General features: G+C 37.8%; 4 protein-coding genes and 2 long non-coding RNA genes across 10 annotated transcripts; 2 read left to right on the forward strand and 4 right to left on the reverse strand.

Annotated features, from left to right (window-relative positions):
* The first annotated feature begins 13,488 nt into the window (after positions 1–13,488).
* On the forward strand, positions 13,489–16,331 carry LOC110949533 (fatty acid-binding protein, intestinal-like). Its single transcript, XM_022191647.2, has 4 exons — positions 13,489–13,835; positions 13,977–14,149; positions 15,275–15,382; positions 15,495–16,331. The coding sequence occupies exons 1-4, from the start codon at positions 13,769–13,771 to the stop codon at positions 15,543–15,545; spliced, it is 399 nt and encodes a 132-aa protein (XP_022047339.1). The 5' UTR covers positions 13,489–13,768; the 3' UTR covers positions 15,546–16,331.
* A 7,970-nt stretch (positions 16,332–24,301) lies between these two features.
* Positions 24,302–71,861, reverse strand: LOC110949532 (RNA-binding protein with multiple splicing-like). Of its 4 annotated transcripts, XR_007939630.1 has the most exons (9): positions 71,380–71,848; positions 51,517–51,594; positions 49,453–49,491; positions 46,476–46,538; positions 41,669–41,819; positions 39,868–39,995; positions 36,788–36,851; positions 28,068–28,187; positions 24,302–26,513 (listed from the first exon to the last, which is right to left on the reverse strand). XR_007939630.1 is itself a non-coding variant. In XM_051943579.1 (8 exons), the coding sequence occupies exons 1-7, from the start codon at positions 71,440–71,442 to the stop codon at positions 36,789–36,791; spliced, it is 585 nt and encodes a 194-aa protein (XP_051799539.1). In that variant the 5' UTR covers positions 71,443–71,849; the 3' UTR covers positions 28,067–28,187; positions 36,782–36,788. The 4 variants fall into 4 exon arrangements, 1 of the variants encoding a protein (XP_051799539.1); XR_007939631.1 differs by lacking the exon at positions 39,868–39,995 and having other exon boundaries at positions 36,782–36,851; positions 71,380–71,861; XR_007939632.1 differs by lacking the exon at positions 39,868–39,995 and having other exon boundaries at positions 71,380–71,860.
* Positions 71,862–88,320: 16,459 nt separating this feature from the next.
* LOC110949530 (dynactin subunit 6-like) lies at positions 88,321–97,537 on the reverse strand. The gene is made up of 6 exons (XM_051943632.1): positions 97,398–97,537; positions 97,203–97,308; positions 97,027–97,115; positions 96,193–96,240; positions 88,746–88,888; positions 88,321–88,661 (listed from the first exon to the last, which is right to left on the reverse strand). Exons 1-6 carry the CDS (start codon positions 97,474–97,476, stop codon positions 88,563–88,565), a joined length of 564 nt encoding a protein of 187 aa, XP_051799592.1. The 5' UTR covers positions 97,477–97,537; the 3' UTR covers positions 88,321–88,562.
* Positions 97,538–99,602: 2,065 nt separating this feature from the next.
* LOC110949529 (zeta-sarcoglycan-like) lies at positions 99,603–143,341 on the forward strand. The gene is made up of 8 exons (XM_022191639.2): positions 99,603–100,206; positions 115,759–115,953; positions 119,017–119,118; positions 127,100–127,187; positions 128,621–128,743; positions 129,383–129,455; positions 141,423–141,546; positions 142,746–143,341. Exons 1-8 carry the CDS (start codon positions 100,168–100,170, stop codon positions 142,935–142,937), a joined length of 936 nt encoding a protein of 311 aa, XP_022047331.1. The 5' UTR covers positions 99,603–100,167; the 3' UTR covers positions 142,938–143,341.
* LOC127532284 (uncharacterized) lies at positions 103,929–120,949 on the reverse strand. 2 transcript variants are annotated; one of them, XR_007939652.1, is made up of 6 exons: positions 119,389–120,949; positions 118,330–118,413; positions 118,141–118,225; positions 117,882–118,034; positions 104,874–104,968; positions 103,929–104,693 (listed from the first exon to the last, which is right to left on the reverse strand). It is a non-coding gene; the product is annotated as an uncharacterized LOC127532284 (long non-coding RNA). The 2 variants fall into 2 exon arrangements; XR_007939651.1 differs by lacking the exon at positions 119,389–120,949 and having other exon boundaries at positions 118,330–119,008.
* On the reverse strand, positions 128,645–141,486 carry LOC110949531 (uncharacterized). Its single transcript, XR_007939653.1, has 3 exons — positions 141,354–141,486; positions 138,258–138,371; positions 128,645–128,781 (listed from the first exon to the last, which is right to left on the reverse strand). It is a non-coding gene; the product is annotated as an uncharacterized LOC110949531 (long non-coding RNA).
* Positions 143,342–144,179: the final 838 nt, after the last annotated feature.

Here is a 144,179-nt window from a genome sequence, read left to right on the forward strand (position 1 = left end):
TCTAGAAGCTGCAGCCACTCTGCTTAGCCTAAAACACTAAGAATAAGTTAATTTGCAAAAGCTTACAGTCAATTCTTCCATCTACGTGCTCAAACATTTTGCTTATCTGTCCCAAAAGCTACAAACAGCAGCCAATTAGCTTAGCATAAAAACTTAAGAATAAGTGAAGGTTGCAGTCAATTATTCCATCTAAAATGCTAAATATTTTGCTTTTAAGAAAGTATTGGCTCCTAGAAGCTACAAACAGGAGTTACTTAGCATAAAAAGCAAAGAATAAGTGAATCTATTCCTGGATACGTTCAATAATTCAGTTTAAATGGTGAAATTATTTGATTTTTGAAAGTTCTCCACCCCAGAGGCTACAAAAAGCCACCACTGAGCTTAGTTTAGCATAAAAAGCTAAAGATAAGGGAATTTACTCTCAGTTACCGTCAATTATTCTGCCTAAATACTGGATTTATTTTTGGATTTTGAAAAAGTATCCATCCTAGTAGCTACAAACAGCAGCTGCTTAGCCTACCTTGGCATACTTAGCTAAAGATAAGTACATTTGCTCAATCATACAGTCAATTATTCCACCTAAATGCTCACACTTATTGCTTTTGAGAAGGTATCTGTCCCAGAAGCAGCAAACAGCAGGCACTTAGCTTAGATAAAAGGTTAAGAACAAGTTTTGCTGAAGATTATCATCCATAACCACCAGCAGGTCTGTGGTCACAGACTAGCACACCTCGGGAAGCCTTCACAGCAGAAAATGTGGAGTGCAACGGACAGTACCACCTTCAGTTATCAAAATATATGACAGCCTGTTTATTCTCTTACTACAGTGATGAAGAATCTATCGATAGTACATACTGATTTCGGTTAATTGCTCAGGCCTTGTTTCAAGCTCCAAGAAATGAATGTAAGCGAATGTAAAGTCTTCTGATATGGTTTTGTGATTCCTCCTGACAATATCATGCAAATATTTAAGATTTTATATACAACGAACTGTACATGTCTTTGCACCAAACTAATAATTATAATGGCTTCCCATCAGTCCAGTCGCTTCCAGAAGTGGAAAAGTGCTGCTGTGGCTTGTTAGGAGATGTTGTTCATACGTCATCTCCACCTTAATCATCTAATCTCTTCCCTCTCTGGCTGTTGCTGCCTTTGTATGGAGGTTTCAAGTAATCACAGATAAGGAACATTTTCACACTAATCAGATGGTGCAGGCGATCTGCTCTGCGCAACATGCATAGCTCTGCATGGTGTTTTCCTATGAGACATCCAGCTCAGATCTAATCCCTGCAGCCTCCAGCTTCACGTTCGTTGGACTAATCGGCGGTGGCGGGCAGCTGTGGATGAGTTACAGCAGAGAGACGATCGTTGTATGATGCAACGCCGGAGAAAAAGCCTGAGGTCTGAGAAAGCTTACTGGTTAAATGTCTACAGAAAGTCCACATCACAACACTAAAACCTCAAAATTTCCATTTTGCATTCCAATTTAAATTCAATTAATCCCGAAGAAGAAGTTTGCTTGTGTTTGCTGTTCCTGTGCGGCCTGCTTCATATTCATGCATTAAAGTGAAGTTCGGGGAATCAGCGTTTTGCTCAAACTTCTGGGATAAAAATCAATAGACCTCTGCTGACATCTTAAAACACTTTAAAAGATGCTATAATGGTGTAATGTATTGATTAAAAGTTTTAAACAACAAGAAGACAAAAATGGAGGAATAATTGTCACTAAAAGAAAAGCTTCAATTAGCCACTGATGTATGAAAATAGCTCCTTCAGGGCTCCGGTCCTCCATCTTGCCTGCAGTCATTAATTAGATCTAATCAACACCGCAGGGAAAAGTTACTGTCAGGGCTAATTAGGGAAAAGTGAGCTTCTGTAATGGGAAACAAATGAACAACAGTTAACTGTAGCAGCTGTATGACTCATTCAGTCTCAGTGGGGGAGATTTTAACAGCAGCTCTGCTCAGAATTATATCAGCATTTGATTACTGCTTTAAAGAAATGGCTGCACATTAAGAGCACTAATAGGTTCTGAAAGATAAAAATGATTCTGAATGGGATTATCAGTGTGAAAAATGCAAGTTTGGACTCAAAGGTATGTATTTAGTTTCATTTCTCAGCCACACTGAGATAAATTACTGTAAAAATATAACAAAATTCTAACAGTAGTCTCTGTTACCCCAATAAAAAGTTTTAAAAAAAGTAAAGTGAGGTGATTTTTTTTTAGTGCCAAAACAAGAATTACAATTAACAGCAGGTGAATTGAACAAAAACTTGTTTAGTGATCACCGCTGAAAGCAGAAATGTGATTCAAGTAGTTACAAATATTACTGATAACTTCACACTAACGCCCTAAGACACTTTTTTTTTTTTTTACACTAAGTTGAATTATTTTCCTTGGTGTCTAATATATCTTTAACAGGCTACACTTTGTATTACATTTCTGCCTTTGAATAAATGTGCCAGATGCAGAAAAATGTAACTTGCTTTATTCTTTGAGTTTTTACTGCTATATGGATTTCTGAATGTTAAAAAAGTCGCTCGATCTGAGTTGCAGACATTTAGTTATTTACAGTATACACTCTGAAAGGGAATCAGCTTAATTAAGTGCAAAGTTTCAAGAAAATAAATCTAATTTACTGAGGTTTTGAACATTGCTTTCATGGCTTTGCTTCATTTATTAATGTTGGTAATTGCATCAACTCAATATTATGTGAAATTTAAACTCAAATTTCTATATTAGTTCATTTAAAGCTGAATTCAAATTGAGATAACTTAACAGAATTGGCTTGATAGCTTCATATATATTAACTTTGAGATCAGGATTTCTCGTCTCCTCTATTACCTTAGCAAACCCGAACAACATCTGAGAATTTAAACAGGTAATTAAAAATATTCCAAACTCGGTGTAGTTTGTTGGTTGAACATAATTTCATTAGAAATTGTCATAACTCAAAAAGATTAACGCAAACTGAGCGAGTGTCTAGAATTCACTGTCATGTTTATTGCAGAGTTTAGTTACAGTATTAAACAATAAATTTTAAATTGTTCTTAACTAAAGATAAATAATATTGGCGGCAAAATAAAAAAAACAGATTATGTCAGTCTTTTTGAGTTGTAAGAATTTCTAACAAAATTATGTTCAACCAACCACCCACACTGAATTGAAGGAATTAGCTTTTCCTCCACAATCCAAGGTGCTTTTAATTGTGACTTGTTTCAGTCGAGGAATCACAAAAATCAGGTGGTTTTTCCATTTTTTCCAAATGGAATTTTAAAGTCTTACCATGATAACGAACACAAGTTTTCAAATTTGCAAATTAAAAAAAAAAATTAAGCTGTTCTAACTAGTATTTCAATGTTATTTAAAAATGAATTGTTCTGTGTTATGTGCTTAATTACCATAATTTATTTAGTATTTGGTATTTAGTAGGTAGTAGATAGGAAGTGGGAGATAAAATCCTGACATCAAGGTGAAGATGCCAATTTAATTAAGTTATCTCAATCTGAGTTTAGTTTCACACTAACAAGTGCAGAAATTTGAGTCTCAGTTACACATAATATTAAGTTGATGCAACAATATTTTGTCGATCCAACCCACTGAATTAATGCTTGCAACTCAAGTTTTCATATAAATCAGTCATGCATATATTTAAGTGGTGGCCTTTTAGATTGTTTAGAGGATTGTAATCAACTACAATGTAACTGACTGCTCAAGTAAACTGCAGTTGTGAATACAGTAAAACACTAACAACTCATTTTACAGGAGAATGTGTTCACATTTAGCAGGCGATGAGCTCACACAAACATGTCAGGTTGCTATTGTGACGCACAAAGCAGCTTCACTTCAACCTCAGGCCTCAGAGGTCATGAGAAATGTTGACTTAATCCTTCCTTCATCCCCACACTACTTCTGAGAGTCAAGGCAGGGAGTTTTTTTTGGAAAAAGAAGGAACCTTTGTTTCTCCCACAGCGCCGCGAACAAAAGAGGGCTGGATTGGCAAAAGCGTACAAACACACCACCTGCAATTAAGAGTTTAGAGTTCGTCCTCTCAGCACAAAAACCCTCCGCGACCGAGGAAGTGTCAAGATTAGGTGGGAAGCAGTACATTATAAAAACTAGTGAGAATGAAGACGTTTGTCACAGAGTATTACTTACATGATGCTGGAGGACAGTCACCTTATACTGCGTGGAAGGAGGATTTGCTAACAAGTGGCTATTGATGAAAATTAAGCACTCAGAGGACGTGGGTTGGAGCTTTGCAGCAGACTCACACATTTTATGAACAGGCCTGTGTTTGTTTGCCCATATGCTGGATGGAGTCATTACACCACGGACATCTGCTGAGGAAGACGAGGTGTTAAGTTGTTATGAGAAGCACAAAAGCAGCCATGACATTTTTAAACGGCGAAGTGACAAGCGATGCAGCGTCGACCCTCCGAGTGCAAACCAGAAAGTTGTCTCTGCCGAAGCATTTCCGGCATCTGAACTTTTGGTGAAAATGCCAACTTCATTAAAGCAAAATTGGGTCAAACACACTGAGTGCAAATTAAAATCAGCCAAAGGAGGTGGGATGATTGTAATTAACATCTCTTCAATCAGGCAGGAGTGTGGGAATTAAAGCGTCACGTTTTACACTTAGTGCTGAACTCTGGGACCTTCTTTGGTGGTACAGTACGACTCCTGGCTTTTAAAGGATCGTTTGCATTTAGAAATACACTCACACTGGTGGACAAGTTTGTGCAAACTTTTTACATCAGGGCACAACAACCAGAGTAAACAGTCGAGCCATGCCAGGCCTGCAGGGCAGGTTAATACTCAAAATAAAAATAAAAGTCTGTCAGTATTATTACAGCCAGTGTTGTCAACCATACCAGATAAAGAAAGCATCAGCTCGTAAAGGGAAACATTTATTGATATATCAAGATATTTTTTAAATGAGATTTTTCACGTTATTAAAGCATGCAAACATCCCATTATACCGAGAAATTATATTTATGATAACATACTGTTTATGTCTAAAACGTGTTGGACTTTATTTAGTGAACATGTAAATCAATGCTTCTTTCTGTGGCTTTAGCAGTATTTAGTAGTTTTTACTATTACAACACACTGTTTATGTGTAAAATATTACATGTTTCACGTTATAACAAGACATTTTACATGTAACAACAATATAATATATTTGGAATTCATATTTTAGATTGACCCCAATTCAGCAACATTTTTTTATTCAGGTCACAATCTTCTTAAACTTAATTATATTTGCTGCAGAATTATTCTCATCTATCTGTCTATCTATCTATAGTTTTCTCCATTTGTATATAATAGCTATCAAACGTTACTTTAGCTAACTAGCTAACGTCGTCTCAACTGTTAATATAAAAAAGTTTAGTGGATAGCTTAAGGAATATGAACAATAATAGAAGAATACTGCATATTAAATTGTAAAATTCAAAATATCTGCAGATACAGGCATTATTAGCTAGCATTATACCAACTGTTAAAGCTAATTGGTGCGCTAGCTAGTTAGACAGCCACAGCACCATCACCAGCATGTGACTAGAATGTGTTTCTGCAGTGAAATGAGGTTAAGATTATGCTATAGAGACACCCTATATTAATCAATATTTATTTGTGAGTTGTGTGAACTAAGAAAGAAGGATCTACAAGACTTTATAACAGATTAGCAAGAAAATGAATGATAGAGTAGCACAGCTAGCTGTTCAACTGAGATTAACCCCTGAAAACCCCACCAGAGTAACCTAACAGTGTGTTTACGTTACTCCAAACAACCCTGAATTTATGACTCGTCATAATCAACCCAACTATGAGCGTGAAGAACCAACCCAGCGCTTTTTACAGTGCACATAAAACACCACATTTATTGGCCTGTGCGGTTCTACTGTCTGTTAATCCGCATCCAGTCAGTAGCAGCTTCCCCTCTCAGTTCTGGGTTGTAAGGAAGTCATTTATAGACACACTGCCTCCATGGATTTTTACAGCTTCATTACTGGAGATAATTACAAAACTCACCACTGCATCTTACACGATAAGGTCAGTTCCCCACCGAGGCAGGCAATAACCACTGGTATTTAATGTATTTATGGATCTGCAAAGCTCACGTTGGAAAATCTTATATCTCATCTGTGCTGCTCTGTAGCTCAGATTGAACTCGCTCTGATAATTAGTTGATGTTTCAGGAATTAATGCAGGGACTCTCAGTAATGGCCACATCCCCCCTACTGAGCTGGATTATTGGGTTTTCTGTCTGTTTCAGGTTACATTATTCGAAACTTTGATGTTGAAATGGAATCCAGCATTTTTCCTCTTTCCTTTAGCACCACCAACAGGCTACAGTTTCCAATTGTATACTGTAGAAAAAAAAAACATTCAAAAGCAAAGGTGTCAGAAAAACGCTGTTAAAAACTCTAATCTGTAATGTCCAGAAACAGTAAGGAAGAAAAAAATTATGAAAATAGCAGCAAAAAACTGGAAGATAATAAGATTTTTTTAGAGCTATAAACAGAGTCAAACAGTAATTTTATTGTCACTGTAAAAGAACAAATGGTGAAAATAATTTTAGTCAATGTGAATTATTACTTCTTTCTGTGATTTTTACTAATATTTAGTAGTTTTTACAATTATTTGTTATTTTTCTGTCCGTAATATATGTATTTTGTCTAACAAATAACAGCAAATATCTGTAAAATAACAAGAAAAAATGCTGATGGGAATAAACAAACAATTAAATGTTGTAAAAGATCAAATTACTATTATGTTATGTTTTTTTTTTTTTTACCATTAACATCTAAATAAATGCTTCTTTCTGTGATTTGACCTTTTGTTATCTGTAATTAAGAAAACAGAAAATGTAAAATGAGAATTCAAAACAGTATTTACTATTTTTAAAATTCTTTATATAAAGTTTTGGCTTTCAAACTGTGGTAAATATCTGTAAAATAACATTTTTGCTCATTTAAATACAGTAAAGACAGTGTAATGTCATGATCAAACATCATGAAAGAACAAATAAAAATGTATACAAGTACACATTTTTACAGGCTTCAAATATCTGTTAACTAATAATATGATAGCTGATTTATATACATAGTAAAAAAAAAATGTAATTTGACAATCAAACACTGTAAAAAAGTATTTGTCAAAATATTGATTATTGATGTGTATTGAATTATTTTTTTCCCTGGAATTTTACAAAACAGGAAAAAAAATTGTACTATAGCAGCAAATCAGCTAAAAATTACAATTAAATGCATTCATTTTTTACAGTGTAGGCCATGAAACATCCAAATGTGACCTAATGAGACTTAATTGAGAGCTGTGGTGTCTGAGTGCTGCATGCTGGGTTTTACCGTCTCTGACTGCAGCTTCAGTGTAACACAGCTCCACATGATCCTGACTGGAGGAATAACGTGTCCTAAAATGTTGCAGTTGGAAGTGTTGTGGTGTAACTGTTGGTACCTGTACCGTGTTCAGGGCCCGCCGGAGGTGTCTGCTCCGGTGCTGCTCTGCTTGGCGCCTGGTCCTGGGTCATTTGTGAGCCCACAGTGGATCCATGCTGGTAGCCGAGGCCTGAGGTGGGTGGCGGCGAGGATGGAGGAGGTGAGGCATGTAATTCTTCACTATGGATGGAAAATAAATATGGAAGGGCGAGTCCCTGGATAGGGGAGATAGGGGAGCACTTATTACCACGAGCAGAGACGACCACTAAGATGCTGTTTCATAATGTTGAGGACTAAAATTTTCCTCTTTGTATCACGAGATGTTTCAAATTTTAGTAAATATTTAAATAAATGACTATTTACTGTTTTTAAAATATAGATTTTTGATGCAGACATTATTGACAGTTTTGGTTTTTTGTTTTTGCATTTTTTTATCATTAACATTTTAACTAATATTTTTTCTGTGATTGTAATAGTTATCTGTAATTTACCAAAACTGAAAAAAAATTATCATTAAACTAAAAATTCTTCTTTCAAAATTTTTCCTTATTTAAATACAGTAAAAAAAAATTCAATTTTACAGTAAAACATTATAAAAGAACAAATTTTCATCTTTATAAAAAAGTTTTGATATGGACTTTATTTACAGTTTTATTATTCTCTGCAGGTCTACATGTAAATTAATTCTGTTTTTTCTGCGGTTTTACAATATTTTATCTGTATATTTTTTTTAAATCTGTAAAGTAGCAGTTCAGAAAATAATCTACCATTTAAAAACAAAAAAGAATATCCTTTTCCATCTTTCCATGTGCAATATATACAATATTTCTTTCAAGTAACAGCAAATGTCTGTAAATAATTACATATTTTGCTGATTTAAATACAGTCAAATAGTATAATTTTACATTCAAACATTGTAAAAGAAGAAAATCATATTAAAAAATACTGATTTTTGATGTGGAAATTATTTGCAGTTTTATTATTTTCTTACGTGTAAATTAATTCCTTTTTCTGTGATTTTACAATTTATTTTCTGCATTTTTTAACCTGTAAAGTAACAGTTTAGAAAATTATTTACCATTTTCAAAAATTTTAAATATTTTTTTCTCCATCTTTCAATGCTTAATATACATAATCTTTCTTTCAAATAACACAAAACATCCATAAAATATTGATATATTTTGCTGATTCCAATACAGTAAAATAGTGTAATTTTATCATAAAAGAAGAAGTTAATGTTTATTGTGGACATTGTTGACAGTTTTGGTCTGTTTTTTTAATAGTTAGCATGTAGATTTTTGGTCTGAATGTAATTTTATTCAATATTATTTGTAATTTAGCAAAACTGACAGCAGAGAGTTGACAGTTAAGATTTATTCATGTGTAATCTTTAATGATTTTGAATGGGGAGACGTTTAAAATGCTACAAAACATTCAGACAGAAATAAATGAATTCAGATGCACAAAAGACACTAAATCACTGCAGGACGGTGCGTTCCTGCTTCATTTGAGAGGACGTGTTAACACTTTGGAGCTGGCAAAGTGCTTTCGGTCACTCTTTCCTAATTTAGATCAATTATCCCATTTCCCCTCCGCACAAACAGAGCTTCTGTTCCAGCATAACGTCCTGCTGTTGGTCATGGGCCTGCTGCTTCATCACTGCCGTAAACTCTGCTCTGTCTCACTCAATGCTTCCTTTCTCTGCTGCCTCAGGCTCATTTGAAATTCAAATATTGCCTCATTGCTGAGCCTCGATAATATTGACTTTCACTTACTCTCCAGAGGCTGTGGTTATATTTAGGCATGGATTGTGTTCTTTTCTTTTCTTACAGTATGTATGTATGCATCAGGGAGTGGTGGGTCTGGTCTGTCTGGAAGGCAGCACGAATCAAACGGAATAAACGCCAACTAAAGTTGACAGAAACTTGCTTAAAAAAAAAGGAGATTTCACACGGAAAATATGCAAACCTGACACCTGGAACTGCATAATGCAAATATTTCACTGCATTTAGTTTTTAATTCAGCCAAAGAGATGAAATCTTATCATCTGTACAGCAGTTTGTGTCTGCAGTGATGCATCAGAAGTCCACTAGATGGAGTCCAACATCAGTGAAGCTTCTGTTCACAGCAGCACGTTGGGACAAAGTTTGGTTCTTAATGGCAGAATAATGTCCTAAATTCAAATGAGGATTACAAATAAACCTCTAGTGATGGGACTCTGTTTACAAAAAATGTTAAGAGTTGAAGAATTGTTCTTTTAAACCATTTTCTTCTTCCTTTTCCTGCATGTGTGTATCAGCCAATTATAGAAATCTACTCAGACATGTCAGTAAATTAATGAAAAAACAAAAGAAAAAAAAAACAGGATTACTTCTTGTGATGAACAGAAGGATACTGTCACATATTCTCACTTTGCAGACAGTTGTCTACCATTATCAAACTGTCACAATCCCAAAAAAGCAGATAAACTCTTAATGAATGACACTTTTAACTCTGCTTGTTGCTTATTTAGTCATGAACATCAAATGTTTTTGACCACTATATAAGATCTGTTCATTTTTTTCCTATCATATTAATTGCTGATTAGTGCTCTTTTTTGTATGTTTTTTAATCCAGCTTATTTTTTTCCATCATTTTCTCCCTCATAAGTTTATTAATACAGGACATAAACATGAAACCTTCAAGGCTGAAAAACACATTCGAGTTCAGTTAAAAACTACAACCAAATCAGATGAAGGTCCACTGCAGGAGGCACAATCTAAAGAACAAATCTGGTTTCTGTTCAGGACGTTTTTTTCCTGTCAATATTATGGGATGTATCATAGTTTGAACGGGAGAACTGCAGCAGTTTAATGCCTATGAATAAAGAGCTCTATCTATCTATCTATCTATGGCAGTCATAAATGTTCCAGGCTCATATCAGCATGTATGATAGGTGGTTGGTCAGAACTAGATCTAGACAATGAAAGGATCATTTTATCTACGTCTGATACCAGGATCATCTTCAAGACAAGATCCACTCATAATCTGATAATACAATCAGATTTTAAATCTAACTGAATTTATCTTCTGGCTGTAAAATGTAGAAACAACTTTGGTGTTCACATGTTTCATCATAATCCTGGTATCAAATTTAATTAAAAGGATTCTTTGATTGTCTGTAATTTACTGACATGAGCCTTGGAAGTTCCCCCAAAAATGCACTTTTTAAAGTTTTCTCCTGTGAATTATCACACATCCAGGGTACCAGTGATTGTTTCTAAACTCTATGTCATAGATATTAAACTGCTGCAGTTTTGCTGTTGAAACTACGATACATCCCATAATATCGATGCTCAAAGATGGTGAGAGAGGAAATTAACAGAAAACAAACTCTGACTTTAGACTGTGACACCTGGAGGACATGTAAAACTGATTTAGTTGCAGTTTCTAACAAAACTTCAACATGTTTTAAAAATTTCATGTTGTGCTGATTATGAGGAAAAAGAAAAAGCATGCATTTCATCCCACCCTTATGTACTTCAAGGGCGTGTAACTCTAAAAATATTCTCAGTATGAAGGTTAAACTTTGAAGGACTTCATAAAATATACTAAAGCATTTTATTCCAAGGGAGTCTGGTGGGATTTTTTCTTATACTTTGTTGATTTTACATAAAATAATCAACTCCAGAGACGCAGAGAGAAATCTCTGCAGGTTACTGATTAATCACATGGTGATAAAGTTTAGATTTTATTTACCAATAAAAGCAAGAAGACATCATTACATCTTTCCCAATGTCGTAATTTTCAACTTTTGCCTAAATTAAATTTAACCTACAGTGAACTCTCCATTGGGTGAGTTCAATAAAAAGCCAAAGTACAGCTTGTTTTTATCGGCAGTAATAAAGAGGATTACAGGAAAGGAGACATGGCTGTAATTAGACAATAACATCAGTATCTTTTAATCACACTTACACAGGAAAATAAATCATTAAACATGATATTTTATCAGGGTCATCGGACATAATCAGAAATAGGTTAGCTTATCTTGGCATAAAGGCTCGAAGTAGGGGAAAGTTGAAAAGTACCTCTTGCTTTTAATACACATTTAATTGTGAAGTCTTTAGTTATAATCCAATATGCTTCTTTGAAATTGAGGACGGTGAAAACTGACATCCATGTTATGTTGTATTCACAGCCCTGCAGACAAATTATTTCAGTGTTTACTCATCTGTACTGCAGCACCACTGAAAAGAAGACAACTTTGCAGAGTTATTAAACACAGAGAGCTCATTAATCAGATAAACTGAACCCAGAAATAACATTTCCCTGCAGATTTATCCTCAGACCATCTTTCATAAGCTACAACATCCTTCATGCTCTCTTAGACTCTGAATCGTGTAGCTTCAATCCCAGCTGGATTACTAACTGGTGAACAGGGATGTAAAATATGATCCATAGGCTGCCGTCATCGCAAGGTGTCTTTGTGTTGCTGCAGCATATTAGATTTACAGATCTTATTGTTAAATGGAACGCCATAGAGACTGAGGGAACTTGTTGTCTTGAGTATTCTCAGCGTGTCCATAATCCAACAGTTGAGCTTTTACTCTCAGGATTGCAGCTACAGTGGTTCATTGTCCGGAGACGCAAGCTGAATGACAACTACTTAAAGGACAAGACACCACAGCTACATTTTGCAAACAGTCCTGCTCGCTTTTTGAAGTTTCAAATCAGAATTTAGAATTTCAAACCATTTCTTTAAACAATAAGTGCTGGAAAGTTCATTCAAAATACTTTTTGCTTAATTCGGTGAATATCTCACACACACAATGCAAAAAAAAGGTAAGTCTGACGGAATTTTTAATTTTTTTAAATACAAAAATGTCACTATAATTACAATAATAGACTATGAAGTCATGTATCTAATGTAAAACTACATTAAAAAGAACACTTCTTTTACCTAAAAGAGCTGTAAACCACATTCATAAATTTATCATAATTTAACAAATATTTCCCTTTTTTTAATATATGAAATTGATAAATTCAAGTTTAATTCTATCAGTTTGCATTTCTTAAATTAATTAGAATAATTAACAGAAAAGCAGGTACTGGTAGCTTTACATTAAATTGTTAAAATGACAGAAGTTGCACAGATGTGTATATTTACATACGTTTCCACAACCATAATATTGAATGCCACACTTTTACACATGCAAATATCCCTCATTAAACACTAAAAAGTCAAAAAATATACATGATCTAATGTAAAATTAAGAATGGAAAATCTAGTAAGTCATCAAAAATGTCTTTGTATTCATAAGACGGTTCTTCTTCACCGTTTTAAAGTTGCTGTTTTTATTGCACAGGTTTTATTTTAACTGTAAATAACATAATATGTAATGAATCCGTACTTTAACAAACGGTAGTCTGACCACAAAATTGATGTTTTACCGTATTTGTAGCACTACTTGCCGTTATCGTCAGGTTTTTACAGATTTATTTATTTATCTTGCTTGGATACCTGCCTACAACTTTAACTAAATGTCATTTATTACAGGATGGATTAAGATGCTAAAACTCTGCATTTGTACTTGTATGGTATGTATACGTGCTTGTGTGTATATAGAAACAAAATGGGTAATTTTCAAAGTTTTACACATGCAGTTACCCTTTACAAACATTGTAAAGTCAAAAACTACACGAATCATTGCAAAATTAAGGTTTGAAAATGTATTGAGATTAAGGTGTGGAAACTGGAATACATATATCGATGCATTAAATAGTCAAAAATACACGTCATCTCATGCAAAAACGGCTTTCACTGGATGCAAATCTTTGCATTTGTTTGCGCCTTGTCCTTGCTGAACAAATGGAAAGCTTCCAGAGTAAAGTTTTTTCTACTACAGTAGGAATGCCAGCTGAAGTTGTCAAACAGAAAGTGATTTTCACGCCAGGCACAAACGGGGCGACAAAGGAAGGACTGAGGCTGAGTGGCTGCCGTTGGCCTCCATTCAAGTCGTTCTCTTTGTGTTCCGCTTCAGAACAGGGCTGCAGTGTTCAGCTGAGGGGAGTTGCCCTGCAGTCATTTATCACCGTGTCCTCGAGGTCGAGCAGCAATCGGCCTCCATTTGACACAGTCTGTAAACGGCCACATCAGCAGACAGATAATCAGCGAGATAAAGAAGAGCATCCTCGGTGCCAGTTCTGGTAGGAGGGGGCAGATAGTGGCAGCGGAGGGTATAAATTGAGTCCAGGGGGGCATTAACAGTCCCACGGTCTGCTAGAGCTTCATCACCAGCTGATTCAACCCAACCAGCCTGCAGAAATGACCTTTAACGGAACCTGGAAGGTTGACCGCAGCGAGAACTATGACAAGTTCATGGAGCAGATGGGTGAGACTATAAACTGGATTTATGATCCACTTTATGAGGCCAGCGAACGTTCTGTCAGCTGTTTCTAAGTGTAGATCTGTCTCTGGACTCAATCTTGATTCCATATTAATCCAGCTACATGTTTCTGCTGTTGTCATGAAGGCGTTAATCTCATGAAACGGAAGCTGGCAGAACACGACAACCTGAAGATCACCATCGAGCAGAACGGAGACAAGTTCCACGTCAAGGAGTCGAGCACCTTCAGAAGCAAAGAGATCGACTTCACGCTGGGCGTCCAGTTCGAATACGATCTGGCCGATGGAACCGAACTCGCAGTGAGTCCTCACGGTCAAACAGTCAGGTTTCTGCATCAGGTTCTGCTCAGCCATCTCGGATTGGCCTGAATCCTTTAGAGCGTAAGATATGGATATTTGTAAAGTTATCTGTGAAATTTTAGCTTCAAATGTCAAATAGTTTCTGAGAAAACAGTCAAAAAGTTGACTGAGTTCAGCAGGGTTTGATTTTTTTTTCAAAATTTGAAGCCGTTTGACATTTTCTCTTTCATTTCTTATCATCTCATTGATTCAGAATCGATAAAATAGACAAGTAGATTAAGTAATCTTTGATTGTGGGGGGAGTTGAAATATGAAAAAATGATTAGTTGTCATGGAAAGTTCCCTCTTTGAGCTCAAATCAACATAATTGATAATGCAGACAAACTAGTTTGATCCAAGCAGAAAAAATAATATATTGATAAATTAATACACTATATTTGGAGAACCATGTTGAAACTGTTCTAATTGAATCAGAATATCCACCAATATTTTTGTGCTACAACTTGTCAATCAACTATGAAAGTTCAACCAAAACACCCAACCCAATAACCAAAAAAATGTTAAAAACTTGTTAATTTGAGCTCAAAGATAGGACTTATGATGACTTTTTTCATCTATGTTAACTCACCCATAACCAACGATTATTTGATCTACTTGTCCAATATTGTCAATTCTGAATCAATGACATGATGAGAAATAACAGTGAAAATTGCAGGTTTTCATCTTTAATAATTCCTGGGATGTTTTTCAAAATAGCCTCAAATTTCAGCGTACGTAAAACCCGCTGAAAGTGTGTCTACAGGCATTTTTTTAAAATTTTGCTAATTTTATTGGCTACCATTTTAAATATCCAAAGTTAATGATTAAAAAAAAAAGTTTCAAAGCAATCCGAGACGGTCGATCAGACGGAACCTGATGCTCTGAGATGGAATAAGAGATTTTCCATCTTTTGCTTCTGGAAAATCTGTCTTATTTTGAACACTGACGGATTCACTGCCGCTTCGGAAAAGCGGAAACCGAGCCAAGCAAAGCTGCAACCAAAAGCAACGGAGAGGCTCCAGTGAATCCGCAGTGAGTTTATACACAACATACCATAAGAACGGCACTGCTGTGTATTTATAACAGGGAGCGTGGGAGATGGAGGGCGACATGCTGAAAGGCAAGTTCACCAGGAAAGACAACGGCAAAGCCCTGACCACCACCAGGACTCTGGTGGGCGGAGAGATGGTGCAGGTCAGTAAGGTCCACATGAGCCTCATCGATCCTGATTTCAACTCAGAGCCGTATGTTAATTACTGCGGTTTGGTTTGCTTAAAGTTGCCACACCTTTGTCTCTCCCCCACAGAGCTACAGCTACGAAGGCGTGGAAGCCAGGAGGATCTTCAAGAAGCAGTAACCTGGATGCTGCACTTCGTACGTTATTGTTTTTATAGACACAGTATGGATTTTTCTAACTACAGGACACAGTTAAGAGAAGATATTCTATTACAATATACCTCAAAATGTTGGCAAAGTTTAGACAGAAGAACCAATGAGGAGAAAAGAAAAGTGTGAAACAGTAAACTGGTCAGCTGAAGAAGTTTCCAGTAGAGATGTGGAGCTGCAAAGAAAACAGTCAAAACAGCAGCTAGAAATGACCCATTTAAACGGTCAGTTCACCCAAATCATGGCGTTTCAGATGCCTCTAGTGTCGCTGAATAAATCTGTTTGATTCTTTTCCACTCCTGTCCAACTATTTTGACGCTTTACTGGTTTTTCTTGAAGAATCCCATTTAAAAAACTCAACGGCATTCTCCAGAAACAAAGCCACAGCAGGTATTGGCAACACTTTCCACTGGTACCATTCATTTCCAAGAGAGCTACTGGGCAATGCATTTGCAACTCAAAACCAATGAAAATCCTTCATGTTTTGGTGGATTTCACAACTAAAGAGATGAAAATGCAGAAAACTGTCCACTTATTTCAAAGCTACTGCATTAAACCCAACTGTTTTGGGTATTTTGGGTGAACTGTCCCTTTTAATGTCTCACTTGTTGAGCTTGATTTGCTGTCATCTGCCTCAAAACGACAGCAGCTCCACCCAGTAATGATTACAGGCATTAGATTTTGGGAAATACTTTAATTTGCACAAATAGAACTGATGGTGTAGAGTGTTTTACAATAAAGCAGCTTTTGTGTGTCACTCAAGTGTCATGTTGGTGTCATTAAATGGATTAAATGTCAATAAAACCTGATAATAGAGTCTCCAAAGTCCAACCCGTGATGCTGATTCAACCCCCGCTGTGTAAACTTCATCTCAAAGGACAAAGATCACGACTCTGATTTTATGAGCCTTATAAGTGAGCATTTCCACGACTGCAGCGTGATCTCATGGTGTCTGGTGATGGAGTTCTATCTTTAGAAGACCCTCGAGGAAACAAGCACATGATGACGTTGTAGCGAGATGGAACAATGGAACTTTTTTCATGAGTGCAATGTGCTCCTATGGACACCAGAGGGCAGCGCAAGTCCATCTTTAGTCCACAAACACTGTTAGACACTGAAAATATCAGGAATGGATCAGTATCAGTTCACTTTAGGGCCAAAATATAGTAACTTCTGTCTGCTGTGATTGTGATTGTTCCTGGTTTACTTTTCAAAGCATTTCTGCTCAGTCATGTCAGATTGGCATGAAATTTTTAAAGCATAAAATATGAATATTTATACATATGTGTGGGTACTTTTGGTATCTCATATCAAATATATGCCAATTATTATATATATGTTTTGAAAAATTTGTACTTTAAAACACTTCTAGCAGGCTTTTTCTCACATTAAAGATCGAGGCTGTTTAACCGACAATATCTCAGAAACTATTCAACAGAAAAAGCTGAAATTTTCCCACGTACTTCTCACAATGTCATCAATTCAGAATCTGCAACAGTAGACAAGTAGCTCAAATAATCTGAGTACAGAAAGTTGAAATATGAAAATAAAAAGTACCATCTTTGAGCACAAATTAATGTAACAAACCAACAAATAAAAAAAGTACTTTTATATCAAATACTTGATCCTAAAAATAAGAAAAAAGGTATTTTTGTTAAATTTTCATAACTGATAGAGCAGGTTTGACAACTAAAAGATCCATAGATATTCTGATATTTGCAGTATATTAAACTATTCTTAGATCAGATTATCTATCAATAGTTTTACTCCGCCAAGGAAAGCAGCAGAGTTATGTGCCGATTGGCGTACGTTTGTCTGTCTGTTAGTTTGTCTGTGCACAACATTACCCAAAAACAGAATAATGGATTTGGATGAAATTTTCAGGGATGGTCAGAAATGACACAAGGACCACCTGATTAGATTTTGACAGTGGTGCGACTTATAATCTGGATCCATGGATTCGTTAAAAGATTTCTGTATCATTGCAAGATAGCGTCACTGTATTACAACAAGTGAACACTACGTCAGCTGGTTTCTGATGATCACGTGATTGCGATCCTACGACAAATCCACCACTGCAGATCTTATTTGTGGTACTACTTGTCAAACCTGCTCTATCAGTTATGAAAATTCAACAAAAATAACTGTTTTTCTTGTTTTGCGACCAAAGTATTCGATATTAAAAGTATGCTATACGTTTAGTTTTGTATTATGGCGACATGCAGCTACATGTGGTTCAGAAGATATTACTAGCTGACTTCTAAATAATCAAGTATTTTGTTAATAGGAGCTCAAAGATGAACTTTTCATGACGACTTCAGTTGTTTTTCATATTTCAGCTCCTTCTTTATTTGATCTACTCGTCCAATATTGCAGATTCTGAATCAATGACACGGACTCTCTGAGCTGATGTCTGATCGATCGCTGCAGCTTCCCACTGAGTCCTGACTGGCAGCAGCTTTCATGGAGGTAAAAGCAGCGATAATCTGGCTGCTTTGAACAGCAGCTTCCCCCTGAAACCCACCGAGGGGATGAAAACCCCTGAGACCCTCCGACGCTGCAGGGCCGAGCTGGTTTCACTGCTGCTGCTTTCTTTGTGTTTTCAAATCAGCAGCATCATAGTACAGGTAGATGCAAATGAAAACATGATGGATTAAACTGATTTAAGAGCCTGACTCTTTCTAAAGTGGGTCAAATTTAGACCGTATGCCAGATAATATGTAATGAAGGCAATAATACTTGGCCAAAAACAACTGAACAAAAATAGAGGATTCTCAAGAAGGTGAACAGTAAGAGAAAAGAATACAGAAGCCAAATGTGGTAAATTAGAGTTAAATATGGTAAAAGATACTAAATTAAAAATCTAGAATATAGAAAAACTAAACAGAACAAACTAAAAATTCTATAAATTGTTCTTTTGTTACAAAATAAAAGAAAATAGGGTAAATAATGTTTTTTAAAAATCTAATAAATTATTCAAAAATTAGCTTAAAAATTATTGTATTTAAAAAAATAGATAAATAAGGTAAGAACAAAAGAAAAATAATTCTTTGAATAAAAAAATAGGGGTTAAAACCTTAAAAAGGGCTACAATCATACAAGTTAATTATTAGTAAATTTTTGTGACAGAACATATATAAAAATATTTAGTTAAGTGATTTGAAAGAAGACAAAGCAGCACTATATGCAGTTGAACACAGTGAAAATGTGATGAAAACTGCTGGTAAAGGAGTATTTTTACACTTCACCCATTATGAGAACAGCAGGTGGATGCTGTAGTGTCTTCATTTGCCCACTAGGTGACGCTGTGGAGCTCTAAGGAAATAAAAGACCTGCTCGTTCAATGATGTCATCCTCTGTGAACTTATCATATGACACACACCCTGTTTGCACAGACTAAATGACTGGATCAGGAGGTATTAAAATAAAATCTGGAATCTGGTAGAGAAGTCGGAGCTCGGGGTCCAACCAGGGGGGCGGACAAAGAAAAAGCCGACAGAACACACCAGTTCTAACCCACTGACTCACTCTGACAGCTTATCTGATCTCAAAGACTCTGGCGGAGCAGTGGGGAGCGTCAGGAGTTTGGTTGGGAAATGTTTCCAAGAAGAATCAACCCCGCTCGGACCAATCAGTGCTTAGACAGTGACTGTGCAGGCCTTTGTGCACTGTGATGACTCAGGAATTAGTCAGTGCCCAATCCAGTAGCTAAACCTCCTCACATATTTAGGCTTTGCTTAAAATTCGAGAGACAGCAGGTCTGATTTGTGGCACTGGCAGCGAGCAGTGACACTTTTTGTGGCACCGCTGCGGTGCCACGGTTAATGCCACTGTGCAGTGACACTTTTTGTGGCACTGAGCCGGATGCCACGGTTAATGCCACTGTTTGGGCGAGATGCCATGGTTTATTCCGCTGTCTGAGGGAGATGCCACCAGGGGTGAAAGTTAGCCGGAAAGTCCGGAACTGCGTACCGGCAAAAGATCTGCTGGCGGTACGCCGCTCTTCCACCGGTATCTATGGGTACGCCGGTACGCCGCCCGGCCTGCCTGCTATCCATAGATATCGACCGGAGTTCACTCAGCAGTACGTGAGTGCGCATGCGTGTCTACTTCCGTAACACAGCGATTGTTATGGCCAGTAGCAGCCAATAGCAAATAGGTGCGCTTGATTTATTGCACTGGGACGAGCAATAAATTACACGTGAAATTCCACACATTCTTGTGATTGGCTGAAAAACTTTCAACAGGATTTACAATGGCTAGCATCGAAGGAATGGGGTGAAAGTAAGCCGGAACGGTCCGGAACTATTACTAATAGTTCCGGCAAGAATTTAAAACTACTTTCACCCCTGGTTTGAACGTGTGGACCTGGTATTATTGTTAAGATGCAACAGTTTTATTAGTCTGGATTTTATAATCCTTTTGCCTGGTTTGAAAAATCAAGCATGTTGTGATCTCTATCACCTGTTAAGACTAGGCTAATTAACACCTGAAATACCTTCTTCTTTGTGCAATATACCAGAAGAACCAGAAGGCTGGTTTCAAGGCTGATTGGTTTAATGTACTGACACTGTGAGCATGACATGTCTGGATCTGTGGTCTCTACAAGAAACATATTTTGGCAACATATTACTTTCAAAACCTGAGGCAAAATGCATGATTGAAAGATGTAACTGAAAGATAAACAGCATAAGACATGACAGTCCAGTAACGGCACAGTCAGACCAAGTCAAAGTCTACAGAAGTAGACTTAGATATGTAGAACATATAAACTGTAAAATTGTTCCTCAAAATTGTAGCACAATTGTTTATATGCTTTTATTCATGTATCATGTTTACATCCCTGGCATCTTTCCCAAAAAGCAACATCAGCTGTGGCATCTTTGTGGCAGTTGTAACCCACGCCTGGTAAAGGCTGTAATAATCAAGAAAGCACGCAGACAAGTTATTTCAAACAGTTTTAGTAAACATATTTTCTGGTGACAATCCACACAACATGTGTAACAACTGAAAGAAAATGGAAATAAAATAGCCTATTTCAAGAGAACTGAAGATGAATTTGTTTCACATTACTCCAGTCTGCCAGCATTTGGCAGCAGTTTCTTCCCTCAAATAACTAGTGTCTTTAGCGCCCCTAGGGGCAACGACCACTAGTTCGGTCACCGGACAAACCACAGAATCGGATAACCCCATCCAGATAGTAGTAGTAGTGGCATCTCCCCAAAAGAGTGACATTAAGCACAGCATCTTGTCCAAACAGCGGTAAAAGTAGCCTACTGGCTTAAAATGTGGCATCTCTACCAGCCCGTGGCATTAACTGTGGCACCTCACAGTGGCATTAACCGTGGCACCTCTGCTGGCATCTCCAGAGGCCACTGGAAATGCCGCTGAGGCAGTGGCATCTCGCCCAAACAGTGGCATTAACCGTGGCACCACGGCGGTGCCACAAAAAGTGTCACTGCTAGCTGCCAGTGCCACAAATCGGTCTTGCCCCTACTGGAAAATTCAAGTCAGAGTGCAGCTCAGACGTGCCAAACATTTGGAGAAGATATTAGATTAAAGGTATGGTAATGATAAGCTACAGACAGATCTGGGGAGGTGTAGGCTACTTTTTGACTTTTAGATTCCAACCTTCATTAGCATGACAAAATGGAGATGGACTTCTGTTTTTTTTCAAATGGAAGCAGCAACTTTCAACAAATCTTGCCCAAAAATGTTTTTATCCCTGCTTGCAAAAGTGTTAAAACACCTCATGTAGGTTCTGATGTCGGAAACATTTAACTCACATGACTGATCAGCTGTTTGTGGAGACTCCAGACAGCATGAGATGTGGCCACCGTCAGCTGACTTGAAAAGAATGATCACAAATTGCATAACTGAACACAATCCTTGAGACAAAGACTTGTCTCCATTTTGTGGTCTTACATTGGCCTAGGTTTTGTTGGCGTTTTTTTCTTCATCTTTGGGGCTTTTGTAGCAGCTGACTTCTTCTACTTTGTGTCATATCGCCTCTACTGCCACCTTCTGACAACACAGAGCAGACTAATTTATTCACCCCAAAACTAGTCTGAGTCACCAGATATTGACTTTGGGTGTCAGTCTGCCTTTGGATGTGCATTTGCAGATTTGAATCCTGCAGTAAGGCAGCCCTGCTAGCATTTTCTAGTGAATTTGCCATTTAATTCAAGGTACTTGCCTCCTTGTGTCTGCCAAAACAATTCCACCGTCTTTATTTGGCAGGAAAAACGTTGCTGCATCCTTCACTTAGCTCCATCCAATGTGATTAAGATGAGTATAAAGCGACACAAGCAAGCCAAAGTGATAATGAGGTGCAGTCAGACCATTCTACACAGTACAGACATAGATCTGGAGAATGGCACATTGTTTTGTGTCTTATTGTTGTCGTTTGTGTATCATTTGTGTCATTTTCTGTGTGTTTTTTTGCCTCACTTGTGTTGTTTGCTTACTTTTTTGTTGTTTTGATTGTTGTTCACGTTTGTCGCTTTGTAACTTGTCCAATTTTTTGTCTCTTTCATGTCCTTTGTCTCATTTTTTGTCATTTTGTGTTTTGTTTTTATCACATTTTGTCTTGTTTTTCATGTTTTTGTCTGTTTTGTCTGGCTTTTGCCGTTTTGTTCATAAAGCAAAATATCATATTGTTCGGCTCCAGGTAAGTCTTGTTCTGGCAGATGCTTTGATCAGGACCTGGAGAGTCAACACCTTGAGCTCTTGGTCTTGTTCTTTGAGTTATTTCTGAGCAGATTTTGAGATACAGCATATGTGTGCTTGGTCTGCAACAATATTTAAGTGGATGGTATATGTCAAAGTAGCATCTACGTGAACACTAGGACTCAAAGTTTCTCTGCAGAACATTGTATTATAACGAGATGATCAATGCTACTGACTCCACCTGCCAGTGGTTTTAGAGTCTTGGCTGATCTGCTTAACATCAGCATGTTAATATGCTGACATTAGCATTCAGCTCATAGCCCGTCTGTAAGCTCAGCCTCACAGCTTTGTGACCATTCTCTAGGTTATTCAGGAGAGTTTCACCCCCTCCAGGCCTCAACAAATGACAATTTAAAGAGGGCACAAGCTAAACCGTTTGGGAACTGATGCGTTAAATGCGCCCCAGACACACTGTGAAACTACCGACTCTTTTTAGCTGCAGTTTGTAATGTTTGGTCAATGTTTCACTGCAGTTGACAGGCAACAGATTAATTCAGGTAGAGGGCTTTTAAAATGTAACTCTGTTCTAGTGCAGAGAAAATAGAGCTGCTTCTCTGCAAGGACATTGATCTGACATTCTGCAGCTGTGAGAGGATGAGTGAAAGGAGACAGCAACACCTCTTTAATGGACTTGTCACGGGAGTAACACCATTACAAAGTGTCGGCTGGCTGGGTGGATGCATGCAGATGAATATGAAAGCTCGCACACACTTTTATCCCCCACTTTTCTGTAGTGCAACACCCCGCGTGAACACCTGAGGGCTCGAACGTGTCATGTGAGAAACCACCTGGTGTGACCGAGCAGACAGCAGCGAGTGTCGACAGCGAAGCGAGAAACTAAATTGGCTGTGGCCTCTGTCTCAGGAGTCGGCAGCCCCTGGGTTCAGCAGGCTATTCTTATAGAGGGCAGGGAGAGGTCTGCTGCTCCCCCGGTACACAAACCACTTTAAAGGATCCCACATCATGTTTTGATGGTCTCACAGGATTGTGGAGGAGGTGTTATCCAGTGACAAGTGTGAGAGATGAGGAAGGAGTGGAGCCGCATGCAAGTGGATTTCTGCTCGTATGTGGGTAAAAGGTGGCATCTGAGTGCAGCCAAAAATGACCAAATCTGGGCTTAAAATACATCACTTTGAATGCTAATAACATCAGTGGAACGGTGTTGGGACTTAAGGTGTTTTGTAGAAGCGTAGCAGCCAAATTTTTCAGCGATCCCAACTGCAGGATGAACTGCAAGAAGAGAAGGGAAGGAGAGACTAGAAACTACTTTAGCAAGCAGCACAGTACTTTACATGAACACCTTGTAAAGTCAGACCTTTCGATGCTCTGAATATGCAAAAAATATACAGGATTGTCTTACTGTATGATTCAAGTCTTTGGAAAACTTTGAAATTTTAAGTGTGGTGGGTTGCGACTAGGAAATTATTGTCGTCATGCCCTGTCACTAAGGGGATTTTAATGGATTTTGGTTTAAAGAAATACAAATAAGTAAGAGTATTCCCTCCTATAGCAGATATGATGATATTGAGGTGCAGTCAGATCAGTCTCTGTAGTGCTAACACACAGCTAAAGAATGGTCTGACACACTTGGGACCAGATGTTCACATGTTGCTGTAGCATCACTGGAAGAATCCCTGTAAGAGAAGCTAAAGTGACTTAGCAAGCAAGCTAATGCTAACAAAGTGAGCTAGGTAATGCTATTTAGAAGTTCACTCCATTCTCATAACATTACGTGTACTTTCTCTCAAGGAAAGATCTTAATGGAAATGTAATGAATCTTATATTGTGTATAAGTGTTTCGTTTTGTTAGCTTGCTAGCTAAAATGCTTTAGCCACCTGTCCCACTCACAATAATCGCAAAATGTTTTCAGGTTAAATTTGAAGTCAGCACATATTCTTTTACTGCCTTTTATCAAAACTGGGATGACATTTCAAATATTCTTCATCACCAACGGTAAGATCCATAAAGGAGATAAATAATGTAACCATGACAGCGGCGATAATGGCAATCTTTAATGGCAGATGGCCTGAAATGTCTTCATTTAACATTTTCTTAAAAACTTCTCATTTTGATCAACTTTTCTTCTTTTTTTTTTTTCAGTTTCAAACGAACCTCTGCAATTCACCGAAATACAGTTTCTCCTTACAGCGGCTAAAAGTACATAAATATCAACAGTACTGTATGCATTAAGAAAAAAAAAGGAAAATTAGGATCACACACATGCCGTGAACATGCACAGAACACACAGCTACGCACACGTTATACTGAAAAGGAATATTTCTCATCGACAAAAACAGGGAGGGATCGTCGTATTAATCTCCAGGAGCTTCTGTACCATCCTGCTGGCAAAAACACAACAACACCCATTCGTTCAAAGAGCAGTTTTTCCTCCGGATTTCACAGTGAATTATGTAGATAAAACAGTATTCACACATCACATACAGTATGCTCTAATTGGACAAAAAAAGAAAAAAAAAAAGAAGCTCTAGAAAAATTACCAAATGAATATACAATTTGAACTTACAATAATACTTACAATGAATTATAGGATGGGCTTTAAAAAGACCATTAAAAAACACACTCTCACACACACACGCACACACATTTTTATAAATACTTGTTCTAATAAATTTTGGTGCCACACTCGGCTTTAAAAAAATGTAAAAGCAAAAACCGCTTCAGAAAATCAGTCGATATGATATACAGTATATGATGCATATTATCATTATTCATTACAAACACTGACTACTGTATATGACTCAACCGGTCCAATATGATTGTACACAACCTGGGCAGGAAAAACGGGAACATTTTACAGTATTTCAGGTTTTTGATTGTCACACCACGGTGAAATGTGACTTCATCAGAAAAGTACAAGAATCACGGTTTGTTTTTGCACAAATGCGACACGAGTCCTGGCGTCAAAATGTCACAGAAATACGATCAAGTGGATGATATGTCGTACAGCGAAGACGTTATTGCAGGCCCAGGGAGATTACAAAAGATTATTTTGTTTTTCTTTTTTAACACTCCAATCATCACTATGTAAATTCAAACTTTACAAAAAACACATTGGCTCTCCCTAAAAATAGACAAAAGAGACAAATTGCTTAAAGTGGACGTCCTTTCAGATGCAGAGCGGCTCTTTGGAGTGACACCAAAAGGGACATGCAGCGAAAAATAATGTCATACTTCATAAGAAATCAGACTACAAAGCAGTCAAAAAATGAAAAAGCTCTCCAGTGTAAAAGAAAAAAAAAGAAAAAAGAAAAATGCCTTTGGTCTTTTGTTTCTCTATACTGTGTTGCCGTCCTCCTGCTACACATCGAAGGAGCAGATTTCCTAATTATAGCAGAGCTCAGTTTGGGTCAGTCTACCTTCACCGGCGATGGCTTATTCCTGTCAATGCCTCTTTTTAACACGTCTGATTACCTTCAAACTGCAGATTTACGAGCTGGATCAGGTGCGTTGACCACACAAAGGGCTTCTGTTGTCGGCTTTCATCAGGTAAAGACAAAAAAAAAAAAAAAAATCCACACAGCATGTAGAAACTGACAGGACTGCTTTGGTATAGCAGGGGCTGACGTATTATTTCTAATGGCACGAAAACACGAAAGGGCGAAATAAAATAAAATGTATGAAAGTTCCTCACACACTTTAACATCGTCTTGATTACAAAAATACTTTTTTGTATTTCTTTAAAATATCTAAAAATGTACAGCATTGTTTTTTCTTTCTTTTTTGCAAAGTCATGCTTCAACATGTATTTAATAATCATAATAACATTAATATGAATGATATACAGAATAGTAATAATTATAGTCATATAATAACGTTACCCAGTAGCACTTTAGCCACACTTCCGTTCGTCTGGCCTTGCAAAGTGGCTGCATAAAAACGCGTCTTTGCACTCCTTCCCGGTGGTCCGTCTTTACACTTGCATATACAAGAATGCAAAGCGAGACACCCGCTGACGTTAAACAGGCGATGCAGTCAGTCGGTGGACAAAGGACGCACCTTCGTCGGTACCTTTCGCGCAGGCGTCGGAGGAGGTGTAGCCAAAGCGCCGCAGTAAAATCTCGAGTATGTAACAGTATAAAAAAAAAAGAAAAAAAGGAAAAAGAACAAGTTGGAGGGACTTTGGAGGGGCTCGATGTGTGATGGAGGCTGAGGTCTGGTTTGTCCTGAGGCCCGCGAGGCTGCCGCTGCCTGGAAGACAAAGACAAGATGGCCGCCTCAATTCACCAGATAAATAAATAAAATCCACACTTGACTGTCTTTTATTTGTCTTTTTTTTTCTTCTGTGCCTGTTGTTTAGTAAAATGTGTAAAATCTGGGATCATGGGTAGTTTTTGAGTTGAATATTCTTAAACAGGGTTCGGTTGTGTCAATTTTTGCGTTGCTTTCCTCGCACCAATCTGTGGATAAATGTTTGAAGTGCCATAACTTGAGAAATGTTGCAACTACAGTCCTGAAATTCGGCAGGCCCATTGATGTGTACATCTGATCTTCAATGGTGCAACAAGATACATATGAATCCTATTGGGGAGGGTCTACTTTACAGTATCTGGGATCTTCTGATTGGAGGGATCGTATGCCAAGAGGCTAAGGACATGCCTGTACACCAACAATAGGGCTGAGCTAAACGTGGTTCCTCTCCATCAGTTTTTGACCAGTGAGATTGTTGCACATTCCACAAAAGACTCTGTATACTGTGAACTTCATTCATGTCTGGGAAGACGGCTACAGATAAACATTTTGTAAACAATAGTCCTCTGAACAGTAACGGTCCTTGATATCAAGCTACTTAACATTGCAGAATAAACATAGACTGAGAAAAGTTGTTTGTCTTCTGTCTCAATAAACAAATATGCTCAACAACTGCTTTGACAGAGCAAAACAAATGATACCACTTTTCATAAACCTATATGGACAACCATGATTTATCTTTTAGCTCTGTAACAATATTACAGAACTCTTCCAGTTGGGACACTATTGGAGTGGTTTCACCATCATACCTGCTCAATGACTGCCCCAATATTGGCCAAAAATGAAAAAAACTTAAATGTTTTTCTCCAAAAGTATGTCTCTAACTGGCAGTAGGAAAAGGTTTTATAATCAGTAGAATATCAGAGTGGACAGAAATTTTATTTTGCTTAGAGGTCACCTTGAAGATCAAATCTGATTTCCAAGCTCTAGAATTTTTTTGACCAAATTTCCTCCATCATAAGACTGATTTGTACTATTCTATCAATGCATGGTTGTACCATCAAAGGCCACACGTACAGATCAATGAGCCTGCTCAACTCCAGCTACATTATTTTTCAAGTTATGACACTTTAAACAATGCTCCAGCAAAGGAGACAAAAATTGGCACGACCGCACTTTCTTTAAGAATATTTAACTCATAACTATTACTATCTTTGACCCCAGATTTTACACACGCTCCACTCAATCAGTATTCACCACACAAAAAACAATAATCAGACAAATTCAAGATGGTCAAATACAGGGGAACACGTGGAACTGGTGCACACCCATAACATAAAATCACAGCACTAAAGGCAGTAATGTAGACATGCTTATGTTAAGACCAGACACACTTTTCATCCCACAGATCTGCGTTCTGTCGAGCAAAATACACACAGGGATGAATGTTGACATTGTGTCAATCTGGCATATACCGCCTCTCGCACCTTTTTTTTTTGACACCTTTTCATCCTCGCCTGTTGGGATCATTGGTTGTGAAGCTCGTAAACTCACCGACGGTTCGCTGCTCCGAGAGCCGGGTCGGGTCGGTTCGGTCCTCCTGGTTTCTAATAGGACACGAGAGGCAGTCGGCAACGTCACAGCCGGCCACGGCCACCATCACACATCAGGAACCTGAGGAGGCAATGTAACTGGTTACAACTAATCCCGAGGTGTTAATTTCTACTTCACGGTCACATAATCTGTGGTTCTGTTGCACTGATCACTATATGGCCCAGATTTTGAAGGTTGAGTGCTTTAATTTAAGGGGTCTGTCACATTGGTCGAGCTCAAAAAACTGCACTCAAACCAGAATTTTAAAGCTCTTTCATTAACGTTATGACCTCAGAATGAGTATAAAGGTGGACATATTAAGAAATAACTGGCTTCAGCTGGAAGAAGAATGGTTTTATAGCCGACATCAGCTGCTCTGGTTGGAGCAAAGACCTTAGAAGTATGATCAGAGCTCATATGTATGGCATGTAATAAACTTTTTGTTACTGACTGATTAAAACAAGCTAATGGAAGCTTTGGATGGATTAGTAATTAAAAATAATAATTCAAAAAATGGAAAAGTAGTTCAAATCCTATATCTGTAAAATAACAATATTCAAAACCAGTTAAAAATAGTGTAATTTTTCAATCAAACATGATAACATTATTTTTTAAATACACATTTTTTAAATATATGTATTTTTACATATAAACATACATTTGTTTGTGTTTATTTCTGCTGTAAAGTTTGACATTTGAACATTGAGGACGACAGGACCGAGTCTGTTCCTGGGCCTGCCTCTAGTGGCCGTTTGGGGAACTGCAGTTTTAGGAACTTTGGTGTTTGCTGCCACTGGAAGTTGTGAGACTCAAAAGGGACAAACATTTAGACTTTAGTCCCCTACTTTAGGTCACATTTAAAAAACAACAGACTACCTGCAGCATGCCTTTTGTTAGATGCTCTTTGTCATTTGTCAAACAGAACACCACCAGTGCAAAAAGCAGATTTTCTGTTCAAATGTTTAATTTTTACATCACTGAAGCATTCCCTTAATAGTAATTTTAACCATAATGTTCCTACAGAAGCACACAAGAAATTATTAAACTGTTTTCTCAGGAGCTTTCAAGTGTAGCTATAACACAGGATGTCTTAATGTGAAGCTTCTTCCCAACAACCACATCTCCCATGACCAGCCCACCACCACCACCACCACCACCACCAGCAGCAGACCCAGGAGAAAGGTCGGCCCTCCTCCAGATGTATCCTCAAAAATAGAAACCTCTTGGAGGCCGTGGTAACTCGAGTTCGGGGCTCTTTGGAACAATAAACAATTAGCAAACCAAACATGACCTTCAGAAGGAGCTGGACTGTTGCAGAAGAAGAAGAGAGTCATGTTGGGAACTGTTTCCTGTTTTTCTGAAGGGGCTCGGCTGGTTCGGCCGATGCCCCATTGCGCGTTCAATCAGGGATGAAGGAATCGATGCGTTCTGCAGCCGCTCGGCTAAACTGATGCGACGCATACTTCCAGATCAGCCTATTTGTTCTGGCTGAGACGCCGAGGTTAAAGATTGAGTTGATCATTGAACATGTCTGTGCGGATTAGGAGGAGGTTTAGTGATTCGCCGGTTTAATGTGTTACATCCAATAACTCGGCCCGGGCGCATAATGTGAGAAAGGTAAACAAGCAGAGTTGGAGAATGTAGGTGGTGACTCAGCTTCTCATGGATGTTTTTCTTTTTTTCCTTTCAACCAGGTTTCATGCAGAGAATGTTCCTGTCTGGGTTATCTCTGGTCATTGATCTTGTGCTGCACGTGGAGAACAACCAAAAAAATAAATAAATAAATAAATAAATAAATAAAACAAATGAAAAAAATGGTTCCAGGCTCCAAAATTAAATTACTTTCTGGTTTACTAAGTAAACTAAAGTAAATAAATGATGGTTTGTACTGAACACGCAATAAAAATATCCTGACTTGAAAATGTTTGCAAGTAAAAGTGATCTACTGTGACCTGGTCAAAATCAGGTGAAGTTGACATAAATAAATACAGATTTTATTCAAGGAAATGGATTATTTAGCACAGTGTGTTTTCAAGACTGTTTGTTGTCATTTGTGAAGCAAAGTTTCCATTTTTCAGGTTTACTAAGTTTTCTCTGATATTAAACGTCCAAATTTTGGGGTTTGGACTGAAAATGCCATGAATATATAGTTGTTGTCTGGTGGATGCTGCAGGATTGAGCAACATTCAGTTGTGATATATAACTCCCTCAACATCTTCCCTCAAACTTGACTTTTACCAGCAGTTGGCTTACAAAGGACTTAAAACTGTGGTTATAAGGTCAAAACCGACAGAAGTATGGCTATTTGTTGTCATTACTAAGATTTCTCTGATAGTAAACGTCAAAATTTAGGGGTTTGGACTCAATACACAATTAAAATATGGGTTAAAGGTTTCTCTGACATTAAACAAAGTAGCTTTGGGGTTTGGGCTGAACACTCAAGTAAAATATGTTGACTTGGACATGTTATAGGCGAAAAAACAGCTTTTGCCAGTGGATGGCTTTAAAGGCCTTGTATCTACTGTAGAAATCTGCTGGGAAAAGTTGACAAATTATTACAAACTTGATATTCATGAAAATGGCTTATATAGTACAGCGTGTTTCAAGACTGTTTGTTGTCATTTGTAAAGGAAAAATCTAAAGTTTTCTATGCTGCTGCGTTTTCTCTGATAGTAAACATACTTTTGGGTTTTGGAATGAACATACAATTAAAGTATGTTAACTTTGACCTGTTAAGAAGGTACCTTTTTTTTTTTTTTTTTTTTTTTTACCAGCAGCTAGCTTTAAAGGACTTGAATATACTTTAAAAACTTGTTGGGTCTTGATCAAAATCAAGAAAAGTTGACATGTAGTAATAGCTTGTACCAGTGGATGGCTTTAAAGGGCTTGTATCTATCGATTGTGACCCGGTCAATATCAAGAAAAGTTGACATAAATTATTACAGACTTGACATTCATTGAAATGGATTATGTAGTACAGTGTGATTCAAGACTGTTTGTTGTGATTTTTCATTGATAGTAGAGTTCATACTTATGGTTTTTGAACAGAAGACAATTAAAATATGTTAACTTTGACATGTTAAAGGGCCCGAATATACCTTAAAAGCCTGTTGGGACTTGATCAAAATCAAGAAAAGTTGACATGTATGAATGCAGGGTTACATAACATAAAAGTGAGGGAAAGAATGTAAACCAATGAGAGCCTCACAGTGCAGAACTTAGAAAACCACTGGTGTACATTCAAAGACAGCTTGTGAAAATGGAAAGGTTTGTACGATTTGTAATAAAGAAGCTAAACCGCAGCCGATGTGGTCCTTTAAGTAATCTACCTGAGCAGTACAGCCATGAAAAAGACCCCCGTCTGAAGCCTCTTTAATCCGGGGAAAAGCCTTTAGGCCCTGGCTCTGTTTCTCACATACCAGCAATAGCTGCTGGAGCTGATGGAGGCAGCTGCTGACATGAATCCAGTGACACAGCGCTGCTTTACTGTACAGAGTGTCGGCGGGGGGCACCAATGAAGTTCCTTATTAGAAAGGGCCCCAGCTGGCCCTCGGCTCCCCTCGGCTGGGAGTCGGTCCATCGGTTTCATCAGGCGATCGGCCAAAAAGCTCCTCGGGGCAGCAGCATGATGGAGGTTCACACCCACCACACCCCCCACCATGTCCTGTCACATGGAAAATCCGGATTACCTTTCCCTCCACTTCACCGGGCTTTAATGTCCACTGTTAGGTTGGATGTAGCTCAGTGCCGGAGCATGAATGTCAAATATAATTCACAAACATTCGGCTGAAGGACCGGGCCACGAAAACCTGCAGTATAATAGAACAAAGGTTGCATCAGGTGGCTCAGCTGGGATAAATGCTGTAAAATGAGAGCTGCTGTTAACGCATTCAGGTCTCCGTCGGTTACACCTCCTCGGATGCCAAGACAACCGCTGACCGACCACGAGCCTCTCCAGAGCTTCTTTGAATTCCCGTCGTGAAGGTTTACTCAGCACTAACTCACCAGCATCGTGATCAGACAGATTGTACAACAGTGGTGCAACATCTTCCCTCTGTAACCTCAGCTCAAGTTTATTCTTGTCGTCTTGCAGCTACAAATGTTTCACAAGCAGCCGATTGCACAAAGCAGTGATGCAGCGGTCACAGCCCACTTCAAGACTTCAACTGACTGTGGCTTGTTGACTTGAACTGACTGTGTCCATTTAACAGAAGACAGAAGTCTGAAGTAGAAGGTCTGGTTCAGAGGAAATGTTTGTTTGTGAGCTGTAAAATGTCAGAGACAAACTGAGCAGTGAGGTGAACTGAGCTGACTTTACTGGTGATGTTCCAGCAAAGACACAGTTCAGTTTGACTGTCAGAACTTTACTGAGGAGTCTTTTTAAATAGTGGCTAGTCTCATTAAATCACCGGACTCAATCAATCAATGGATAAAAATGTACACACATATACATATTTTTTATTTTAATATTTATTTTATTTAATTGTATTGTTTTTTTATATTTTACTATTATCATTTAGTAAATATAATATACTAACTTATTTTTGTTTTTGTACATAATAAGCATAAACTTTATTTGAGATATTACAAAAATATTTCCAAGAAGAAAAATATATATATATAAAATTAATTTGGTCTAAAAGGTGAGGTGCAACCTTTCATTTTTATAAATTATTATAAATGTATTTATTTATTTTAATTAATAAGTTAAAAAAAGGAAAACTTTTCATTTTTATACATTATTTTATTTATATATATATACATGTATATATTAAAAATGAATATATGTAGTCATTTATTTAATTAATAAGTTTAAACTTTATTTGAAAAACGTTCATTTTTACAATTTTTCAAAAAACAAGTCATTAATTTATTTAAATTAATAAAATCTAAACTTTATTTGAGTTATTTGAGATGTGAAAAAATGATAAATATATATAAAAAATATATATTCAAAAGTAGAGGTGAAATAACTAAAAAAAATACTTATCATATACTAGACAGACAGACAGACAGATCTGCTCTAATGGTTTTGCTGACCTGTATTATCACACGGTAAAGGAATGTATTTTGGAAAGCTTTTCACCTGTAAATATCCGTCAGATAATCCACTAATTCAAAACTAACTGTGATAAAGACACAGATAGATGTGGATGAATTTGCACAGACATCTGGGTTGGTGAATGACATTCTGTTTGAAGCATTTTGTCTCTCCAGAAACAGTCCCTGTTGCTGTGGATCATCCAGAGACCTCACAGTTTCTATGAGGAATTGATTGTTGGAAAGTAGCGCCAAAGAACGCCGTTGTGAAGCTTCTTATTCACTGTAAACAAATTAGAACAAAACCTCTGCTCCGTGTGGATGAAGTCAATCTTTTGTTTTGTGTATCTGTGCGAGGCCTTGTGTTCGGGCTTGTACTAGCGCTGCACACTGCATAATTTGTGTATTTGAGCTGCGGCAGCCTGTAATTATCACAATATTCTGAGTGGATGTCTTCACTTCGCCCTCCGCTGCGAGCCGGATGTTGTTGTTTCAGCGAGGGGCTAACATCCACTGGGGCAGGCTGACCGGCCAAACGACTTCCTCCTGGTTCGATAGAGGAGTAATTATTTCCTCCAGAGCCCCTCCCTTCCTCCTGGACCCCCCCAATGTAGGCAAAATCCCCCAAAACATCAAATTACAGCTTCTTTCTCATGCAGCACACCGAGTCCTCTGGAAATAGACGAGTGAGCGATGGTTCGGGGTTAGAGGAGGACTAGCAGCAATCAACAGCTTGATGAATGTGAGCCTCCACGCTGCCCACCGACTCCCCCGGGGGCTGCACAACATGTTTCTTCCCGTCCCGAGGCATCGAAAGGGAGGTTTCTGGTGACACTGTGACTGGCGCCGCATGCACACAAAAACCAGATACACAAACTAGCAGGGGATTTGTTGTGCTTTGTGGTTTTGTTTTTTTCACCGTGAACACGACAGTTTGTCTGAACCCGAGACACACATGCAGCTGACTTACCAGAGGCCCCTCTGCTAACATTAATTCATCTGTGATTTACCTAAATAAAGCCCCACGCTAATCAGTTTTTAATAAAGTTTCATAAAAACGGGCCTTCTGGCGGCGGTTCCGCATTTACGACCTTTCCAATCGCATCCTCCACCGCGCGCTTTGTCAGGAAATGCCACAAAAACTGCGTTTAAATTAAAAAATGTATTTCATCCTGCCAGAGTTTGACAAAATGACAAACAGGTCCTGATATGAGCTGAGTGCTACCAACAGTATTATGGTACAATATTCGCTGTTTGTTATGGAAATGCTGCACAATAATAAACTTTCCCGCCCATACAAGTACAATAAATATCAGGCTTCCTTCCACTGGGCAGTTCTGTGCAGCACATAATTTCCTCTGATCCACCATAAAAACACAAAGAAACCTCCACCATTTTAGCGTAGAAATGTCATTTGCTCCAGAATTACAATCAGTTAATCAGGAGTTGTAGCAGAGTGCATCAATATCCTTTACTTAAAGCTGCACTAATCAATGTGTCTATATGAACAGTTGATAAAATTATAGAGAATTAGCCTTTAAATCTGCAGCTCCTCTCAGCTCCACACGGCCTTTTAGCATCTCTTAGTTTGGTCTTTTAGTGGCTGATAGAAAATGTTAGCAACTAGCTAGCTGCCAAACCAAAAAGGCAGCAAGTTTAAGTCAATAGCTGGACTAAAACAGAGCATAACCCTCTTTATGCCAAAATATTTCTAAATATTTTTCTAGTATTCAGTGGTTTAGGGTCACTTAGAATCGTCCTTAGATTTGAAAGAAAAGCATTTTTTTCCCATGAAGACAACATTAAATTAATCAGAAATTCAGTCTAGACATTGTTAATGTGGTAAATGACTATTCTAGTTGGAAACGGCTGATTTTTAATGGAATATCTCCATAGAGGTACAGAGGAACATTTCCAGCAACCATCACTCCTGTGTTCTAATGCGACATTGTATTAGCTAATAGTGCTGAAAGGGTAATTGATGATTAGAAAACCCTTGTGCAGTTATGTTAGCAAATGAATAAAAGTGTGAGTTTTCATAGAAAACATGAAATTGTACAACACGTTTTTTAATTTGCTTCCATGCTTGTTTCCAGTCTGCGTTGGGTAAACACAGCCTGCAGTTCAACCGAGTGTTGGTCACAGATGTGTCACTGATAGCTTTTTCGTTATTAGTGTTTTTTTTTTGGGGGGGGGGTTGTCTGATAAAAGTGAGTGGCTCATTTTCAGCCAGTTTTATCTAAGACTTGTAGAACAAACATATCTGGGTGCTAGTTTTCTGTTTTCCTATCGCAAACCTAAAACAAACAAAAAAAATAACGGCCCGCTTATTTAGTATTTTTCTACACAGCTGAGGAAAACATAGCTCATTTTTTGACTTGACATTCCGTCCATCTCATTTCTGTTTTTTTTCAGTTTTAAACCAAAACAATCAAAAAACAGGCCTACTACTTTGTTTGAAACCAACAAGAACAAATAATTAAAAAAAAAAAAATCAAAACAGTACAAATATTTGTTTCTCCACGTCGAACAAAAAAACAAAAAAAGGGGGGAAAGTAGCTTATTTTTCATTTTAAACCAACAAGAGCAAAAAATTAAAGGGGCTAATTTTCTAATTTTCCAAATATCTAGTAGCATGTAAAGTGAACTGTAACTAAGTGGAAAACTTTTTTTTTTAATTTTTTGGTTTGTTCCATTTTAAACCAAAAATGCAAATTAGGGCTGCTTTTTTATTTAACTTATTTGTTAGTTTTTGTGCGAGAACAGATTACAATTTAGTACGCTGGCTTTTATGGCTCTGACCAAGGGTGAAATTTGGGCAATTTAATTAAAGATAACATTTATTTAGTGGGTTAAAGCAGACTAAAAATAGGATTTATGGGACCAAAACATGACTCCATAACTTTTCTAACATGTGAGTATTGTGTTTATAGTTCCCCCCACAGCTTAAATAGTAATAAATTTAATAAAAAATTCTGTGGAATGTCTACACCTAAAGTTCTAGATATTACACTCAACATTTGCTTCAGAGGTGAAGTTGAAGTAAAAAGCAGCAGAAATACTCGAGTACTTCAGGCTCAGTACTGAGTGAAAGAACTGCGTGACTTTCACCATCGGCTGTATTAATGTTACCTCTCAAAGCAGCTGCTATTAGCATTTTAGTCATATTTGCTGAGTTCTCCTGCAGCGTGCTTTATTAAAACGTCGGCGCTCATCGTATATTCTGTTTGACTCGCTGCTTTTGATGCCCGAGATCAACCATAACATCAATGGGAAGAGTCGGCCCTCAGTGCGCTGTGACCTGAGCAGGGAAGATAATGGAGTTCCCCTTTAGATCCACCTTTCATCTGCTACGACGATGCGTTTCATTGACCCACTGGGCTCCTGCATTTAACTCTGTTCTGTTTATATGTTGAGTTAGTGGCTTACATGTTTGAAAGCAACTAGCAGGAACGGCCCTCATTAGCGGGTCAGCCTCGCCAGATGGACGGAGGTTACAAAGTGGGTGTGAAATTATGATACTGAGGCGATATCCCCGACGTTTGTTTATGAATATCTCCGCTCCAGTTTAAACAGAGTGTCATAACATTTACTGAAGCGGCCACAGCACAATGTTCTTGTGTTCCGTTACTCACACATACTTCAGCAGAACTGCCTGGACTTCCATCCCTGAGGAGTTCCATCTGCAGGTGGGAGCCAACGGATCTAAACACACAAAATTACACGTTAGCACAACCTAAACGTGAAACTCAGCTCATCAGGATGGACTGAATGTGAGGATTTCTCTGCATCATGACAGTTTCAAGAAGAAAGAAACGTCAAACTATGAGAGGATTGATACCGCTTTCATTTTCATCTGTCCAGTAAATATGAAGTTAGCCTCTAGCTTAGCTTAGCTTAGCTTAGCTTACGGACTGGAAACAGTAAGAAACAGCTAAACAAGTCTAAAGCTCTTGATTTATAATATTATTTGTATATTTCCTTCACACAGCTGCAAAGATTTATCTAATCTTACAGTAAAAGTTAACTAAATGTGTAGAAAATGTCCATGTAACTCACACAATTATATTGTATTTAAATGACATTCACCAGCACAAAATCAGACTTTTTCTTTTCCCTTTAGGCACAATAACTTCAGTATATTTAATGAAGCCATCATGCAAAGTTTTTCCTTCACACTATAAATATCTTCAGAGTTACAGGCCCTTTAATACACAGAATACACAGAAGTGAGTGCAATTTTTTTGGCTTTTTTCATTTGCGTTCTCCAAGATTTACACAAGATAAACACATGAAACTTTCAGGGCTGAATAACACATTTGAGTTCTGTTAAAAATTACAACCAAATCAGTTTTACATTCATTCCAGGTGTCACAATCTAAACACTAGATCTGTTTTTTGTGGGATGTATCGTACTTTCAACAGTGAAACTGCAGCAGTTTAATATTTATGACACAGAGTCATAGAAGCAATCACTGGTAACCTGGATGTGTTTCTGTTTTGTGATAATTCAACAGAGAGAACTTTAAAAAGTGCATTTTTGGTAAACTACCAAGGCTCATATCAGCATGTGTGATGGGTGGTCACAACAAGTTATAGATCATTTTACCTACATTTGGTCCCCGGATTATCTGCTTGACACAATTTATTCTGTGTCTAAATAATTTCCTAATTTAGTCAAATTCTGGCACCATATGCAGCCAAAGTTTCATTATAGACAAAACAGTGCTGAACAAAAATGAGATCTAGTGTTTAGATTGTGACACCTGTAGTGGATGTAAAACTGATTTGGTTGCAGTTTTTATCAGAGCTCAAATGTGTTATTCAGCTCTGAAAATTGCATGTGTCCGTCTGCTGAGCTGATGAAGTTATGAGGCTCAGAAATGATGGAAAATATAAATGAACGGCACAAAAGTTGGACCCACCCCAATGTATTCCAAGGGTCTGAAATGCTGAAAACATTCACGGCTTGAAGGTAAAGCTTTGCACGGCTTCATTAAATATACTGAACTTACATAGATAAAAAAAATCAGCTGATCCTGAGGAGGTCATGTGGGACCTTTAATGAGATTGGGTTGATGTTTTCATGTGTATAGTCACTAAAGAAGATAAACCAAGCAGTCGGAAAGGTGAGCTCATCTTAGCATGAACTTGACTTCATTCAGCCTGTTTATACACACACAGCATTTGTATGCGTCACATCTGCCAACATTACCCACAACCCCCAGAGCAGCTTCACTTTGTGTCAGTCTGTGCACATATCTGATGCATACAGAGAAACGCCAGCTCCGCAGATTCAACACTCATTTCATATTCTGACATCATCTGAGCTTCAGCTGGCGTCTTTGTCTGGGATTTTATACTTCAATAACCTGCATATCTGCATTACATGTGGAAATATACTCTTCTAGCAGAGATAAACAGCGATAGACGGCTCAAACTCGAGGACATTTTGTGCTTTACAGGCCAAAAATAAAATAATAAATCAACAAACATTCAGAAACAGCAGGTTTAATGCGGAGATCGTCTGCCTGCACCAAACAGGCTTCATGAGAAGAATTTAAAGAGATCAATAATGAACTCTCATGTGAACTTGCGGATTAGAAGACCTCGAGAAACTGGATCACGGTTGGTTGAAAAGGAGGGATTTAATTAATGAGGCAGACGACGCTAAAATGATGATGCAAACTTTTTTGAAACAGATTAAGTGGTGAGTGGGTTTCTATCGATTCACAGGAACCGGAAACTGCGGTGGGGAGTGACTTTTTCCATTTCTGAACTTTTTCTTAAGCTTTTTAAAAATATCAACGTAACAAGCTGCAATTACTCTATTGATTAATCTGTAATCATATTTTAAAGATTTAACACCCTTCTCCACTTTAAAGGGTATTTTACTTTTCTTTTTTGTTCAAACAATCAGCATCCATTTGCATTTCAGTCCTTAGTGTTACAAAATAACATTTGGAATTTCTAGAAAACTTTTTTTTTTCCAAGAAATATCGCAATTTTTTTCCACTTGCACATGCAAAACTGTTCTTATGTTCTGTCTTAGTTTGATTCCTGGGTTCAGGTAACAGCTCGTCTCAAGGGCAAAAAAGCATTTACACAAAAATGGACGCTAAATTAAATATTTATATACTCGGTAATTTCATTATCAGTGTTAAACTCAATAATATCCGCCTTCATGGTGCTCAGTTTGTAGCAGAGGAACCCGACTGACCAGTATTTTAGAGATGAGAGACACTGATGGTTAATATTTTTGCACATTCGCTGAAGTCAGCTAGAACCATCATTTAACAGAAATGTGTGTAGAGATCTAAAAAAAAAAAGCAATGAAGAAAAGTAAATTTTGCAAGAAAAATAACAAAATTCCTCCAATACAGATTTACCTTCATGACTCCAAAACCATACAAGAAGCTCGGTTTAAAATTTGGTTTGATTAAAAATGTGAATAAATATGGTTTAATTAAACAGAAATAAATTGGTTTAAATTTTCTGTAGGCACAATGACAAAATTCCTCTGAAACAATACAAGATGTTTGGTTGAACCATTAAATTTAAAAAAAAAATCAAGTACATAAAAAGTACATCAGAGTAAAGCAGAGAGTGATTTCAGCAGCTGTTTTGGTGGCGTTCAGGAGTCGGTGAGGAGGCAGGGGGGTTGGTGGCGGCTGGCGGTGGTCGGTGGGGGGACGGGAGGTGGTGGAGGTGTGCAGGTTACCTGAGCGTGGAGCGAGGAGGGGTAGGTGAAAGCGGGTGGGAGGGCCGGCGACAGCTCCGCCGGGTACAGCGGGTATGAAGCCCACACGTCTGGGCTGCTGGGATATAGAGCAGGCACTGTGAGCTCATCTGTGGAAAGAAGAAGAAGAGGACGAGTGGGGTGAGGAGGGTGGAAAGTGGATGGGTGGGCGGCGGCAGAGGAGGTGGAGGAGGAGGTGGTGGAGGTGCACGATGGAGGAGGGAGGATCGTCTGAAGTCGCTTCCTCGAGAACCAAACTATTAATCCAAACTTTAGTGAGTTACATCATCAGAGCCACAACTACGCCTGCAGAGCTTCCAGTTGGTCCACATGGTGACGCGGTTTGCATCAAAAATAAGAAAATAAGGAACAAAAACTGCTCATAGCTACAACAGCTAGCATGTCTCGCTAACAGCCTGTTAGCTGCATTCCTAACCGAGCTTTGCTTCAAACACAAAGCAGCACATTATCAGCTGACAAAACCAGTTTCTAACGCTCCAAGTAACCCTCTAAAACTGCAACATTCAAGACGAACAAACTCATCTGGATCCTCGATGCTATTTGCAAAATTCCAGCAACCAAAAACCACATAATCTATAAGCAAAACCTTGTAACTTTGCTGAAGAAACTTCCGACCTGGCCTCCTCAGATTTAGTTTTTTTTATGTACAATAATATATTCATTGAAGCCATGCAATTTCTGTGGGTCTGTAACTCTAAAAATATTCATAGTTCGAAGGTAAAACTTTACATGACTTCATTAAATATACTTTAAGTTATTGTAGATTTAAAAACTGCTAATTCTGAGTGAGTCAGGAGGGAGGCTCTGACTGATAATTTTCTCAAAATCTGCTCAGAAACAGACCCAAAAGAAGCTCAGCTGCTTTAACTGGAGCTCTTAAAACAAGGAGCTGTTGTCTGACAAATTACTAAGAAATTAGGGGTAATTCTCGCAGCTTTACCGCTGAAAACCGCAGAACAGAAAGCTTTAGTTACACTCTCATGATCGCATCTCGTATTTTGGGGGTAGAATGGGAGGAAAGGAGCTCAGACGTGATGATTTACTCGCTGAATTGGGTGCGAAGTGAAAAAAACAGAGCATTGTGCATGAGTGAAGAGACGGTGCAGAGCAAGTGAGCATTTTTTAAAAAACACAGAATTAGGGGAAAAAAAAGAGCCATCAGATAGAAGCTTTAAGGAGCATTTCCCTCTTCACGTCTCCTGGTGACTGTTTATCAAAGCATGATCTGAAAACTGGCTGATTTAAACATCTCTTATCAGGAAATGACAGCCATTTCTCTCCTGGTGATTACGTCATGGTTTCATTAATCGTTTCCTTCCATTTTCCTCTGAGGCCTCAAACACACACCCTTTCTCTGGCTAAAAAAAAAAAAGATCCAAGATAAGAACAGTTTGGTCATTCAGGAAGAATGTACTACCACAGCTGGCGTATGTTTAACTATCAATCGCTGATTCTTGCAAAATCCTTAACCCCTTTGGAGGAATATATAACCACAGAGCCGCTCTAGCAGATTCCAAACTGATGCCTAAAAGGTTAAACTATTAGGGTAAACAATGAATCATTAATCGAGTTAGTCTGAGACGGCGTCTGATTTCAAACAAGGGGATGTTTGGGCAGGGAAATAGCATTAACATGACCGCATGGTGATAGAAATGCTTCACCGTGGAGCAAAAAACAGGATCTGCTTTCACAACTAAAGCACACAACTGTTTATGATGAGAACATCCTGAAGCAGATGGACAAAGTGAAAGTAAACACTCACATGGGTCTCTGCTGATGAACTGTGGCCCGGGGCTCTGCTGCGACGGAGGGGGGTTGGGAGTGCCGACCAGCTTGTTTTTGGCCATCTTGGTGTTGGCCTTGGCGAACTCCAGCCGCAGAGTCTGAGGGATCTCCGGATCAAAGCGGACCCCCTGACATCAACCAGGAAGAGATTCGTGAGCAAAGTTTCGGTCACAACAGCAGGAGGGATGAATATTTTACACTTAAGGTATGAGATGTGATCAAACAAAGTCGTAATGTTAAAGGCGTAACTCATCGCTCAGGTATTGATATACAGGTTTAAAGTTACAATGAGGATATCTGTTTGGGTCTATTAATGAACAATCAATCTAATCTGACCTCGAAACCAGCTGATTTTTTTTCACTACAGTAACTTCAGTATATTTAATGAAGCCATGCAAAGTTTTACCTTATTGAATATTTTCAAGCTCTAAAACTACACTGGGGTAGGTCGATTTTTTATGCTTTTCTGTTGTATTTTCCATCATTTCTGAGCCTCATAGCTTCATAAGTACAGAAGATAAACGCATGACATTTTCACGGCTGAAAAACACCTGAGCTTTGTTAAAAAGTGCAACCAAATCAGTTTTACATCCACTGCAGGTGTCGCAATCTGAATAAAACGTCACAAGCCTGCGCCATCCATCCAAGAAAAATGCATGGATTTCTGCATTTCGGCTGGTTAGTTAGTTGTCACAGGTCGCAGCAGCAGCCCCACTCAACCCAGCTTGTCTTTGGTCGCAAGACCACAACAAATGTCATGTTTCTATCTGCTACTGATGAAGTTATGAGGCTCAGAAACGAAGGAAAAAATAAAATCTGGACCCACCTTTATGTACTTTAAGAGCTTATAAGTCTAAAAATATTCATAGTATGAAAGTGAAACATTGTATGACTTCATTAAATATACTTAAGTTGTTGTACATAATGAATCAGCTGATTGTGAGCAGGTCAGGTGGGATCTTTTTCAGATTTGGTCGATTTTATATGGAATGGCCTGACTGTGGAAAATTTATAAAGTTTTATGTTACCACCATCAGTTTTAATAACCTAAATAACAGCCTTTTTTTGCAATATGTTGCATAATGTACTGTATAATGTTCCTACCAGTGTAGTTCGGCCAGTTGCTAGGCGAGTTCCAATGGCACAGAAACAAGTTGGAGACATTAAAATCAGGGTTGGAGGGAACACGGTACCCTTCATTTATGCAAACATGAAGGTTTCATGATCTACAGCTTTTAGTAACCATTCGTAGCTCAAGTTAATACGCTTGGTGATACGTTTTTTTACTCAAACTTGTCATTTTTGTTGAGCAACTGCACATTTTCTAATCATTTGTGGTTTGTGATGATTACAGCAGGAGTTTAACGCACACCAAGGACTTTCAAGAGATTGAAATTCTTGTCTGTCTTTGCAAAAAAACATCTACAAAATAGTTTGTAGATGCGGCCAGAAAAAAAAATTCTTCATGCATGCGTAATAATAGCGGAGTGACAAAAGATCCATTTGCTCTGGAAAGAATTTTGCAGATTTTTCTATTACTGACACGTGTTTGACGTCTAAATATTTCAATTTATGTGCTTCAGGCTTATTTTTTCTCCTTTTTTCCAGTGAAAACATGATAAATTCAGCCAAGAAAAGTTTTATAGAGATTTAAATCTCTTATTTCCTTGAAATTGCATTCAGTCTTGCATTCCTTTACTTCATTAAACTCATTCAAATTGCTCAACTCATTTTTTGTAGTTTTGTCGAGTCCAAAAGGCTGCTGTTGTGTTGGGTCTCTGTCGCAAATTTTTTCAGCTTTTGATTGAGTTTGGCTATTCTTTGTGAAGTCGCTTCATGTGTTATTTTGAAAATTCGTGTTCTGATTAGTTAATTAGACCTTTGTGCATATTTAGTTCAGTCTTTTCCTCTTTTAGGTCAAAGTTTGCCTGACTCTTGTGTTGTTTTGTCATCCTTTGCTGCCTTCTTAGTTCGCGTTTTGGCCCATTTTGTGTTTCCGTCACCAGCTTTGTAAGTAAATCTCACCATTTTCCTCCTGTGTCTTCTCTAAGCTGAGGCGAAATTCACCCACATGACGACTCCCAACGACGTGAAGAATTAGACGAGTCACACTTTGCTTTGGCAGCCGAGCCTGAAACGTGCTGACAGAATAAATAACTCCGCTCAGCGCTGAAGCTGGTGAAGTTATAAATAATAGACTGGCTGTCTTGTGCCTTGAAGTAGTGATGAGGCGGACTAATTTAGACCACAGCAGAGTTTGATATCATCCTCCAGAACGCTGAACTGCCGGCCTTATTTTAGGGCGTTCAGACGTCTGATGGGATTCAGCAGATATCTGGAAACGTCACTTTGTTTTCCTCGCATCTTTTTGTTTTATAGAAAATTGCCATTATCGGAAAGAAATCTCTATATTAGGGCTTGAATAATCTAAATACACAATTATATATAAATCATAGAAAAATCGTGACTGTGTGACGTAACTGGACCAGACAAAAGTGATAAAAAAAGTTAAAATACAGTAACATTCAGAAACTGTAAAACAATATGATTATATTTTTGATGATTTTTTACAATAGTAAAAAAAATGTAAAATGAAATATTGTGGTCAATGGGTTTTGACTGTCTTCAGTTTATTTATTTATGTTTTTACAGTTAACAGGTACATTTTTTTCCTTAATTTGTTCTGTTATTTCAAGAGATATTATCTGAATTTAACAAAACAGAAAATCTCTTAAAAAATAAAAAAATTATAAGTTATATTTTTAAAAAAGTTATTATATATTTATACTTAAATATTATATATATTTAAGTTATATTTATAAGTACTTCCACTATTTTATATATATTTGTCATTACTTGAAATAAAAAATCTTTATATTAAGGGTTGAAAATGGTAAAACAATTTTTAAACTGAATTTTTAAAAAAAAAAGCATTTTCCCTGTTTTGTTGAATTAAAAATATAAATCCCTGAAAATGCTTTAATTTACATGTTAACTGTAAAAAAAATTACAGAAACTGCAAATAGTGTCACATCAAAATAAGTATTTTTACGTATTTAAAGGCAAATATTTGTCATATAATGGTATTTTTAGCTAATTTCAATACAGTAAATTTGTGTCATTTATGGTCACATATTATTGATACGGACATTACGTAGAGTTTTGAGATTTTTTTAACAGACAACATGTAATTAATGCCGATTAACTAATATTTGTCTTTGATTTTACAACATATTATGTGTAATTAAACAAAACTGTGCAAATCTGTAAAATAAGTCTAAAAAATTCTTTCAAATAATGGCAAATATCTGTAAAGTACTCCATTTTTCTGTGTTTAATACTGTAGAAATGGTGTAACTGTGGTGTGAACGGTTGTAAAAGAACAAATGACCATTTAGAAACACACAGATTTTCAATGATACGCTCAGTTTTGGCCCGTTTTTTGTCAGTGCAGCGCATTCGCCCCTATTTTACATCTGGAAATGTCACTTTTTATTCATCTCATCTTTTTACAACAGAATTTACGGTTCAAAATCTTAGTGGTGAGACTTGGAAGAGCGCTCGCGGTGGATTTATGGCGTTATGCTGCCGTTTGAACATCAAAAATCCGATGACACAAACCTGGCGTGGTTCACCAAAGACCTCGCGATGCTCCCTGTAACTGTAATTCAATATCGCGACATCAAATCCCCAAGTCTGCGGCGACGACCGAGCCAAATATTCTGCCAAATTCCTGGGCTGCCGCCGCTAAATGCCCTCTGACATGCGCGTCTCTTTTAAATCAAACGTTGCTTTTTGTTTGTGACTATAAACGGCTTCTAATTAAACTCATTTGATTATCTGTAAGAACACAGTGGAAACGTGGAGAGTAAAGTTCTCTGCAGCCGCAAAAAAAAAAAAAAAACCCAAAGATGGGCTTCTGGATTGGTCCCTGCAGGCTAGAACAAGGCTGAGCTGCAACAAGGCGAGGATGACTCTTCTCATGAAGGGGAGGGAATTAACTGGGATTGAAAGGGCTCAGTGCACTCGCTGCTGCTGCCAGTAGAGGCTGCAGCGGTATATAATAAGGTGCATGGATTTAATGAGGCCGGAGCACACCTCTGTTTGAACTGCATCCACCTTGAAATGTGTATCTTAACGGGTGCTGCTGAGAGAAGCCAGAAGTTTTATGGTCGGAAACAAACTCCCTTCTTCTTCCCCATATTTCAATATGCAGATAGATGTTTGCGAAATCTCCATATGACCCTCCGGGACTTGAGCTTTTTCCCCCGAAAAACAAGAGCACTGTTCAATTCTCAGCCTCACTGTTGTCGGCTCATAATAAGATGGTAATTTTTTATTCCCTTCTTCTTCTTCTTCTTCTTCTTCTTCGATGACTTCCTCGCCTTTGATGCATCTCCACGTCTGAAAAGTTGACATCTTTTTCCGCGACGACAACAAGAAAGAAAACTTAAGAAGCAACAATGGGAAAATAAAAAGGTTCGTTACAGTCTATCCATACTTTGCTGCAGGAAAGCTGAATAAAACCCTGCGAGGACGGCTCTCATCAAGGCTTTTCTGCCAGATTAAAATTAAACCCCAGATCAATATCTGCTATTTATAAGTGGAGGAAGAGCTAATTTTCTCCTGGAGCAGAAACTTAAAGGGGGGAGAAGGGCTTTGTTTACTCAGATGTGATGGAAAAATGTAGGATATCCCTGCGTATCTGGTGCATTTGCAGCAAAAGCAGATTCCAAGTCATCACAAGAGATATATTCTGGTGGTTGAGAGGGCATGACACTTACGTTCAAGGCATTCTTAGCAGCCTCGGCCTCTGATCGACTGTCAAAGCTGACAAACCCCACCGGCTGGGGAGACAAGAAGACAGAACAAAAGAAAGAAACATGGTTTAAGGCAGAAAACTGAGTCTGCATTTCTGTCTGACTGACAAAGACATGTTCTCTCTTTTTTTTTGTAAATCTATTTTTTTTTCCCATTTCTTATCAACCCTCCCTCTTCTTTCTCCTCCTCGTCTGTCTCCTTCTCTTTGCCCTGTTTATAAAACCGTGGCGACACAGAAACAGAAAAAAAACCAAAAAAAAACGGAGGCTTACGTTGTACAAAGAGAGTTCATCAATCAGCTTCCACTTTTTTTGCCCAAATACGGGCAATGTAGGAAAGCGAGGAGAGAGGGCTGAGGAGGGAGGAAAGAGCTGGAAAAGGAAGACGAAGGCAAACAAGGAGGGAATTTAGAGGTTAAAGGTGAACGAAAGCAAGAGCTGGAAGTGGGGCCTGTCAGAGCAGCAAATTTGAATCTGTTTCACTTGTTTTATATTCTGGTGAGTGAATAAAAGGAGTGGCTGTTCCCTATTGTTTTTTCATGTCATAACTGTTTGTAATTTTTAAGTCACACATTACAAGACATTGAATTACTTTATTTGCTACTGTTTTGGCCTGCTTTTTTTAAGCACTTTTTGTCCTGTGATTTTACAGGAACAGATGGAAATGTTAACAAAAACACATGAAAATATAGTAACATTCAAAAACTGTTAAAAAAAAACTGAATTATATAGTTTTCGCTGACTGACTTAAATCTTGATTAAATAAATGTTTTGTATTTAATCCTGTAATTTACTTTATCCTGACAGAATCCTACAGTACAATATGAGGCTTACAGTTTAATAATGTGACTAGACTTTATGAAAATAAACTGTATTTATATATTTTGCAAAAAAAACATGTAGGGAAATGTTGGAATACAGTCACAATCAAAAATTTGTATAAAATGGTAAAAGAAAAAGAAAAATACAGATTTTTAAGTGGACGTTATTTACACTTTTTGGCCTTTTTTTTCCACAGTTTACACACACAAAAAAAAGACATTAAACATACTGTAATGTTCAGAAGCTGTAAAAAACTGAGTAATATTTTTTGCCGACTGTAATTGTGACTAATTTTGCGGTCAATGTTTTTTATTGTATTTTTCTTTTTTTTAAATGCTTCTGTTATTTCAATAGATATCATCTGTAATTTAACCAAACAAGGAAAATCTGGAATATAATAACATTATTTTAAGGATTTTTATTGTCATTTGAAAGCAAAATTCTGTTATATGGTTAAAAAAAATACAAAATTATAAAAAAAAAAATTAAACAGATTTTTTACAAAGAGATTTTTTTCTGTTTAGTGAAACTGCAATTTAAAAAAAAATCACAGAAAATGTATTTACATGTTGGCTGTAAACTAAATATTAAAAACTGTGAATACTGTCCACATTAAAAATAAGCATTTTTCCAAATAATTTGTTTCTTTTACAATGTGTGATCATAAATTACACAGTTTTGTTACATTTAAATCTGCAAAACAACTGCAAATATGTAAAATTAAAGTTCAATACTTACAATACATTATTTTGCTTTCAAGTAATTTCAAGTATCTATAAAATAATGACTTTTTTCTGCTTTAAATACAGGAGAAATAGTGTAGTCTTAATGTAAAAGGCTGTAAAAGAACAAATGATCATTTATAAACATACAGATTTTCAATGCTGTGGACAGTTTTGGCTTGTTTTTTGTTGGTGCAGGGTATTCACATCTATTTTACTTGTTTTATATTCTGGTTAGAGCAGAAAAAAACAAGAATGCAGGTGTATCTGAGAGGTTTCTAACTGACGAAAGGACCTTTTTGTGGTGTTTGCATGTGAGGATGCTGTGGAAGAGGTAAAAAAAAAAATCTGTAAGCATGTCGCTCCCGTGGGGTCGCGACGCTGCCTGTGATCTGCAAGCAGCAGTCGAGGGTTGTGGGAATTTTGTAGAGTGAGAAGAAGAAGAAGAAGAAGAAAAAAAGACTAAGTGAAGACGTCAGGAGGAGGAGGCATAGCAGGAATATAAATAGAAAGGGTCTGTTGCTATATATGGAGATGGCTGCGAGTTCTCGGACTGAGAGGGGAGATCGATTGATTTATTGTCATTAGCGAGGAGCAAAACAAAGCTGAGGAGGAGGAGGAGGAGGAAGGCCAGACAGGACTTTAAAATGCTGACAATTAAAGTGACACAATGACAATAAGACAACCTGCACGGACCACATTCTCTACATTACGTTTATAGCTTCAGTGTTAGAGTAAGTAAGAAAATAACTGAACTAAGCGCATTCTGATTTTTAATGATGGCATGCAACCACAATGAAACAAAAACTGGGAAATCCTAAACCAGTGCAACGAGGCTTTACTTGCTCTCACTAAAAGAAAAAAAGATCTTTCCTTTGTTCTCAGTTTTAGAGGAATTATACTCCATCTAAATCGCCCTAAACCCTTCTAATGAGCATGTCATGTCTTTATGGGAAACAGTGTAATGTGGTAATAAGTACACTGACATGAAGCTAAATTGCTTAACTCTGGATGTGGACACCTGCCAGCTGAGCTCATTTTCATTCCCTTGGGGGCGAAACTCAACCATCACTGCTGCTCTTGTCAAAATGCTCGCTTTGACACCTCTGAATTCTTTCCTTTCCATCCCCACGTATCCCACCAGAGTCGACTGTCTGCGGCTACGAGCGCTCCGTCGACTGCCAAAGGCAAGTCGGTGCAACGCTTTTTCCCTCCCCCCCGCCTCTCGACTCGTTTCGCTGTTAAAGATACTTCCTGACAAAAGGCTGCTAATCCTTCAGTGCTGATAACAGCAAGAGGGGGAAAAATAGCACAAAGGAAAGATGTTTCGTGACAGGGAAGTTGTACAACGTGACTGATTTTCATTGTATGTTTCGGTGTCTCGGTGTGTCATTTACCTGTTTCGAAGTGAGTTTTATCAAGGAGCCTTCGTAGCCCTGAAACAAACAGAAAAATGTCACAAGTGTGAAAAAATAAAAGCTTCACTGTATCAACACTGTAAGAAAAGTTTCTGTAAAATTACAGCAAAAAAACTGGCAGCAGGAGTCACCTGTATTTTAGCCATTTTATTTTTCTTGCAGTTTACTTCACAGGATAAATGACTACAGTATTTTACAGTAGAATATGAAGTTTATGATTTAGACTTTGCATTACTAAACGGTATTTATATACACTGTAAAAGCTGTTATTGTCAGGAAGGAAGGGGGTCAGAAAAAATTTTAAAAATTGTGAAATACTGCAATATTTAAAAAATAAGAAAACAATGGCTATTATCTATAAAATAAGTATATTTGTATTACATTTAAATATAGTAAAACTGTGTAATTTTAAAGTCACACATTACAAAACAATGATTTACTGTAAAAATGCTGATTATTGATGTGGACATTATTTACAATTTTGGATTTTTTAAAATAAACTTTCTGTGATTTTACTGGGGCACACAAAAATGGCAAAAACGAAAAAGTATGTTAAAAAAACCTAAAAATACTGTAACGTTCTGAAAACAGAATTACATATTTTGAAAGTACATGTTTTTGATGTGGACATTATTTACAATTATGGCCTGTTTTCTCTGGACTTGTTTTGTTACACTTTACAAAGAAATGTGAAAGAAGTACTTCAAAAATGTAAAAACACCGTAAAAAAAAATATATATTTTTTAAATACTTTCATTGTCATACATGGTAAACTGGAATTTTGTGGTCAATCGGTTTTAGTTTTTTGTTGCATTTCATTTTTTTAGAGGTAACACCTAAATTAATACTTTTTTCTGTAATATCACTTGATATTTCAGAGTTCAGATTAAATATATACACCATTTAACATTAACTGCTATTTCACAGACTTCCTTGCTTTGTTAAATTCCCGATAACATCAAGTAAAATTTGAGGAAAAAAATGCAAATCTACGTGTTGGCTGGTGAAATAAAAAGTCAAAACTGTGAATGATGTTCACATCAAAATTCTTTCTTTTACAATGAGTGACCATGAAATTACACTGTTTGACTGTATTTAAAATCAGCTACAAAATGTAATTATTTTACACACATTTGCCATGATTTTCACAGTTTTGAATGTTAAGGTATTCTCGCGTTTTTAGCATTTTTTCTTGAGCAACCTTCCTGCCAGACTTTCACTTTTTTTAACGGATGTACTTTTTACAGTGTTCTTGCTCAACAAAACACCAGAATCTACAGTTTTTACAGTATTTTGGAGAAACAATATACTGCTGCAAAAAGATGCCTGCCTTTTCACAGCAATTTATTGGAGTGTTTTGTAAAACAACAACAATATATAGATATTTTAGAGATTCTTGCAAAGAAAAATGTCATTTTGTGTCAAGAATCTATGCATTTGGTAATAACTTTTGCATTCCTTTGCATGCCAGGATCACAGCTAACTACGCTCGGTTGTTTCAGGGGTCATGGAGCTCTTATTAGGACCATATGGATTGGATTGTGGGGTCTAACCTGATTAATCAAGATTTACTGCTTTCAACACTCATGATATAAACCATTAACTCGGAGCACATACCATGAGCGTTCTCTAAGTGAGGGATTGGATGCATAGCAATCGTCCCATTATTCACTGAAAGCTTCAAAGCTGCATTTCTCTCGGGCAGCCGTCCAAACACACTTGCGACATCTCCATACATTCACCTGAAGTAAACCTTTCTGGACTCTGTGTGACAAAGTGGTGTTTCTGGGGTAAAGTAAACAGCTTTTTCTTCTTTTTTTTTGTGCGGCAGGCATGGAGCCATGTTTCCATGAGACACACAGTGAAGCATCCCGCGGATCAAGATGTGATTGAACCTCGGCTTTAGGATGACAGACACTTGAACCTTGCGGGAGAGTTTCCATTGCAGTTTATTTCATCACCATTAATGGAGGTCCCATTGACTGCTGGAAAGAAAGCTGCTAAGAATAGCTGCCGCCCTTCCTTTAAAACATACAAACATACCTTAAATGGTCTGAAGAGGAGATACAGCTCCCGAGGTTTTATATCCAGCGGTAGCCCACTGACAAATAGTGTTCGGACCTGAGGAAGACAAAGAAAGAAATCATGTATTTTTCATTAACCTGCAGCGGTTATAAATAGCTGCACTGCCTTTCTGACAGTAACAGATGAGGTTATGAGGAAAAGGATGACGAGTTAAACAGTTACCTGGGTTACATTTACAGACAGACTTTCGAAACCCACATAGAGGTGTCTTACAGTTCAGCAAACACACCCTATCACGCTGCTTTCTACAGTGAGTGTATTGTGTTCTCCTGTGTAATCTACAACCTGCTGTGTTTTATGGCAATCCTCCCTCGCAGCTCTAGCCTCTGTTTTACATTTGAACTTTTCAACTCGGGCTGGCATTGCCGGGGAATTATAATGTATACGTTAGCCGCGACAGGCTAAAGGGAAATGTAATTGTTGTGGTAGCATGAGAATGACTCTAGAAAGTGCTCTCGGGTAAGGAAGTTGCGATTATGCTTTGTTATTATGTCCACTGATCAGGAGGAAATGAATGCAGGTATAACTGGGGTTTATTACAAAAAACCCTCAATATTTCCATGTGCTACTGTGAAATCTCAATTAACTTCTGTTTTGAGGTTACAAAAGCACACAAACTCCCCTAATGTAAAAAAAATAGAGGTAAAAAACAGGCAGATGACATTAGAGTTTGCACTATTTGACTCCCGAAAAGGGGTTTCAGGAACTAATACTGGTCCTTTAGGTGTTGAATTAGAGCTACAGGGTGAACTTTGCATGTCAGTGAACATTTTCCAAGTCCAGAAGAAGGAGAGGGCCCGCAGGTTTACTCTTTAAAGCCAGAACTTGGTGTACAACTCACCTAGTGAACTGCATGTCCTCAGAAAATGGATTAACTTGAACTTTGCTAGTGCTTTGGAAACTATGGGGAGCAACATGCTAATATTTAATGTGCACTACAATGCGAAGAATGCCGTTGAGCTTTTTAATCTTTTATTTACACTTCGGCTTTCTTTGCTTGACAAGAAGATCGATGACACACCTACGTCTCTTAGCTTAGCACGAAGACTGGAAACAGAGGGAAACAGCTAGCATATGCTAACCAGCTGAGGACTTCAATTTGCACACAAATATGAGCCTAATGTCTACAATCAGCAACAAATGAATGGATATTTCCCAACAAAATGACAACAGAAAATAACATTTAACCTGGTTATCATTCCTAGCGTGACTCAGGTTAATAAGAAAGTGACTTTTATGGCACCTAGACACATAAAGTGGTCAATATTAGCTTTTTTTTGAATTGTCAGCATCAGTGCTTAAGTTGAAGCAACTGTAGGAGCTACGCAAAAATCTGGTACAGAGAAAACAGCAAAAACAAACCGTTAAATGGCTACTTTTTTATATTTGAAACTCAACAATGCTGTGTTTTCCTCAAAAGAGTCCATCAATACGACTGCAGTTGTCTGCAAAATGCTGAAATGCCATGAAGAACTGGGTTTAAATTGCACTAGCTTTTCGTCTTGTAACACTGATGTAACGCAATGTTGAATAAAAATCTGACTGCATTTCAACAGTGCCAGTGCACAGCTTTTATCCAATCTATCTGCCTCTGTCATCACTGTAGTTAAAGGGGAACTTCGTTTTTTTTTCAACCTGGGGTCTGTTTTCATATGTCTTTTCATACATGTGAGTGATGGAGAAATAAATTTTCGACATAGCTCCAGTATTGAGCCAGGCAGGCAGCTTCGCAGCTCAGCTAGCAGCTCAGCTCGCGAAAAGTATGGGGCAACTTGTCCCCCCGCGTCAAAGTTCGCCCTAACGTGCTTTTTTTCCCCACACTAACTGCTATTTGTTGTGGTCTGTATCCAAATCTCAGGACGCTAGAAAGCAAATCTCGTTCCGAAATCACGCCATTTCGGAACGAGATTTGCTTTCTAGCGTCCTGAGATTTGCATACAGACCACAAAAAATAGCGATCGCCAAGTAAGGTGGAGGTTTTAGTTCACTTCTCATCTCTAGTATGTTGTGGGACACTCGTTGAGACTATCCGAGCCGGTCAGTGTGGGAAAAAAAGCACGTTAGGGTGGACTTTGACGCGGGGGGGCAAGTTGCCCCATACTTTTCGCTAGCTGAGCTGCTAGCTGGGCTGCTAAGCTGCCTGCCTGGCTCAATACTGGAGCTATGTCGAAAATTCATTTCTCCATCACTCACATGTATGAAAAGACATATGAAAACAGACCCCAGGTTGAAAAAAACCAAAGTTCCCCTTTAACTGAGAAACTGTAGCATTCAAATACAGCAGACTTTAATGAAAGTGGAGGGTTTTGAAGCTCTAGTCGGAAGGTTGTAGTTACAAATTGAGTTCTGCACATGCAAAAAAGTTCCGAACATGCATTGGCAACATTAGTTTGGTCCAAATACATGCACCGTTACACCTCTAAACAATGCTAAACCGGCTGCCAAATCCAGAAATGCAGACAAATTAGCACCAGCGCCAACATTTCAAAAACACAAACACAAGTCGCAGGTGCTGAGACGTCCTGTCACAGCCAATGAATGCAGATCTGGCTGCACTTTGGAGGCCGTGAAACAACAAATTCCCATTGTTGCATGTAATTGTAGATGTCCTCAATGGAGGGTCAGTCCGGGAAAGAGCCGTTAACGCAGGTATTTCAAACAATAAACCACACTGACGGCAACATGTGTCTTCCATTAAGGCATTTAACCTCCTTTTAAGCTTCACAACACAACCACAAAATAAAGTGGTACCAGGATAACTGGGTCAGACATGAAATCATAGATACATTTAGAGAACCGTATTATCTAAAGAGGCACTAATCAGGAGTTCTACCTGGAGTTTAATTAAAGCTGGAAAATAATTGCTTCGGTGCTGAGGAGACGTCAAAAAACCAAACAACACTGTGTGCATCAAAAACTCCACCCAACACAACAGCATTAATACCACAACGGTGAAAATTAATGTTTTATTCAGCGATCCGATTCTATTTAAGGCCGATTTTCGAGTAAGAAAAACGAAGGTGTGCAATTACAGAGTGGAGTCAGAGCTCCCAGATTCATTAGATAGTGGATTCACAACTCAGGGGACAAAGGAACTGCTGAACTAACACTACACTTCATTCCCACATGTAACCTGATACGCACCACTGAAGCCAAAGGCAGAGCAACACACAAACAAAGGAGCTTAGCAACTGGGGGCGAGCAGGAGCTGGCGAGCACCAAACTGCCCATCCAGCCGACGAAATCTCACCTCGACCACTTTCTCACCTTCGCTCTTATCTTATCTGAGCCGAGCCGAACCCCGCAGGGCCGACACTGCTTTCTGTCTGCAGCAGGTCTGTTCAAATAAACCGACTTATATGTAGCGACGTGGGAACAAAGAGTCAGGACGGGGCGGTATCAATCAAGAGCAAGGCAGCTGTTGAGGCTGATTAAAACTATAAAGAGCTGCAAAAATAGAAGCATTTAAAAAAGAACAGCAAGAAAGTGTTTTGAAGTGTCTTTTTTTTGCACATGAACAGAAAAAGATGCCAAAATGAGCTGAGGTGAAATGATCTGCTGGTGACACAGTATTTTTTTTACACAATGACAGCATCACTCAAAAACCCAGCGTGAAGAAAACAGCAAATACATAACATTACACTGCTTCTTTTTTCTTATTTTAATTCAAACACTGGCTAATTAATCAGACATTTCTTTAAAAAAAAGTCCATCAATACTGGATGCATCAAATGAAAGAGTAAAAATACTACATGCATTTAACAACTGCATGTAAAATTTGGCTAAAATTCAAAACAAACTAGGCGTTTGACAGCAGATAATAGTGGGTAAGTTGTAGAAAAAAACAGCTTGTGTTTGTTACAATGCGGACAATAACTTGTGTTCTCAAAAATGGAATACAGTCACACATTTGCTGCTTTAAAAACACCTTCTGCATTTGCGTTTGCTGTGGCACGTTCTAAACTGTTTGCAAAAAGCTGCTAAGAGCTGTCAAAATGAACCAAAGGCAAGAGGATCTGATGTCACACAGTGCTGGTGAGATGACAGATTCATGCTCGGGACTGGTAATTTGAAGATACGCGAGAGTTGTACCTTAAAAAAAAAGAGGCTGGCGCACCTATTTAGAAAGTCTTAGTCACCCCATCCTCTCCTGCCAAGCTATTTGAATCAACTCCTGATTCGGCTAATAGACACTTGAGAGCTGCACAAGTTAAGACAGACACAACAACGTGCGGAACAATGGGACATTCTTGGCCTTTTAGCGGAGCTCATTCCTGAGACTTCCTGACGTCAGCTGTTGTGATATATGATCTTTGTGCGGCGTGGTGTCAACAGCTCTCTCCTGAGCACATCTGCTGTTGATTACAGTATCGGGCTGTATTTACGATGCTGCCACCAGGTGAGGCGACGTCAAACTTTCACGACGCAGTAAACCAGAAGTGAAGGTCGAGCCTGAGCAGATTTGTAAAACAAAGAAGCAAAACCTTCCGCCGCTGTTTTATTGTTTTATTGGTTCCCCGTGAGTCGCATGCCTGCATTTCCATAAGGCTGGTGCGAGCCTTTGAATCATTGACCATTTATGGGGAGCGCATGCAGGCGAGGCCTCTATCAGAAACAACAGTGTCTACCTACCACAGCCGGCGTACCAGCGCAGTTCCCTGGCAACGCCTCGGCCGAGCACAGCAGCGAACGGAGCCTCGGGCCAAAAGCATCAGATCCTATTAAGGCCACTTCTGCAGCGAGTCCCAGGGGATCTGCGCACCTCTAATCAGAGATCCTTGACTCGGCAAGCACCGGATGAGGTCACCACCCTATTGATACTCTATCATTGCGCCTTGCGGGTTTTCTTGCGCCACTGCAAGGCTGGAAAAAAAGGAAAAGTACGCTCACAAATAACAACAGCCCCATTGAGCTGTTTGTCCTGAGAGAAAAGTCCCATTTATTACAACTTGGAATGTATTTTTTGTAGGTTTGGCCAGCGTTCGAATGTTTTGTAATAGCTGCAGGGGATGTAATTGTTGTGGTAACATGAGGATGACTCTAAAAAGTACTTTCAGGAACAGAAATTGTTGTTATTATTCATTATTTCATTATGCTATTATGATGCTTCTATTTGTAAAAACACAGTTTTTTCATATGGACATAATAGCAACATGAAAATGAATACTTTTTCCCACTTTTTGCTGACATTTTGCTGAAAGGTGCCACAAATCATACAGGTGAGTATTGTTTTAATTGCAGACACAACCAGAAATTTGTCAAAATGTGTTAAAGCTTGTCCTAAATGACTTGAAAAATGTACTCAAAATGTATCCAAAGCAATTCAAAATTTTTCTGACAGAACTTTAAACTTGCCCAAAACAACTCCAAATGTCTTAAAAGAATTTAATCTTGTCCAGAACTGCCATGAAAAGCACGATACAAACAGTGATCATGGTTTTAATTCCAGAAACAATCCGAAATTTGTCCAGATGATTTAAAACATGCCCAAAGTTAGTTGAAATTTGCCCAAAATGACAAAAAAAATAACACTGGCACACCAAGAGTGCTACTGGTCAAAACTGCAAAAATAAAAATAAATAGCTGATTTAAATACATTAAAATTGTGTCATATTATCTCTACATATTGTAAAAGAATAAATTCTTATTTGTAAAAATACAGATATTTCATGTGGGCATTTTGTACAGTCTTGGCCTGTTATTTTCTTTTATATTCAGCATGTAAATACCTTATTTTATCCCCGATCTTAGCTGAGCTTAGCATTAAGACTGAAAACAGGGGACAACAGCTAGCATAAGCTAACCAGCTACTAGCTCCAGATTTGAAACTCACAAACTACAACCCAGCTGAGGTTATTGTCCTGAGAGAAAAGGCCAATTTATTACAACTCGGAGTTTATTTTTTGTCGGTCTAGCCTTTGTTCTAATGTGTCATAACAACTGAAAGCTGGGAACTGCAGCTGTAACTATTTTCAACATCAATCCATCTTTCTTATTGCCAGTATTAATCGTAAAATGTCAGGAAATGGTAAAACATTCACATCAGCGTCCTAAACCCAAGATATACGAGTGTCTTTGTACTAACAGCATTGTACAAAGCTTTGAGGCATTTCAGATTCTTATCCATTACGCAAAACCGTTTGCTCGGTTCCAAGTTCATTCTACAGAACAAGAAGTCCTGGGGCAGATAATATGCCCCCAACAGCATGAGATTTGGTCAATAAGTACAAGAAGCAACAGAAGGAACTGCTGAAATCAACAACCTGCTTCCCAAAAGCCTTAAAAGCTCCATGCAAGAATAGTGGATGGCGTTCCAAAGTTAAATGTAGAGTCAAAGCTAAATCAGCTCACTGAATGAGCAATCCAATCTATTTATATAGCATGCGCAAAAAGAACTACAGTTGACAAAGATGATTTGTGTGAACATCAAAACAGGATAAAATCCATAAAATCAATTCGTAGAACACTAAAAGAGGCAGAACAGTAATTTATAAGATCAATCTCCAAAATAAATATGAAATATTGAGACTATTATGAGCAGCCAAAAGCTACTGAAAAAAACCAAGACTGATAACGAATGGCAAAATCTATTTACCCAAAACCCCTTCATTCAGAGATAAAATTAAAATAAAGAATGTAAACGTTTGTCTCTCTGGCTGCTTGTGTTTCTTACATGACTTGTTTATTGATGCTGCTGTGTTCTGTGATTAATTAAGTTTGTACAATGCTACAAATACTACTGATGGAAACCTGGAAGCAATAAAATGCATGCAATAATAAAGAGCCAATGAGGGGTATTTTTTTTAGCAGTTTGGTATTTGCAAGATTCTACATGCGATCCTTTGTATCTGCTGTCACACATATTACAAGTTATTTAGAAGAATATCAACCAATGTTCGATTAACTGCTAACATGAATTCAGTGCCCTTTCTGCTTATATTGGTAAATTGTAGACACACGATACCGAGCCTAAAAGTAGCCCAAATATCATCAAACTTAAAGAAAGTATGTGGTAATTGAGCCCCAAATTTTGGCCAGGGGTCATTAAGCGACACAGAAGACCGTGTCATGGTGCTCCAGCCTCTGTTTGCTACAGTATTAAATGAGCTACAGCTAATCTACAGTACTTTAAGTTTGTAGTTTGTATTTTCTCTAAAAATGTTATTGGGTATTGCTAGATTTGAAATGACTCGAATCTAATTTGGGAGCGAGAAAAACTTGATCAAAAAATGTATCCCCCAGTGCAACACTACAAAGAGTGAACAATTGTGTTCTATTGTGTTGTAACATCTGGGGCTAAAAATATCAGTAATAAGATAGGTTTTTTTGTGCTAATAAAACATGATGTGAGGGAAAACACTTACTGAGGCCGTAACAAAGAGAGCAACTTCCAACTTCCACCAAACAGCTTTTACACAATCAGATTTCCATTTACTAATTATTACCTTCGCCAAGGAGGTTATGTGACACCCAGCGTCTGTCTGTCTGTCTGTCTGTCTGTTAGCAAGATAACTCAAAAACGCCTGGGCAGATTCACATGAAATTTGGAGGGGATGTAGACTATGGTAAGAGGAAGAGCTGATTTAATTTTGGTGGCAATCTGGAAAGGATCCTGGATTCTGGATCACTTTGAATTTTTTAGTATGTTTAAGTATGTGGTCCAAAATAGGACAAAAACATCATAGGTTAGTATGTCATCCAACAAATTGGGGCAAGGTGTCCAGATAGCTCAACTGGTTAACCCTTTACGCTTCAGTGTGTCGTAGGTGTACCGCCGGCGGTACACCTACTAATTTGCATAGGAATTTCAAGAATGTCCAACGGCTGCAAACACGATTATACAAACACTATACGCCGATGGAAAGCTTAGATTCTCATGAATCCGCCGGTATAAACCACTTTCAGATGCGATTACCACAGCGGGTGAGAAAAACACATTTGTCCAACAAAAACGAATATTCATCCATCCGTTCTCTATACACGGCTTCAACGCACACAGCGCGACTCACATTTCCGGGTTCATTACTACACACACAAAAAAAGATTCCACAAAAAACGGCCATAATCCAACCTTTTACATCCAGATGACACAAGCCAGTAAACTATTTTGTCCAAAACATGTCCTGAAGTCGTATAAAATCCCTGAATCGGTCATTTTCAAGGAAATGCACCTCGTGATGCCCGTCCAATATTCCCCGTATTTTTTGTCATTTTTTTAATTTAAAAATAGAATATTAGCGATTTTTTGTACTGAAAACGGCTGGAATTGACTGAAGCTTAAAGGGTTAAGAAGGTGATTCGTAAACATAACTGTGTCAGAGACGCAGGTTCGATTTCAGCTCATGATCCTTTACTGCATGGGTTTCCTGTTTTCCTCTCTATCCTTGGCGGAGGTCTACACTCTCTGAGTGCTTTTCTAGTTTTTGATGTGGACAATATGTACAGTTCAGTCATTTTTTCTTTTACAATCAACATATAAATTTCTACATTTTTTGCTCGCATGTCCTGCTGAAAGGTTGTACAAATCCTACAGGTGATTATTGTTTTCATTCCAGAAACAACCTTAAAGTTGTCCTAATGTCTTAGAACTTACCAAAAATGACTTCAAACTCGCCAATCAGCACAATCAAATGAAGATTAAATTACCAAAGTCAAAGCTGACACAACGCCTGTTTATTCGCTGTAACTGAAACTGACTGGAGCACCATTCAGAAGTTGCATTTTAAATTTCCTGCCATTGTGAAGGGGCCTCATTTGTCTAACTGAACAACGCCGCATCGTATTCATGTGTAATTTCTATTCAGCCGGCATTGTGGACTTTGCTCAGATTGTCCCACCTACTGCCTGGAACGTCTCATTATAATCTGCTGCACTCTGTGGCTCTGACTTTAATTGAGTCCTTTTTTGACCGTTCATTCCGGCTGAAATGAGGGACGCGACCTTGGTGCAATGTGAGAAGATTACTACGGGTTTCCTTTCTCCCTCCCCTTCGAGTGCCAGTTAATAGACAGAGGTCCTTCAAGCCAGATGTGGCAGGACAACCTTGAACAGAGGCTACAGTAGACGGATGTAGCACAAGAAATCAAAACAAAGCTAAGGGTTCACGTCCGTATTTCAAAACCGAAGTAACATCTAAGTCCACCCATAAGCCCGTTGTTGAGCTCAGGGCAGGTTTACTTCTTGCATCACTGAGTTGTCACTGCTCGGTGTTTACAGATAAAGTTCTCTTTCATCCTCAAAGCTGAAGAATGACGTCAACAAAATAATCAAATTGTGTCTTCAATGGCTTAAAACTTGTCTAATGATGTTAATAATGAGCCTCTTAAAAGAAATAACCTTAAATTTTTCCAAATGACTTAAAGCTTACCCAAAAGTACTAAAAAAAATGACATACAGTGTGTCCAAAATTACATAAAATCTGTTTAACGTGACTTGAAACTAGTCCAAAATTATTTAAAATTTGTCCAAAAATAATGGAGTAATACTGTAAAAAAACAAAAAATGAAAATAACAAATATCTTTAAAATAATTATATTTCTAGCTGTTCTAAATATTTTCAAACTGTGCAATTATGTGGTCACACATTGGAATAGAACAAATTATTATTAGTAAAAACAAAGATTTTTGATGTGGGCAACATGAAAATAAATACATTTTTTACTTTTTTCCATTTCTTGCTCACATGTCACGCTGGAAATTGCCCCAAATCCAGACGGTCCAAATGACTTAAAATGTGTCCAAAATGACTTGAAACTAGTTTTAAAAAAGTAAAATAAAAAAAAAAAACTGTTAACAAAAACGTTATTCAATCTTTAATATAGTTGATTCTTCTTTAAAATAACCACTTAGTTATGTAAAATAATTACATTTTTAACTGTGGAATTTTATGGTAACACAATGTAAAAGCATAAACATTCTAGTTATAAAAACTTTGATTTTTAATGTGGACATTATATACAGTTTTGACCTGTTTTTTCATGTAAATTAAGACTTTTTAAATCCAGTATTCTCTCACACATCCTGCCAAAACAGTAAACACTAGAGATTTAATTCTAGTAGCAATCTGAAATTTGTCCAGATGTTATGAAACTTGTCCAAAATTACTTAAAACTCGCCTAAACCGACATAAAATATGTCCAAAACTACAAAAAAACGCCTAAAATGATTGGAAACTTGTCCAAAATAACTGTCTAAGAGTGCCATAAAGAAAAGGTCCCACATATCACACAGGTGACTGTCATTTGACTTCCAGTAACAACCTGAAATTTATCCAAATGGCTTCAAACTTATCCACAATGACTCAAGGCTGGTGAATATTTTGGCTGGCTTGAATGCTTTAAAACTGTGTAATTTTCTTGTATCACATTATTCTGTGTTGACGTTTGAAGTTTCCTCTGTCTGTGGACGTGTAAAGTGATGGACTGCAGGCCTGAGAGGTGTCAAACAACCACAAATGGATGACTCTGTTAATCGCCGAGGTTTAGCGGGTCAAGTTTCAGGCTCGGGGTCGGAGGTCACGGGTCAGGCTTCGGTTATTGTACCGGCCAGGGGTCAACCGTGAGATTTACCAAACGTCACAAGCCAGCTCTGAGAGCTCTTTGTTTTTTCTTCCTTTCTTTCTCCCACAAGTGCTTTCAGCTAACAATTACAGCTCTGTAAATGTTCCAACAGGTTAACCTTTAAGAGACATTTAAAACAAATGACCTGGGAGAAGCAAAGTAGGTGACTTGTTTTCCTTCTCTCCACGCTCTTTTCTCCCCCTCTGCAGTTCCCTCTTTGTTTTTAACTCATAATCTGCTCGATGTACTCGTCAAAAAGGCCTTGAGCCGTCATTTGTGCAGCCGCACATCAGTTATCATAGAGTTCATCAAAATCAGACGAGCCTCGGTGAACGGGCTTAAAATTCCTGAGCGCTCATTAACGTGAGCTAATCTCCAGCCTCTTCCTGCTCGTCCTTTGTTGAGAGGACGCCTCGCTCCGTTTGGTGCCGTGGTCGGGTGGGCAGAGGGTTAAAGTTAAAGCGGTGCGAGTGGGGGAAAAAACACAGGAGTCATCGTCTGCGTCACCGTGAAGAAATCTCTGCCTGCTGCTAACATGTTGTTCCCGTTACGTGATCCAGCTGTTTGTTTTGGGTGTCGGTGATGGCACTAAAAGTTCCCTGTTCAGTTAATCCTTTTTTTACCCAAACCTAATTCATTGTTCTACTAAATAAAATGCAAGAAATAAAAACACCTATTAGGGCCACATTGGTCAAGATTCCACTAAAGTTACATTTACAAGTTAATTTGAAACTTCCAAAACTTTTTTTTACAGTGCAGACATGCTGTAAAAGTTTAAAAGTAAACGTGAACTGTTTCCTGTGAAGCCAGCTGACAAGATAAATCTTACAGCAACTTTATTTATATCCTACAAAGGACGACATAACAACAAATCAATCAGCTGCTCCATGAACGCCTGCAGACTTTCCTTCATAAGCTAACTTAGCCAGCCAGCGAAAAGGCTGCTGGCACACAGCTGGACCAGTTCCTCCCTGGTACCATTCTGCCTGGATAGTTCCTGTCTTTAAGGGCCTTCGCATGACCATAAATGGAGTCTGGAGACCTCGGGGGTAATGTTTGGGACTAAACTGGGTGCGAGAGAGAGAAAGAGCAGGATGAAAAAGAAGGCAGAGATGAGAAAGAAAGGGGAAGGAGAAATTATAAACCGCAGCAGGGGTGGAGGGAAAAATGGGAGGAAACACGAACAAGATAAAGAGCAAGAGGGGGGAAGAAAAAGGGTGTGACGCAGGAAAGGAAGCGACGGAGGAAGGGAGATAAAAGTGGAGAGGGGGAGGATGGGTGGTGCCGAAAGAGAAAAGGAATGAATTATAGACCTAGAAAGTGTGCAGAGCATGAAAGGAGAGCGAGGACAGGTGTAAAGACAGGCAGAGATGAGATAGTGGACACGATAAAGTGGATAATTATAGCTTGTGAGTAAGCAATATTTAGCAGAGGTGACAGAAGAAGACCACAAACACAGGATGACAAAGCGAAAAATGGCTGTCGAGGAAAAATGATCATACTTTGTTGATTTTTGCAAAGTTGAATATACGAATATGAGAAAGCTTATTTGGTGCGTTAAAATCACTGCTGTGCAAATGCGTCTTCTTTCCTGATGCCTGCCCAGTTCAAGTAGCATTATGCAAATGTAAATATAGTTTTAAAAAAATAATAATAATAATAATAAAAAAGTGTCAATTTATGGTAATAATTTGTAAAACAAAAAAAATGCTAAAAAAATATAAAAATGCAAAGACAAAATTTACTATTTTTCTATCTTTAATACATGTAATAAAAAAATAACAAACTGTCTGTAAAATTATATTTTTTGCTGATACAATGCAGTAAAAACTGTAAAAAATGACATGTCAATAATTTAAAATAATAAATTACTATTTGTTAAAATATGTACGTAAATTACATTTTTTTTACTATTATCTGTAATTTTAAAAAAATGAGAAAATTTGTAAAATAAAAGGCAATTGTTTTAATAAATAATATATTTTTCATCTTTTTAATACAGCTATTTTTTTAAACAAAGGCAACTGTCAGTAAAAGAATGATACTGTTTGTGATTTAAATACAGTCAGACCATTTATTTATAAAATTTATGGTCCAACATTTTAAAAGAACAAGTTTTTCATTTCCAAAAATATGTAAAATTTAATTTTTTTTTTTTTTTTAAATTTCACTAGTTATCTGTTTTTTAAACTGAGAAAATCTGTAAAATATAAGGCAGTTGTGTAATGTTTTTTTAATGTAATTCAATCTCTAAAACACCAAATTTTTCTCTGGAATAACAGCAGACGTTGTACTTTTTTTTAACTGACTAAAATACAGTAAAAACTGTGTACATTCACAGCCAGTAAAATAATGGTTTAAAAATTGTTCACCAATCCTTTTTTCCCATTTAAATAACAATAGTAAATTGTGTAATTTTAAAATAAAACAACAAATTACCATTTTTATATATATATATATATATATATATATATAAACAAAACACAGATAATAATTAGTAGGAAAATCAAAGAAAACAAGTATTCATTTGCAGGTTAATCCTAAAAAATGTGTTTGGTGTGTTAAGATCACTATTGTGCAAACACAGTTGGTTATACTCTTGCAAAAAGTGTATAAAAAGGTGTCTGACTCCTGCACAGTTTAAATACTGTTAGAACTATACACATATATTTATATTTACGGATGATTTTTCTCTTCTCGCGTCGCTTCAGGAGGCTCCTTCCTTTGCCAGACGTTCCTGACGCTAAGCCTCGTTGTTGTCTTTTCAAATACCTCTTGTCGTGCAGCTGACAAATGGCTAAGATAAGATGACAATTCCCCTGGCGCTTTTATAAATAAACTGCAACCTATCAGACGGGGGAGATGGAGCAGCGTTCTTACCGTTAGTCTGAAGCTTTTTACTGTGTTTATATCTGCAATTCAAGACAAGCTCACAGTCTTAATCTACACTGTAAAAAATGAAGGCACAGTTTTTTATTTGAATGATTTCCTGTTACTTTATAGACTGTACCAGTTTTGTTGGCTAATAACTAGTAAAATCCCATAATAAAACTATTAATGTACATGTAAACTCTACCAAAATAATGTCCACATCAAAATCCTCTTGTAGAGTTGCAAATCATTTGGACAAATTTTTAACCATTTCCGACAAGTTTAAAGTAATTTAGGACACAATTTGAGTTAGCAGGTTAGCTCAGTTTAGTTCCAATGTCAAGTCATTTAGTGCAAATTTTGCGATATTTTGGACACATTTTTAGTCATCCTGGACAAATATAGAGTCATTTTGGACATGTTTTGAAACATTCTGAACAAGTTTCAAGTCATTTAGAATGAGTTTTGAGTCAACTGGACAAATGTAACGCCACTTATGATTAATTTTAAATAATTTTGGACAACTTTTAAAGCATTTAGAACAAATTGGACTTGAGTTAAGTCAACAATCAGCTTTACGTTTTGTGAGTTTTAAGTTATTTTCGACAAGTCTGATGTCATTTTTGACAAAGTTTTAGGTCATTTTGATCAAGTTTCAACTCTCTGAGGTCAAATTTGGACTTATTTAGACAGCTTTTTAAATTTTTTTTTTGGTTATGGGTTGAACATTAAGAGTATTCCACTGCTTTTTAACATAGTTTTTCTGGCACCCTTGGGCAATTACAGAATTCTTTTTTTTTAGGTATGTTTTGTGGAACCCTTGGGCAATTTTGACTCATTTTGCACAAGTTTCAAGCCATTAAGGACCATTTTATTTTCAGGGTATTTTCTGATTATCTTTGTTGAGATTCTTTGTGCGTCTTCCCTCTTGTCCTATCGTGGCCACTCCAGCCTCCCCTCAGGTATCGTTTCATGTCACAGAGAGTTAATATATCTACGTGCCCTTTTCATAGATACGTGCACAGAACGTACAGACCACACACACATGAACACGTCGACCAGCTCTGGCCTCCCTCCGCCTCGCCAGGCTTCTCCAGCAGCGTATCTCCTCACGGTAAAGGTCACGCCGGCCACATGACCTGCTATTTGAAGAGGACCTGGTGGAAAACCAGAGCAGGCCGAGCACAATCCAATTACACCCCAGGGAGATACGCCACATTTGTTGAACTCAGTGATATTCTGTTTCTCTTTGAGTGCTTGTAGACATCCACTTACATGTTTATGGTTTATGGTCAGCGAGGAACCAGAATCAACAAATGTCTGACAAGCTTCAGACTCCTTAAAGACAGTTTAGTTTCCCTGAAAACCCTGACTTCGAGTTAACGCTGCTTCATCCTCACCGATACTCCGTGTTCGCTCATTTGTCAAAAATCGACTAAACACAAGTTGCCCAGAAGTGAGCTGACAGCAAAGAGGTGAAATGTCAGGCGACTTGGTAAGCTGCGGTACATTCCATCCACTCACAACCTGTCTGCATACCTTCATCTTTTCTCTCGGCTCTCTACAATCCACAAAGTAAAATAAAGTGAGAAAACGCCAAACAGGTTCTCAGAGCACAAGGAGACATCCGACAAACACTGCAGCATCCAAACATACTCAATGCACAGCAAGAATCTGCTAAAAAAAATCTACAATTTTACACAATTAATATAAAATAAACCTTTAACAATCCCTTTGACAGCAGCACAATTATTTAAACTGTAGGAAACGCCAGATAAAATAACAAAAAAACAAGAAATACACATAAGTACAGCTGATTTTTTTACAGATTCTTTCAAGTGTAGGAATTTGGATATAGCAGGAAAGTACTGACACTGCACAGATTCTTGTATATGTAGAAAATGTTTACATGGTACTAGGGCTGGACCCGAATATCCCGAATATCAGAATATTCGTTCGCTACGGCGGTATCCAGATATTAATTTTGGTATCCGAATATTCGCCCCCACCCCCCGTCGGACGTTACCGGGCGGAAAAAATATTCGGATATTCGTCTTTAATAGGGCCCGAATATTCGGAGGCCAGAAACCACTATTCGGGCCAGCCCTACATGGTACAAAGATTTTTTATTTGAAAAAAATATGTATATTGAGAGGCTGGAACTACCAATGTTTGGCATCTTTACTTGACTTTAGCAACTGATTGCCAAAATCAGGGCTGGTTTCAAGTCTTTTAGGACACATTTTGAGCCATTCTGGACACGTTTTAAGTGATTCTGGAAAAAATTTAGTCAATTAGGACTAACTTTACATCATTTTGGACATGTTAAAAGTCATTTAATACTAATTTTGAGTAATTTAAACAGTTTTAGGTCATTTAAGACAAATTGCAAGTCAGTTAGGAAGAGTTTTGAGTCAACTGGACACATCTTAAACCAATTAGGTGAAAATTTACGCCATTTAAGACAAGTTTCAAGTCATTTAGAACACATTTTAAGTTTTTTTGGACACGCTTAAGTGATTTTGGACATTTTTTATGTTATTCGAGATGAGTATCCAGCCATGTAAGACTAATTTTGACTCATTTTGGACAAAATTTCAGTCGTTTTCGGCTAATTTTAAGCAATTTAAGATGAAGTTCAAGTTTTGAGGTATTGCATCAGCAGATGTTTGGTTTTTTTTTTAGTAATTTTGGACAAAGCTTCTACAAACAATATGTTTTATTTATGTTCATATAAATCATAAAAAATGGCAGACCTTTACATTTTTGACAAATTAAAATGTTTGAGATGTTTGCTTCACGGATTGCAGATTTTGAATTTAACCAGCTAACTGGTCAATCACTAAATGCTTTCAGTGCTAGAATGAGTATGTGAAATAGCGATGTGATAAATGTTTGGTGAACTGCATTCAGTGACACGTTCCTGATAACACAAACACGTCTGGAATTTGTCGCCCCAACTTTCATGGATATACTTCACATCGCTGAACCAGACGTTTCAAAAACACACTTGACTGTCCTATCTTTGCATCGCGTTTTTGGAAAATCCACTCCAGGTGTCTCGTCCATAGAAGGTCTGGAAAGCAGACGTGGCCGCAAAGTATCTTTAAAGATATGTCACCTCGGCCGCATCAGTGACCGTCGAGTGCCACAATATGTGAAAGCATCCAGAACACCTGATAGTAAAGCTTATCAGGGCTGAGATTAGATGCCGTCGGGGCTGAAACCTGCATACCTCGCCTGCAGCAGGACCATGTTTGGCGAGCGCTGGTCCACGCAAAAGATAGACATTAAGCATCGTCGGGCTTCACCACGCACTGAGGCTGAGCAGTGAAGCAGGCATGAGAAGCCGAGCAGGCCACGGTGCGTTACTGGTGCGAATCAGTGATCCATTGAGTGCAGAAGAGAGGGGGTGGTTGGATGTTCAGCATGTGAGAGTCACACCAGGCAGGCTGTTAAACTTTGCCTCTCGAAGTTTATGGTTAGTTTAGTGTTGCTAAGCAGAAAGCTGGGGGGGAAAAAAGACGTCAAATAATGTCCGAAAGACTTCATGAATCAAAAAAAAGTGCATTATTCTCACGTGCAAACAAGCACACCTGAATGCAAAAAGAGAGGAGATGCTTCCAGTCACATCATTACACCCAAGATAAAGTGCTGCTGTCCAACCTTACGTTAATTTACCCGAGTAAATTTAAGTCCCTGCCAGTCTGGAAGGCTTCCAAACATTTTCACGACCATTAGATTCCTCCGGCCATTACTCCGCCTGTCTCAGCGTCTGCCTTTCTTTTAGAGAAGTCTAGTCTGGCTGGTGGACGTCACTGAATTTCGAGCATGTTAAGAGATGTATTTATCAAACCTACATGGAGCTAATTCTGTCAGAAAACCAGTCTGTAAGCCAAAATATTTCAACTGGGCGTCACGTAAAACAAACAAAAGCAGTCAATCTTAACGTTTTTTAAGCACTTCCAGCTAATACTATTATCCCACTGCTGCTAAAGCGATCATTAAATCAAAGCTATCAGATGCTATAATGAGCGGTTCATGAGCTGATAATTGGAAATGAAATGTTTTTCTTGCCATGTTTTGGTTGAAATGAGCCCTGTGAGCCAAATAGGTTGAGAAAAAACAGGAAAAAAAAAGCAGAGACTGGCTCGGCTGACTCTTATATGGCTTTAAATTGATTCTTTGCACTGTTTAATGCTGAGAAATGCTTCTTTAATGGATTAAAATAGTAAATTTAGTATTCAGAAATGACAAAAAGCATGTTTAGCAGCCTTAGGTGACGCACTACAGGCTCTGAAACACTACAACTCCACTATTGTTGTGTGACTACAAGGTCAAAAGGTGACGCTTTCAACTCAAACTCGCCATTTCCCAGAAGTCAGTTCTTCTTTACCTCATCAGTGCCGAGCTGCACTAACACCCTGCATCCATAGTAACCTCAGCAGTGGACCAAATATGGTATTACATCGGGCCGGGTATGTTTGGCTATTCAGTTACAAAGTGACGAACAGCACCCCGAGCCTTAATCGAATTGCTCCAAGAGAAATATCTGATATAATCTGATCTACCTTTCTTACATCACTCGGCTGCGGATGTGTGGAGCTCTGAAATAACAAAGTCTGTCATTTGACTAGAGATACAGCAGCGCCAAAGAAAATCACCCCGCTACAAACTTATTTAGCAAAAAAAAAGAGAGATCCTGTCGAAACAGATTGTGCAATGTTTACAGGGGGGAGAGGAGGAAGAAACTGGGCTCTTATCCAGCGAGATAGAGAACATATGGGTTTGACATAAACTAAACGGATTGGCTCACGTTTTTTGGTTGTTTTTTTTTTGCACAAACAATATCACTCCGCCGCGTTAATTAAGTCACGGGCTACTCCTGTCCGACTGTAACGCAGTGGCTTCCAACAACTTATTGCCAACATGTTGCAGCAGCAGTTGTTTGAACTTCAATTGCTCCCTCAGCTTCAGTGAAAACTAATTCGCCCTGGCTCACAATTCCCTTTACTACTGCGTTTCAGCGTTGTGTGAAGTCTGGCGTTATTATATAGTAAGCTAAAGTAACCAGCAATGCTTTAACATGGTCTATATGGCTATATACAGTAGATGTGTCGTATAGGATAAGCTTCGTTCCTTACTTTATCCTTTGACAATTTTTTTATTAGAAAGTGTTCAAAAAGAAGCCTGACTGTCTAACTTTGGCTGTACAAAGTGGAAAATGAAGGAAAAATGCTCTGGGGGAATCATATAGTAGCTCTAATGACATACCAGCAAGAAACATTCAAGGTATAGAAAGTAGATCATACACTGGAGAAAGTAACTATTCCTATCAGCTGATTAGAAGTAAAGCAAAAATTAGATTATGTAAAAGTTCAAGCTAAACTTCTGTGTCAGCTGATTTGAAACAAAATTCAGTTGCGTCAAATTACCATTATGCGTAAATTAAACTCATATTTCCACATTAACTGATTTCAAACTGAATTAAATTATGTCAATTTAGCATTACGCTTCATTTACACAAATATTTCTGCCTCAGTTGGTTTAAAACTAAATTCAGCTGCATCGATTTAAGATAAAACATAATTTACACAAAATTGTGGCGATTTGAATTAATTTCACTTGCAATTGTTTTGGTCAAGTAAAATTTAAACTGGAATGTCTACATTAGTTGGTTTAAAACTCATTTAAATCATTTTAATATTACGAGTAACTTGGACTGAAATGTTCACGTTGCATCAATTCAACATTACCTGTAATTCAAACTGAAATTTCTGCTTTCGCTGGTTAAAAACTGCATTCAGTTGCATCAGTGTAATACAACGTTTAATTTAGTCAAATTTCAGCATAAGTTGGTTTAAAACAAAATTCAGTTTCATCAATTTGACATTTTCTGTACTTTAAAGTCTAATTATTGCGTTAGTTGATTTAAAACGACATTTTTGAGTTGAGGTAACTTAATGACAAGATTTCAAGTCGTTTCTATTATCCTAACATGCCCAAACAATTTTAGATTGTAGAGGAAAAGCTAATTCCCTTAAGTCAATATAGCTAGTTGGTTGAACATAATTTCAGTAGAAGTTGTCCTAGCTCGTATATAATGAGCTGTGTTGACATAATTGCCTCAGCTTAATATTGTGTGGAAGTTAAATTAAGTTCCTGCCTTAGTTCATTGAAATTATATTTTGAGTTGAGGATACTTAATGAAACTGGCTTCATAACTTAATGTTTTCACACTGAGTTCAGGATTTCCCCATGTCTGAACAGTTTTAGATGGTTAGCTAATTCAAAAATTATTCTGACTGCAGAAGAAAAACTCATTAAAGTTGCCATAACTGAGGCGGACTAGCTGCAAGCTGTTACGCGTGATTTTTTACAGTGTACGTACCTCCTCTTCGTGGTTGCTGAATTCACTCTGCTCGTTTTCTTTCTCGATTTTGTTGTTATTCATTCTGACTCTTGTGTCACTTTTTCACTCGGACGGCTTCTTTTTCTCTCTTCCTTCTTCTTCTTCAGCCACAAATCAAGCCTCGGAGGAGACACCAGTCCGGCCGCTGTCCTTCTGTCCGAGCTTCACTTCTTCATCAATGATGGCACAGCCCGCTGGTTTGTTTTGTGGACGGTTTTGTTTTTGGAATAAAAAAGAGGTAAAAGCTGAGGTGTGTTGTTTCTGTGCTGTCAGATATTCCTCGACATTCCCTTTAAAGCTGCTCCGTCTTCTTCTTCTCCTCCTTGTTGCTGCTGCTGCTCGTCCCCAAACAGTAAATGTTGACCGGAGCGAAACTTCTCCGCTCATCCCGGCGTGCAGGAGGGAGGAGGCGGGATGAAGGGAGGGGTTTCGGGCGAGGAAGGGCGAGGATGCACCGTCTGCTCGCCTTTTTGTCCACATTTATCAAAGAGCCACGGCGGAGAAGCGGTACCGGCCACCGTTTGGACCAGCTGTTATGTTTGGTCTCGGCCACATTCCTGACGTTAATCCTTCCGGTTATTTTTAACAGCTGTGTTGTGAAGGGCAACAAAACACAATCTGACTTAAATGATATTCAAAAATATGTTTAGAAAATAATATAAAACGTTTTCAAAACTACACTGTAAAAACTAAGTCTGTAAGAAAAAGGTGAAAAGGTAAAAACATGAAAAAAAATGGCAAATATCTTTAAATATTTATATTTGTAGCTTATTTTACAGATAGAAAAAATCATTTCAATAACAAAAAAACTCTGTAAAATAATATTTTTTTAACCTTACTCCTCGGTTTAGTTCAATTACTGACAACATCTCGTAAAATCAGATACAACACATTGACTGTAAAAAATAAAACAAAAATATGTAAATTCAATGTAATTTTTTGTACTGGTTGGCTTCAAACTAAATTCAGTTGCATCAATTCAACATTATGCATAATTTAAACCATCTATTCATCGACGGAGTTATGTGACCATCAGCGTACATTGGTTTGTCTGTCCGTCTGTCTGTGTGCAACATTACTCAAAAACAGACCAACGAATTTGGATGAAATTTTCAGGGAAGGTCAGAAATGACACAACGACCACCTGATTAGATTTTGGCAGTGATGCGGCTCATAGTCTGGATCCACAGGTTTGTTAACGAATTAAAATTTTCTAAATTAATGATAAAGAAAATGTGGCAACAATGGTGCGAGAAAAAATCTATATGAAAATAGTTGAATACTATAATGTTGTAAATTATTTTAGAAAATAACTGGATATACCTGACAATTTTGGGCATTTTTACAGTCACTGTAAAATAACACCCTTTTTCTTCAGTTTTACTATCTGTTAAATAATGACTTAATAATTTACCATTTTTAAACTTTTAATATACATAATTTTTCTTTCAAAACATCATCTATAAAACAGTGTTTGTTCTGGTTTAAATAGAGTTAAAAATGGTGTAATTTTCCATTTAAACATAAAGAAACAGATAACTATTTGTAAGATTGCAGATTTTTCATGTGAATATTGCCTTTCTTGCCTGTTTTTCATGATTAACATGTAAATTAATATTTTTTTTCAGTGATATTTCTAGTTGTTAACTGCTCAGTGTTGGAGGTATTTTCTGAATCGGTCCAACATGTAGGTATATTTGCATATTTCGTACTAACACCACAAAGCAGTTTGGCCAAATCTGTACGTAGTGTTCGTAGAGTAGATGGACATAAAAGTTTAAAAGTGAATCAGCCTCGTAAATAGTGTATTAAAACTATCCAGGAACATTTACAGAACACAGAATGTGATCTTACATTTGTAGTTTTTTTTGCTTTGGTCCTGTGAATGCAGTATTTTTCACACTTACAGCTGCTGATCCCAGCTGAAACAGACAGTTTACAGACAGACAGACACACATGAGGCTGTTCAGAGTTGTCTAACCTGCATGTGTTTATACTGTGTTATAGGCAACCTGAGAACAAAACTTTCATACTTTCCTGCTGTGTGGAAACACTGAACCACAATCCCTCCTGTAGATCTTACATGTGGCATTTCGTCTTTTATTTCATGGATTATTACCTCAAATTACATTAAAGTTTCATTTGGAATGTGGATGATACATGAGAAAAGTTATAGGACAATAAAACCCACAGTGGCTGCAGAGCACGTGACTCACATTGTATTTTATTATACAGTTCTTTAATTGCTCTTTTTATCACACCTGAATGGAAACTGTTCAGACTTACACTGTAAAAAACATTTCTTTTTGACAAATGGTACAATGGGTGACTTATTTTCACTCCAAGGAACGGTGGAGTTATGTGACGATGTACGTTTGTCTGTCTGTCTGTCCGTCTGTCTGTTAGCAACGTTACTCAAAAACCGACTAACAGATTTGGATAAAATTTTCAATGCAGGTCAGAAACTCACACTTGTGCTCAGTGCAAGGTCATTTTCTTTGTGGATACATCTATTTTAAATGGCCACATTCTATAATGCCGTGATTTCTTTTTCAAGATTTCATTCATTGGAAATTATACAGCGACTGAGCAGCCTTGGCGGAGTACTGTGCCCTCTGAGTGCTTTTCTTTTTTTATGATTGATACAGTTTTTGAACGTTATAGTATTCAAATTCCCCCCAACACTATTACTGCCAAGCTTTTTTGTCTGTATTTTTTACAGTGTAGCTGAGAGTAATCTGTCATCCAGTACTCAACGTCTGCACTTATTTTTCTGTTTAACCTTTAACAAAGCTCCATCCGTCATAAATATCATGAGATGTCAGACGTGCACACTCAGGACTATTTTCTACTTTCTTCCTCTGAATCAACACCTTGAAATGCAGCAACTCAGCACAAATCATCAGAGCAAGAGACAATTATCAACCTGAGACTTTAATAAATTCCACGTGGCTCTCGGTTTTATCATTTCAAGGCTGTGGAGTGAGTAGTTTTGCGGTTTAAGGTGAATAGTTCTTCTCAGAAAACACTAGTAGAGCCTGTTTCAGTGTGAACAAAGAAGAACCGGAGATGTCACCGGTAAAAACGCAAAACTGGGATACTAATTCACTGTGAGCTCAACTAAAACTATGCGATTTACGGTCTTCTTGGGAACCAGCCAGACGTTAAAGCCCTGGATGTGATGTTTAACAGCAGAGGAGATGAGAAAACACTAAAACAGTTCACCGACACGCCTATTATTGTCTAAAGAAACAGCCATGAAAAGCAGCATTGAGGTGACAAAGCAGCCTGGAATGCTTCCTCATTTTCAGCATTTTTTTTTTCTGCCTCACTTTGCGGCTAAAAGTTCAAGACCTGAGAACTATTTTGTTATTATTTTCAGATTATTCCAGCTTGGTTAAACGACACATGATAACCTGTTAAATCACGGAACATTTGATTGTAAAATGACACAATTACAGTAGGTCCTCGGTTTACGACGTCCTCGACCTACGGCGTTTTGTGGCTACGTCGCCATCTCCCATAAATTTATTAAAAAAGTCTTGTTCCATCATTACAATGTACGGCGTTTGCAACGTTAAAACAAATTTCACGCTGGAACTAGTTGGTGAGCAGAGCAGATGGATGCGTTGTCACAAGTCGCTATCCAAGGCAGACGACTTACGCCATATTGGATCGCACTACATTCATTTTCTTTAGTTTGTGTTGTTTTTTGGAAACTTTTGGCCCTTCATTACGGACCCTAAGAGGAAGTCAGACTCTTCTGATGGCAGTGGAGGAAAAGGAAAGGAAAGCCGTCTCTATGGAAGTGAAATTAGATTTAACTAGACAGTCGGAAAAGGGCAAAAACTTTGTGGGTTCCGACTTACAGCGAAAATCGCTTTACGTTGCACCGCAGGACCGGAATTCTGATGTAAGTCGAGACCCCCCTGTATTACTCTTGTCACTAGAAAAATACATGCTTATTAAGATTAGAAAAACTGTTATTTTTCAGACGTTTCTTGTTTTATTAAATTAAAGATCATATCTACTAAAATGACAGAAATAAAAGTTGGTATTTTAGCTTTTTATTATATTTTTTACATGTTAAAAAAAAGGCAAAAACTGAATTTAATGTCCACTTTTTCACAAGTATTATTTGTTCCTTTTCAATGTGTGACCATAAAATCGGTAAAAAATGTCATTATTTACCAGATGTCTGCTGTTATTTTCACAATTTTACACTTTTTGAACATTATATTACACTTGACCACAAATATTACACCATGTTTACTGTAGTTAAATCAACTAAAAATATTATTTTACAGATTTTTTTTTGTATCATTTGAAAGAAAAATTAGCCATATTAAGATCTTATTTAGTTTAATTACAGATAACGTCTGGTAAAATCACAGAAAAAAGTTTCAATTGACATGTTGACTCTAACTGAAAAAGGCCAAAGTGGTAAATAATGTCCAGTTAATTTTTTTTTCATATTTTAGTGTTTCTTTTTTCTTACAGTTTTTGAACGCAACAGTATTCCACAATTTTCTAACATTATTATTATTATTATTATTAGTGTTATTATATAGAAAATTGTGTATATTGTTTATGTATATGACTGAAAAATGGTGAATAATTTTTGCAGCTGTTTATAGATTTTCCCTACTTTGGTAAATTAGAGATAATATCTCATAAAATTACGGAAAAAGACTATTAATTTACATCATTTATCATTTAAAAAAACAAACAAAAACAGCATCCAGAGCTGAATCTCACGGCCACGCCTGTTATTCTCTGCAAAGCAGCCTTTAAAAGCAGCGATCAGGTGACAACGCAGCCTCCACCGATTTCAAAACATTTATTTTTAAGCTTCACTTTGTATCTCGAGATGAAAAGTTCCGAGCTGACAGCAGTTTGCTCGGCGCTGAGGAGACTTTGACTGTATGTTGGATGACACTTATTGCAGAGGACAGGACGCTCGCTTTCTGTGACAGCCGGTGCAGAGAAACGCTGCTTTTGCTGAACTTGCACCTCAAAAAGCAACAAAAAGAAGGGGGGGAAAAAAGCAGTCGGTCCTGCAGATTTCTGCTCCTTCCCCCTCCCCGATCGCGTCTGCATCGGTTATGTGGAGTGCTTTATGCTGATGAGAAGCAGGGAGGAGGGTCTCTGAAGCAGATAAAAATGGAAACGCTCCCACTCTGCTGTATCAAAGCCTCCTGCAGGAGTCTGGGGATGGAGGATGGAGGGGGGGGGGGGGGGGAGCGGAGACGTCCCAGCTGGGCCTGACAGGGCTGGGCTGGGTGGTCCGAAGGAAGGAGGGGTGGAGGTCTGATGGAGGGGGGTCAGACGGTGGAGGTCCAGTCGTGGAGGTCCGGTCACGCTGTCCCGGTAACATGTCAGCTCAGCTCTGAAGATATCTGAGAGAAACCAGCAATCTGAGGCAGAAGAGGGTTTTTAGGACTCAGCAGGGAGAGAAAAAAGAACGTTGATTTCACATCACAGAGACGAATAATTAGACAGAAGAAGAAAAAGAACAACAAAACTCTGCAGGCTCGGTATGCATAAATCACACACTGTACAAGGATGAATTTCTATTTTCCTGAACAATAACTGGTAAAATCACTGAAAAAATGTGGAAATCTGCCTGTCAGCTGTAAGCAAACAAATATAAACTGAAATGTGCCTATTGGTTATCTCTATTTTTACAAATAGTGCAAATTATGTGCTGAATTTAAATCAAAAAACATTGTTGAATATGTTTAAACTGTTACTTTATTATATTCCCAGTGAAAATCTTTTATTAAATGCTAGATATTGTCTATAACGTAACAAAAAAACAAAACATTTAAATCATTTTTCAGTAAAAAAAAAAAAAACGATCAAAGGTTGTAAAAAATAAAACTTTTTGGTGTGAAGATTATCCATATTTTTAGATTTTACATCTATCATCTGTAATTTAACAAAGCCGTATGGCAAAATCTGTAAAATAAATATATTTTTTAAATTGTTAACTTTTTTTTTACATTTTACATTCATAATTTTCATTCAAATAACAACAAATGTCTGTAAAATAACATTTTAGCTGATTTAAATTCAGAAAAACTTTGTAAATGTATTCAGTGAAATTTTGTAAAAACACAGACTTTGATGTGGACTTTACAGTTTTTTGTGTAAATTAGTGTTTTAACTGGCTGCAGCTGTAACTTCATATTTAGTGACATTACTTCCTGAAATGTCAAACTTCTGTTTTGGGAATGGCAGATCTTTGGACTAAATGTTAAAAACAGCGAAGAGCAAAGGCAGAACCTGAGGATTGAGACATGAAATCAGATTATCGCCTCCTGGATCAGTGAGTCGCAGCTAAAAGGCAGCTTGATATGAACCAGAAAGTGAATCTGTGGTGACAGTTTGCCGATGTATTGATCAGCGGTGGATCCCGAGGGAGGAACCCTGCGGATTTCACTCGGTGTGCAGTCAGATGACTCACAAATATCCTCTTTTTCTGTCTTTGTTTGCATTCCAGCAACTCAGAACAAAGGCAACTGCTGCTCTCCACAAATACTGACTTCACTGAGAGGGAGAATAACACTTTTTTTCTGTGGTTTTGCTCGATACTGTCTGTACACAGAAAGCCTGTAAAATAACAGTTTTAAGAAATACCCTTTTTTGAATCCCTAACGTACACAACATTTTAAAACAACAGGAAATATGGTGTGGTTCTGTTTGTGACGTGTCCTATAATGTTCAAAAATTGAGAAAATCACAGCAAATATCTGTCAAATAATGATATTTTTTGCTGATTTTAAATGCAGCAAAAGTATGTAATTTTACAGTTGCACGTTGTAAAAGAACAAGCTACCATTTGTAAATGTACAAATGTTTGACATTATCACCGTTTTTCCCAATTTACAAATTGCGTACACAAGAGGTCCTCAACTTATGTCAGAATTCTGTTCCTACGGCGTGACTTAACGTGATTTTTCACCAGAAGTCAGAACCCACGTATGTGGCGTACAACCATGAATGTAAACAAAGCCATCTTCCTTGTTCGCTAACCAGTCCCCAAGCAAAATTTGTTTGAACATCACAAACAGCGTACATCGGAATGATGGAATAAGGCTTTCTTAGTAAATTAATGGGCAATGGAGAAGTAACCATGAAACGCCGTAGGTTGAGGACGCCGTAAACCGAGGACTTGGTGTATCCAATAATATCACAGAAAACGTATTACTTCATCTGTTAACTGTACTTCTATTTACTATTTTTCCCTGTTTTTTCCACAATCAACATGAAAAATTAATCATTGTTTCTGTGATTTTACTAATTATCTGTAATTTAACAATATGGGAAAATTTATCACACAATAACTCATTACTATTTGTCTGATTAATGACTTTTAAAATTACAGAAAAAACAAAATGACCAAAACACAGGCCAAAGCTGTAAATCATCAATTGTCTGTATTTTTACAAATAGTAACTGATTCTTTTCCAGCATTCCACCCCAAAATGATTGTTTTTGCAGCGTTTGGGGAAGTCAGGTCATTCCTTTCCTTTGACTTTTGGTTCGTTCCTCGTTCTGCCTGTGCCCTTTGATCCTCCTCTGACATCACTGATGAGTAATTAGAGCTCACGCTGACCTGCTCTAATTGGCCATGTGAGGTTCAATGCTTTGTTTCACGTTTTGGTCTGTGGATTCTTCACAGCTGAAGCTTTGCGCGACATAAAAATCACATTGTGTGAGTTTGTTTTTAATTCGCAGGCGGAGCTGAACACTGAGCCACCATGCTGCCCTTTGGATAGGGAGGACAGAGGGGTGAGATAAGGGTGAGAAAGGGGCAAAGGATGGGGGATAAGGAGAATGGTGGAGTGAGGGTTGGAGGCAGAAAGAGGGAGAAAGATGGGAGGAAAAGGGGAAGAAGGTAGATCTCTTCTTCTGCTCTTTCTCTTGTTGCTGCTTTTGCTCTTTCTTGTGTTTTTTTTTTATTCTTTTGTCCTCCTCTTTCTGGCCTGCACTTTTGAATGAACTGAAGAATTTCTTCTTTTTCTAACTGAGGAGCTCCTGCAGCTCTTTGTTCCCCTTCCACAGCATTTTTGTTCCCTCCATCATTTCTTCCCTCTTTTCTTGTAGGACTTTACACTCTTCCTCGAACACCTTCTTATCCAGCTTCAGATTTTCTTTTTCCATGTAAAAATCTTTGTTTGTCCCTTCCAGATTTTTTTTTTCCATCTGAAGGTTGATGTTTTCCCCATCCAGATGCTCTTATTCCATTTGGAGGTCTTTGTTTGTCCTTTCCAGATGTTCTTTGTACATCTGGAGGTCTTTGTTTTTGGCCTCCAGGTCTTCCTTTTCCATCTGGAGGTCTTTGTTTTTCCCTTCCAGATTTTCTTTTTCCAGCTGAAGATCAATATTTTTCCTTTCCATATTTTCTTATTCCCCCTGGAAGTCTTTGATTTTCCTTCCCAGATGTTCCTTTTCTATCTGGAGGTCTTTGGTTTTCCCTTCCATATCCTTGTGTTCCATGTGGAGGTCTTAATTTTGGCCTTCAGCTGTTCTGTTTTCTTCTGGAGGTCTACATTCTTGGCCTCCAACTCCTGTTTCTCCAATCCAAGTTTCTGATTCTCCTCCTGGAATGCCTTTTTTTTCCTCCTTCATTATTTGCTTAAGCTTCATAAATGCCTTTATCTTTATGTCTTCATGCTCTTGGTTCTTTTCTCTGAGAACCATCATCTCCTCCCCCAGTTGTTTGTTCTCATCACCCAGTTCTTGGGTCTGTTCCTCCAGAGCCTCTGTACTGGACTTGAGTTTTTTATTGTCGCAAACCAGAGCCATCATGTCTTCTTCAATTTGCCTTTTCTCAGCCACCTCAGTTTGGTTCCTCTCCAGCTTTCTCTTTTCTTCCTTCAGTTCTTTTTCAAGTTTTTGTGTTTTTCTCCTGGAGTTTTTTTTCTTGGCATCCTGCAGCTCTTTAATGTCCTTACGCAGTTCTTTTATCTTCTTCTTGGAAGGCTTTGTCCTCCTGCTGCATGCCAATTAACTCATCCTCCTAGTTCCTTTTTCATCTCCAGTTCCTTGTGTTGCCTTTGGAGTTCTCTTACCTTTGCCTCCAGTTCTTTTTTTTTACCTTCTTCAGACGGGCTTCTCTTTTTGAAGGTTCTTGTTCTTCTCCTCCAGGGTTTTCTTTTCTTCTAACCATTTATCCACATCCTGGATGTTTCCAGTTTGTTCTGTCTTCACTGGAGGGTCCTGGTCTTCTGCTGAGGCAATGTCCATTCTCTGTCCATTGGCGTCCAGAAGATCTTGCATTTCCTTCTCCCTGATCTTCCGAAGGTCCTTCAGCTTGCTGATCTCATCATTGCTGCTGTGGACGTCTTTGGTCAGCTGCTTCTTATCATCCATCAGCTCTTTGAATCATAGCTCCATCTCTTTGATTTGGTCTTTCAGCTTGAACATCTGGTCCTGGTGACTAAATAAGCAGATCTTCTGCTCAGAGACGCCACGTTTTCCATTTTGTTGACCATGGTGAGAGGTGTTCCTCCTGTTGGTCTTTTGGGCCATTGCACTGCTAAACAAAGATGTTTCGAAGTAAAATTCGAAGTAAAGTGCGAAAAACTAAACCTGAGTAGGTGTGGTTGGTTTCCTGTGTTTGGCTGCTTGCTGTTTGTGAAGAAGTTCTACAGACTTTCAGTCACTGAATGCTGAGAACCTTGCAGTTGAGATCTTCATAAATCACTCGGCAATGGTTCCAGGCTTGAGTGACTTCTTGATTTTCAGCACTTTTTAGAGACTTTTTTATAGTTACACCTCAGACTGATGACAGACGAATCATTTTGAAGGTGTGTCTCAGAAAGTTGATGTACTGGACTTGAAATCCGAGAGACAAAATGAACAACAGCAAACTTGAAGCCTTCATTTAACTGCTCAGTGTTATCAGTTTTATCAGCGAGTGTCTGATATCAGCTTAATGTCAATCAGCAAACACCTGCAGGAAGAAACTTCTGTCAGAAAATGACCTCTGAGGAATGGGCCACCTCACAGCCTGAAGTGTTTTTTGTTTTGGAAATCTGTGTTGACTGTAAAGTTGATTTAAGGCTGATGAAGTCTGTTTTTTCCTCTTGTGATTCAGTTTGCATTTACTGAGTCGTAAGGTAAAACATTGTCCTCAAGAGCACACAATGAGTTCAATCTGACCTGCAGTGGTACAAAAACACCAGACAGACTCGGTGCCATCAGACTTTTCTGGTTCAGAGGATGAGTTAAGTACATCTCCGAGGCTTGAATTCCCAAATGTTGACACAAGTCGACGTAATGCTCAATAATGTTCCCTCTGAGTGTCTGAAAGCAGGTCGAAGGAAAGCATGTAAACTCTTCTCTTTTGTTGCGCAGTGGAACCAATAAAAAGTTAAACTAAAACCCAAAGTCACTCCAGCGCCTTTAATCTTCACCGTAAAAAAACAGACTTTGAGCTGCTCTTGTGTTGACTGATACTTACAGATGATATAAATCTTCTTTGTCCCTGTAATTCAGATTTATTATTGTGCCTCTTTTTGCTACCTCTTGTTGGGTTATTGTCTTGTCTGTCTTATTTTTGTGATGCTATCACGTTGTTGTAGTTTTGCAGACAAAAGGAGAATACTGTCGTATGCAGAAAATATTGCATATGCGTATGGTTTTACAAGCATGCATGCACAGACAATAAAATGGCAGGGAAACAGAATTCATATGCTAACATTAGCATGCTGCTGAAGAACCTTGGCATTATGGTGAAAAATATTAGTTGTGACTTTTAGGAAATAATTCGGAAATATGAAATTTGTCTTCCATAACACATTCACAAAATTTATATTTACCAAGGTAACCCGACTTACTAATTTAGTGTACTAGCCTGCTAGTATTTGCTAATTAGTGCCAACTAAGGCCATAAAAGAACATTAGGCTTGAAGTCTTTTCTTTCCACATCTGACTGGAAATTTATTTCTAAAACTTGGTAATAACATCTTAACTTATATTAGAGTTAGCCTTAGCTAACATGGCTAGCTTAATGTAGTCATTCTAAACTGTAAAATGTGGTAAAAAATAACAGCCAATATCTGTCAAATAATTTTTTTAGTGAATTTAAATAAAGTGAAAATAGTGTTACAATAAAATGTTGGGGAAAAAAATACCATTTTTTATAATTAAAAGGGTTGAACTCTGACTTATTTTCTCGGGGACTTTGCACACTCAACTTTTATTTTTCAATTTCATTTTGAATTTGTGCTGTGAGAGTTTTACTTACTGATATTTTACAAAATTTCTCAATTTTATTAAATTACAGATTACTACTAAAATTGTGTTCATTAATGTCAACCTTAAAAAAGAAAAAGTTGAATTGTTGTTTTACAATGTGTGACATGCGTAATGAAAATAGTAATTAGTGTACAAAACAAATAGTCATGTATTCATATCGTGGCTATAATAATAATAATATGTATGAGTGACTTTTCCATCATTCCAGACTACAGCAGGTCAGTTTGAGCTCTGAAGCTGCTTCCATTACTTTGATTGTTGCCTTTAAAGTTTGGATCACGGCCAAGAAACCAGACAGAAGTGCAGCAGTGAATATGAATGCTGGCCTTGAAGATCTAATAGGAGGAAGGATTCAGTATTATTTATTTCCTCAGGGTAGTTCAGAAACAGAACCCTACTGCTCATGCTCACAACTGGAGGAGGACAGCAGGATCCTCCTCTGTGTTTAGCTACAGGAGCTAAGCTAACCGTAGGCAAGTTAGCTTAGGCTAGCGCAAATAAAAGCTTCTCATGCAGTGACAATGATATGAAACTACCTTACAATCAAAAATTTAAAAACATATTTAGTGCTTAGACCCAAAATTAAGTTCTGCTCTTTGAACATTAAGAGCTAAATTTGTTTTCCAACCCATTTTTCTCTATTTTACCCTTACTAGACAAGACATCTTACCCAGGAAGACATTTAAAAGGTTAAATATCGCCAGAAATGTAATTCTCACAGCAAGGACACAGAGGAAATAGTTTACAGCAGATCTAAATGACTGAATTGCTCCAACATAGGATACATTTCTAATTATTAGCTCTTAAATATTGAGAAAATTGCATCATTTTCAAAGGTGGCATTGTGGTCCCAGAAAGTTCCAGTAAGTGTAGACATATGAATATGTTCATGTTACATACTACAAATACAGTCGTAGGTCGACCACCAACTTTTGAGGCCTCTAACATCAAATCATCATCTGATTTTGGATAAAAAGAAACAACTTTAAAGCATTGTTGGGGCACAGATGGCAGGAGCTTAAGTCACAGTTTAATCAAAATATCAAATGTACATGGAACCTTTTCTTGTCACATATATTCCACAATAGCAATCTCATTTTAATTTTTGGTACTGTTACTCATCATTAAAAAGCATGAAAATTGGTGAGGACATAGAAAGAATTGTTTCGAGCAGATCTCAATGATTAAACTAAATTTTAAGGCGTCTAACATCAGTAGAATTTGGTTTGTGATGAGAAAAAGTTTTTTGATATTCGGATAAAACTGCGACTGAAGCTCCCGCCATCTGTGCCCCAAGAACTGACCTTTTATTTATTTTTTGGTACAAAATCAGATAATGATTTGATGTTAGAAGCCTCAAAAGTTGGTAAAATGTCGACCAAAGGCAGTATTTGTAGTCAGAAATATGGAAATATCCAGATATATATTTACACTTACGGAAACTTTCTGTGGACACAATACTACTTTTGTTTGAGAAAAATGCAATTTTCTCAATTTTTAAGGCCTATAAAACAAAAATGTATCCTCTGCTGGAGCCATTCAATCTTTAAGATCTGCTGGAAACTATTCTGTCTATATCCTCACCAAATTCCATGGCTTTGAGAGTCATATTTCTGAAGATATTGAACCTTTAAAATGACTTCCCAGTTATACATGGGTCTTAATACAACAAGTCCCATGTCGGAAAACGTGTAAAATTCTCAAAATTCAGTCAAAATATCTGACAGAACTCACAATGTCAGTGGAGACGCAGTATTTGTATTGAAATTGCGTCACTGGCATGAGTGGTGCACCAGTTTGGAGCCCCACCTGTGGTTTGTTTGGATGGAATATCAGTGACATACCAGCAGCAAACCACTGCAGAGGGACACAACATACCAGTAGAATACCAGTGGCTGCTTTCCAGCCTCAGTGTTTAGTCCCAAACTAAAGTAGTGGATCAAATTTATAGTCAGTGATGGCGTTAATCCTCTTTTACAATCCATCACTGTAAGATTACACTGTTTACTGCACTTGAGTCAGCTAAAAATACCATTTTTTATACAGATATTTCCCATCATATTTACACTTTTCAGTATTTTAGCGTAATTTTTCTGCCTCCCTGCACAGTTTACTGTTGCTTTTTTCTTTATCAGATTTTTCCTGTTTTGTTTCATCACAAATATTACGAGTAAAAATTATAATTCTCATGTTAACATTAAAAAGTAGATGTCCACATCAAAAATCTATGTTTTTTTAGAGGGTAATTTGCTCTTTTTTAACATTCAACCATAAAATTCCACTATTTTTTTTACTGTATTTAAACTTTACTGTAGCTACTTTACTTAAGTCACGTAAAATTTCATTATTTTACAGATATTTGCTGCTTTTGCAAGAAAATATATGTATATTAAAGATGTTTTAAGCTCTTATTTTACAGATTTTATATGTGTTATCAAATTACAGATGATAATAATAACAATAAGTATATATATATATACATATATATATATATATATATATATATATTGCCTGTAAAAAAAACAACTTTAAATAATGTTTACATCATAAATTAGCATTTTGTTTGTAAAATTACTTGGTTTTATTGTACTTAAATAAGCTAAAAGCATCATTATTAAACAGATATTTGTTGGTATCTTTACTGTTTTTACAGTTGTTAAATGTTACAGCATTCCATTGTTTTTTGACATACTTTTTCTGCCACCTTTGGACAATTCTGAGTTATTCTGGACAATTTTAAAGTCATGTTGGACACACATTAGATGGTATTAGCACCCCAGTAGTTGGTGGATGAACATATTTTCAGGCCATAGTTAAAAAATATCTTCTACTGAGGTCAATGCCCTATTTTACATTATTAGTTAAAGTGGTTTGGATCTGTGCCTGTGAAAATCAGAAACTTCTACATTCAGTTTCATAAAGTTTTGCTAGTTTTACATAATCAGGGCCCCTTTGTTTTGCCATTCGACTGTTATTATAGACGTCAGAAGTTGATGAAATAACAACAAAAGACTATATTTGCAGTAGGAAATGTAAAGATGTGAACCTTATGGTGGCCCTAAAGGAATGTCTGCACTAATATTAATGGTTTTTAATACAGCAGCTTCCTGAACAGTTTCAGTCTGGACCGAGGTTTTGTTCACCCACAGATCCATGCTGCTAACGCGGCTAAAAAGGCACGACGTCCAGCGGTTCTGGGTCCCCGTTGTGATGAAATTAATTATTTCTGTGGGATTGCAGTGGAAATCACTGCAGCCTATAGGTCACATTTCAGTTTTCAAAGGTGGACCGGACCTGGATGTAAAGGTCAGCTGTCAGAAAGCCTTTATTCTCCGATAAACCGGTGGCCTGTTTGAACATGACGACTGCAGCGAACCAAACCAAGGCCTGAACTGCATCTGCTGCAGAAAATATCTTTAGAGTCAGAAAAACTGTCTTTACTGCTAAAGACACTGAAAAAACACTGATTTAAATACAATACTGTCAAGTGTTGTAAAAGAAGAAATTACCATGTGTTAAAATAGTTTGTGGATATTATGGACAGTTTGGCCTATTTGATTAATTTAGCATGTAAATAAATACTTTTTAATTGTGATTTACTTATCTATAATTTAACAAAAGAGGCAAAATCTAGTTAAAAGTATTTATCTACAGTTTTTCAGTCCTTATTTTACACAATTTGTCTTTCAAATAGTGGCAATATCTGGAAAATAAGAATATATTTAATGGTTTATGGAAAAAGGTGAAAATTTATGATCAAATGTTGTAAAAATTATTTTTTGTAAAATAAAGATTTTTTACTGTGGACGTTCTTTACAGTCATATTCAAATGAATACTTGTTCTTCAGACAGATTACTGTTATCAGCTTTGTAACTATTCTGGCCACAGGATGTTCTTACTTGCATCTAAAAATTAGCAGCAAACTGAGAGAAAGTGCTCCTTACTTTGCCAGCATTTGTTGCCTTGAGGTCGACCAAAGAACACACATTCTGTTAAAATAAGGATCTTATTACTCTGAATTGATCTCTTGTAGAATTTTCTAATTTTTTATATGATTTATCATTTTAAAATCATAATATATATAATTTAAAAAATATATTTGACTTGTTTTCTGGTTTAAATATAGTGAAAACTATTGTGTCTTTTTACAGTGAAACACTGTAAAAGAACAAATTAGTGTTTGGTAAAATACAGAAATTTTAGCCTGTTTTTTTGTTTGTTTGTTTTAATAGCAACCATCTTCTAATTAGCTAAAGAATCATACAATGAGCTTATTCAAAAATAGTTTTGATCGTGTTCTTTTTACTAAGTTGAGATCATCCTGACAAATATTTCTTTTTTGGCAATAAATAAAATTTTATATGGAAAATAACAAATGATGTCTGTGTCTGAGAAATCCCTTTCAGCTAAGTTACTCATTACAAAAACACCTTTCAAGGAAGTGTGCTAATTCCAGATCACATGACCTGCTCCACATGATGTCATTTCCTCCTGAAGAAAAGACTGGCAAGACTTTCTTAGTTATTTAATATAAAGCAGTGTGTCAGTCAAGTGGGGATTTATCGCATCAACAGATTTACTACAATATCTTTATGAATAACTTTCAAATACTCAATTGTATATGTACTATTTTAGAAGAATCTTTCTGTAAAATGCCATGTGGTGTTTGGTTATAGGCGGCCATGTTGATTTTAGGCCTGAGAACAGCAAAAATGTCAACTCTGATACCTGTCAATAATGTCACAAAAAGCACCGCAATTATATACTGACCCAACTAAAGCTTCTGTCTTTGTTTATGATGGGATGATATCGATTCTTTGAGATAATTGCACGAACAAGAAAAGCTAAGATCTGCTTTAACAAACGAGCTGAAGCCGATCATTCAGTCCAGTCTGAAGAGGAATAAATAGCTGCTTCCAAATATAGAACCACTTGTGAACTTTCTCACAGTTGCTGGCTGCAGCATCTGTCTTCTTTGTCACATTAAAGCAGCTTTGGCAACACCCCAAAATAATATATATATTTAAAAAAAAAAAAAAAAAAAGGTAGCCTGGACAAGGCCTCGGCTGCAGAAATAATGAGCCCAGTCGGCTCCTCGTGGGACTCCAGCGTGACATGTTTAAATGAGTATTGACACCAGCTGAGGGCCTCCGACGGCGAACCGTGCAGCCGTAAACCGAAGCGGCAGCAGCCTGCAGCCTCTTTTACAGCCACGACAGAGAAACAAGTGTGAACTTTTATCACGACAGGTGCTTCGGATGCGACCCCGAGGGCTCCATCCAGAGCCCAACCACGCCCCGAGTCCATTACAATAAAAACCTCGCTCTGTTTGGAATTCCCACTGCACCCAGAGCAGCAATTTGGCAACCCCTTGTGGGAGGGCACAGACCCGGCAACCCACCAAATCCAGAAACAAGGAGCGACCACACCCACGCACATCTCTGGAGCCGCACTTTTAAAAATTATAAACCATCTCACAGACACGGTGTCATCTGTATCCGCTATTTTTAACACAAAAACTTGACTTTATGTGTATTTTTAGCACAAAAGAAGCATTATAATTGGACATTTCTGATCAAATGAAGCCTTTGTTGCAAAGCGCTGCTCAACAGCTCCTCCTTGTGGTGACAAAATAGAAGAAAAGCAGCTGGAATGATAGAAGCTTTATTGGAACACTTACAAATATAGATGAAAATGGTGCAAGACGTGACATAAATAGGCATAAAAACGAACTAAAAGCAAAGTGCAGAAGTGTGTGAAGGTTGTTTTCACACACTGGAGACATGAGAAGAGTAAAAATGAAAGAAAAGTGCTTGTTGAGGAAAGTATTTAAGCTGTTTTCTGCATTTCCAGCTGCTTTTTTTTTTTTTTACTGCTCTAGATGCAGGTTTCAGTTTCTCACAGGAGTGCTGTTTCCTTTCACAGTCTTCTTCATGTGATGGTAGTTAGGAAGGATCTTCATGAGGAAGTCGAGCTGCAGAGTCTGAGGCTGCAGAACAAAAAAAAGAAAAAAGAAAAGAAATCAGTAAATAGTCGGTGAATTTGCACAAACCTGCAAAGCTGAAGGACCGACCTGAGGCTTCTCGCTCTGAACTCTCCGGATGCAGCTGGAACCGTAAACCACCGTGTTCTCTGGAACCACTTCACACGTGTTGATCTGACAGCAGGCGCCCACGATGCAGCCGCTGGTCAGAATCACGTTCCGGCCAAGATCGGCTGCGATTTTACGGCAGCAAAAGACGGATTTTTGTTAGAAAAATACACTGTAAAAATATGTAAAGTAGAGTCATGACAACCTCAAAATTTCATATGATTTTTGCATTAGTTTGATTCCCATTTGTCTGGTATGAAACTTCCCGTTTTAGTCAGTAAAAACAAACACTGGTGGTTTATGTTGCTGACAAAAAGTTGCACTGGTCAAATTCTTCTCTTTTTTTTTAAACAGTCATTTACTGTTATTTTGTTTTCTCTGTTTTTGTTAAATCACAGATAATATCTAATCACAAACAAAAGGTACAAATTCACATATTAGCAGAAAAATGGCCAAAACTGTAAATAATGTCCACATAAAAAATCTCTATGTTGACAAATAGTAAAAATATTTTTACAATGTACAACTTTTTACTGTATTTAAATCAGCTTTTAAAAAGTGCTATTTTAGATATATTTGCTGTTATTTAATAGAAAAAAATACATGTATTAAACACTGAACATGGTAAAGCATTTTTTACTGTTATTTTACATTTTTCCCCCCAGTTTTGTTAAATTACAGATAATATCTAGTAAAAAACAACAAAAAATAGGAAAATAAATTAATTTACATTCCAATCATAAAAAAGATCAAAACCATAAATAATGGTAACATTTAAAAAGTCTGCACTGTTACATAAAAAATCTGTTATTATATTAGATTATAAAATTATGCTTTTTTTTACTGTATTTATATCAGTAAAAACATAATTATTTTAGATATCTGCAGTTATTTGAAAGAAAAATTAATCATATTACAGATTTAAAAATAGTACACGATTTTTAACTGTTATTTTCACAGATTTTAATGCACATTATAGATAATATCAACTAAAATAAATGCTAATTTACATATAAAAAACATTGTTGTGAAGCATGGAGATATGAGATCCCAGAATCAGCCACAAAGGGGAGACTCTGACAGAACAACAGCTAAATAAGGGAACATTGTGATATTATAACCTGTGATTTAGGATCAGATTATGCCATAACCTAATGAATGAGTGTGAACTAACCAAGTGTCTATTCTTACATTCTTTAATGTTGAAACAGTGTAGGAGTCAGAAGAGCAGCTCACTGTGAAAAGTGATGTTTTTGACAGATTTGACTAAAAAGAGGAACTTATGCTTTATGAAATGGGAATGCTTTTAACAGTTTTGATTACTATGAAACTGAGGTGTTTTAGAAAGAGTTTTGACTACTGTTATGAGGTGAGAAGTCACGAGTTAAGTGAACTCAGAATAGATTGGGATTTTTTAATAAGTCTGTACACATTGTCCAAAAGATTGCACAATGGGATGCCAGCGACAGTTAGAGGCTGACATCCGCTTTTCCATTTCCTGATCAGGAACCTGTGCTGAGTTGCAGACAGGAGAGATCAGGGGGGGCAAGATGGGCTGTCTGGACAGTCCAAAACAGACAGTTTCAGTTCCTTAAAAGTGGGGGTGATCATGCGGTCAGTGTATGGGGCAAGTGTGCGAGTTGGGAGGGGGTAGAGATGAAGTTATTGCTCAAGTTAATTTAGTATGAGATCATGGAGTCATGGCATATGCATAAGGTTCAGTAAACTATAAATTGCATCTGATCGAGATGCAAGTGGGGAGATTGTTGCGGGTATCTGCCTGGGTGCAATCCAGACATCAGTCTGAGCACAGGGGATGATTACCACGTAACTCGGACAGGGAATTCAACATGATCTGCAAAGGAATAACTGTTCTGATGGAATTATGGACCAAAGTACTGCGTTTCCTGCAGTGTTGGAGGATTACTGAACTGTGATCTGGAAATAATGCTGTCTGAAGGAACATTACTGAACTCTATTTTCCATGTGAGGAATACTGGACCAAACAACAAAAATGGATATATGCAGATCTAAATCTGGTCGGACCCCCGTCCACTTCCCCCTGGGCCCCGGCGGGTCTCAGGTGAGCAGCCGGGTGTGGCCACACCGTGACTGCTCTCCCTCCAAATTATGTAATCTGGGTGAATATTACTTCTCTTTTATGAAAGCATAGTTCCACTAATGAGTCGTGTTAAACAATTGAAAGAATAGTGATGTTTGATTAACTGTCTGATGATTTATTGGCTATGCTTTTGCCCTGCTAAAATATATTAATAAAGCATTATTCTGCAATTAAAGACAACAAATTGCAAGTGCTATTTTTATCCCTGAATGAATACTTATACATCTAGCTCTGGATGTAAAAAGTCAGATTACTGCGTACATAACAATAGCAAGGTTCTGAAAGGTTACCTAATCATAGGGGTCAGGTTGGCCCAGTATAAACATATCCTAGAGGTTGTCTATATGTCCATAACCTCTGAATTAACCTAGCAACTTACCAAGTGCCAGATCTATGAGAGGAAAAGCTGCCGTTAACAGGTGTGTCTGGTGGTTAAATTTAACTATACCGAAGTGGCTACTCGGTTAAATTAATTATCAGAGGAAGCAGGGATAGGCATCTGGATGAAGGCAGTGAGACAGCTAGGCGAATTTTCCTCGTCAACCAGCTTAACAGTTCTGCAGCATCCCTCTGAGTAAGACCTCAGGGGGCAGTAGGACCGGACCCGAAGGATGGAGAGCTGGTCCGGTGATTCCCTAACAGCTGAGTAAGTTAATCAGGGGGTCACTGGCCCTGAGGATCAACAATTGGCGCCCGAACAGGTTTTTTACCGACAGGTGAATCCCTGGTCCGTCAGGTGTGTGCCCTAAGACCCGAGGGGAAGGCTGAGGTGGGGACTGTAGATGTCCGCCTTGGCAGGAGAGAGCGGTGAAGACTGAGGTCTGATATAACAGACTTCTCCCTGTCTGAGAGTGTGACTCAGACAGGTCAGAGAACGTTGCACTCAGAATCACTGGAAAAGTTTTTGTTTTCTGTTTCCTTCTCAGGATTATAACGGTGGATTGTAATCTGATGGAAGGATTGTATTTTTTCCAAGAAAGGAAAAGTATGGTGAGCGGCTGAGTAGAAGGATTTCAGTTTCACCAGATCTGCAGAGGAGGTGTAGGAAGCACCGCAGGAGTGTGGAGGTTACGTGAGTCGTGAGGGTCGGGGAGGACCGAGCCCGAGACGTCGTCACGGAGTAGCCGAACTTAGTCTGCCCTTCATCCTGACTCTAGGCGCTACGAGCGGCTTTGAAGGGGTGGACAACTCAACAAAGACGAACAAGTGGATAAAAATGGATGAAGATTTGCATGTCTCGCCTGCGAGACGTACTTCCCCTTCGCCGCCTGCTGAGGCTGAGGATGCGGCGGAGCTGGAGGCAAAAGGAGGAAGTGACAGGGCAGCTGTTTCCCAATCCCAGGAAATTCCTCCAGGAGTGGTGCCTGAGCGGCCAGTGCATATCCTGTTATACGGAGACGGGTGGAATTTCTGGGATTCAGGAGTTCAGCAAAGTTTGATGGTCGCATTGCCTCAGGAGGAGAGAGGTGGGCTGAAGCAGGCTCTGGCTGTCGCTTGTAAGCAACAAGCACGGTACGCTGTGTATAATCAAGTGCTGAGATTCTGGATTATAGTGGTAGTCAGCCCCACTGAGGTAAAGTCGAAGCGAAATGCTGCGACTTGGCTGAAGTGGTGGGGCAGCTTTTTGGAAGATTTCGCCAAGGACACTTCAAAGGGGAGGCTGGAAGTGATAGTCAGCCCCTCTGTGAAATATGATCCTGTGGTGAAAATGCTGGCCAGAGAGTCTGGACTGCGACCTGGCTTGGTGTCGTCTGGAACAGTGAAAGCCATGTCAGTGTATAAGGACCATGGAAAGCTGCTGTCACCATTATATACATTTCGGAATAAGAGGCTTGAAGAAGGAGATGAGACGGCCAGTGTACGTACAGACCAGGGACTGCTGTCAGATGTTGACAATGACGACAGTGGACATGCAGACGAGCAGGAGTTACAGGTACTTATTCATGGGGATGGAATTCTTGGGACCTGGTTGTGAGACAGTTCGTTGAGGCGGCGATCCCCAAAGAAGAGAGATTTGGGGTGAAGAAGGCAGTTACTGACAACTGTCAGCGAGAGAGACAGATGAGGAAATGACAGTTACTGGACATGCTGCATCGCGGGGCAGAGCTCAGATGCAGATGGGGAAGTAAGGCCAAAAATAGAGTAGGCCACTTCAGCTGCAAGAACCCTGGCTGCAGAGTATGGTAGCTGTCACTGACTCAGTGATTGGAACACCAGAGAGCCCACATGAGATCGGGGGGCTTACTGATTGGGGAATTATAAAGTGGATTGTTTTGTTCAAATGAGAAGAATCGTCTTTGTTGAGATTGAGAAGTGGGACGAGATTCCAAGAGGAAAGGAGGTCCCAGTGGGGTACGTGGAGGAGGTTGTGAAGGCTGTCCATGAGAATACCGGACATGCTGGCATCGCTCCAACACGGAGAGAGCTGGAGAGGCACCGTCTTTGGATTTCTGAGAGCGGAATACGCCGTGTCCTGCAGAACTGTGAGGTGTGTGGATTACGACACTGGACGCAGAGGACAGCGGGTAGGAGGGCTCATTATGAAGCACCGTCCCAAGTGACTGGGAAAAGAAAAGAGTTGAGACAGTAATGGAGTACTGTTGAAGAAAAGGAGTCCAGGGCGGGGAGCAGCTGAAGCCAGTTCGAGATTAGGAGAACCAGGAACGGGAAAATGGCTATGAGCACGCTGAATCTTCCACCCTTCATCTCTGTGGCAGCGGTGAAGGGTGTTGTTGTTTTAAGAAGAGCCACAACTGGGCTGTGGAGTGGCACAGCTCTTAAGAAACTGAAGACAGTGCAGAAAAAGGAACGCAGGAGGCGCCTGGCAGGGCCTCTGATGGGCCAAGCAGAGTGAGATCAGCAAGGAGGAGACCGCTGACTCCATGGATTATCCTACGCTCACTTGGTACTGAAGGTGAGCTCCAGAAAAGGGGCGAAGAAGGATGTACAAGTTTTTTCCATGCTGGATGTATCCAAGAGGAGGCAGAAACCTGCATTCAGAAAGTGGATTAGAAAGTGACTGCAGAAGTTGAAACCGGGTGGAGCTGGGGAGCTGAGTATCAGCGAGCTGTACCTGGGTAACCACGATCGAATGGGAGACCTTTTTTGAAGGTTCCTACCTGAAGGATTTATTTGGACTGACCAAGAAGGATTTCGGATATCGGTACAACGCCTGTGGGTGCTGAACTCCCCGTAGCTGAATATGGTGTGAGGGAGGCACCCCAGAAGAAATACAAAGGCCTAAAATAACAGGCTGACCTGTATGCTTGCTCGCTGCTGAACATTTAGTTAAACTAATAATCAACCACTGTGTTATCCCCAAGTTTTGGGTTGCCTTTATCAGAAAGAAGGAAAGAAATGTCTGTTTCTGGATCCCAAGAAGGGGGTGTTGTGAAGCATGGAGATATGGGATCCCAAAACCAGCCATTTATAGGGGCTGACTGGGATCTCATAGAAGGGGGTGTTGTGAAGCATGGAGATATGAGATCCCAGAATCAGCCACAAAGGGGAGACTCTGACAGAACAACAGCTAAATAAGGGAACATTGTGATATTATAACCTGTGATTTAGGATCAGATTATGCCATAACCTAATGAATGAGTGTGAACTAACCAAGTGTCTATTCTTACATTCTTTAATGTTGAAACAGTGTAGGAGTCAGAAGAGCAGCTCACTGTGAAAAGTGATGTTTTTGACAGATTTGACTAAAAAGAGGAACTTATGCTTTATGAAATGGGAATGCTTTTAACAGTTTTGATTACTATGAAACTGAGGTGTTTTAGAAAGAGTTTTGACTACTGTTATGAGGTGAGAAGTCACGAGTTAAGTGAACTCAGAATAGATTGGGATTTTTTAATAAGTCTGTACACATTGTCCAAAAGATTGCACAATGGGATGCCAGCGACAGTTAGAGGCTGACATCCGCTTTTCCATTTCCTGATCAGGAACCTGTGCTGAGTTGCAGACAGGAGAGATCAGGGGGGGCAAGATGGGCTGTCTGGACAGTCCAAAACAGACAGTTTCAGTTCCTTAAAAGTGGGGGTGATCATGCGGTCAGTGTATGGGGCAAGTGTGCGAGTTGGGAGGGGGTAGAGATGAAGTTATTGCTCAAGTTAATTTAGTATGAGATCATGGAGTCATGGCATATGCATAAGGTTCAGTAAACTATAAATTGCATCTGATCGAGATGCAAGTGGGGAGATTGTTGCGGGTATCTGCCTGGGTGCAATCCAGACATCAGTCTGAGCACAGGGGATGATTACCACGTAACTCGGACAGGGAATTCAACATGATCTGCAAAGGAATAACTGTTCTGATGGAATTATGGACCAAAGTACTGCGTTTCCTGCAGTGTTGGAGGATTACTGAACTGTGATCTGGAAATAATGCTGTCTGAAGGAACATTACTGAACTCTATTTTCCATGTGAGGAATACTGGACCAAACAACAAAAATGGATATATGCAGATCTAAATCTGGTCGGACCCCCGTCCACTTCCCCCTGGGCCCCGGCGGGTCTCAGGTGAGCAGCCGGGTGTGGCCACACCGTGACTGCTCTCCCTCCAAATTATGTAATCTGGGTGAATATTACTTCTCTTTTATGAAAGCATAGTTCCACTAATGAGTCGTGTTAAACAATTGAAAGAATAGTGATGTTTGATTAACTGTCTGATGATTTATTGGCTATGCTTTTGCCCTGCTAAAATATATTAATAAAGCATTATTCTGCAATTAAAGACAACAAATTGCAAGTGCTATTTTTATCCCTGAATGAATACTTATACATCTAGCTCTGGATGTAAAAAGTCAGATTACTGCGTACATAACAATAGCAAGGTTCTGAAAGGTTACCTAATCATAGGGGTCAGGTTGGCCCAGTATAAACATATCCTAGAGGTTGTCTATATGTCCATAACCTCTGAATTAACCTAGCAACTTACCAAGTGCCAGATCTATGAGAGGAAAAGCTGCCGTTAACAGGTGTGTCTGGTGGTTAAATTTAACTATACCGAAGTGGCTACTCGGTTAAATTAATTATCAGAGGAAGCAGGGATAGGCATCTGGATGAAGGCAGTGAGACAGCTAGGCGAATTTTCCTCGTCAACCAGCTTAACAGTTCTGCAGCATCCCTCTGAGTAAGACCTCAGGGGGCAGTAGGACCGGACCCGAAGGATGGAGAGCTGGTCCGGTGATTCCCTAACAGCTGAGTAAGTTAATCAGGGGGTCACTGGCCCTGAGGATCAACAACATATACAATGACAGAAGTTTGTATTTCTGCTCCACACTCCTAATAAAACACAGAACTCACCTTTAGACTCAATCACATTGTTGTCTCCAATTTTCAAAGCCTGAGAAACTGAGACAAAACTGTGAAGGATTTCAAACAAAGACTCAACAGTAAAGAATATTTATATTGACTACTAGCTATAACTTAATTGATAAATAGTGTATTGATTGATATTCCTTTGTATATAAGCCCATAGAACAGTGAGCCACAACATTAAAATCACTCACAGGTGAATCATGTTGATCATTTCTTAGAATCCAAAGGTCTGCAGGGAAACTTATCTCCTGCATCGTGTGGACGTTACTTTACCACACTCCGACACAATTTTACAGAACAAACACAAGAGTTTTTCATGTATTTATTTTTAGTTGTTTTTTAAAAAAAAAAAGATAAACTCATTAATTTTAAAGGTGGACATACTTTAATTAAGGTAAATAACAGTTTTAGATTTATTTTTTGTATTTTTTTATCCGAGGTGGTTATTTTTCCATCTATCAGGTCGTCTTAATGTTGTGGCGCCCTCTGGTGGACAAACCTAATATCAACAACAATATTTCTACATGATCTCAAACAAGATTTTCTTTATATTTCTGCAAAAACATTTCATATTTATGAAGCAAAATAAATAATTTGGATTAGAACTTTAAAATCCCGGTGGCCTAAATTTCTTTTCCCATATTTTCACATATTACAGAAAAACAGTTTGTTGTATTTCTGCTCAAATTAATGGAGAATCCTTCACATGACACTTGTGTAAACAATAAAACAAACAAACAAACATGTTTATTTATTGTGCCTTCTTATTTGAGTTGAGTCTTTGTGTGATTAATTAATATTCGTTTTTCTAAAGGATACCACATCCAACCTCAAACACATTATTAGTCCCAATGGTCATTGTTTTTGGCTCGACTCCTTCAGTGTCCGGCATTATATTCTCTGGATAGCTGCAGGAAGCACACAGAAAACAGAATTAAACCAAATATAATCATAATAACACTGATAATTTTTTAAAAAATGACCCCAGTCTGTACCTGTTAATGATCAGAGCCTGCTCCTCTATCAGGTTCCCTTCTCCTATTATTATGGGCCCTGCTTCTGCTATGATCCGAGCTTTGGGGTGGACAACCGTTCTGGCACCTTGAATATAACAGAAATACTGATTTTACTCTACTGGAGGCTTAAAAAAATTGGCCTAAAATGGAGAAAAATGGAGCTTTGTGTCTCACCTATGGTCACATCTCCTCTGATTTCACTTTCAACACAAACAACAGCTCCAGCTGCGATCTTAGCACTGCAAACACACATGGATCGTACTGAATTAATCTAATAACAGCTGCTTAATAACCATTAGAGCACATTTTAATCATCACAGAGCTCCATCAGTGCAGTAAAACATGAACTACCAACATGGACGCCGCCGCCTTCACTTGTTTTACACGATTATTACATGATATTTTCATTCACAGACAGCTGATATTTGTCTATAAAGAAGCCTTTTATTCAAACGGTGAAAGATATTAAGGATACGTACGTTTTTGGGCCATTAATTGCTTCGCGTCCGTCATCCTGCCGATGACGAGGGATGGATCGACAGTCGATTATTATCCCTGTTGAGCTGGAGCTCGGGGATTGATTGTATTTGTATAGTGCGAGCTCTGCTGCCCCTCATGGCGATTTACAGAAACTGCAACAAACTAAAACTGCTGAAGCTGAAGAAGAGCAACTTATCTTTAAGATATATTAATTAATTATCGCTTTTCTATACTTTTATTTATAATATTGTTATAATTAAAGGTTTTATTTTTTTAAAAATGTAACGTTTTTCTGTCAAATATGACGCAAGTTTTACGAAAAATGCATATAAAAATACGTCTGGATTGTTTTGGTCAGTTCATACAGCAAAACACTGAACTGAAGATTTACTGATTAGGTTTCACAAAATAATCTTCAGGGAACCTTCAGGAGACGTCTCCTGAAGATTTACACAATAGAAATTACAATACACATTATATAATGTTCTCTGAGTATAATAATAATAATAATAATAATAATAATGTATTTTATTTATATAGCGCTATATAAATAACACAGACAGTTCTGGTAACGTTTTCTGACGGTTCTCTGAAGAACTTTTAAAAGATTTTGGCAAAATAACCTTCAGGGAATCTTCAGGGAACTTTGCCAAAATAATTAAAGAATTCTACCTAAAGTTACTCTGTTAAACCTTTTCAAAGTATTCTGAATTATTGTTTTCATGTTCTTTTAATTCTTTTATGTCATTATTATTGTAGGTGTTTTTTTCTAAATGTTTGCCTGCATAACAATTGTTTAATTATGTGAAAAATATGACTGAAGCAAAAATAAATTAGAATGAATATTTAGTTGAAACAGCAGCAGAATGAGCTGAACCACAGACTGGATGTAAGTGTTTATCTAAGTCCATGCTCTTGTCTACAGCCAATGAACAACTCAAAATTTACCTGTAAACTGAGATTTTTGTTTCATTTTTTTTTACACCAGTTTAATGAAGTCTGCTGATGATTTTATTCTTACGTCTTGTGCTGCAGTTCTCATATTCGTCCGGCAGGGGGCGAAAGATACTAAGAAATGTGACCTGATAAAGCCGTAAAATAAACCAGTTACATTTATGTCTGTGATGCTGATTGAGAGGAAACTCCACAGTAAAATACACAGAGAAGTGAACGTTAATGTAACATTATCTTTACTATTTACACAGAAAAGGGCTTGTTTTTTCACTTTGCCTTTTTCCCTCTTGCATGAATTTCATTTAATTTAATTATTTTGCATGCTAAAGAACACTTCTGAAATACATAAACATAAATAAATAGGAAGCAAATTTACATGCCTAATGTAAAATAACAAAAAATCTCATCTTTGACATAACATTTAATAACTGTGGTTTTAGATTTGTTTTAAACCTAAATCCATAAGTTTTACAGGTGGGCATAAAAACGTTAAAAAAATAAAAAAATAAAAAATCTGTCAAAAATTGAAAAAAAAGCCAAATTGCATGCAAAAATGTAATGATTCTCTTAAAAAATAACTCAAATCAAAAGAAAAAAATAATGTAAATTGTGCAGGTGAAATGAGAAAATAAGAACTTTTTATGTACAGTCCGTTAATATATTTAAATAGTAAAGTTTTACTTTCATGCAGTGAATATGAAGTACATAGAGGTGGGCCCAAATTTCACACTTTTAAATTTGTGTTACTTTTTCTGTCATTTCTGAGCTGCATGACTTCATAAATACAGCAGATAAACACAGAATTTGCAGGGCTGACAAACACACCTGAGTTCCATTAATAACTGCAGTCAAATCAGTTTTACATCAACTCCATGTGTCATATTCTAAAGACTAAATCAGGTTTTTGTTCAGCATGAAATATTAAAATAAATTCAATTAAATAGTTCAAAATTTCAACCCATCCTGTGCAGTTTGACGGCCTTCAACTTGACAAATATTCACAATATTCACAAAAAATTTCGCTATAATAAACTTTGAGCATCAATATTATGGGATTATCTTAGCTTGAACAGTAAAACTGCAGCAGTTTAATGTCTATGAGTCATAGAAAGTGTATTGAAGTTACTGTAGATGAATTCTGATGGGGCTGGGCGTTGATTTTACGTCTTTAGAATGGAACTAGAAATAACCGCTCAGCCTGTGTCTTTTATTTTGAAGGGCAGTCCCAGAATCCCTTACGTCATTCGGTCTGACTTGACGGTTAGTTTTGAGGGAAAGTAGCGGCGGACGGAGCGGCTGAATTTACCGGAGCAGGTCTCAACACCGGCTGCAGTCCGTTATTCTGCTTTAATTTGACTTAAATCTACCTTGAGCATGTCCCATAAAAACAACACCGCGGTTTTCTGCAGTTTAAAGTGAATAAAAGTGAAGAAACGCCGCCGAAATTCGTCTTTTTTTTTAACTCGCTTCTGTCAACTTTGTGGAAATATGTAACCAGGAGGACTGTAAAATGGAGCAGTCGGCTACTCTGGACATAGAAACGCTCAAGGTAAGATTGAAAAAGAAGTGTCAAAATTTATTCCAGAATTTACTTTAAATATAAAGATATGTAAAACATCACATTTAACAGCAGTCGGTAAAAGCTAAATATGGCGGTGTTTTAAGTTGTCAACAGGTGCAACTTGTATTAATTAAAGCTGCACCCGCAGCTTTAATTAATTAGCGAAATTAAATTCTTTCGTTTCCAATGGCAAACATGCAAGATAATGATATTTTTGCTGGTTTAAATACATTAACAAGATGTAATATGCAATTGTACAGTCACACATTGCTACAGAAAATGTAAGTTCATACCTTTGTCTGGTTTTATTAGCTATTATCTGTAAAACAATGAACATATGTAAAATAACAGGTAAAAATACTTACAAAATTGTATTCTTTCATGTGCATGAATTTTCTTTTAAATAACAGTTATCTGTAAAGCAATATTTATTGGATTATATACAGTAAGAGTACTGAAATTTTACTGTCAAATCTTAGTTAAAATAGTTAATTACAATTAATGAAAATATAGATTTTAGATTGTGGACATTATTTATTTTGTTGGCCTGTTTTATTTTAATTATTGCCATGTAAATCAGTATTATTTATTCATTCATTTATTTATTCATTTTTTTTCTGTAATTTACCAAATCAAGAATAATCTGTAAAATAAAGGTTAACAATTAATTTACTACTTTTCTAATACTTAATATACATGATTTCCATAATTTTCAAATATTAAATATCTGTAAAAAATATTTTTTCTGATTCAACTACATCAAAAAATATACTGTCAAACATTGTAAAAGAATGAATCACTGTTTAAAAAATGCTGATATTTGTTGAGTTTTGTCCTTTATTTTATGGTTAACATGTAAATTAAGTCATTTTTGGGTGATTTTAAGTTATTACATGTAATTAGTGTAAAACAGGGAAAATTTTAAAATAACAATTAGACAATTTATTTATTTTTAAAAAACAATCTCTGATATACATAATTATCCTTAAAATACCTTGATATAGTTGTACCATAATGATAATTTTGCAGATTTAAATACAGAAAAAAAAAAGTTTAATTTTAAAATGAAACATTGTAAAAACATGAGTCACCATTTGAAAAAAATACTGATATTTATTGTGTTTTGTCCTGTATTTTTATGGGTAACATCTAAATTAAAACCTTTTTTTGGTGATTTTGCTAGTTATTATATGTAACTGCTGTAAAACAGTAAAATGTGTAAAACTGAAATGTAAAATTTAAATAGTTCATTAAATTTTATTTCAACCCTTTTTTTCAAACGAGGGACAAAACGACAAAAATGAGGCAAACGACACGAAACAAAGCAAAAAAAGAGACCAAAAATTTGACTAAATGCTACAAAGCGACAATAAATTCTAAAAAAAAAACTCACACAAATGACATCAAAAATGACAAAAATAAGAAACAAAAACTACAAAAACATGAGACAAACAGACAAAAACAAGACAAAATATTACAAAAATGAGACACAAAAGGACAAAAGAACAATGAAGTATGATCAAAACAACTTGATCTAGAAATTATTTTAAATTTATAATTTTACAAATTAGTGATTAGTAGTGAATGTCTTCTCTATAATTTTTGCATTTTACAAAGTTGCCCCACAGGCCAGATTGGACCCTCAGGCGGCCAGTTTTGACCCGCAGGCCGCGTATTTGACACCCCTGTTGTAAAAGAATGAATTGTGAATTTTAAAATTATTTTGATGTGGATGCCTCTTAGAGTGTTAGTATTACTTTTTTAAACAAGTTTTTTTTTTTTATCTGTAATAACTGTGAAAGCGGGGTATTTTGTAAAATAATCATAATAATCATTTTTAAAACATGTATTTTTAACAGTGCACTTATAGAAGTCTACCTGGAGGTCTTCACACGCTTCCTTCTCGCTCTATACTTCATATTATATGCATCCTCCCCTTCAAGAATCCCAATGATGTGACAGGCTCTGAGGATTCTGCCTGCATGCCTTCTCATTATCATTCCAGTGTAGCAGTAACCTCTGTACAGTATCTACAGAGCCCAGGAGTCCATCCACGGGTCCACTACATCCACACTGACACTGCTGTGGCTTATCAGTCCACAGATCCACTCACACCGCAAGTTGGGCTCATTTGTCAGCTGAGCGGTGTGATTTGTGAGGCGTAATTAAAGCCAAGCCTTTGTTTCAGGATGCTTTTGTGACGTTATTTTGTGTTTGGCAGTTCCTCCTGTCGGTGCGTTCGGCTCATGAATGCAAATGATGCCGATGGGGTTCTGTCCAAAATGGCCCCGTTGGCGCTGGAAGGATTTGCCAGGGATTAGCAAAGGAAAGCTAGTTTACCGTGGAGAAGTGTGTGTCTGTTTACATCAGCACTTTGTCGCCGGAGCTGCAGGCGGTTCAGACTTGAAACTCTTGACTTTAAGAAACGAAGCAAAGGTCGGATGTGCAAAAATCTCCAGCGAGGTTAGTTGCACATTTTTGTGGGACCTCAAAAGCAGCAGATATTGTCAGGGGGTGATGTTCAGCCCCGTTGGTCGAGTGCTCTGATTGAACAGCGGCGACCTTTTGTTGTTCCAGACTACATTGGAGATCTGTGATCCCACCGGTCTGACACTCAGAGTGGAGTTACCTTGTTCTGAGCAGAGTGAGGGCCACAGCCATGCAGAAAGGTCAAACACAGGATCAGTCCATGAAAAACCACTCACAGCCTCCACCTGACTCCCTGAGAATCAGATGAAGTTACTGTACATAAGAAATCAGTTGATTCTGAGGAGGTCAGATTGGAGAAACTGATCCACCCCAGAATCCTCTTTTTTTTTTCAGAAGACTGTTTATGACCGACTTTGAACATCAATATTATGGGTTGTATCATAGTTTGAATAGTAAAACTGTTTAATGTCTATGGTATAGAGTCATAGAAACAATCACTGGCACCCTGGTTGTGTTCTTGATAATTCAGCTTAAAATAGAACTTTAAAAAGTGGATTCTGTGATGTGTGATAGGTGGTTGGTCAGAACAAGCTATATACAATGAAAAGGCTCATTTTTACCTACATTTGATACCAGGCTCATCTTCTAGGCAAATCATTTCCTCATATAATAGTATATTAACCCTCCTGTTGTCCTCATTTATGGGGAGCAAAAAATATTGTTCCTTTGTCTAAAAAAAATCCCCAAAATTCCCCATATTTATAAAAATTTGCAAAATCTTCAAGAAAAAATTCTAAAAATTCCTTTAAAGTTCCCCTCAACATTTTTTTTTTAATTCCCAAATTTGGCAAGAAATCAAAATATATTTTTAAAAAATCCTAAAAGTATCTAAAGTGATTCCATATATAGCAGTAAAACTTCTAATACTTTCTTTAAGAATGTTCTTAAAGAAACATATTTTTCTAACATCTCTTTTTTTTCCATCAAAAACTGTTCAAAAATTTCCCAAAAATGTTGAAAATGTGGAAGTTTTCTCTGGGAAAATATATATTTTTTCCCCCACATTTTCTGATAGTGTTCAGTTCTGGTTGTGTCGGTCTGTTTCTACTTCACTTGTATATTCTAAGGGACAGGAAAGTAACTGTATTATTTTCACCCACCTCTATGTACTTCAAGGGCCTGTAACTCTAAGTTTATTTTAAAAATCAGTACCATAGCAAACAAACTTTTTAAAAACAAAACAGCTGATTGTGAAGAAATCATGTAGGAACTTTTTAAAGTCTTGTTTGATCTTCTTTATTGAGTGACCCCACACTGCTATAGATGAAGCCGCTGACAAACTGGGTTGCTATTGTAGCTCCGCCAGCGAAGAAGGAGCCACAAAAATTGGATTTCACATGTAAGTGGGATGAGTATTGACAGCAGCCGCCTCACCCACATGCCTGATTGTCACGTCAACAAAAAGTGGAATGGTAACATCAATGCCATGAGTTGCACACTGGGCAGCGTAATTGGCTTTCCCAGCTACAGTTGTGTATTCTGGGTTCTTTGATTGGACTTTCTGTCAAAATAAAAAGCCCACAGAACCCTAAATAAATAGGTGCTTTAATACAGCGTGTCAGACTTGGAGGGTGATTGTGTCCGTCTATTTTTCCTGCTGCTGCACCAGCGTTCATATGCGGGACGGATAAACACGAGCGTTGGCAGTCATTAAAGCTTCTCAAATGTTTTCTTACCTCCAGCTGAGGTGGCCCTGTGGGACTCCAGTGGCACCGCTGACTGAGACAGCGCTCGCTGATTTGCTGATTAACATTATCAAGCATTAATAACGTCTCATTTTCTTTCATTAGGGGCTTCTCAGCTGTATTTTGCTGCCTCTGCAGCCTGGCAGTGTTTGATCAAAGCAGCATGTAGAATATCACCCTCTACGCTAATTGGTGAAGATGAGACGTGCTGGCAGCGGGAAGGGACTGCTGGGTAATTGCTGGCATTGGCTGGATCCAGCTGTAAGGTCTGTAGTCGAAGCTCTGAGGACTGTTCTCCTCCTGAAGCAAAAAGAAAAGAGTCAGATCTCTGCATAAACTTAAATGGACTGATGAAGTGGCAGCAGCAAAGATAAATATGGTTGTTTAACAAACCAAAGGCCATAGTTATTAGAGACAGTGAGGCAAGGATGTTTTCATGCAGTGTTTATGGCTTATTGTGCCTTTACAGAAGCAACTTACTGTGTAGGTGTTTGGTGTCTATTAATAGACGCTGCATGTAGATGGTGAGTGGATTTCATCACGTCCTGATAATCTGCTGACATTTGTCTTGAGTGCTGTAGAACACATGTGGATAATTTCCTCACAGTTAGAACACGTAGCTCTGTTTAACTGCTGAAACAAGACTCTCTGAATGCAGATTTTCAGCTTGAGAGGATGATTTCCGATCCGACAATTATCCCAAATGAAGAAGAAAAGTAAAGTCTGCAAACCGGTGTTTTCAGTTTTCAAGCCTCAAAGTTTGTGAATACATTGTTTTTGGCAACACTCTAATTTGCATTTTTAGAGTTTTTAAACAGTTTGTAACAGATATTAAATGTGTTTCTCAGCCTTGAAAATTCAATCTACCCTCTGTACTTATGGAGAAAAATGCGAGATAAAGACAGTGGAATATAAAAAGTTCAAAATTTCTTTCTGTGCACTTTGAAGGCTGGTGACTCAACACTGTCATTTGCATTTTTGAATTTTTAAGCAGTTTCTTTTAACAGGTCTTAAATGTGTTTTTCTGCCCTGAAAATGTCCTGTGTCTGTCTGATGTCCTTGAGGAAGACAAACGGAACAATTAACACAGATTTAAAAGTTTTAAATTTCGACCCATTCTGTCTTGTTTGAGGGCCTCAACACTGTCATTTGCATCATAAATGCTTGATTATTTGTTTCCAGCCTTTTTAGTTGAAAACACCACAACTTTTAAATCAAAACTGATTCACTCAATAAGGAACAGATTGTCTTTCACTTTGAAACAGCTTCATTCCATCTTAAAAACTTTGGTGCTGCAACAGAACCATTTGTTTAAGAAGATGGAAAGCAGCAAAGTGTGGAAAATCTGCTTCCTGAAGAGGTCATCGTGTTTGAAACCAGCAGATGCTCACGGAAACACCTCAGGTTTTTTTTAAGCATATTTATGTGGATTTGTAAAACGGTAATGGAGCATTTGCGTCTGACAGCTGGCACACAAGATACAAGAGACAAACTGAAAAATGACTCACCGGCTCTTTGCTTTATTTAGTACTTTTGGAGTCCAGATTTTTTTTTCTGTCTTGCACCAGATTGTCAGTCTATTTGAGTTTTTTCTTTATCCAGCCAATAGTCGGAAGCCTGTTTTTTTTTTTTTTTTTTGGGGGGGGGGGTTTGAATGAGATCCCTGAACAAGCTCTAGATATTGCTGAAATAATCTCATCATAGGGTGCTTCTCTATTAGAAGGCCAGAGAAAGTAAAATTTTCCTGGGCGATAAAGTTTTTGCTGTCTGTATCGATCAATAGATGTTTTGTCAATACAAATAAGGAAAGTGGGGACATCAAGGTCTGATGTCTGCATTTTTTATGTTTAGATATGTGAATAAACTCTGTCCGGAGGTCATTAAGCATCACGTTCATCTTTTTCTAGCTAAAGAACAAACTGTGCTCTCTGCTTGCCTACATGAACGTCGTCTCAGTGATGCCTTCCCAGCTAGTCTACAATACATTTTCTGACATGCATAAGGAAAATACAGGCTTTTATCTTTGGAGCTTGTTGAGACTCAGTAGGCTATGTCCTGCCTTCTCCACACCACATTTCAGACAGTGTCCTACCAGAGCTTTACATCAAAGTTTCTGGCCGCCTGCGTAACATTAGGGAACGGTTTGGATGTAGGAATGCAATTTTTTGTCTTTATGCATTGCAGAGCTACTCAGTTGTGAAGCATATGTCGAATTGGGACTGCTTGCAACTCAAATAGTTTATCGAAAAGTTTTTTTTTAGCATGCAACCATGTGTTTAATTTAGTAGCGGAAATGCATCTTTTGGATTACATTACAGACTGTCACCTGTGAACTGTAATAAATAGGCTAAAGTGGTTAAATTCAACATTTTTTGTCTTAATTATTCTATATTTATTACAACACAGAGACATTATATTGTGATAGATGAGCTCAGGTAAACTACGATATAACTGAATGTAGTACAATTTTAGGTTTTCATGCATCCTGAGCAACTCATCTTTGACCCTGAACTCATTTTTGGCACCTTGGGCACTACTAAGGTTGGTTAATATCACCTGAAATACACTGAGACTATAATAAATGTATTATTTCATTTATTATTTTGTTATTTTCTTCCTTATAATTGCTCATTTTGGATGTGTTGGACTGTCATTTATATTATTAATGCTTAAGCCACTGAAGATTAACCGGTGATTTCTCAGATTACTCTGAGTTGATTGAACTCCTGATTTGACATGACTAATGTTGTTTAATTATATGAAATCCTGACAGTTTATCACAAATGGTGATATGAGTAAATTAAGGTCTCTAGGAGATTTATTCTGCAGTTTATTGGCCTCGATCGTCACGTCAGAGTCCCCAACTTTAAGTGTCCATCTGTCCCTGCTGTGACCTTTTATGTGACAGCTGCTCGATTTTTGTTCCTCGGCGGCGGCGAGGATGTTTTCTGATTTTCTTCCGTCCTGCAATATCTCAGCAGCGCCTGGAGGGAGTTTCTTCGAGTTTGGCACGAACGGAATGGTTAGATTTTGATGGTCAAAAGTCACTGAGCTCTCACAAAGCATGTTTTTATCTGAGAATTAATACACTAATTATGTCCAATATTTTACAAAAAAATGTCCAACAAAATGATGGCTTTGACTACCTATGAGCCTCATAACTTCATCAGTACAGCAGACTGACGTGAAGTTTCCAGGAATGAAAAATACTTTTCAGGTCTGTTAAAAACTGCAATCAAATCAATTTTCCATCCACTGCAGGTACCAAAATCTAAGGACAACGTCTTATTTTTGCTCATTACTTCACTGGCAGCTTCGATGTTTGATTTTTTTTTTTTTTTTCAGTTTTCTGATTATTCAAAAAGCCTTCCTCTATAACCAACTTTGGGCATCAGTATTATAGGATGTATCACAGTTTCAACAGTAAACCTGCAGCAGCTTAATATCTATGACATAGAGTCATAGAAACAATTGGTGCCCTGGATGTGTTTCTATTTTCTGACAGTTCACCAAAGAAAACTCTAAAAAGTGCATTTTTAGTAAACTACCAAACTACCAAATCAGCATGTGTGATTGGTGGTTGGGCAGAGCAAGTTATAGCACATAAAAGGTCTATTTTTAACCACATTTGATACCAGGATCGCCTTCTAGACATGATTCATCCTGTGTCAGAAAGATATTTTAATACGGGCTGATTTTAATACTTGCAAATGTAGCTCATGGTTTATATAACATTTTGGACTAGTCACGTTGATCAAACAAGTATTCATTGCTTCTTTGAGAGTCTTTAAATTCTTCATGGCTTCATTACATATTTTAAAGTTACTGTATATTAGAAATCATTTTATTCTGAAGGGGTCAGCTCCAAGGATCTGATTGATTTTTCATGAAAATCATTAGCTGTATGGTTTGTCTTTCCTAAAACGTGGAGACAGGTGTTCATTGACTTCATTGCTTTATAATGGTATAAACTGTCAGATCTTCTAAAGTTAATAGAAACAGATGAAATTCGGCACGCCTGCCACTTTGTAATCAGTGAATAGTTTTGTCAAAGTCAGGCTGGTTTGTCAGCCTCGCTGCAGTCGGACGTCTGGATCAGTCCAGCCTGTTTGTGAGAGTCGGCAGTGACCAGCATGCCGAAATGACAGATTGACAAAACGCCAGCCACTATGCACTCCTCCATTTGCTCTATGAATAACCGAGCTTTAGGAGGCATGACTCGACCGGGGTAATGTATGCATTAAAACTCTTGCAAAGAAATCACAGGATCCGCTAGCGTTGGGAACAGTGGGTTGCCATAGAAATTACAAGTGCTGGAGTTTCCCCTAGCAACAGAGGATTGAAAATAGACTGAATCTTGTCCAGCAGGGCCATGGCTCTAGGCTAAAAGACTGGATTTTTTTCTTGTTGTTGTGATTGTTTATGTGCTTATTTGATTGTAGTGACTGTTTTACCAGTTAGGTGTAAGAATGTGGGGCGTCTAGTGAGGTTGAGTTCATAGTTTTACTACAAGTTGTGCATCAGCGACTCACCATTGTGGAAGTTGTGCAACGCTGCATGGAGAGAGTATACCCAGGCCCTGTGTCAGCACCTCTCATAATGTCCCTCAGCTGCATTGCCAGTTAAATTGGAATCACTGACATTTCTAGGCCAGCGATATGGGTCATTTGTATTTGCTGCAAAGTCGCAACATCTATTTGTTAGACATCTGCCACCGCTGGCAGTTGTGACACAAACTTTTCATCCATGGAAGCAGTCACTTAAAGAGCGGATTAAGTTCTGTTGCAGTGGTAAGCCTGTAGAGGACAGTTGTTAGATGTTTGCAGTGTGGCGCTCTGTGTTATTGATACTCCGGTTTACAGATTGTTCACTCATTCATGCTTTTTCTTTCATGGACCAAAGCTGGCAATGGGAAGGATTTGGCTTCACAACCAGAGCAAATATAGTTTTGAGTTTGACCAGATTGTGTTGACAATACTTTGCGGATGACAGTAATTTGCAGATGTTTATTTTATTCTCTATTGTTAGCTGTAGGACTGCATGCTTTCAACAACACTGGCATTGTGAGATTTTGTTTTTCTGCGATATAAAAGAATACACACATTTTCACCTAGAAGACCTAAATAACTCCATTTAGTAAAAAGTAATCTTCCACAATAATTGGGATGATTTTTTAAGTATCAAAAAAAAAATCCTTTGATCCTTTGGACACCATTCACTGACCTTCATATAAATGGTCAGACCAATTAGTCCTGTTGCCTCATGTTGTGGCAACAACTTCAAGATTCTGCTGACTTGATTTTGGTCAATATCATCCTTTCTGTAGGTGAATGTTTTTGGGGGGTTTTGTATTGTCTTGCTGGAAAACAAATTATCTCCCAACTGTCAGCTCTTTTACACATTGTTGTTGACACCAGGTTGTCCTCCAAGATTTCTCTAAACTTTGCTGCATTGTTTTACCCTCTACCTTTACAAGCCTTCCAGGATCTACTGCTGAGAACCATCCACATATCATGATGCTGCCACCACCATGCTTCACATCATGATGCTGCCACCACCATGTTTCACATGATGCTGCCACCACCATGTTTCACATGATGCTGCCACCACCATGCTTCACATCATGATGCTGCCACTACCATGCTTCACATCATGATGCTGCCACTACCATGCTTCACATCATGATGCTGCCACCACCATGCTTCACATCATGATGCTGCCACTACCATGCTTCACATCATGATGCTGCCACTACCATGCTTCACATCATGATGCTGCCACTACCATGCTTCACATCATGATGCTGCCACTACCATGCTTCACATCATGATGCTGCCACTACCATGCTTCACATCATGATGCTGCCACCACCATGCTTCACATCATGATACTGCCACTACCATGCTTCACAGTGGGACTGGTGTATTTCTGATAATATATTGTTTTTTGTCTCTGCCAAACATCATGTCTCGTCTGATGGCTTCTGTCTTCAAGGTGTAATTCTATCCAGATGTACTGATTCACCAGTGTCTAGACCTTCCAAATACACAAGTCTTTATACTACAATCACTGAGACACATTCACTGCTCTCAGATGATCTCCATTTCACTAACTGTATGACTTCTAGAACCAGTTGGCTGCACCTGTGTTGAATTAGGCAAGTCACTTATTATACATTTTATATTTTTAATTAATTGACAATATTTTGTGGAAATCTAATTTCACTTTGGCATGAAAGAGTAATTTTTGTTGTAAATTGTAGTTAGAAAAGTCATAATAAATTGACCACGATTTAATGTTTTAAAGCAATGAAAGAGGAAATCTTCCAGGCAGAGTGAATACTTTATACAGGCACTGATATCACACATATTTTTCTTGTAGATAAATGGTGGAAAATGAGAACCACGCAGGTTTGATTTTTTTATCAAACAGCAAAAATAGTTGTAGCACGGTGTGACTGAGTAAATTATACTTCACATTGCCCTTCCTGTGATCTGACTATTGCAGACATTGCAATGGTTTTGACTGGCAGTTTCACAAAAGCATCTCAGGCTGCAACTAATGATTATTTTCATTTTTGATTAATCTGTTAAATTAATGTTTCTTTTGTCTATAAAATGCCATTGTGAAAAATGCATATTTGTTCATAGCCAGAAGTAAAATTTTACTTAGTTTTGTCTCTTCAGGATTTCATGTCCATGAAATAGTAATGAGTTGTAGCAACAAAGTAGAGAGTTTAGCATTTGATAAATGTCTGAAAACGCAGGTGTTTGCATGAATTCATGGATAGCCTGAAGGTTGTATGCCTGTTTTGGCACTGCATGATGCACTGCTTTACAAAACCAACTTCAGTGTCTCTGGTTTTGTAATGACTAAAATTCATCAACCACCCTCCGTTGGAAGAGATATTGATTTGTTGCCACAACACAATTCCTTCACTGGCTGTGATTCTGTGTCCTGACTGTTAAAATGCATGTTCTGAAGTGTTACTCTCTCTGTAAGCATGTTAAATACAGCTATAAGCAGACTGATAAGAGGCTCTTTCTGCTATTACTACACTCAATTAATTTAGTTATTCTTGGAAAAGCTGGCTGAGCTAAAGAGCCTTTTCTTGCGCTGCCACAGTTAATGAGAGCCTGTCAGGAAAAACATACAATCTAATGATGCCTGCCGTCAGCGCCTTATGCTAATGACATGCTGAGTGTGAATAAAGCGTGACTTGAGTAATGAATGCATCACTCGTCCAGGGTTCCTCTGGGTAAACTGCACAGGTGTGTCAGTTATGGATGTGTGTATGATGCAATTAAAGCGTTTTATAGCGGCAGTCGTTGCTGTGGAGGTGTAAGCAACTTACAGCAAACTTGTTGACATAATTGGAGATCATAAAACATTCTGCTGCTGGATATTTTTCCTTTTCTTTATCAGTGTCAGGGAGCAGGACGGTATGAATTCAGCTCCCAGCTCAGGCAGCCTGTGATGGGGAGTTTCACGCTGTCAGCCAGCGGTCACGATCCGCTGGAGAACAGGAGCCGCTCGCCTGCGCCTGGACAACCGCACTTGACAGACATCATCTCTTCTGATCTCAGATCAGAGCGCTTCGTGTTACTGCCTCTCAGTGGCTGGCAGGCACTTTACTCTCTCAGCCAGAGTGGAGAACATTTTACGAGCACTAAACTCAACCTTTCTGTCATTATAGTGCTTGATCCTGCTCTGATTAACGCTGAGCAGAAGGAAAACAGCCAGTATTTGTTCATCACGTGGACTTCCGCATGTAATGATGGAGGCTGCTTGTCTTTCTCACATTTTTAACACCTAGTTTGTTTCTGTTCACAGAAACCACCAATGAACCTTTTAAATTCTGTAAAATCTTATTATTTCAAAGCCACATTGGACTAAAAAATGTTTTTAAATTGAATGAAGTTTGGATTAATGAGAGTTATTTCGAGCTTATTGATGCTGTCAGGACTGTAAAAAGATTCTGAATTAAGCTGAATTAATGGGGTCATTATTAGAGGTCAAATTAATGAGATTTTATTGTAGTTGAAAAAGTGCAAATTAACACTGATAGATTCTTGTGTTTCAAACAGTTGTATTCTAGTATATGTCTACAAGGTCTTATCAGATGAAAGAAAAGTCAGCTTTCCCCTGAGCCTTCCTGGAAAAAGGCTCAGGATAAGTTTCTGTACTGGAATCTACTTAACATTAATAATATTAATATTAATATTAATAACAAGAGCTTTATTTATATAGAATCTACTGAACACAGGCCAGTAAAGGGAGGCTGCTCAGGAAGACCAGTGAGCAAGAGAAATAATAAAAGCATTACAAATTAAAGCAAAAGAACAAGCAGAATAAAAGAAAATAGAGGGCAAAACCATAAAAAAAACTTGGGTAAAAATATTAATAATAGTAATACTGACAATAATAGTAAATACATAAATAAATAAAGGAAAAAGAGAATAAAATTACACACAATACTACATTTATGCAATTACCAGCATTAATAAATCGGCGCATCCTACCAAAATAACATTGCAACTTTTAAGGTTTTATCAGAATCAGTAAATTGGATTTTTTATCTTGAAACCCTGTCTTTAATTCATTGGTGGTAATAAGTCTCTTGAATTAAATGATTAGTGTACGAAAAGCAGCATTTAAATCGTAACTCAAGGTCAATAACATAGCTTTGTGTTGCTGTTTTTTTTAAAAAAGTTTTGTGATGAAAATAAATACAAAATACGGTAACACCAATAGCTACCAATCAAACATTAAAAACACCAAAATGTCATATCAAATGAAAGAAAAAGAATAAGTGGAATTCATGAAAATAGAGATAAGATCAGGGGTAATGCTATAAATAAATATAATAATAATGATAGTCAATAGAAAAGCTGGCCTGCAGCTAGCTATTAAGGTGGAAGTTAAAATTTGGACACCCACAGGATTATATGTACATAATGAAATATATGGGACTGAATGTCAGAAATGGCTGCTCTTTTATGAAAAGTCACCCTGTTGCTGGACACGAAGTCTGACTTTGATGTTTACATTTTATCTGCTAGAAGTAGCTCCATAAAACCAGCTCAGTTAATGTAAAACATTTTGCTGTGAGACACTGACAGGCAGTAACATTCGGGGGTAAACAGGTCAGCTGCAGGAAACCTTCCACTCGTGACAGGATGACAGAATGTCAACCAGTAATTAGCACTGAAAACAAAGCTGTGACACGTTATTAAAGCCACACAAATGACTTGTCATCCTGAAGAACATAAATACAAGCAGACGTGTCAAGGACCTTGTTTTCCAGACTGTAACTTACATTAATCACTATGATTAGCTCATTAGGATTGAGATTTGGCTGCAGATTTACGGTCGTCGACTTTGAGAAGTGTGTGCTGTTTTGCTGCTTTTTCCACTTCTGGGCCGGTTATTCCCACAACTGACTGCTAACTTGTAATCGATGAATCTTGACAGATGATCCCACATTCCTGCAGCGGAATGAAGTGCAGCACCTTTTAAAGAATGTTTTGTTTCTCGTTTAATAAAATAAAGTCACCTCGGTGACCTTGTCTCCGAGGCAAAGAGCTTGATTGATCACTCTGCAGCTGATTCAGTCTCTGAATTCCTGTTTCCAAGGGTATCATCGCAAAAGTTGCAATGGACAAAAGTCATCTTTGACCCTTGTTTTACATTACAGTCTTTTAATTTTTCGTTTCTGCTGATGTTGAATTCCAATGTGATACCATTTTACAGAAAATTGCTGTTATATTAGAAAATTATTTTGATTGAGTGAAAATGATAAATCATATTATTTACTTGCTATTTTGCAAACGCTACCCCTAAAAAAATAGCCAAAAATATAAAATCTGTAGTTTACAAATGGCATTTCTTTCATTTACAACCTTTGACTGTAAAATTACATATTTTTACAGCATGTAAATCAGAATAATAATCATTATTTCTCATAGTTTTTAATTTTTTTTAAACAAACGTTTTAAAAATTACAGTTTACTTGAAAAGTCACAAAAAATCTCAATGGAAAGAAACGTGCCAGAACTATAAAAAATTGCCTTTTAGTTTATTTTTACTATGTTTACATCAGCTAAAAATATTATTATTTTGAAAAGATTTTCTGCTATTTTATAACATGTTTCCTTAAATTACAGATAATATCTGGTAAAAAATAAAAGTATTCATTTACATGTTAGTACTAAAAAACCTGGGTGAAATGGTAAATAATAACCAGTGGACTGTAATTTATTCTTTTACGTTGCCTAACTGCAAATTTATACCTTTGTCTTACAGTATTTAAATAAGCAAAAAAACACAAGAAATATTAATATAAAACAGTTTTACAAATACGTCAATAATGTACCTTTTTTGTTTCTTTTTTTTGCAATTACAGATTTTCATTATTTTATTAAATTACAGATAATAACCAATAAAATCATTTTTATAAAAGTATTATTTTACAATGGTGTTATAAAGAAACAGGTCAAATCTGTATTTTTCATAATGCTTGTCTATGAAATGACACCATTTTTACTGTATTTGAATTAGCTAAAGATCTAATTAACTTACAGTTATTGGCATTATCCTAAAGAAAAAATCTAAATATTCAGGACCAAAAATTGTAAATAATTGGTGATGAAAAATATTAAAACCACTGAAAAAACACACTTGCTACATTACAGATAACTAGTAAAATCCCCGAAAGAAAGTATTAATTTATATATTATTGTAAAAATAACAGGCCAGAACTGTAAAAGTAAATAATATCCACATCAAAAATCTTTATTTATACAAATGAACAATGGATGTGTTGGTGCTTTTATAATATGCGACCATGAAATTACACTTTTTTTTTTACTGTATTTCATCAGCTAAAAAATGCAGTTTTTTTTACAGATACTTCCTGCTATTTTCACAATTTTTTAAATTTTTTAATGTATTCTGGCATCCTTGCAGCCAAATTTTCGCAGTGTTTCTGTGCATAATTTTTTATTTTACTTTTTAACACAGTGTATGTGAAAACCTACTTTGCAACAAAATAGATATTAATTCAAAATCTTAAAAAGCCTGAAGCTGATGTTGTCTGTTTCAGGCTGAGACGCTGCATAACAAATAGTGGGGTCTCAGATCAAAAATAAAGAGCTAAAACTGAGCATGAATGTTTTTTTAAATCACCAAATGTGGATATTTCTGATATTTCATTCCTGCCATGCTTTCACCTTTTGTTCCGCTTTTAAAACATTGTAAAATGATACAGCCCAGAATCATTTCAGTGGCGCTTCAGTGGAGGTAATACCCAGACTGAATGTGTGATTATTATCCGTGACACTAAATCTGCTGTGTTTGGTTCCAGATCACCCAGGAGCAGTTCATCCTCGCCTCCCAGTCCCTGCACCTCCAGCGGCCGGGCTGCGACCCAGTTTACCCAGTGGGGCTGTACGGATGGAGGAAAAGATGCCTGTACTTCTTCCTGCTGCTGCTGCTGGCCACCATGATAGTTAACCTGGCCCTCACCGTCTGGATCATAAAGGTCATGAACTTCTCAGTGGTGAGTTACAAATACAGCCGGTGGACCAGGAAGTCACAGCTGCTGCTCTTTAAAGTGAAAGGCAGCCTCATTTTTGATTTTGTGGACTTAATGAAAAAACAATAACTGTGCCATAAACAGAAATTTGGGCAATCTACAGGGGAGAAAGGCAAAAATAACCCCCATGTGAAAACAAAGGAGCTGCAAGAAGGTTGAGCTGACAGTAGTGGTGGAGAATTATCCCACTGTGTTGATGCACAAACAGTCATCAGTAAAAATACTAATCTGTGACCCTATAATAATAATAATAATAATAACTTCTTTGCAAAGATGCAACAAAAACTAAAATACTAAAGTTAAGTGAGTGTTTTATAAACACATCTAAGATACAGCTGATAGTTAAGACCTCCAGTGTGTTTTGTGTCTAATTGTGATTATTTTGTGTCTATCTGTGGTTGTTTATTTTTTTGTCTCTGGTTGTTTTTTTGTCTCTTTGTGGTTGTTTGTGTCTACTTGGGGTTGTTTTTGTCTCTACTTGAGGTTGTTTTGTGTCTGTCTGTGGTTGTTTTGTGTCTCTCTGTGCTTGTTTTGTGTCTCTTTGTGGTTGTTTTTTGTGTATTTGTGGTTGTTTTGTGTCTCTCTGTGGTTGTTTTGTGTCTCTCTGTGGTTGTTTTGTGTCTCTCTGTGGTTGTTTTGTGTCTCTTTGTGGTTGTTTTGTGTGTATTTGTGGTTATTTTGCATCTATTTGAAGTTGTTTTACGTCTCTTTGAGGTTGTTTTTTGCATCTTTGTGGTTGTTTAATGCCACTTCAAGGTTCTCCTTTTTTTAGGCTGTTTAATGTCTCTGAGGTTGTTTTGCGTCTATTTTAAGTTGAGATTGTTTTGTGTTTCTATGTCCCCAAAATTTATGCAGGAGAGTAAAAAAAGTGTGAAAAATAACTTAAATTTGTGATTTAAAGAGGCAGAACAAACAATTTCCAGAAGTAGGGTTTGATTCTGACTCCTTTAGTGTGGAAAGTAATGAAAACACTTTGGATGTTTTACTGTATCTCAGGTCAAGGATGGCATTGTTGACTTTCCAGCATGTAGGTTAAGTGTGGGTCTTTGTTTTGGTTTCATTCTTTACTTTCATTTTAATACAAAGCCTGAGTGGAAGAATTTATGATTTATGTGTTGCAGCATCTTCCATGTTTGTTTTTCTCATTTGGATGTTATAAGAATTAAAAAAGACTTGGCAGAAGGCCGAGCCAAAACAAAACAATTTCATCTCAAACAGGCAGATGCTGCAAGCTCCCGTGACATTTTCAGGGACAAGGCACACAAATTAGCATTTTGTGGGCCATCTCCGGACGTATCCCCCCTCTGTGACGGCAGCATCTCCCCACTGTTGGTATCACTCCTCGACCCTTTTGCCTCCCATCAATCTGCGTCACCAGCAAAAGACCTTATCAGTGCTGCTGGTGTCGCTTCAGAAAATCGCTGCTCCCAATCTCTCAGGACTCGGCAAGACTCCATAAGAAGACAAAATACGCCCGTTTCATTGGTAGAGTAGCAGGTTTAGAGCAGCCAGTGTTTGTACCGGTATAAGAGCATTGTTGTCTCGTTAATTAAGTTCCGTTCTGGTATATTTACTCTGACATGGAACGTTTTGGAGTTATGTGACGATCGTCATTGGTTTGTCTGTCTGTTAGCAGGATTACTCAAATATGGATTTACATGAAATTTTCAGGGAAGATCAGCAATGACACAAGGAGTGGGTGATTAGATTTTGGCAGTGATACGGCTTATAGTCTGATTCCACGGATTTGTTCAAGATTGCACTTAGTGACAGTTCTGTATTTTTACATGGATTTGTTGGTAAACGATGACACCTTGTAAAATTACAGATGTTGTCACACCAAAAATTAATTATTAAAATAACTAAATGAACATTTCTGTCTGTGTACTCACCGAATTTCATGGCAGGTCTGAAAACACATCCATCCATCCATCATCTATACGCCGCTTAATCCTCATTAGGGTTGCAGGGGGTTGGAGCCTATCTGACTGACTGAGGGTAAAGGCAGGGGAGACATCTGGACAGGTCACCAGTCTATCACAGGGCTACACATAGAGACAAATAAACACATTCACATTCACAGCAATGAACAATTTAGAATTATCAGTTAACCTCAGTATGTTTTTGGAGTGTGGAAGGAAGAAGGAGTACCTGGAGAAAATCCACGCATGCACAGGAAGAACATGCAAACTCCATGCAGAAAGATCCTTAGAAGGCTGGGATGTGAACCAGGGATCTGAAAACACATGAAATTCTTAAAATTCAGCCAAATATATTGTACTTTCTTATGAAATACCACCATAGTTTGAACATTTTTCACAATTTTGTCTGTGTACTCACCTGATTTCATGGCTGTTAAAGAATTAAATGGCTTCTCAGGTAAGATGTTCTTTTTTTAGGGTGAAAATATAAAATTTCCCAGGTCTAAAAACAAAGAAGAATCTCAAAATGCAGCCGAGAATGTTTTGTAGAACTTAATTTTGTGTTCCAAATAATAAATGAATAAACTGTGAACAAAATCTGAGATGAGCAACATGTTTGCTGAATTTGAAACATACTGACCCAGCTTTGAGTGTGTTAGATTGTAAATAATGACCCCTGTAATATGAATACTGCTCCTGTTCTCATGATTATACCATTTATTTTTCTGTCTCGTGCTGTTTTATTTTCCTGTTGAAGTACTATCATTACAATGAACCACTGCAGTTATCACCACAATGCTCACTTCAACACTAAACCAACTTATGCAAATCTCCATTTCCATAAATCTTATAAATTCCGTTGTCATTTCCATGCATCTTTTCAACATTCACGGTCGTGTCGGCCTGGGTCTGCTCAGTCTGCCTCTCGCTGCATGCAGCCTGTCACCTCGGTGTCATGTCCGACTTCCTTGCTGTCACTCAGCGCAGCTGCCCGTCCAGATCGTGCTCGACATAATGCAGTTCAGCGGCAGCAGGATTTAATTTTTGATGCATTTCAGGAAGCTGAAGTCCTTTGAATCAAATCAGAATCATGATTGTGTTTCAGGACGGGATGGGAAACCTCCAGCTGAACCAGGACGGGATTCGCCTGGAGGGAATCAGCGAGTTCCTGCTGCCTCTGTATGTGAATGAGATCCAGTCCAGGAGGGTAAGTTGCTCGCATGTACTTTTTCTCACCAACTTCAAGTTTCCTGCTGATCGATACACTGACACTGATGAACTAGAAATAAGTACCATTGACCGTGAAAGGCTCCTGGGGAGAAGGATCTCTCCAGACAAACTGCTATCGATCCTCCAGCGTTGAGGACTTATGATCAAATCATTAACAACAAACTTTCCCGTGAGCTTGGACTTGATAATACTTTGATGTTTGGTTATATTTGTGCTTGGATAAGAGAGATTACTCTTTCCTTTCTACCTCTGCTTCTTCATTTCCGGTTGTCCTCCAACACTGTGCTATCAGGGCCTCCCATCGGCAGGAGATGGGTAATGGGCTCCTTCTCAGCTCCTCTAAGGCCACATACAACCTACAGGAGATTACAGATGATTACAGGGGGACCACAGTCTCCCTCGATTTCCAATCAAGCCCACGCGATAAATTTTCCCACTTGCCCTTCCTCCCCTTCCCCTTTCTCCCCTTTGATGTTTAGTAGATTAACCAACACAGCTCCAGTGTAAAGTTGATCCAAATTTCCTTCTCCCACACGAATCGCATACACTCAGTCGGATCATCCCCTTTTTCAGTGATTAGGCATGCTGCAGAAAGCAATTTCAAGCACTGGAAGCTGGGGTTCCATGTAAATTTGATTTTTGAGGGACGTCGACGGAGCAAGTGGCTCGATAGTGGCTCCAATTTGCAACACCAGATTGAGAAACAACTTGAAATTGCCCACTCTCGCGCTTTGATGTTCTGGTTGGAGCTAAATGTTGATTTAAATATAACACTTGTGCACTTAGCGACGAAAAACACCTCGAGGCCACAGCTTTTGCCCGAGCTGAACGTCGGACAAAGCTAGTATTTCTTTTCCCCGGTGCAATACCACCTGCAGACATTTTTACTGTCTTGTTTTACAGACGTTGCTGTGCAGCCACCCTCTTATCTACTGGCACCAGAGATATTTGCAGGACAAAAATCTCTGCGGGTCACTCGATATTTCTCACCTGAGGAAATATGTCGAGCACTGAGAGAGCAGGAGGATTATGGTTATGAAGTTTACACAACTGTGCACAGTGCTGCCCTTCAGTCAGATAACCACCACTGATCAATACGCCATTCAATAAGCCATTACCACAAACAGCAGTGTAGGTATCTTAAAGTTAAACGTAGGTTTTCTGAACTCACAGAAGCTGTATTTCTATTTTTCGTGGATCAATCGGCGTTCTTTGATCAATAACTGAGGCTGTATCTCTGAACACCATGTGGAAGTACTTGCTCAGTGTTTTTGCAGTATCTCTAAGGCTCAATAGCCCCTTAAATCAGCGTGTTGTGAAATGAAAGCTGCTAACTTTACAGAAAATAAAACAACACAGCTCAGGTCTTTTTGCTGTTAGTCTGCACGTTACTTTTTGACCTACAGGCGCTTTTGAAGGTCAGTTTTCCCCCCGGAAGCCACACTTGGCTCCATTCGAGTGCAGTTCAGTTCCATTTTTCAATTTTATTTATCAGAGCACATGCAATTTCATGGAGGTGATTGTCAACAAACACACTTAGCACAAATAGAAAAAAATGAAAAGTCAGTGTTAATCATAAAAGCAGATGCTATAAGCTGACAATGTGTGTGGAACTGGTGATACACATTCATAAGCCAGTGAAAACTGCTACATATGTCCTGAGCACACAATTTCAGTCACACTTCTTTAAGATTATAGGCCTACTTATTTATTTGGCATTTTAAAAATTATATATATTGAAGATTGAAAAATGGTAAATAATTTTCAGTGTTTTGTATATTTACAGATAAATATTAAGCAAAATGACAGGAAAAAGGTATTAATTTAAATGTTGACTATAAAAAACAAAAGGCCAAGAAAGAAAGTACATAATATCCACATTGATCTGTATTTTTATAGTAGTATTTAAAAAATGTGCAGCCATATAATCACACGTTTAACTGTATTTACATCAGCAAAAATATTATTTTACTGTTATTGCCATTTGAAAGAAAAACATGTAATTAAAGATTGAAAAATGTAAATAATTTTATTTTTGTTATTAATTTATAGATAATATCAAGCAAAATCACGGGGAAAAAAGCATTAATTTCAACAAACAAAAAAAAATGCTCAAGCTGTAAATAATGTTCACATTAAAATCTGTATTTTACAAATAGTACTTTTTTAAAGAATATGTAACCATGAAATATCACTGTTTTGCTGTATTTTAATCAGTTAAAAATATCTTTATTTTACAGATATTTGCCAGTATTTTCACAGTTTTTACAGTATTGTACAATTTGTAAGTATTTTTTTTAAGTATTTTTTGGTTGGATAAAGTATTGTTTTGGATCTGCTCGCTGATTTTTTTAGGTTATATGTCAGTGTTGACTTCACAGTTTGTTCTGTGCCAAGTGGTAAAAAAAAACAGACAATACTCACAGACTATATCCTCTGGTTTTCATATACTATTCTGTACTTCATGTCCTGTGATTGTAAATGCAGGCTTCAGGGCTTTGATGCTGTTGCTTCACATTTCCTGCTTGCTGTTTGAACTCCAAACCTCTGATTTGGTAGCAGTATGTCTTTGAGAGGTAAAATATCGGAGTCAATTTATAACAATTGAAATTTTGAGTTCATTGTTGCTTTGTACAGCTCAAATTGTGTATTTTATGCTGCTCTCCTGCTTGAGGTTTGAAGAGTAAATTGGACTGCTGACGTCCGATATTATCATTGTTTTAATATGTGCGACTAACTTTAGCCTCCCAGCGCTGAGCTGTCTGTCAAAGCTGACAGCTAGATGGATAGATGGAATATTCTCTATATTATTTTTTCCTGCCCTGAGGCGTGGTACAGTGCTTGTCTGTCAGTCCATCCATCCAACCATCTGTCCTTCAGCTTCTACAGAAAGTACAGCACCTGCAAACTTCGCTATGCAAGAACCATTAAAATAATGCCATAAGTCGCCCGTAATATCAACAGTTTGTGATGCAGTTTACGCTTGAAATCCCGAGCAGATGATTGCCACAGCGGAGCACCAATTACACCTGTGAAAGTCTCAATGCGACCGCGTGATTTCAGGCATGAAAAAGCAGAGCGACTCTCAAAAGTTTCACTCATCTGAAAGCAACAGAGCAGCTGTAATATCAGGCTTTAAAAAAAAAAAAAGAAAAAAGTTTTACCAGCCAGACGATCGCTGCAATCATATTTTCAAGTGTTTGTGAAGCCAAACGGTTTGAGCAGGCGTTTCTCACCACTCACACTTTTCCTAACATAGAACATAGATCATATAATGCTCGTCGAAACCCAAATTTCTTGTTTCTGTTGGAGACAGATCTTGATTTATATCTACATTTATTTTTCTTATATATATTTAGAATTTAATAGCTTTGATAAAACGGTAATGGACATTTATTGTCTACTTATTTATTACTCTTTAAACATTAAAGCTAATAAGTGAATCTAGACAAGAATAAATTAGCCAATACATTAAACAGTGTAGTTAACAAAAATTCAATAAAACCTGTGTTTATCAAAACAACACATTTGTTCCATGTCGTATTCTAATCTATAAATGCTCTTAAAGGATTTATTGTTGTATTAAAATCACCCAAAGATCTTTTCTGTGAGCATTTTGTGTTGGAGGCAGATGCTGAATGTTTTGGTTTTGTAGCTTTGCTGAAATGATAATGGACATTTATTCATAAAACTGTAAAACTGTTTGCTAAAACGGATATTTTTTTCAACAAATCATGTTAGTAGACAGCTACAATATATTTTTAAGTTTAAGAGTTAAAAAAAAGATTCAGTACACAAGATTCTTCATTTCAAAGGTCGTACTGCATCCTTTACTACATTGTTCTGATTCCCGGTAGATTTTCCGCAACCATCTGAAGTGAGGGCACAAAGGAGACCGACGTTGGGTTTCGTCATTTATCTTGAGTTTCTCCCGTTTTGCACATGCATTAGACGAATAACGTCTGCTGCTGCTCGATATGGACAAACTGGTCAAATTAGATTTGATGAGCAGCAATGATGTATTTTTAGTCCACTTTAATTAGGTTTTTTTCTGTGTTTTTGTAAATTGATGTATTTAAGTGAATTCCAATTATGGGGCCATTAAGTAACAAGTATTTGTTATTTATGTGAAGAACTACAGAAGCTGATTTCACGATTTCTACAGTGTCTGCGTATCCAGTCCTGCATTTCTAGATGTAAATAATTGTTGCTGCAGCTGAACTGAAGCCAAAGCAGAGGTCAAATCATCCACAATACATGCAGATTATAACAAGGCCTGCAATAAGTTTAAATTGTAATGTTTGTTTAAGTGGAGCGGTTTGTCAACACCTCATACAGCAAACAGGACGCTGTGATTGCTTTTTAAAATTGACTCTGAAAGTGCGTCTTTGCTTTGAATTTAAAAATGAACCAAACCGGCTGCCTGGAAAAACAGTGTGGAATGAGGCAACACAGTGCCCAGACACAGTTAATCAAATCTCTGCTGTTCACACTGTTGGCTCGCGTTATCGTCTCCGGGGAGCCCGACTGATCTATAAATAGCAGCAGATGCAGGTGTATCTATATTGGAGCGAAACTTCTACTTCACTCAGTCTCACCTACTTGCATTTGATAAGCATGAGAGAGACGATGGAGAGCATCATTTCTGCAAAAAAGGCGGCTTAAACCATCCACTTGTTAAACTCTCACGGCTTAAACTGCAGCTCTGCTTTAAAAGTCTATACATTCTCCAGCTTGATCCACTTTGATGAAGGAACTTTTTAATATTAAAAACTGTTAAATGTGCAACTGCAAACTGCTGCCTGCCTGCAAGATTTGATATTTGAATAAGGAAATTAAACCGTAATAAGCATCCCCGTTCAACGTTTTTTTTCTTCATTATATTTACTTGTTCGGCTCAGTATGCAAATTATCTTCCAGCACAACAATCAAATATAATTAAAATTTAAATATATTTATGCAAATACTCGGTTAGGATTACAGTTAAACCCCTGAGTGGTGCTCTTTGTTTATGTTTAAAACAACTGCATTTTATTTTACACTCTCTCGCACACAGATAGTAGCATCATATGAGGTTTTTTTTTTTGTGAGTGTGTCATTGAAGCGGCGTGTCGTAGCTCTCGGCTGTGATGTTATTCATTGTATGCAGGGAAGCATCCTTTGCCTTACAGCAGCCTTGGTAATTTTTCAATCTGACGGCGCCCGGTGCACCTACAACAACAGGCTCCATTTGTGTGCATTCACTCTGATCTGCACTTGACCTTCCTCAACAGGCAGAGCAACTAAAAAAGCCTTCTATGTGATCCCAGGAAAGTATTGAGAAGAGCTACTCAGCCCCAGAGGAAGCAGTTTAAGACCTATAGAATGTTTAGAAGGAATACTTCATATCAAAACCTCACATTTCTTCTCCTTGTATTCATTTATGAGAAGCTTTTATACTGGAAACGAGCAGTCAGGGAATGAAAATGAACCACTGATGAAACTTTAAACTTCAGACTTTAAATGACATAATATAAGTTGTAATATGACACCACTGGTTCTCTGCTACACAGTTTTGAGATTTTTTTGCTTTGCTTTGCTTTTTCTTTTTTTGTTTTGTCGGTTTTTCTCTTTTTCTGGTGTGTATGTACTGTATGTGTTCTATTTTAGATTATTTTTATACACTCGTTCCGTATGTCTGTTCATTTACAAAATTGTTTGCAATGTACATTTGTAAGGAATTGTGTATCTGCTGACTTCTATAGGGAATAAAAAGAGAATTAAAAAAAGACAGTCAAAAGAGGATGGAAACAGAGACAGGGGAAGGAAGTTAAAACACAAGCAACGCACAAAATCGTGTTCATCTGCAGGTTGTGTTAGAAGCTAGCTGATAAGCTGTGCACAGGGAAGCTTCCAGTCTCCAATCAGTTAGTGTGAAAACAATTAAATAAGGTGTTCTAATGTCAGATTTAGCTGATTTGAAAGCAAGAATGAGTTTTAAAGAAAATGATCTGGAACGTTGCCAAACAGACTTGTTGTGTCTTGATGTATTCCCTCCATCATGAGCTGATGTTACAGATAATTGTGGACAACTGCAGTACAACAGTCAAAGCTTTTTCAACATGCACACTCTGACACACAAATGCTCCATCATTCAAATGTCAAACAGCCATAAACTTTGCAAAACTGCCAGAAAGCTGAACAGGTCTATAGTTAACATGTTTGCAGTGGAGAACAGGACACTCCTACGCTTGTCAGTTATAAAAAAAACACATCCTTAGCCGCCCTGCCTCTCTCCTCAAACTGTGTCTACACTTCATTACTCATCTTTGGATAATTTACTTTTAATTTGTTCCATTTTTGTCTTAATGTCACTTAATTCAGTGGTTAATATCCAGTGGAAGATCGGCTCTGGAACCAACTTTGAACAGACTCAATTACATTCACACTGATCTCAATGAGACAAGGCAGTGACTCTGTCTAATGGCTGCTGAGTGTGGGGTTTTAAAGGATGATTCCTGTTTAATAATCTGATATATTCATTTAATTCCTTCCTTTCTTTTTAAACAGATTTAACATTGAAACAAGGACAAAGGTTTTTTTTTTTACCATCAGAGCTTCAGTTGCATATCTCACTGTTTTTTGAATGTGCAGTTTCAAATTGTTGCATTCATGTCGTTCTACAGCATCCCCCTGAGCTAGATCTCAGTGGGCAGTAGAACCAGACCCGTAGGATGGAGAGCTGGTCCAGTGATTCCCTGATAGCTGAATAATTTAATTAGGGGGGTCACTGGCCCTGAGGATCAATAGTGCAAGATGATAATTTCACTGGTTTGATGACCCTCTTGTGGTAGAAAATCATACTTTTTCTTCTTCACTGCCTCAGTCGAGCTACTTGACGTATTTAACAACCCATTTTGCTCGTTGCAGATTCCAATGACAACATGATCTATTGGTAATAATTTTAAGGAGAGGTCAGATTCAGATATTCTTGATGATACAGAATGTAGCTGCATGCTGGGAGATACTGACTTAAGCAGGTTTTACCAAATAAAAGTACTACATTTAATCACAACACAGCACAAAGACTGCAAAATGAAATGGAAAACTAATCAGCATTTTTAGCTTCCCACTGAATGATCACAAGCAATTGTGGTCTTAGCGTTTAATATGTACTCAACTTTAGAAAAGTCCACTCTTGTTTGTAACTCTGCTCTTCGTAACAGCACTCATCAAGCATAAATACAAAACCAACACAAGTTGAATTTTCTTTGCTAGAAAATCTTCTCATGTAGAAAACTTTGTTGAAAGATGACACCATTCTTAAAAATCAAAGTTTGTACAAGACTTCACTCATAGAAACTCCATTTGTAGATAGTTTCGCTCATGAAAAAAAATCTGCAACGATAAAAGCCCTCTAAAAAAATCCACTTGTAGGAATTTCCGCTCGTAGAACATTTTGCTCATAAAAAAAAAAAAACTCTCCTTGTAGAAAATTCTACTTGTGCAAAAACTCCATTCGTGGGAAGCTCCACTCACACAAAACGTGCTCCTAGAAGACTTCCCTTATAGAAACCGCCACACATAGAAAACAGTAAACTCTGCTCATAAAAATAAACTCCTCGCATACAACACTCATAGAAAACAGTCCACACTGATAAAATCACTTGGCTTAAATCAAGGTAAATCTGACACTGAAAAGCCTTATTTGACTTTTTCAAACCATTTTTTGGTCACACACCTGTCTGAATGTAATGCAGTCACCTGGTTAGCTTCTGCCTAAACCTGCATGTGAGGCATTTGGGGAACTTTGGTAAATAGTAGTGTCTATCGATAAGCAGATGTTCCATAAGTTGGAGTTTCGTCACTTTATAGGAGTGTTATCAGTTAAGGAAAAGACTGATGGAGGTACTACTGCTCAAAACTTTGGATCCCGCCTGTGTTAAAGAGATTTAAACCTCATTAATGTTTCCCTTCAGGACAGCTTGTTGGTCTTGCGGTCAGAAAAGAACGTGACCATGAATGCCAGAAACAACGAAGGCCAGCTGACCGGTCAGCTCACAGTGGGTGAGTTTCCACTTTGCGTCCTATTTTACCGCTGAAATGGTAACTTGCCACTTAAAAATATTTCTAAGAAGAGTTATAAATAAAATCTATAAAATTAATCAAAGCCTAACTACAAAGGTAGGTCTCGCGTTTGATTTTAAAAAATATTAACAGATCTTCTGGAAGGATGTTCCACGGATGTGGACCATAATAGCAAAATGCTGCCTCAACATATATTTTTGTTCTGGCTTTAGGTTTAATTAAAAAACTCTACCAGAAGACCTGAGGGTTCAAGGGGCTTCAGAGCAAATCGGATAAATATGAAGGACCAAGACCATAAAGAACTTTAGAACCCAATAAAAGGATGTTACGATCAATTCTAAAAGAGACAGGTAACCAGTGCAGAGACTTTAAAATTGCTGTAGTGTGAATTGTCCTTCTGGTCTTGGAGAGAACTTGGGCTGGAATTCATATTTTTTAACACTTGGGCTAAATTTTAATGAACTTGTTGAAAAACTGATCTGACTTGACTGTCCAAAGTGCTCTATCTGTGCCATTTTTTAGTGAATTGAATCAAGATTAGCACAACAAATTCATCCTTAAATCGTCTCTGGACCTTCTTCCAGACGCTACCCTTTGATGCACCTCTACCAAGGCCAAAGATTCCTCTTTTTTTAACTATGAGTCAGCCCAAATTACCAAAATCATTTGCATGATTAATGATCACTGGAGAGCAAATGACCTGCTTATTAACATTATTAGCTGTTGATCTGAGCCAGCATAAGTTGAGAGTTGATGCTGATTTGACAGGACTGGTTTGTGACGCCTGATGACACTGTTCTGGTCACGCTCGACCTTCCTTTTGGACATTAGCGCCGGCTTTTGTAGAAAGTGCATTTTTGTCTGAAATGAGATGAAACTGAGCGAGAATAATTAAATTCTCAGCAGCCCGTGGATTAATGGAAGAGAGGCGAGGAAGGGAGACATTAGAAATTTCTGCATGCACATCTGGAACAACACCAAAGTTTGGAGAGCAGGAATACCAGCGGAGCAGATTACTGATTTGTCCTCATTCATTGTAAAAACACTGCTGATCCAGCTTTGTTAGGCGCCTTTCATTTGCAGAGCAAGCACTCGACAAAGTATTTCAGATTGCTAATAGTCTTACATGCCCAAACACCGCTTCCCAACGCTGATTTACAAGACCGGAAGACACAAGAGGCAACCTTTAGTTAACAGTGCTATTTTTCAAAAAGTGAAAGTTGGTAGCAATGAGACGAATAAAGCTTCTTCATTGTCAAACTAAAATTGGAAAAATTCATTAAATATATTAAAACGATGCAACATAACTAAATGAATCGCTGCCGTGCAGATAAATTTCCGGTACTCACCAGTGTTTGTAGTATATTTACGTTTAAAAAAAGCAGAATCACCACAGTCTAGTGTCTTTGCAGGACCTGAGGCTGTGGAGGCTCAGTGTCAGAGGCTGGAGGTGCGAAGCAGAGATGGAGGTAAACTTCTGTTCACTGCAGACGAAGAAGAGGTCGTCATGACGACAGAGAAGTTCACAGTCACAGGTAAACTGGCACCGTCTCACCTGATTATCTTCTGGTATCTGAAATGAAGAAAAGGCAACTGTTGGTGGGTGTTGTGTGGGAGAAGTTAACTCCATATAAAATCAAACAAATCTGAATAAAACTCTCCACTTGACCTCCACAGAATACGCAGATTTTTTTTAACCTACAGAAACGCTAGTATATTTAACGTTGCCATGGCAAAGTTTTATTTTCATACTATGAATATTACGGGCCTTGAAGTAAATAGAATTGGGTCCAAATATCACACTTTTTATTTGACTTTTCCATAATTTCTGAACCTCATAACTTCATCAGTAAAGCAGATATAGACATATGAGTTCTGTTAAAAAACAAATCAATTTTACATCCACTCAAAGTGTCAAAATGTAAAGATTAAATCCATTTTTGTTCTGCACTGTTTTTTCTATAACCGACTATGAGCATAATATTATGGGATGTGTCAAAGTTTGAACCCTGGATTTGTTTCTGTTTTCTGATAGTTCATCAAAGGAAACTTTAAAAGTACATTTTGGGTAAACTTTCAAGGCTTTCTTTGAATGTATTTCAGTAATTACCAAAGAAAGTGTCAGGAATGAGAATCTTTCTTCTGTGAATTCTAAAAGTGAGTTTTGTCAGCAGGTTCAGACGGCGCCGTGTTTGGTCATTCAGTAGAAACTCCCCTGATCCAGGCGAGGGCTTCTGAAGACCTGAAGTGAGTTCATATTCAGACATTGTACAGAAATTCATTAAAGCTTAATGTCGTATGTTCATATGCTATTGAATTAAAATTAAGATCTTCAAATAATGATGATAGATGTTCCTTGGCGTTTCAAAGTGGACGGCTGAGTGTCAGGAACCATCGTTCACCAGTGTCATTACCCTAAGCGCCCTCTTGGTTGCTTTGTTAAATCTGAAGCTAGACTCTCTTAATGCACAGCCAAAGGGTTGAGCTAATTTGTTAGTCATTCTGTACAGCAGTCAGGATTTGATTAAAGCAGTGACAGAGTATTGAGAAAGTGGTTGAAGTTGGTGCACGTGATCCTTGCTGCACTTCGCCTGAGGCTCCGAGCTTCCATTAACGAGACATAACGAGCGCCGGTTTGTTGTCCACCTTACTGGTCCTGAAAGGAGGGCCGGGATCAAAGTTGGCAGAAAAAGCAGTGTTCTGGCAGCTAATTCCTCCACAGTGAGAGGAATACTGATGAGTTTTTCACTTTAAAGCGAGCACACAGAGGCTCGGCTCAGAGGTGACCATCTGCAATGTGGTCAAAATCTTAACGAGAGAGGCGACGGAACAGGAAAACAGCAGCGTGATGTTCGCTCGGACACGAGGCTGTTCTGCATGTTTGATCAAAGACGTTTAATTTATCAAGGCTTGATTCTGCTCAATTTAGGAATAATTTCATTTCCGAAAATCTATCACGTCTGCTTCTAAATGACTTCAAAATAAGCGCATGTTCTGTCTGTCACGACTGAATAAACACTCCTTTTATCTAAACCCAATTTCCTTTTCCAAACATCATGTAAAAGAAATGAAAAAACTGAATCATGTGGGCTATTAATGACATAAATTGGAGCCTAACAAGATTTTTGTTCCTTTTTAAATCATTATTTACAGGGTTTGTAGAGTAATTGGGCCGTGGGCAAAGTAAACAACATGACTGTGGTGGCACGTCACGTCAAAAAACGCCTTCTTTTATATGTTTTACAGAAATCCACGCAACTTTAATATGCTGTAGGGTCTGGCAAATGTTGAAATACAAACACCATTTGCATGTAATCAGGTTTAAAGAAATGTCTTTTCACCAGCAAATAGTCAAAAGTGCACTCCTTAATAGTGTAAAACAGTAAAATTCGACACTTTTTTACTTATAATAGTTCACTTTTTCTATAAAATGATATGTTATTGTAAGTTAAGAAGTCAGAATTTGGAAATATGTTGTATAAGCTTCTAAATTTTGACAACTCCAAGCATTCCCTCCAAAACTGTAATGGACCATTCCGTCTTATTTTATACATTTTTAGGCAACAGTTTCTGATCATTCATCTCTGATTGGCCTGAAATTTGTATAGTTTAAACTTTATACTTTTTTAAGATATTTGTGAAGTTTTACTTGACGTATCAAATACTATTCAAGACACAAGTTGTATAAAATTGCCAGTCAACCTACTTTCAGTTGACAGCAGGGTTTTTTTGCACATTGAAATTTGAGGCTGTTTGAACAACAATATCTCTGGAACTATTAAAGATGAAAGCCTTAAGTTTTCACTGTTATTTCTCATCATATCAGTGATTCAGAATCTGTAATATTGGAGTAGATCAGATCATTTCTGATTATGTGATGGATGAAAGTTGAAATCCTCCTCAATCCTCCGCATTTGAAGCCATTGCAAAAGGTCCCATCATTGAGCTCATATTAACAAAAAATTAATAATGTAGAAGTCAACTAGTGATATTTTTGGAACCATATGATGCTGCTATCACAATAATACAAAATAAAACATCTAGAATAGTTTTTCATATGAAATATGTGGTCACAAAAATGAAAAAAAACTTTGGAACTGATTGAGCAGGTAGCACCAAAATAAAGTGGGTTCTTAAAATGACAACTGTGAAAATATTTTTAAAAAATACATTAAATAAAATAATGTTTTTTTTTATCTAGTTAACAACCCATCTTGAAACTCTGTTCTACTTAGGCTATCTACCGATATTTTAGCCAAACGTGCTCGATCAATAATGAAAGTTCAATTTTCTTTATATTTTTGTGATAAAGTGTTTCATTTTTGAAAGATTCTACATGTTCACTTTGTATTATTATGAAAAACAGCTACAAATGGATGGGAACAACCCAAGCAGCCATTGTTCCCTAAAAAAACCAGAGTCTTAGACTGTGCCGGTCCAGTAATGCTGACACTGATGTAGATACATAACTCTTTTATGCACAGCAATTAGTCTGCACCCCTATTTAATGTGATTTGACATTACCAGCCTGTGGAACAGAAAATCCACAGCAACTCCAACTGATGTTACCAAAGTAGGAGCCTGTTCATTATAAAACCAGACAGTAAGTCATAAATTATAGTAGCACACTGATTGATCACACGAGTACCTCTCATTTGTCAGCCAATATGATGACATCATACTGCGCTTAATCACTCACGTTATCGCAAAAATGCACTCTTTGCCTAACGCACCTTATTCAGTAATCTCATTAAAGCCATTTTGAAGCAATTTTTATTTTGTTTTTCATATTCATACTAAAAGTGACGTGTATTGTTATGCATTGTTTCTGTATGCAGCTCTGGGGACTTTCCATCAATACTAATGAATGTCTTTCCTCCCTCTGCCACACCGAAAGTTAAACCTCTCTTGCAAATGGCATGCCACTTGTTAGTAAACCCCTCTGGATGATAGAAACATGTCTTGGCTTGCGTCCATGCTTTTCCTCTTTTAAGAAAGATGACTGTCTTTGTGGTGTGATGTATTTCTCTGCAAGCCAGCGCTAATGTGGGAGATGAACGGAGCACTGACAAAAATCAAAGAAAACCCACCGAAGATCCTCCTCCTCTTTGAAACACCTATTCAGGTCCCCGAGTACTTCATCTGTGTACACTGGTACTCAAGTTTCTCATCATCATGTTCTCTCTAAGTACAATAATTCCACTGACATTTAATGATGTTGCTCATGACTTACGCTTTAAAGTGTGCTAGTGAACAGGATCTCTTTATCTCTAAGTTGACAAGTAAAGTATGTCCTTTTATGAACTATCAAAAACCAACACTTTGGAAAGACAATATTGAAAATTCTGGCCCCACAGTAGAAACTCAGTGCACCAAGAGAGAAAACAGCAAGACCTTCTCAGTTTTGGACCTACAGACTATGTCTATCTGCATGTCTTCATTATGGATCCACGTGGAAAAGAATCAAACAAAGGAACTGAAAAATCTGATAGTGAGACTTCACAAAGATGATAAAAGATTCAGGATGATCAACTGAAAATCAGTAAATCTCCCACAGTAATCAGGAGGTATAGAAGGAGCGATAGTACCACTAATCAGAGCTGCAACCGTCATCCCTCTAAAATTCACAGTTCACAATTTGCAAAAAAAAACAGGAGCAATCCGAGATTTCTGACCTCCGCCAAGGGAAGATGATACGAAGTTGGAAAATCTAAATCCGGATCCAGAATCCAGATCCTTAACCGGATCAACACAAAATTTGAATGGAGTCTTCCCTGGGCCAAGATCCACCTCTGGTGAAAATTTCATGAAGATCCGACAAGTAGTTTCCGAGAAATCCTGTCCACAGACACGCACACAGACAGACAAATAAACGGACCCGATCGCATAACCTCCTTGGCGGAGGTAATTAGCTCTCAAAACAGACATCAGCTGATTCAGACTTGACACTGAGGTTTTTGTGACCGCTCAGACAGTGGAAAGGACAGTTCTTTATATCAACCTCTGTGGGAGGCATCCAAGCAAAACACAAAAAAGACTAGTTCACACTTCAAGAACACGAAAAGAAGCCAAATAAATGTTGGGAGCACATTCTTTGTTCAGATGAGACTGAGATAATGTGGTGTACTCCAACATGTTTGGTGTGAACCTGGTCAGGACTGCCACAGTGGAGGCATCGTCCTGAGAGTGAAGTGGGGAGTGTGATAGTATAAGGCTGTATGAGTGTAAAAGGTGTTGCAGAAATGGCATTTAGGGATGCAAATTAACGGATAAGGCAGAAGACGAAGGGCATGCATGCCATGGAAATATGTTTTAAATTAGCTGTAGCTGTTTAATATTGTAGCAACCAGAGGAGGTGGTAACTCTTACGGGCAATTAGTGTTGGAAAGCAGAGAGCTTTGTATGGGTTTTAGCTGGCAACAGGCACTATGACAAGGTCCTCTGTGATGGTTAATTATTTCTGGCCGGAGCTCATAATTTCAAGATGAGTTAATTTTCTCATAGTGTTTCTGCTGTTGAATGACAAATGTGACAACTCTCTTTTCCTGGCCGTTGTTAAAGAAGCTTCTATCAACACTTAGGATAACGTCCACTCAACTCAAATTACTGATAAACAACGTTGTGTAGTATTTGTTAACAAAATAGTTTTTAGCTGTTTCGGTTCCCTGCAACTGACCTGCATCCTTTATTTTTCCTAACAGCCAGGAAACATATTGGTGTATGGCGACTTGTGAACAAATGCAGTGGTGCTTATCAAGAACAGAGGCCTTGCTTGTGAGCTCTATAAAAGAAAGGGAGTGCAGTTATAAAGTGGATATGATCCCGCTGGAGAGACGTCAGTTTGTCATGTCTTGTCTCGGCTCACAGCTTCATTACCTTTAGTCATTGCTGTTGTCAGGCTCTGATCAGCTCCTTCACCTCACACTGACTCCTGTAGTTCAGTCCAGTTCAGCTACACTCAAAACACCCTCTGGGGCTGAGTTTGAGACAAATCAAAATAGATAATTGCTGAAAACCTGTCTGTAAGCATTAGTGTTTAGTTCCCATCTGTCAATTCCATAATCATATAATTTCCTGTGTAACTTTGAAGGATGGTGCTCTGATTCCTCATGCACATGTCCCAAATCTATCAGAAAAGACATGGAAGCTGCTACACACTCTGTGATATGAAGCAGATCTCCAATGTGGAATTGCTGTGTGATATTCCTATCATCTATTTTGTGAACAATGAGGGAGAATGTGTCTCTTCTATTAAAGTCCATGGAGGACAGATGAGAGATGGACTTGTGATCAGTGCGTCAAAAAGTCTCCAGGTCTCAATCGTGTCAACTTTATTTTTTTGTACAGGCTGCAAACTGCGGCTTAAAACCACGTAGGAATCTGCAGCGAGACAAGTCTGACACTAAGCAGACCAGACAGGATTTGAAGGTGCTCCGGTTTCTTACAGTGCAGACATCACATGGAGCGTTTTCCATTTTATTTCCTGTGTAGCGTTCTGCCACCGGAGCTCCCCCCATCTTCTTCGGGTTTTAAAGTCTATTTGCAACGCAGCCAGTCGTACAGGCGTCTTCAGTTTATCCGAGCAGCTTCGAGTTCAGTCTCAGCAGCCGGCGTGTCCACACAAGAGTGACAGGTTCATTAAGAAGATAAAGGCAGAACAGAACAACTCTTCTCGGTCCCACTTAGCTCTGGTCAGACTTTCCTACCACCAGTTTGATAGGACTGAGATGTAGTGTAGCAGCAGCAGCCTATTTCACCCCTTGTTTCTTTATTATTGTGATGTTTGGAAGGCTGAGACCGTCTTGTACAAAAATGGAGAAAATTGGTTTGAAATTTGGAAGGGATTATTGTTTCACAAGGTTCAGACACTGTTAAAAGAAAGATTGTTGCATCTCATAGTTGCACCAAACAGTAAAATCATTTATGCAAATCCGTATCACTTCTCGATGAAAGCTCTACTTGAATTTTGTGAGTCTTTTTATTGTATCCATCCCATTCATCTAATGATGTGTTTTTGATAGAAAAATCATGTGGCTAATGGTGATGTTGTTTTTTTGATTTTATGTTATGTATTTTAATTGATTTCATTTGTCTTTGGTTGGTCTTTGGTGTCACCCTCCTCAATTCAGACAGAATTTGGGAAATTTGTTGCTGCACCAGTTCTGAGTTTACTTCTTTGCCATTTGGTCAACATTTCACCAACTTTTGAGGCCTCTACCATTACTAGAATTTAATGTGTGGCAAGTATGTCAACAATTTAGACAAAATTGCAACTGAAGCTCCTGCCATCGGTGCCCCAACGGTCTTTCAAAGTTGCTTAGACCTTTTTGTTTTCCTGTCTTGATACAAAATCAGATGAGGATTTGAGATGATAATTTCGGACCCTTTAAGTTTTGTACTGTCACCTTCAAACAAACAAAAAAAACTTATTTGGGAATTTTAAAGGTTCAGTATCTCCAGATACACACGTGGACAAAATTGTTGGTACCCCTCAGTTAAAGAAGGAAAAACCCACAATTCTCACTGAAATCACTTGAAACTCACAAAAGTAACAATAAATAAAAATTTATTGAAAATTAAATTATCAAAATCAGCCATCACTTTTGAATTGTTGATTAACATAATTATTTTAAAAAAACAAACTAATGAAACAGGGCTGGACAAAAATGATGGTACCCATAACTTAATATTTTGTTGCACAACCTTTTGAGGCAATCACTGCAATTAAACCATTTCTGTATTTGTCAATGAGCGTTCTGCAGCTGTCAACAGGTATTTTGGCCCACTCCTCATGAGCAAACAGCTCCAGTTGTCTCAGGTTTGATGGGTGTCTTCTCCAAATGGCATGTTTCAGCTCCTTCCACATATGTTCAATGGGATTCAGATCTGGGCTCATAGAAGGCCACTTTAGAATAGTCCGACGCTTTTCTCTCAGCCATTCTTGGGTGTTTTTGGCTGTGTGTTTTGGATCGTTGTCCTGTTGGAAGACCCATGACCTGCGACTGAGACCAAGCTTTCTGACACTAGGCAGCACATTTCTCTCCAGAATGCCTTGATAGTCTTCAGATTTCATCGTACCTTGCACACTTTCAAGACACCCTGTGCCAGATGCAGCAAAGCAGCCCCAAAACATTACTGAGCCTCCTCCATGTTTCACCGTAGGGACAGTGTTCTTTTCTTCGTATGCTTGGTTTTTGAGTCTATGAACATAGAGTTGATGTGCCTTACCAAAAAGCTCCAGTTTGGTCTCATCTGTCCAAAGGACATTCTCCCAGAAGCTTTGTGGCTTGTCAACATGCATTTTTGCAAATTCCAGTCTGGCTTTTTTATGAGTTTTTTTCAGCAGTGGTGTCCTCCTTGGTCGTCTCCCATGAAGTCCACTTTGGCTCAAACAACGACGAATGGTGCGATCTGACACTGATGTACCTTGGCCTTGGAGTTCACCTTTAATTTCTTTGGAGGTTGCTCTGGGCTCTTTGGATACAATTCCAACGATCCGTCTCTTCAATTTGTCATCAATTTTCCTCTTGCGGCCACGTCCAGGGAGGTTGGCTACTGTCCCGTGGGTCTTGAACTTCTGAATAATATGAGCCACTGTTGTCACAGGAACTTCAAGCTGTTTAGAGATGGTCTTATAGCCTTTACCTTTAAGATGTTTGTCTATCATTTTTTTTCGGATGTCCTGGGACAATTCTCTCCTTCGCTTTCTGTTGTCCATGTTCAGTGTGGTACACACCTTTTCACCAAACAGCAGGGTGACTACTTGTCTCCCTTTAAATAGGCAGACTGACTGATTATGAGTTTGGAAACACCTGTGATGTCAATTAAATGACACACCTGAGTTAATCATGTCACTCTGGTCAAATAGTTTTCAATCTTTTATAGAGGTACCATCATTTTTGTCCAGGCCTGTTTCATTAGTTTGTTTTTTTAAATAATTATGTTAATCAACAATTCAAAAGTGATGGCTGATTTTGATTATTTAATTTTCAATAAATTTTTATTTATTGTTACTTTTGTGAGTTTCAAGTGATTTCAGTGAGAATTGTGGGTTTTTCCTTCTTTAACTGAGGGGTACCAACAATTTTGTCCACGTGTGTATGTAACTCTCACAACCATTAAAGTTGGTGAGACCACAGACAAAACGGTTTCCAGAAAATCCAGATTGAATGGTTCTGGCAGAAGACAAATGATTTAATGATTTGCCTCTGAAAATGGGGGAAAGTGCAGAATTTGAAAACAAAGGTGCTATTGGAACCTCAGAAAATTCCTGTAAGTGTACATATGTATGGATGTATTCATATTTCCTGCTAAAAATTCAGATTTTGGTTGACATTTCACCAAGTTTTGAGGCCTCAAACATCAGTAGAATTTGATGTGTGGCAAAACAAGGTCCAGTTTTCGCTGTTTTGATTTGAAAAAGTGTGGATGCAGACTGATTGGTAGAACCACAAAAACTGATGTGCAAGGGAGTCTGTATGTTGTCAATATGTGTGCAAAGTTACAGCTGCTTCCATGTTTTCTTGATGTTGAGATTTACCAAAACGTATTTTGTCTTTCTGAATGTTGCCGAACATACACCTTAAAGGAGCACTGAATGCTCAAAATTGCTTTGTCATTTAGATGGAAATACAAAAGTTCCCAGGTCAAGAGCTTGGAAGTAAATGCACCAGTAAATCACCTTACTGGTTTGTGCATTCCAGTATCCACACTACCAAACTCTGTCGTGTGCCAGAGAAAGAGTTGGCTTGCGAGAGCACACTGACAAATGGCAGCTGATTGTGGACTACAGACTATGATGGTGAAAGTTTAAAGTGCAATATTATAATGAATCTGTATGTCCTAATTATATGCAAACTGCATGGAACAGTGCATACTTAAAGTGTGTGACTTGGATCGCAGCCTTTGGAAAGTTTTGTTTGTGCTGCGTCAGCCAGATGTTCATTGCCCCTCATTACTTAAGACATCCACTTATAGAACACAGACTAAATGCCGTAAGTCCCATTGGGATACTGCATGTGGTTGTGACCGAGAAAGATAAACTTTCACCTTTAGACATGCAGTGTTTAAACCAGTGTCTTCCTCTTTGGCGCCGTCAGCACATTCGGTCCCGTTCAGCTTCCTCCTCTACAGCACGACCTTTCTGTGGATGGAAAGGTCAACCTGAATGCAGGAGGAAGAAAAAAAGATTGGTCAGGTTTCCCAGAGAACAGGAGCTCGTCAAAAACAGCCTTTATGACCGCAAATACCACATAAGTTATCTCCTGCAAGGGCTTCACTTATCATCAGTGGTCTGTGGAAGAAATCCTAAAAATATCGTGGGAGCAACAAGCTTTTTGTCACGAAGGAGGACAAAGTTTTCGATGGCCTCATTGGTCATTTTGATGATGGGAAAACTTTAAGGCAATGTGAAATTTAAAACAAAGTTCATGTTGATGTCCAGTTTTCTAAAAATATCCCCTTTCTCTGCAAAATGGAAAATTATTAGTTATAACGGTTTGTTGTACCACAAAACTAAAGTATTGGTACATAGTCTGATCCAGGTAGAGCACAGTTTCAGAATAGTCAGAGATTCTTTTATCTACTTGTCCAATATTACAGATTCTGAGTCAATGACATGATGGGAAACAGCAGTTTAAATTACAGACTTTGATCTTTCATAGTTCCTGAGATTTTATTGATTAAACAGGTTTAAAATATAATTTTTAAAAAAAAACTTACTGAAAATGAGTGGTTGGGATTTTTTTCTTTCAAAAATTATCTCAGAAAATATTTGATACATCAAGCTAAAATTATACAGATACATTTTTAAATATCCATATTTTATGATTAAAAAAAAGTTATCAGTGATGGTTGATCAGAAGGAAGCTGATGATTTTAGATGAATTAACCCCAATAAAAGCAAATGTATTTTCAATTCGATGAGTCTGGAAATGTTAGTGTGTCAAAAGTTTGGGGTCACTTAGAAATGTCCTTATTTTTTGAAAGAAAAGCATTTTTTTTTTCAATGAAGATGACATTAAATTAATCAGAAATACAGTCTAGACATTGCTAATGTCGTAAATGACTATTCTAGCTGGAAAAAGGCTGATTTTCAGTAGAATATCTCCATAGAGGTACAGAGGAACATTTCCAGCAACCATCACTCCTGTGTTCTAATGCTACATTGTGTTAGCTAATGGTGTTGAAAGGCTCATTGATGATTAGAAAACCTTTGTGCAGTTATGTTAGCACATGAATAAAAGTGTGAGTTTTCTTGGAAAACATGAAATTTTCTGGGTGACCCAAAACTTTAGAACAGAAACGTGTATATAGTAAATATATAATATTTATAAAAATAATAAATATAGATTTGTATTTAAGACTTGTAAAATCAGTTCAGATTAACATTTAGACTGGATCAGAATGTCAGTTCACTCATTATATTCAATACAATTATCAGGGATCCTGGGGTTAAAATGATGTAATTAAACATGTGTAATGTATTTTAAACGGTATCTCATTAATGGTTACTACTTATGACAGTCAGTTAAGTGAAATGTGACTTCAGGCTGCTGTTGGAGCCTCATACAGACCATACATGATAATGGAAGTAGTCCGGGGTGGTTATAAAACACAAGAGACATTTTTAATTCAATTTAATTCATTTAATGCTTTATTCTGGACTGTGTCTCGAACAAGCACTCTTGGAAATTGAGCACTTAGTCTTCTGGCAGAATTTCCTGGTCTGTGTGTGATGATAGAAACTGCTTTGAATGGAGTGAAAATATCACGCACACATGCGTCACACCCTGTATGGCTGATTTCTTACTGCGCAGCCAAGTGCAAAGTGTTTTAAATGTGTCTTTTTAATGACTCCTCTGTCTAAGCCACGAAAACATCTGCGGATTAATGTTGAATAATTATTGAAACGAGAAGCTGAGGAGCGTCGAACGAGAAAAAAATGCACGTGGTGGCACAGACGACTGAAAAATCACTCAAACTGTCATAAAGGCATCAAACTTTCCTTATTTATATATTTATAGGCTCCCCATTAAATTGTAAATGGCGTCCATTTTTCAAGATGGCGGATATTGGCATACATGTTTGAACCCAAGAGAAAGCAACTGTGAACCTTCAAAATAAAGTCACCAAAACCAAGCAAATCACTCTGAGATCATGCTGTGGAATGCATATTGGAAGTGGCGCTATCTTGATAAATGGTCACCATTTTTTAATTTATGTAGCTAACATTCTTGGATTAATTAGGGTGATTAAACATACAAGAACATTAGCCACACAAATTATTAAAATGGTAGCCATTTTACATCAATTTTAATTAAATGATTAATAAATACATAAGATATTTTCAATAAATGATCAAAAACAAAGTAAGGATTGTGGATTGAGTTAAAAATGAAATAAGAAAATCTCCATAAACGAGTCATGATGCTGTCTGTTGCTTCACAGTTTGTCTCAGCAGTAGACGAGTAAATAAAAGTAACTGAGCAGATTTCCAGTTTATTTATTCACACAGGTCTGAAGCACAAACAGTCCCAGGTCAAAGGCGCATTTCACAGATCCCCTTCAAACTGTATCTACTGACAGGCTTTTCAAATGCAGATGAAATTCATTTGCTTTTCTATTTTTTCCCCCCTCTTATTCCACTCGCACATAATCCAGAATGTGTGTCAGTTTCAGAGGGTTTGGAGATTTAAGCGATTTCAAGGCGGCTCCTTAAAGTCTTCCATTTAAAATTCATTGAAAACAGATTTGGGGGAAGTGGGGAGGGAGGATCAATTTCAAACAGTTATGAGTTATGAAAACAAATTCCACATTGATTGGCTCTCACACTTATCTTTCCCCGTGTAAACAAACAGTCCACAGGAGGAAAATGCAAATTGTATTAGCCTCAGTGTTGCTGAAGGTCAAAATCAGCTCACACAATTAGGGGCTCTTTAGGATCGCTGCGCTGCTTTGGAATAACGAGAGGGGCTACCGCTACAAGTGCAGAAGTCAGTGGTACACCAAAAATACAAACGCAAACGGAAATAAATTGTGCTTCATTCTGACCCCACTTTTAAATGCTTTGCTGCTTTGTGTTAAACAAATAGAATGTAAAAAAAAAGCATACTGAACTTTGAATAATATTACGATCATACTCACAGCATCAGCAGAATGACTGGAGTTCATCCTTTGAATCTCTAAACTTGTTTTCCTATTTATCCTGGTCAGGCTGGAGTCTCCAACACGAACCCTGACCATGGAGGCTCCCAGAGGGGTGGAAGTCAGCGCTGCCAAGGGCCCTCTGAAGGTCAGCGGCCGGAAGGACCTACAGCTGGAGTCCACAGAGGGAGAGGTGAGGAGGATTAGATGTTAGTCCAGGACTGAGACCTACTCTTTATTGCCCTTTTTCATTTGCAGCCTCCTCACTTTCCTCAGTATTTAATTTTTTCCTATTTATAGAATTATGCTGACGTTAAGTGTTTGTTAGAACATGTTTGCTGCATTTCCTTTCTCGTAAAACTGGTTTTCAAATTTAAACTACTGCACTGTGTACCGGTAAAAATGATGGATTACAGTAACAGTCAAAAATTAATATTATTGGCAAACATCTGTTTACTGTTTATACATTACAGTAAAAAGGTGTTTAGTGAAATAACAAAAAACACAGAAAAAAGTATTAATTAGGACAACACTGCAAATAATTTCCACATCGAAACTCATATTTTCACAATTAGTAATTTGTTCTTTTATAATGTTTCAATATAGAATGACGTCATTTAATTGTACCAGATTTAAATTACGGTAGAAAAAAATATTTTTGCAGTGTTTATTTAAAAGAAAAAAATCTGTATATTAAGGGTTGAAAAATAATAATTTCTTAACTGTAAATTTAAAGACATTTGTTGTTTTGACAAATTACAGACACTCTTTAGTACAACAGGAAAAAAACTTTAGTTTAAATGTAAACTGTAACTGTCTGTCAAAAATCTGTTATTTAGTAATTTGTGCTCTACAATGTCAGCCCTTACAATTACACCATTTTTACTCTATGTAAATCAGTCAAAATATTATTTTAAAGATTTGTTGTTATATGAAAGAAATATTTTTTTTACATGTTAAGGATTGAAAAATAGCAACTAATTTTAAAAGCATTGCCTTTTTTTTTTTTTAAATTAGAGATAACTTTTAGAAGTGTATCCGGAACACAGATACACTTCTAAAAGTGAAAGCGAGCCTTTAAAAGGAACCAAACTAAACATATACTGTTGTAATTCTTTCGCCATTACACTATACTATCAACTTCTACGTTTGAATGATAAGTCAAAGCAGACGACTTCCACCAGTATGGCTAAAAATGTGCAGTTTTCTAAAGTAAAAAGTGTCCTGACTTTACGTCCTGACTGACCCGATCAGAGCTGCTGTATTTCACTCCATTGTATTTACTGATTGCACCACGGCCATTCATCAGTTCCAGCTGGTGATACATCACTGCAGGGCTCCTCTGACAGTGTTATTTGAATGACTTCCAGCACCACGTTGTTTTCCTCACAGATACTTTTAGACGCCAACACCATTCAGCTCGGCAGCCTCCCGCTGGGCGTCTATGCAGCGTCTGCCGGTCAGGCCTCCGAGGACCAGGCCTTGTACGAGGTTTGTGTTTGCCCCAGCGGTAAGATCTACCTCTCCCCCGCCGAGAGCAGCTCCACCTGCCAGGCCATGAGCAACATCTGCCTCTGGAGCTGACCTGGCCGACAAGGACACCGACAACATCTGGTGTGGAGCCGCAGACGCCAAACTCTTCACTTCTTCCACCGATGGAAGCTCCCTGGAATCAGGAATCTGTACAGGAGAATCTCCACTACCTTCTTAGAGTCAAAGGACTTTTATTTTTCTACTCTGGGTTTATTGCGGACAAGCCGTGACTGTTTTCCCGATTCAGAAAGAACAGAAGGGAAGAGATAAAACACAGGTGCCTTCAGCTTTACACGGCGTCATGTTGAAACTGTGTGCAATCGGAGTCAAATGTAGAAAGTGAAAGAAGCACAATATCCCCCCTTGACTAAATCCTTTTTCTTTCCATCGACATGTTTTTTTCCAACCATGTTAGTGTGTGTTTGAAATTAAACATGTTTTTATGTGGAACATGATGCTGTTTTAAACATACAGGTGAAGCTTTTACAGGACTTCCACTATTCCAAGGTAACTATTACACGTTTTCTATGGAAGTGACTAAACACTGAAATAAGCGTAAACTTTGAATTATTACAGTTTGAATTAATGAGATCTTAATGTAGCTGGAAAAGCCCATAATAACACTGACTTGTGCTTGTTCCTTAAACAGTTAGATTTACGTAAACAAACTTGGATCCACTTCAGATTGTATCCTTGAACAAAAACTAGCAACATTTCCAAAAGTGTAAGTTTTTGTAGTTGTGCAAGTTTAGTAACTGACAGGAAGGAAAATTCTCATATCAAAAAAAAAAACACTATTAGGTTGCAAGCTGTCATGTTAGCACCTGCAAATTTGGATTCTACTGGCTAAATTCCCAATATTTTGACACCAAAACCAAGCAAGTAGTTCTACAAAATGTGTGGAAATATATCGGATTGCATTTTGGAAATGGCGGCCATCTTGAAAAATGGCCACCATTTAGAAAACTTGTGCAGCTAACGTTCTTGGTTGAAAATTGGGTCAATTAGGGTGAAGTTTCATACAAGAATGTTAGCCACACACATTTTAAAATGGTAGCCATTTAAAAAAAAAGATAAAATAACTATTAAATAAATACTACATCTTAAATCAGTGACCAAAAATAAAGTAAAAGTGTTTAAAATTCAACTAGCTTTTATGTGGTACATGATGGTGGTTTGAATGTTCAGGTGAAGCTTTTTCAGGATTTCTACTTCTCAAAGGTAACTATTATACATGCTTTCCATAAGAGCGTTAAAACACCTTGAAATTAGCATAAAGTTTGAGATTTTGAT

This window comes from Acanthochromis polyacanthus, chromosome 23, assembly GCF_021347895.1.
Source record: "Acanthochromis polyacanthus isolate Apoly-LR-REF ecotype Palm Island chromosome 23, KAUST_Apoly_ChrSc, whole genome shotgun sequence".
Taxonomy (NCBI): domain Eukaryota; kingdom Metazoa; phylum Chordata; class Actinopteri; family Pomacentridae; genus Acanthochromis; species Acanthochromis polyacanthus.

Coding starts and splice junctions, on each gene's coding strand:
- LOC110949533 (XM_022191647.2), top strand. CDS start 13,769: ATGACCTTTAACGGAACCTGGAAGGTTGACCGCAGCGAGAACTATGAC. Junction 13,836..13,976: donor CAAGTTCATGGAGCAGATGG/GTGAGACTATAA, acceptor GTTGTCATGAAG/GCGTTAATCTCATGAAACGG. Junction 14,150..15,274: donor CCGATGGAACCGAACTCGCA/GTGAGTCCTCAC, acceptor TATTTATAACAG/GGAGCGTGGGAGATGGAGGG.
- LOC110949532 (XM_051943579.1), bottom strand. CDS start 71,442: ATGAATAACAACAAAATCGAGAAAGAAAACGAGCAGAGTGAATTCAGC. Junction 41,820..46,475: donor CTGCTAAGAATGCCTTGAAC/GTAAGTGTCATG, acceptor GGTTGATGTCAG/GGGGTCCGCTTTGATCCGGA. Junction 36,852..39,867: donor CCTCCTCGCTCCACGCTCAG/GTAACCTGCACA, acceptor TTGTGTGTTTAG/ATCCGTTGGCTCCCACCTGC.
- LOC110949530 (XM_051943632.1), bottom strand. CDS start 97,476: ATGTGTGTTTGCAGTGCTAAGATCGCAGCTGGAGCTGTTGTTTGTGTT. Junction 96,241..97,026: donor TGTGTTTGAGGTTGGATGTG/GTATCCTTTAGA, acceptor GTTTTGTCTCAG/TTTCTCAGGCTTTGAAAATT. Junction 88,662..88,745: donor TTCAGAGCGAGAAGCCTCAG/GTCGGTCCTTCA, acceptor TTTGTTCTGCAG/CCTCAGACTCTGCAGCTCGA.
- LOC110949529 (XM_022191639.2), top strand. CDS start 100,168: ATGGAGCAGTCGGCTACTCTGGACATAGAAACGCTCAAG. Junction 115,954..119,016: donor AGGTCATGAACTTCTCAGTG/GTGAGTTACAAA, acceptor ATTGTGTTTCAG/GACGGGATGGGAAACCTCCA. Junction 141,547..142,745: donor TGGAGTCCACAGAGGGAGAG/GTGAGGAGGATT, acceptor TTTTCCTCACAG/ATACTTTTAGACGCCAACAC.